Source organism: Cydia fagiglandana, chromosome 8 (assembly GCF_963556715.1).
Source record: "Cydia fagiglandana chromosome 8, ilCydFagi1.1, whole genome shotgun sequence".
Lineage (NCBI taxonomy): Eukaryota > Metazoa > Arthropoda > Insecta > Lepidoptera > Tortricidae > Cydia > Cydia fagiglandana.
In genome coordinates this window covers 4,450,022-4,575,837 of record NC_085939.1, presented here as the reverse complement: position 1 = coordinate 4,575,837, position 125,816 = coordinate 4,450,022, and the positions used below count along the sequence as shown (strand labels likewise).

At 41.7% G+C, this 125,816-nt stretch overlaps 4 protein-coding genes across 4 annotated transcripts; 2 read left to right on the top strand and 2 right to left on the bottom strand.

Moving 5' to 3' along the window:
* Window positions 1–6,479: 6,479 nt before the first annotated feature.
* Window positions 6,480–81,742, bottom strand: LOC134666502 (uncharacterized protein KIAA0930 homolog). Its single transcript, XM_063523682.1, has 9 exons — window positions 81,261–81,742; window positions 75,314–75,474; window positions 71,048–71,230; window positions 59,111–59,209; window positions 29,242–29,382; window positions 12,138–12,383; window positions 10,768–10,921; window positions 7,719–7,868; window positions 6,480–7,271 (listed from the first exon to the last, which is right to left on the bottom strand). The coding sequence occupies exons 1-9, from the start codon at window positions 81,361–81,363 to the stop codon at window positions 7,231–7,233; spliced, it is 1,278 nt and encodes a 425-aa protein (XP_063379752.1). The 5' UTR covers window positions 81,364–81,742; the 3' UTR covers window positions 6,480–7,230.
* LOC134666501 (phosphatidylcholine:ceramide cholinephosphotransferase 2-like) lies at window positions 68,696–71,661 on the top strand. Its single transcript, XM_063523681.1, has 2 exons — window positions 68,696–69,108; window positions 69,688–71,661. Exon 2 carries the CDS (start codon window positions 69,717–69,719, stop codon window positions 71,004–71,006), a length of 1,290 nt encoding a protein of 429 aa, XP_063379751.1. The 5' UTR covers window positions 68,696–69,108; window positions 69,688–69,716; the 3' UTR covers window positions 71,007–71,661.
* Window positions 81,743–82,667: 925 nt separating the features above from the next.
* Window positions 82,668–95,000, top strand: LOC134666505 (mitochondrial disaggregase-like). The gene is made up of 11 exons (XM_063523686.1): window positions 82,668–83,102; window positions 83,489–83,540; window positions 85,374–85,569; window positions 87,264–87,495; window positions 87,946–88,186; window positions 88,650–88,748; window positions 89,387–89,519; window positions 91,144–91,312; window positions 92,106–92,241; window positions 93,514–93,651; window positions 93,926–95,000. The coding sequence occupies exons 1-11, from the start codon at window positions 82,868–82,870 to the stop codon at window positions 94,122–94,124; spliced, it is 1,830 nt and encodes a 609-aa protein (XP_063379756.1). The 5' UTR covers window positions 82,668–82,867; the 3' UTR covers window positions 94,125–95,000.
* A 4,130-nt stretch (window positions 95,001–99,130) lies between these two features.
* On the bottom strand, window positions 99,131–123,946 carry LOC134666503 (transient receptor potential-gamma protein-like). The gene is made up of 20 exons (XM_063523684.1): window positions 123,827–123,946; window positions 122,353–122,395; window positions 121,943–122,064; window positions 116,981–117,174; window positions 116,556–116,730; window positions 113,300–113,644; window positions 112,532–112,717; window positions 111,907–112,141; window positions 110,752–110,895; window positions 109,904–110,043; window positions 109,079–109,325; window positions 108,189–108,312; window positions 107,465–107,660; window positions 106,468–106,659; window positions 106,232–106,273; window positions 105,281–105,464; window positions 104,244–104,586; window positions 102,363–102,507; window positions 101,629–101,790; window positions 99,131–101,178 (listed from the first exon to the last, which is right to left on the bottom strand). The coding sequence occupies exons 3-20, from the start codon at window positions 122,045–122,047 to the stop codon at window positions 101,032–101,034; spliced, it is 3,306 nt and encodes a 1,101-aa protein (XP_063379754.1). The 5' UTR covers window positions 122,048–122,064; window positions 122,353–122,395; window positions 123,827–123,946; the 3' UTR covers window positions 99,131–101,031.
* Between the last annotated feature and the right edge of the window lie 1,870 nt (window positions 123,947–125,816).

Below are 125,816 nucleotides of genomic sequence, written 5' to 3'. Positions count from 1 at the left end.
GTAAGTACCTAACGCAATTAGATTACCTACAATCCTCTTGCTAGATTTATCTAGACAATAGTTAAATAGTGTGTCGGTTGCAATATTCCCAGTGTAGTTAAAAGCTCTGGTTCCTTGGATTTGTCACAATTATCTAAAAATGTATTATTAATGTAGGAATTCCTAAAAAATACTATATTTTATAATAATAGGTAGGTAACTATGGCGTTAAATAAAAGAACGTCCGTGTGCGTAACAAAAATATATAAGTATGTTGTTTAGGTTTACCCGCTATGTAAGCCGGAGGGACTGTCGATGTCACGAGTGATGTCACCATTGCCACCCTACCCCGGATCGCTATTACAATTACATAACAATCATAAACCGGACCATAAATTTTATGACGACTCTGCAGGATGGCTAAAAATAACTGCATTCCCGTTGCCAGGGAGGTTTTGGGATTTTACTGAGCAACTTTTACTCCAGGACCAGCCGCGAAATCACCAAAAAAAATTGGGTGTTTAATACATTTTGGCTAGTCAGTTTTGAAGCAGTTTTTCTGCATTGACGAAATCGAGATGGCCCTCAGACAGCTTAAAAATGAAAGAGCCCAAGCGAGCCCGGCGTTACAACTGTGCTTCTGAAAGCGGGAGGCAAACCTGCACTGAAGAAGCTCCAGAACATCCTTAGCGCCGTTCTCTTCGATGGGAGAACTCCAGAGGTGAGGCCAGTCCTTAGATAAATAAAATAAAATAGCCTTTATTTACAGAACAGAGAATAGAATATAGTTGCACTTTATCTCTCTATTAAGTACCTCCCATCTTTTGTATTCTTTGTCTGCTTGCCCTTCGGCAAAGGCCTTCTCCAACCTTTTCCACTCTCTCCGATCTAATGCCACTCTGCTCCAGGTACGGCCAGCTACCTGCGCTATGTCATCGTCCCATCTCATTAGAGGTTTCTTCGCCTTTCTTTTTCCCTCTCTTGGGTACCATTGGGTGACTCGCTTGCTCCATTTGTCTGTGCCTCGGATGATATGGCCAGCCCACTTCCATTTGAGTCTTTTAATTTTTGTGGTAATATCTTGGGCTTTCGTCCTATTCCTAATTAGGGTGTTTCGTTGCCGGTCAGTCTTACGTACTCCTATCATGCTCCTTTCCATGGCGCGCTGGCAGCATGCTAGCTGGGATGTAGTCGCTTTTGTAAGGGCCCAGGTTTGGCTACCATACATTAGGACGGGAAGAACACATGTGTTGAACACAGAACACAGTCCTTAAATATCTACGTCAATGGGATGCCCAGAAAGCAGCAATGAGTTACAATAAAAGCAGAGTTTGCTTGCGATTATTTAATTCAGTCAAATCATGTAAACGTTACACTATGCACATCAATAGATTCTCGACTAGATACAAATTCCTTTACAGTCGACAACGCCTTAGGTTACAAAAATAATTCTCCACAATATGACCATTCAATACACAATATAACAACGGTTGGAAAACTTTAGAGGTTTATTTTACTATGTTACCATTATAATAGTTATGCTTTTTTGGATCACTTCCACTAATTTTATAAAAAAAAAAAACATGGATAGTGAAATAAAGATGACGCGATGATGTTTAAGGGCCGGTGCAAACTGCAACTTGTATGGGAACTACAAATTGCAGTCGTGTTGCAATCCGTCTGTATCGGCTCTTATATACAGGGGCGTAGCTAGAGGATATGGCGCCCGGGGCAGACACCAAATTTGCACCAGACTACACTCCACTACACTACACTACACATGCGCGTTGCCGACCGTTTTAAAACGTATAAACTTCTTTTTTGGAGATCTCTATTCATAGGTACGCGGTTTTGGACTGATTTGAAGGACCCAAGGTGGCATCCAGGTGCTCCTGTCCAAAGGTGACAGCAGTACTCAATATATGGGATCAGTCTACCCCAGAGTAAAGTATGGCGGTGGCCTCCCTTTATTGAGCACACCGAGTTTTTTTTGATACGAGCGCAGCCTACCCAGCAAGGTGGCTACGAAATTATTGGACGTCACTGATGGAGATGTCAACACCGATCGAGGCTCCCAATTAGGGTTTGCACGACGGATCTGAAATGTATGAGAAGATCCGTGGATCCGGATCCAGATCCGGATAATTTCATACATTTCGGATCCGGATTGCAAACCTTACTCCCAATACTCCCTGACATGGGAAGGGTTGTGCCTTGAAAAATGAGGTTTTCTTAGCGGTAAACGCGCAAATTTGAGTCATGGTAGGATTGAATCGGATTAAATTGTCCTGATCCCACACCGAAACTCTGGATAGAATGCCTCGATACCTGACACAGTTATTTCTACTATTATTTTATGGGGTCACTTCCCCATCGCTATTTCAGTTCAGTCCAGTTCAGTTATCAGTGCAAATACCACGAACAATTATTAGAAGGCAGAAAAGCAAAGCAAAGCTTCACTCCAGAATTTCTTAACAAAAGTTATGTCTCGAAAACTACGAAAAATCGGCTAACATCTGGTACATGGGGTATATTCTGATAACCCACGACGAGGATTCTAAAAAAAAATTATGGGCGTCAAGGTTTGGACCAGCCTGTAGGTATACAGGGTGGCTAAAAAATAACTGCATTTTCGTTGCCAGGCAGGTTTTTGGATTATACTGAGCAACTTTTACTATTAGTCCAACCCCTAAGTCGCGAAAAAAATTTGGCTGTTTCCTACATTTTGGCTGGTCCATTTTCTATGGGAGGGTAAACTTTTTTTTCGCGATTTCGGGGTTAGTCCCGTAGTAAAAGTTGCTCAGTCCCAAAACCCAAAACCTCCCTGGCAACGGGAATTTAGTTATTTTTTAGCCATCCTTGTGTAGTACTGTCGTCCGCATATCGATGAATGTCGTCGATAGACAACATGTCACAGATATGCAGCAACTATTGAAGCAGCCGGCCTAGCCAAGGTTACAATCGCTATCGCTTCGACAACGAAAAGCATTATGTCTCTCTATCACTCTTCCTTATTAGTGTGACAGTGACAGTTGCGTTTCGATCGCTACAGAGCGTAAGCGATTGACATCTTGGCTACGCGGCCAGGTTCCGTCTACTACGGCTCATATGCGCCTGCCGGACAAAGGGCTAGCGATCCATTTGCATAGGTAGTCTCTTGGAGAGTCCATAAGATGGTAACTTCGACAGGAGACCCCTAACGGAAAAGACGCGCTAACACGGGACACAACTCTGAAGCACTCGGCCCGCTCGCCTTATAAAACGAAAGCATAGCAACTCCCGCCTTGATGGAAGTTTCTTGCATAGAGTATTCGCACTGCGGGATGGTGGGCGGTAGGGCGCTACCGTCGTCTGTCAAGGTCGAGTTCGAGGCAAAAAGAGTAAGAGTAAAAGATCGGCTTTCTCTTTTGCGCTGTGGGCCAGAATACCATCCGCATTTCACACTTCACAGTGGTGGTAAATATGACTGACAAAAGTTTCCCTGCTGCCTTTTAGCAAGGCGGAGAGGTACAGGTCTTTTGCTCATTTTGGCGCCCCCCCTTGGACGGCGCCCGGGGCACGTGCCCCCTCCAACCCCCCCCTAGTTACGCCTCTGCTTATATATAAACAGTGCGTCATGCGTCAAACCAATTAATATTCTCCCCACAACTGTTATGTAAAGGTAGGCGTAAAACTTCCATTAAAGATATCACCATTATTATAAATTAATACAAATTAAAGTTAAAAGCGTCGGTATATGATACAAAATATTCTTGTACCTATTTTATATGTGTACTGGCGTTCAAAAGTGTATGGAGATGTTTCAACCGTAATATTAACGCATTACGGTCGACATCTATCCATGCACTTTTGAACATCTCTACCTACATTGTCAGAAGTAGGTATTATGATAACATTAATAACTATTTGGTATTATTTATTAATATACATATATAATTAAACTTCGATATGAATATGGAAAACCAGGTACCCATATATGTGTTTACAAAACTTAAATACATACTTCCACCAGACCAGACTTGTATTTTGTATGAAGAAGGTCCTTGAGCGCCATCTAGCCGCAATATCTTTAACTTGTAGTATCGCCGCTTTACAAACAAACATCTACAAGCACGCGATGTTGCCTCACATGGACACTTGGCGGCGCCACTAGTGTTAGACCAAGATAATTTTGCACATTGCAGTAGGTAACAAAGTGTGCAACGACAACCGTCAAATTCCTCAAAAAAAAAAAACGGGAAGAAACGGACCCCCGTGGGCGGGTAGAGGATAAATACGTCTGGAGATGTTAAAGTTAGACCAAGAAAAGACTGCAGCGAATTTGATAGCCCACGCAGTGCGAGTGTAATTTTAAACGTCATATTTCTATAAAATTATCACGTATAAATAACACTGGGCTATCAAAATCGCTGCAGACTTTTTTTGCTCTAACTCTACGAGTTTTGATTGTGCCTTTGACAGCTGGCAACCATACTTTTTGAATTGAGATGAGATGGCAATGATGGCATACGCTAAATAAAATCTGAAGAAATACAGAATATTTATAAATAACCTATTTTTAAAGGAAAAAAAAGTGTCAAACAGTTGTGTTGAGAATACAGTTTTTTATCCAATAACTAATATAACTAATAAGTAAATAACTAATAAGTCTTATAACACATAAAACATCAACGGAGAATACAATGTGGACTACAATTTTTATACATTTTATAATTTACACAGGTTCCTTTTTCATACATTTTAATCAAAATAATATCGATTCTGGCCTTTAGATTCCGTTACACAAAGCTTTGTACTTGTTGCCTTAGGCCTCGATGTGACTAGAGAATTCCGCCGTTTTTCCAAATTACCATTCGACTAAAAACTAGCCCCGGAATATGGTATATTATAAGCTACGAAACCCTTCTAGTTAGTTTTTTAAACTAAGGAGGCTAAGCACGAAGATTTCGTACATTGACCCACCATTTCCCGTCTCTATCGCACGCGCATACTTATAGTGTTGTCCCGCTTGCGCAGTGTCATTAAACCATCATGGACGGGACACTCACGGGACAGCAATATAATAACGCGCGTGCGATAGAGACAGGAACAGGTGAGTCAATGTACGAAATTATTCGTGCTTAGCGTCCTTACTTTAGTGACAGCTTCGAGACTTTTCTCGTGCTGAAGTGCTGCCTGTCATTTTGACCTTCACCATTGAACAGCTCCCAGACGCATGGATCCAGTAATAGCAAACTAATTGTCTAGTTTCTCTGCTCTCGAAATTGTGAACCATTTTCCGGGGCTAGTTCTCCGTCTATCATTTTTAAATAGCATGTAGTTTGAAAAGTTTCCAAATTGTATACATTTTAACATATATTTCATTGAAAATCTAGATCAGACATGAAACTGGTATTTTGGAGAAGCGGTAGTTATAGAACGAGCATAAATACAAAATAAACTTCGAGATCAATTCAGTTCTTAACGAATAGAGTAAGAGCTAACTAAGTATACTTAAACAGGAACATAATGTAGTCTTATAGCGGCAATACAACAACCGAATGTAGCACTGAACATTATACACAATTATACAGGGTCATTTTTGGACCGTTAGCCATATTGTGCTAGATGATTAGGTAGGCCATACTGAACAACTTTTTCTATGGGGTCAAACAAAAATCACAATTTTTTTCCAAAAATGACCATGTATAAATATGGGATCTCCAAATTACATCATGTATAAGATAACCGTCTTGCAGTAGGAATATCTACACAAACAGTGTTTAAAATACTCTATAACGCAAAAATAAACAGTATTGAGCGAATCTAAACCTTATTGTAATATATGAAGGTTAATATTAAAATGTAACTATGTGGGTCATTCATTCTCTGGCCACCTTTGGAAGAAAAGGGGTGAAAAGCTGGTGGAAAAACAGTGTCTGATGGTTTAGTTACTTCTACTGCTGACAATACCCTCCTAAGGCCCAGGCATACAAATGAAAAACCTAAAATTTGCCACTGAAATTTGAATCTATAGTGCAGATAATAGAGTTGATTTTTAATTGTTTGAAAATTATACGAAGCAAAAATGCAACTCTGTTCCAATTGAATATGGTTTAAATTTCATCGAACTCCCATATTTTTTACGTCTTACTAGATATATAGACAAGCAGTTACTTGTTATATAATATCCGTTTCGTTTACCTATTACCTTAATTTGTTCGCCTAACTATCTGGAATGATATGAACAGCTTTCTACAAAAAATAAAGCAACGCGTAGTCATAAAATAGTAAACACAATACCTAGATCGGTATGTCTGTAAAAATACAAACTTAAGGCAAACCTTGTAGTCTAACAATACTTTTTGTAATTATGGTTGTACCTATATTCGCACAAAGTGCGGTCTTTATAATGAAATGAAAGTATCTAAAAGATTTTTTTTTCCCGGCAATATCACAACAATAGTGGAAAGATAGGTTTCATTACATTTTTATGAAATACAGGGTTACTTTTTTACCAGTACAATAAATCAACATACGTAATTGTTGCCAAAAATAAAAAATACCAGCATTCTTTGTTACTACTATTTGGGAACAAAAAAACAAAAATACCAATGCCCGAACTTATCCGCTAAAGTACTAGAAAATGTGGATGCCTTACGCATCAATTAGCAAACGCACGAACTGGCAACTGTTTGTTTACGTCATCGCGCGCGATTTCATACCGTTGACACCTTGTAATTAGTGCAACCAGAAGTTACTAAATTGGTGAAGGATAAATTAATTGATGCGAAATAAATAAATAAATTTTTTTATTTGTGCAATGTTATCTATTATCGATACCAATGATGTGGTAAAATTTATTGTACCGGTAAAAAAGTAACCCTGTATAAGGTACCTACCTGCACCAAAGAAAGTCCTTCGTTATTTTTTGTTCTTATTTGCGGCCATACATGTCGAGATTCGACCCTTATGTTTAATATGAACTTGCAGTTTAGTCTATATGGTACAGTCAAGTGTAAAAATATGGTTGTATATAACTTACTCAAAAATATGTCCCATAGTTCTTAATTCGCTGGCATAACAACTATGAGATGATTTGTGCACCCATATTTTTACACTTGACTGTACCTGCGGACATGGACGCAAAATTTGAGCCCATTCACTTATAAAAGTACCTATGATACCTATTTAGAAAGTTATCAAGTTCAAGAACCGCTTCTTTGATGCAGGTAACTTAACATCGGTGTCGGTTTCGATCGGGAGTGCAGTTCAAAACGTCAGGATGGGTTCTTCGCGGTGGTCCAGGATATCTGCAAAACGAAACAAACACATTTACAAAATCATTTCCATTATTGTATATAGCAAATAATTCATTAATTACAAAACCCAAGACAAATTCTTGTTTCGAATTTGACAGTGAAATCGCTTTGTGGGTCCGTATTTAACGCGGCAACTCTGATCGTTGTCAAAAGTTAAATTTTAGTTAAATTTTTTTTTAACTATCAAACTGGCACACAATGGGGTATTATTTTTTCATCTACAAATCTTATAGTTAATGAATCTTCGCTTTTTCGAAAGGACTTTAAATTAATGAAACTGAAATCTGTAGAAATATTATAAAATACCTATAGGTCTACCGTTCTTCTTCGCAACTTCTTTGTCAACCGCCGGAGATAAGTGATAAGACCTAATATAGTTATGGGAGTCTCAGGCGACAAGGTCGATATGACACGTGATAAGGGTTCGTATAGACTGACCCTTGGCGATGCACCACCACGGCAGCGTGACGTAGGTGAGGTAGGCGTGCAGCGGCGCGGACGAGGCGCGCTTGCCCTCCTTCCACAGCGCGAACGTCTGCGTGAAGCCGCGCATCGCCCACAGCGGGTTGTACGCGCCGTCATCCAGCTCTGAGGGACATAACAAATGTTACTAATAGATAATAAATGGAAAGATTCACTGTCTCACACCACTGTGATACCGACCCGCCGCTCCACAGACCGTACCTAGTCCCATGACGTCCACATGCGTTATACTTATTTGGAATAAGAAATGTTATTCCTTAAACTAAGTTTTAAAAATGTTTCGTCAAGTATCGAAAGAATCGTTAAGTATTTATTTGCATATATTTCGTAGTACGATTTAAAATCGAATAGGTATATTATAGAATTTCATCACGATTTCACGAGACTGCAAATCGATCGAACGTCAATAAGAAAACTCACCTGCGGAGACGATCCGTACGGAAGCTATTAGCGGTGAACCTACCGTGATTCCGCTTGGGTATGTCGCACCAGTAGTAGATGTCGGTGCCGTCCGGCGTGGTGCGGCGCGGCGGCAGCGGCGCGCGCCGCCACAGCGCGCCCGCCAGCCCGCGCGCGTTCCGCGGCAGCGTCGCGTAGCCGCGCGCGTCCGCGCCGCCCCTCTCCCCCGCCACCAGCCGGTACTCGCCGCAGCTCGGCAGCTCCTCCTCGCCGCGCACCGTCTCCCCCGCGCCGCAGGGCGCCGGCGCGGGGCCCGCCGCCGGCGCCGCCTCCAGCAGCCAGCCGGCGTCGGCCGCCAGCTCGCAGCCGCCGTCGTCGGGCGTGGCGGGGCGGGCGGCGGGAGGGGCGGGCGCGGCGCGGGGCAGCGGGCGGAGCGGCGGCGGCGCGGGCGCGGCGCGGCGGGCGCGGCGGCGCGGGGTGACGGCGCGCAGGCAGGCGGGCGAGCGCGCGTCGGCGGCGGCGGCGGCGGCGGCGGCGCGCGGCAGCAGCGCGCCCATGCGCGCCGGCGCCGCGGAGGAAGCCGAGCGCGCTGCACACAACACCGGGTCACACGCCGGGCCCGGGACCGAGCGAATTTTGCTTTCCGACCTCACTTTTCTGTCTCGAATTTGCTACGATTTTGATACACAAAAAACTAGGTATTTGAAATCTATGAAACTTCTCTGAATTATTAGTTATTTTAGTGATACTTAAAAAATTTGTCATCGACTTCGGACATTAAATAAAAGCGACATTTTTTACTTTGTATCTCACGAAACGACTATTTCCAATTATACGTTGAAATTCACCCGATCCCGGACATCGTTGATTCAGGCAGTTAAACTTTTCAATAGCGCCGATTAAAAATCTAGCGTCTACGCGTTCCGTTACGGTACGAAACGATCCGGAGCAGTCCGGAAAGGCGCGGCTTCCTCCGAGGGCTGGCGGGTCTACGCAAGCGTTGGCTACGCGTGCATTGCGGTTACCGGAATACTCACTGACGACTGAAGTCATAATGCTATCTCTATTACCCTTGCTAAGACCGAACGAATGTAAAAGAGATGGCCTTATGATCTCAGTCGCCAGTTGGTTTTGCGACTACTACAATAGTCTACGCGACTACGCTGTGACTTATTATATAAGTGGAATACGACAAAAGCGTACAACAATAAACGCTGTGCAATATTTTACTATGCGTGCAGTTATTGAGGATTTAGGGCAGGGGTCACCAATTACTTTCTTCAGGGGTTCGGTTCTTAAAATAAAATTACCATTGCGGTTCGTTTCTCCTTGAGTTTATTAAATAAGCAAAAAAATAAAATAGGTCGGCGGTCCACATGCGGTCCACCATTTGGTGGCCCCTGATTTAGGGGCTGCAAAACAGTAGGTAGGCGGTATCAACTTTAACCCTTTTTTAGACGAACATCTATTGACCACATACATATCAATATAATATCAACTTTAGGACTACGATCTAAGGCTCGAATTAGACAGTCATAAAACTTTTTTTGGACTCTTTGGAGAAACATTTTACTTTCTTGCGGGCTTGATATGGGTTATTATCGCATTAGGGCAAGTACACGAACATTATTTCGTGCTTGCCTTTGAAAACTTGTAATTGTTAAAAGAACAATAACGAACTACTAAACAGCACACACACACACACATAACTGTTTTGAAGCTACATGAAGGATCGCAAAGGCAGTCAAAATTATTTATTTCCAACTTCACACTGCCGTATCATTTTGACATTTAGTAAAAAGAAAAATGTAATTATTTCTTTTTTTATATGCCTATCCGATGATAACGCGATCCATCGCTGACTATACAGTCGAGTTCACAAACATCTTTACAAGCCACAACGTTCCAAAAATATATTACGACTAAACTTAGAAGAGTTTTATTACATTACATTTTGATTTATCGGTACGGACATCAGTTACTCAGCGCATGCGTCGAACATAGGAGAGAAGCGATATAAACTTGTACAATGCGTGGAAAAGCTTTTAAAGTTCCTCCAGATCTAGCGAATGCGATCGAACAGTCATACATACATACTTTTTCTTTGTCCATATTTAATACCTTGACCTTAGCCTTGACTGTATAGGTACGATATACAGATGTAGGTGCATAATTGTTTTCCATCGTATTTTCTCGAAAAACGTTTGTATTTCTCATACTACATCAGTCAACCTCAGTGCTTTTTGTAACGAGACTGACTGATATAGCAAGACACGTTCGTACGTTTCCGTGAAAATACGATGGCATAATTACGCACTACATCTGTACATGCGAGCAACTAGTGATAGTGTGCGACTGGCGCATTCGTCAGATCTAGACGTTCATCTTAACCTCTTGAGGCTAAATGGACCTACATTACAATGTACATAATCGTGCAATCTAAAATGAACCTTTCACGAACCAAATAAAGTAGCATTCCTTTTGTTCCATTATTTTAAAAAGCAATTGCTTTTTAAAACAAACAAAATTCGGTCCAATTTACTTATAGAATAAGGTTCAAATTAAAAATATGAAAACTTTATATGCCGAGGTTAAAGTAACGTACCGTCGCGCAGATCCCCGGCCTGCACCTCGGCCAGGCCGGCGACCAGCGAGTCGAGCCCCTCGTTCTCTGAGCGACTCTTGTCCTTGCCGTCCTTGGTGCGCCAGCCGCCGCGAGAGTAGTTGTTCAGGTTGGCGCTGGGGTCGCTTAGACGTCGCTGGAAGTTACATTTATTTATTTATTTATTTTTGGATCGTATGAATCCTATCACTCGCGTTTTTAAGTTGAATATTGATTGACAAGTTTCACTGAATAACGAGAAGCATTGTGTAGATACAACTCCTACTACAAATTAAATATGTGTCATAAAATGTTTTGTTATTAAAACTCCGTAAGAGCGAAACATGTCGAGCGTTTTAATAAATTTAACGTCCCACGAAAGTTTTGCAACTAAAATGTCATTTCATTTCATTTAATGCCAACTATGGTATTACGAGGTGTTTACATATTATAATAATAACATAATAAAGTACAGCATGGACCCTGCTAGGGCGTACTTTACGTTACGGTACGTGGTCATACGTTTGGTTTAAATTTTCATGATCATCATTAATAGCAACCCTTCTGTATTAGTAAGAAAGCTAATTACCTCAAGTTCTGAAAACGCAGCTGTGTAACTTAAAACACTAGCACTACCTACTGCCAAAAAATGCAAATAGAAACTCTTCCTTAACAACAACTTTTTGTCTGAAAACATCACCCGCAGTCCCGCACCTATTACAAGAAAACAATTTGGCCAACCTGCCAGACAATTAGAGAATAGAGATTAACGTTACTGAGGAGCAGATTGCAAACACTGATCGAGATTTACATTAATTTGTTGAAGTGGAGCCAAGTTTCAAAGCCAAATAGTTTTAAAAGTTTCGAGTTTGGCTCCGGTTTAAACTAGTTGCCAGGTTTGTACTTTCGGCCTACATACGTTCAAAAGCAGGACGAGCTGTACCTAATGGCCCGTAAGGGCTTAATGAACACTCCTTTGTACTTTTTCGTGCTTTTTTTGTACTGGTTCATCTCCCCACGATGTTATGGGCGGTTTGCTGCATTTTCATTTCTGCCGGAGAACTCTGTATTTCTCCTCGGAAGCGTCGAATTCTGCGTTCACTAACCAAGCGTGTTCCTGCCTTTACCTTAGCTCAACTGATAACGATACATGCATGAACATCTCCTTCAAGAAATCAATAGAAGTAGGGTTTAACAAAGTACATATCCCAAAGTATATAGCCATTACCTAATAAGAGCTATACCTATACCTCACTCTAACCTAGTGTCGATCATGAACAGCAGAACAACTCACCAGAACAGGAGATCAGTAACTCCAAGCTTTAAAAGCAGAAGCGTCAATTCCCGCGCCTGTCAGCGACTGTTTCACTCACCTGATGTCGATACATGAACATCTCCTCCGGATCCTCCTCCCAATCACTGTCCCAGAGATCGGTAGCCGCCAGCCCGGGCTCGGACGTGGGCGTATCAACGCCGGCGCCCCTCGGCCGAGCCACCGCCATCTCGGCATGCCCCTTGCCGTGAGGCCCCTTCATGCGCACGAACTCGCAGCGCGCCGCCGCGCGCCCCAGCAGCCCGAATGACATACGCTGCGCTACCTTCGTTGATAGCGACGATTGCTGGAATATAGGACAAGTCAATATAAGTAAGGAAAAAGTAAAAGAACTATCAATTATAGGAGCCCATCCAAAGCGTAACACGTAAAAATCTCCAAAAATATGATTAAAAAATTGGAAACATACGGTTGACTGGTTATGTATTGTTAAATCAATTTTAAATAATAAAATTGGCCAGTAGGAATCGAGTTCTTACCAAAAGGAAAAAACGAATTTAATTATAATAGACTTTGTCATTCGTTGGAATTGGAAAAATAAAACAGGAAACTAATCAGGTCGGTTAATAATAGCTTGATTAACGCTAGTGGTTTTCCTTCTCTCGGATAATAATCGTTAAATATACATGGGACTAGCCTACCGCCGAATTATTACTTTAATTTCGATATTATTGATGAATACTCCGCAACCGCCATAAAATAAACGCTAAGCACCAAAAATCTCCATATACCTAAAAAGTGGCTAAGGTAAGCGCCATGTGCTTTACAAGTTGGTTGCAAAAATTGTTCATGTCAGATTATTCTGACATGAACAATTTCTTTCCCTGAACTTATGTTCAGGGAACAGAAAAAAAGTGCCTCGTTCTAAAACCTTTTAGTGCTGCCCATGTATAGGTATGTATAATTAATAAATGTCTCGCATTTCACGCCACTCCGTCCCGCCGGATTAATGACCGAAATAAATAAGCATGCCCCCGGGTGCTCAACAAGTAGTGGCGCCGTGGCGTCGGCTCGTGGGGAGACTGACGAGACTACAGCCTAAATTGTGTACTTTGGAGACATTTCAGTATTTCATGCAAATGTTTATTGAATAACAAGTTACCGCCGACTTTTAAGAGCAACGAGAACTTAGCCGCCGTCATACAATCGCTTTTATTTTAAATTGAATATAATTGTAACACTCTGCAGCAAAGTGCAGGAATGTTTTTTCGGCAAGACATTAGGGGCGGCAGAAAGGCGGCGGCTTCTCTTCCCGTCTTTTCTAGGTCACCTGACTGACACAAGCCTACGTCATCATGCGACAGCGCTATATGATAATATGCGATAGCGCTATATATAGCGGCCATTGTTATTGTGACGTAGGCTTGTGTCACTCTGGGAAGAGAAGACCATGTCTCTTTAGACTATGGGCGGCGGTCTGGTTGCTGAGAAAAGAACGGCTAGTAGTTGCTAGAGGGCCTGGGGCTCAAGGGCAGCCAAGACCGCGCTCTGGTATAAATACACAGCACGAAGCAAGCACGAGATAAATACATATGTATAACAAATAATTATTAGGGCACATTAATTATTTAGATCACATTGAACAGATGACTAATAGCATTATGTAAATACGTCTCGAAAATTTTATCTGTCCACCAGGAGAAGACCAGGAATACCTACTAATATTGTTTATGGGAGTTTTGTTGTTGATTGGACCGAACTTATTGAAGCATGAAGGGCATGAAGCCATGTATGGTTTCACTAGGGCAGCGGACGGCAACCTTTTAGCAGCCAAGGGCCACATAGTAGTTAGCGAAGTTGACGCGGGCCGCACTTTGTTAATATTTATGATTATGACTTTATCGGACATTGTCGTCTGTCAATAATACATACAAAATAGCCAGGGAGACTCTGAGGCCCGCGGGCCGCCTGTTGCCGAACGCTGCACTAATGGCCTGTTGACTGAGTTGGTAATCTCCGTAGTGGGACGCCACCACAGACCACAGGGCGGACACGCCATACAAGTTGCCGAAATCGTTTTAGTGTCTGTATAGTTACGCATCAATGTGTGTATAAGTTCCTTACACTCTAAAAAAAATTTGGTTGGCCCTATCAATATTTTGATAGTCGTAATCAAGCATCTTGATTCCATACGAGCCTAACAAGGACTTCGACATTTCAAATAAGGTAATTCTGATTGATCTTACTATTGCTATGTAACTGAGCCAACTAAGATCTTGTTCAATATATACATGAAAAAGAATTATGGTAACTAATTGACCCTAGTAAGATCAACTAAGCTTGATATTTATTGAATCAACCTACGTTACATAATTATGTCAACAAGTTAATAATAGATGCAAGGTATACAATTGTTAGGATTAATCAATACCTACTTTATTAGTTCAATCACAGATACACTTATTGTTTTAAGTAATCAGCTTTCATTGATTTATATAAGATCGTAATTGTTGTAATTAACTTAACGTCAACTAAGAAGAAACTGCTCTTAGTTGGTCTTCATTTTTTAGAGTGTACCCCGGCTACACACGTTAACTATAAATCGTACCGATTAAACTATGCAGTCCGATTTGCGCAGTTTTATCTACCGTGTGTATGACAAATCGTTACGATAATCGACAACGATTTGTCATACACACGGTAGATAAAACTGCGCGAATCGGACTGCACTTCTTGAACAACGTTGCTATTGTTAACGCCAAGATCTGAATCTTGGCGTTAACAATAGCAACGTTGTTCAAGAAAACGTTGTTAATCGAACTAAGATTCTGTATTAACAGATGTAGCTGTAGCCAGTCAGGCAGCGTAGCTATTTTTCTCTCAGTGTAGGCTGGATCAGGGGTCCCAAACTGTGCGCCGCGACCGTAAAGCAATCCTCCACACTCATCTATCTTAACTGTTACTCCAGTTTCTAATAGTAGCCCAATTGAATTGATTAGCCTGTATAGGCGGTTAGGCCGCAGACTTGCCGCTCGCCGCCCCGCCGTTCGCGTGCGTCCAGGCTAGGCTACAGCCTTAGTACAACCTACAATGCACCCAACCAAACCAAGCTACATTATCGGACGTATATCAAAAGTATTTATAACTCTTGATAAGCATTGATAACTATTTCATATTGATTACGTCACATATTTTGATTAGATAATACAGAACACATAAAAAGTCAATGAACAAAGGTAGTTATGTATCCAGACACTCTCAGTGAGAATAATATTGATAATAATGTCATTTCATTTTATTTCAATCACTAACACTCTAGAGCAACGTCATTAATTTATTTCAATTGAAGTTTTTGGGATATGATGACCGGTCTGGCCTAGTGGGTAGTGACCCTGCCTGCGAAGCCGATGGTCCTGGGTTCGAATCCTGGTAAGGGCATTTATTTGTGTGAAGAATACAGATATTTGTTCCTGAGTCATGGGTGTTTTCTATGTATATAATAAGTAAATATGTATTTATCCATTATTTGTCTGAATAAGTATGATGTTGATATCGTTGCCTAGTACCCTAGTACAAGCTAAGCTTAGTTAGTTTGGGGCTAGGTCGATCTGTGTAAGATGTCCAAAATATTTATTTATATTGATTATATTGGAACAAAAAACGCCTGTTTTGTCCATCATAACGTATTAGATTAGCGTAAATATAAGATCTTTCATCCTGAGAATGTTATAGTAATGGTGAAACCCATGTAGTCGAAGTAAATTGTCTATTTAGTGTCTGGGATAACAACGTAACTTACGTATAAAGATAAACGAGTAGCACTAGCAAGTCGCCCTATTCCCTAAACCCCTATATGTGACGTCCCACGGGTAAAGGTACCTTATGGCGGTTGGCGCTTACGCTATTATTAACGCCGCTCCAATATTATTGCGGCGCTATGGGACGTAAGCGCCAGCCGCCATAATGTACCTTTTGTCGTGGAACGTCACATATAACTGAGCGTCGCGTCGCGTGGGCGACATGACGTCATCCACTCTGTCGTTACTTTCCCCCTTCCTTCGGGCTGGGTGACGGTCACGCGTTAACCTTATTCGCGTTATATTAGTGTACGACTGATGTTTTGATTTAGGCATAAAAATGTTTCAGCCGAAGGTTCCGTTTCGGCCCAAAAAACTACTGAGCCTTTCAGCGACGCAGAAATTTTATTTTTAGTAGTGTATGGCCGAAGTTTCAAAGAAAAATCATGTTTATTCGAGCCGAAATTAGAGCAAAACCGAATATGTATATGTCGTCAGGACGGGGTAGATGCACCTCTTTGTTTACTCGCGAATACCGTCTAAATGTGCTCCAAATTAGACTAGTGGCTTCGTGAGCTATAGACCTCGTAAGTCAATCTCTTTATAGCTGAAAATTAAAAAAACTAAAAACTGAATTTACAACAAAAAAAAATCTTTCATCAAAGTTTAGTAGAATCGGTTAAAGAAATGTGGTCCCTGTATAGATGAATCGGTCGGACAGACATACGAAAGCTCGCGCTTCGTGCTCGCTCGCGTTAAATAAAATATGTAGATATACCTATAACGACATTTTTAATGAAATGCTTACAGAGCCTAAACAACAAGGAGAAAACGTAGTTATACCATGTTACACAGAAAATAAAAAAAAGCGCCATGGCAATGCTCGGTCACCGGATATAACATTAAATTAAATTAACATTAAATTCCTGGGTGGACACAATTTAAAAATGCGGCATTAATAAAAGAGTGCTTGTCTCAAGACGCCTCTATCAAGCTTGCCCGTTGTCTTGAAGAACTGGAGCGAAATCATCGACACATTTTGTTGAGAGGCACAGATAGAGCACGCCCTGGGCTGACCCAGAATATAAGCACTACCACAGAATAAATAATAGTACTAGGTACAGAAGGTTCACTCTCTAACAAAACGCGTCTATAACGGTCCGTTCCAAAGCAGTGCGCGGCAACTACTACTGCTAGGTCCGCTAGACACCAAATCTGGTGTGGCCGCATGTGTTTGTAGCGACGCGACGAAATGGCAGAGTGAGCCACGACAGGCACTACCTAACTCATAAAGCTTATTGTCGCAGCGGCTTCTAATATAAGTGTAACCGCAATCTCAATAACAAATACATGTACTTGGATATAAGTATATCAGACTTGCTGGTGCAACCATACAAACAGCATCTCTTAAAATTACAAAAACTCGTTTCTGTACAATTGAAAAGTTACGCTGCCATTTTAAGACAATTTCAGCAAGTTTTAAAACGCGCATAACTCTTTTAAACGTAACGTGTGCCCATGATGCCCATCATTGGCTGATGAAGATGATATTTTTCTCATACAACAAGCAATGATAAACGATCAACCTATTTTGCTGATGCTGATCAAGGGACTTGTGACAATTAGTCCAACATTGAGAGGCCTCCAATGACTAATTCGCAAAAGATATCAACTCGACAATGAACTCGCCTTCAGCATAACTTGACTTCTGTTTTCTGTTATCTAAATATCGGGATTCCCTCTGTTCGCATGACAACTATTGAAATATTTTCGATTGTATTGATTAGTATTGATTATTATCATAACAAATAATAACAGGCGTGGCTCACTCCGAGGTTTCATCGCTTTGCAACAGGTAGCTACAATTTCATCCGTCCCACACCAATTTCACCGCGCGTGACGTGGTCGCCACCTAGCTGTCATATCTGTCCTAAACGTAACAGACGCGTTTTGTTAGAGAGTGAATCTTCTGTACCTATTATTATTGATTCTGTGAAAATAATAAAAAATATTTATACCGATATGTCGAGTCTAGTCCGTCAGAAATCAGGTTACCCAAGAAGAATCGTAATTCACACACATTTGTGAATCGCAGTCGCCGGCGCAGCGTTTAATTGGGTTGATTGGCTGGCCGATGCTCATACGCCACGAACTATGTTAGTTCATTATGAAGCGTTTACAAGGAGGTCGTGAAAAATTATTTCATTCCAAGGGGTCGCGTCATGAGAATGTATCTTCTTTTCTTCTTCCATCATGAATTCAGAATTCTCTTGACGCACGTCGTATCCTCATGACTGAAGGCCGTGACTATAAACCGCTCTAAACTGAAAATCGTAGTTCAAGACCAAAAAAGTAAGACAATGTTGCCACTGCAATAAATTGTTTGTAAAATAGTAAATTCCTTTTTTATAAATAAACACGCTAAGATATTTTTTTTTAATTATTGGTAATTTTACTCCTACGATATAAAAAGTACTTTTATTTAGGTACTTATTTTTACATAAGTAAATACATACAAGACGCGGTAGTAAAAAGTGGTAACATTGTCTTACTTTTTTTGGTCTTGAGCTACGATTTTCAGTTTATATAGCAGCATATTCCTTCATGGCCGATTTATTACCTTTCTAAAAAAATAATAATTTTATTTCGGACATAGATCCACAGTCGTTATTACTGAATCGCAATTAAAAAGGGATTGAGATAGCTGTCAATCCATATTGATTTAGACGTAAGTGTATGGAAATCTGTCATTTCTAATCCCTTTCTGATCGCGGCATGATAATAGCTACATATGGTTACATTTAACTTATTAAATAGTGCTAATGGAGCTCTGGAGAATGTATAATTGTATATGTATACGGCTTTAAATGAACTAGCTTTTATTATTAGCTGTTGCTATTATTAAACTCCCCCGCCACATGATTTTTTCCTACCTTCGAATATTTTCAGTACCTAATAATTACTTCGAACCATTTATATTGGAGTTTGTATATGCGACATTAATGTAAGCAAACAATTACCTGTTTTAACATGCATAAGCAAACAGTTTATGTTTGTTTGTATGTCAACAACGTCTATCATATGTGGCGGTAATCGAACATGCCCCAAATGTTTACGTAAGATAGTTTCATGTACTTAGTAGGACATTACATGCAGTTTAATACACCAATACTAACGTTATCAACACAAATGATAGACATGTAAAAATTTAGTTTTCACACCAATATATCGTTTTTTATTTTAAATAATACGCAAAAATCGCAACCGTTTACCGCAACAACTCAAGTCTTCTTCTTCAATTTAAGAGGTATCCTCTTTTCGGTGGAGTATTTTCCATTTCTCCCTCTCATAAGCCATAGCTTTGACCTCTTGATACGACACGACACCAGTTTTTTCTTTTATTTGGTCTACATAGCTACGTCTTGGTCTGCCCCTGCCTCTCTTTCCATAACAACTCAAGTACTTACTTTTAAAAATAATGCTGTTTTAGTTACTTTTATAAAATTAAATCATCTACGAGCTAACATAATAGGTCATTTTATGATGCTTTACTTCCAAATCGGTCAACAACCTAATCACCAGGTTGTATTTTGGTCACTAGGGGACAAGGTTAACATGTAATTACAATGTTTTGGTGAAGACCAAATCATATATTCTTATTTCCCAATTTTAATACCTGTGTGTATCCATCAGTCTGGTAGGACATAAGAAAAGAAGCAGTGTTGGCAAAATATCAATTCGAATTGACGATTGACGATTGTGGATTGACCGATCAATTCGAATTGACGATTGACGATTGACGAAACTAATTCTAAATCTACTGATTGAAGATTGACGATTACTAATCGTTAATTCGAATTGACCGGTCAATCCTCAATCCTCAATCGTCAATTCGGATTGACGATTACTTTGTATGTACACCTAATGTCCTTTTTATTTAGGCCATTTTTTGAAACTGACCAAATGCGTTCCGAAGCGGTGTCCGAGTTTACCAAAGGTTCCGAAACATGTTTCTGACGGCATTATGAAGGATGTCCTTTTTGGAACATTTTCGGGACTTTCCTTGAAATTAACCGATAGCGTTCAAAATCGATATCTGAGGTGCCCAAAGGTTTCGAAACTTGTTTCCGAGGGAAATATTGAGAGATGCCCTTTTTTGGGACATTTCTAGAAATTACCCGATTGCGTTTAAAATCGATATCTGAGGTAGCCAGAGGTTTCTAAACATCTTTTCGACTGCAATATTGAAAGGTGTCCTGTTTCGGGACATTTTAGTGACATTTTATGAAAGTGACTGCTTGCATTCAAAATCAATATCTAAGGTGCAAAACATGGTTTCAATGGCAATATTTAGATTCTACCAGGGACAGGAACCGGTTACCTTAACCGGGGTTTTTCATAGAGTTATTTTAGAAGCGGTTGTAAAAACCCCTACCATAACGGTAACCGTCTGATAAGGTAACACTTTGATTCGGTAACCGTATCAGATACGGTTAACCTCTGTTACCGGTAACCGAAATAAAAACCAAGTCTATTCAGTTACCTCATTATAAAGTTTTTGACCAGTTCAAACGATTGTAATCTTTACGCACACTTAAATTCAAGTTGTTATTGAATAACCGAGGTCGGCATGAGCGATCTATGAAGCCTCCAGCATAAACAAGTTTTTTTGCCGTTCCTCTGTTTATCTTTATATCTACCTGTGTGGTGTGTTCTTATTATAAATCTTATTATATTATAAATAAAATAATTAAAATAAATAAAGTAAAAGAAATAAATAATGTAAATAAAATAAATAAAAGTAAATAAATAAAATAAATAAAATAAATAAAATAAATAAAATAAATAAAATAAATAAAATAAATAAAATAAATAAAATAAATAAAATAAATAAAATAAATAAAATAAATAAAATAAATAAAATAAATAAAATAAATAAAATAAATAAAATAAATAAAATAAATAAAATAAATAAAATAAATAAAATAAATAAAATAAATAAAATAAATAAAATAAATAAAATAAATAAAATAAATAAAATAAATAAAATAAATAAAATAAATAAAATAAATAAAATAAATAAAATAAATAAAATAAATAAAATAAATAAAATAAATAAAATAAATAAAATAAATAAAATAAATAAAATAAATAAAATAAATAAAATAAATAAAATAAATAAAATAAATAAAATAAATAAAATAAATAAAATAAATAAAATAAATAAAATAAATAAAATAAATAAAATAAATAAAATAAATAAAATAAATAAAATAAATAAAATAAATCAATACTGACATCAGGAACATGTTTTCGAACCTCTGGGAACCTCAGATATCGAATTTAAGTCCAGTAAGTAAGTCCCAAAAACTTACACCTTTGAAAACTAATCTTAGGGACTATGGTTAATCTAGATTGAGAATTGATTTAATCCGAATTGAGGATTGATGCGTTAATTCAAATTGATTCAATCGGATTGACGCGTCAATCAGAATTGATTCAATTCGAATTGATCAATCCGGATTGATCAATTCGGATTGACGCGTCAATTCGATTGATCAATCCGGATTGATTTAGTTCAGATTGATGCCAACACTGAAAAGAAGTAATAAAAAATAATAATAATAAAGAACATCTAAGTGAGCGTCTCTTTTATTTTTTGCCGTTTTTATATACTGTGACCTTTTTTTTGCCACATTTGTGTTATTTCTACTCAGAATCACGAGCTCTTTCGATCGTAATGGGATAAAAAAATATCCCAGATTTTTTTTCCTATTGTGTTGCCATTTCCCCATATACTTTGTATGGCACTAACAAAAAGGAAGTTTGGAAAATGTATGGAAATTTTAGGACACTTTTTCTATAAGGATAAAAAGAGCTCACGATCCTGCCGGCCTAGCCAAGGTTACAATCGCTATCGCTTCGACAACGAAAAGCATTATGTCTCTCTATCACTCTTCCATATTGGTGTGACAGTGACAGTTGCGTTTCGATCGCTACGAAGCGTAAGGGATTGGCGTCTTGGCTACGCGGCCTGACTAGAAATAACACAAAAGTGGCAAAAAAGGTCACAGTATATAAAAATGGCAAAAAATAAAAGAAACGCTCAAGTACACTTGACTATGTTACGTAAGAAATAAAGGCGCACGGGTCGGAGTGTACAACGACCATTAATGAGATTAGGCGAGAGGTTCATGGAAACACTCGGTTATCGCGGCGACAGAACCCTGACTACTCACGCGATGTTGCCATGCCACGTCCTGTTCATGATTTTATTACACGAACCTTCTACTCTTGTCGGGTTTAATTAATAAATATTACACAAATCGACCTTTAAATAGTAAGCTAAATAAGGCTTGTTTTGTGTACACTATTAGACGTAGACGACGAGGTTTAAAGATGACGAAGAAAATAATAGAGTGAAAAATTATGCTTTTATTTTTTTACTATTTTCAATCGTGTATTCATAAAGAGTTGTTTTGAGTTTGGTAAATTATAGCCCATTGTAAACAGTGCGGACTTGCAAATGTTTTCCTAAGCGCCGTCACAATATTTGCATGGTCATATGACTAATTCACGAACTGGCGAGGTTATCTTACTTTGGCATTACTGTGAAGGTTGGTCGTAATCGTTAGTTTCTGTTTTAATTACTTCCGATAGCTATTCTATAAAGAGGCACAGATTACCAGTTCGCCGGACGATATCAGCCTGTCAGTTAAACGCAAAAGGTGACAGTTTCGAACAACTGACAGGCTGATATCGTCCGTCGAACTGGTAATCAGTGGGCCCCTTTTAAACGAGCGATATTTGTTTAAAGGCGCGTTCTACAAAACTTGAAACTTACTACTAATAGTGGCTTACTAGGGTAAAATTGGATTAGCTTCACGTCATACTACTCATACTCAGTAAAGTTTGTTTTCTCGATGTTTTCGGCACATCTGATCTGATGTTGTGCTCCAAATGCAGCTGGCAAGTTATCGAGTTCAAAACGAGTTAGTGCATGTAGGTATCGATGTTTCTGAGCTTATAGCGGAAACAGCGGGTTATCGTGCTTCCTGCATGGGTATGTACAGTCTGCACAGATAGTTGAAGCCTAACACCTCACCTCCCCCACCCCTTCCGCGTCGAAGTTTATTTGCAGAGAGTCAACTATGTCTGCAACCAGGGTTAGGGTGTACAAATGTACCTTACCCCCCCCCCCCCCACACACACATCTAGCGTCTTTCGAGCGTCGGCGTCTACAACTCTATGGCCGCTGCTCGACGCAACGTCGACGCAACTGCGCCGCGACGTCATTTTCCATAGCGCTAACCAGACGCCGACGCTCGAAAGACGCTAGATGTGGGATTGCGATTAGCACGTCACATCAAGGCGCATCAGTGCTTAATACTTATAAGTATAGTACCTAAAACTTTATATTCTGTATTTTTCATGTAACAACATGATACTGTATTTTTCATGTACAACATTTTCGGACCCGGGTATGTCCTTAAACTACGTCCAAACCAGCGGTGGTAGGTCCCGCAAGGGGCCGCCTGGTTTGCTACCACCCTCCCGCCGGAGTCAGGCGCCAAGCAGCCTTGCTGCGTTTCGTCTATGTGCGGGAGTACCAGTGCCTTTGGGGGATGATTGGCTGTCAGTTGTGTTGCATAATGCCGGTTTTTGGATTCCTGAGTGACGTCGGGCCGAGCGGCTCACGCTGGAGGGTAGCGGGATCCGAGGCACGGTCTTGCCGGTGGCCGACCGCAGGAAGTTGGGGGCCCAATTGTACGACAGCCACGTGCGAGAGGCTGCCCCGCCACCTAGCGAAAAATCCTGGAATAGCTCCACCGTGCCAGTTGGCGACTGGACGGGAGGACCCGGTGGGTTATTTCAGGGGGGCTCGGGCGTCCCCGCAGTCTCCAAGTGAGCTCCTCATTGTCCGGATTAGCTCAAGTGATCCAAATGGTAAACGCAACACCTCGACAGGCATTTTTTCAACCCATCCCACACTCCACAAATATGAAATTGAAAAGAAAAAAGAATAGGGTTAAACGCCGGCTGCACTTCCTCCCATTGAAAGTGCACCTCACCAACATCAGGGGGTTGCACTCAAATATCGATCCGGTCCACCACCATCTTGAAACCGAAAAACCGCACCTATTCTTTTTTGACGGAGACGCAAATCAAAACCCCAGCGGACGCGTCGTACCTCAACTACCCAGGCTACTCACTGGAACATAAGTTCAGAGCACGTGCTGGGGTCTGTGTGTACGTCCGCGATGACATTTGCTGCAAGCGTCTCCGTTGCTTTGAGGCTGCCGGGTTTTCCACTTTGTGGATTATGGTTGACTCGGGCTCAGAGAAAACTCTGTATGCCTGTGTCTACCGATCGCACAGCGGAAACCAGGAGACAACTAGGCTCTTTGACCACCTTACTGAGATGGCAGATAAAGCCCAACAGCGGTACCCTGCGGCTCAACTCGTATTCCTTGGGGACTTTAACGCCCACCACGAGGAGTGGCTGTTCCCGTTCAAGAATACTTGCCACGCTGGGAGGGAAGCGCGCAAATTTGCTGTATCCCTAAACCTTACCCAGCTGGTAAATGTTGCGACGCGGATACCGGATGTTACTGACCATACACCCAATTGGCTTGACCTTCTGCTGACAACTGATCCAGACAGGCACTCGGTTTCGGTCTCAGCTCCGCTAGGATCGTCCGATCACTGTCTAGTGAAATCCGTGTCGATCCACTCTCCTCCTGATCTCTGCCCTAGGGGCACGAGGAGAGTATGGCGATACGAGTCAGCGGACTGGGATGAGATGCGGCATTTCTTTGCGTCTTTCCCCTGGCGGCAGGTCTGTTTTTCTTCGGGTGACCCCTCGTGTTCTGCTGAGGCTGTTGCGGATGTGATTCGGCAGGGAATGGAATATTTCATTCCGTTCTCCGACCTATCGCTCGATCACAAGACCCGAGCATGGTACAATTCGGACTGTGCTCGAGCCGAGGCCCTTAAGCAGTCTGCATACCAGGCTTGGGTATTAGCCCGCGATACCAAAGCTGGCGCACAGAGGGTTCGCGCGAGGAAAAAAGCCTTTAACTCAGCTGCCAAGTCCTGCAAACGGGTGCTTCGAAAGGCTCGATTCGACCACGTCAGTCGAATAGGGGCCAAACTCGCCTCCTACCCTCCTGGTAGCAAGCGGTTCTGGTCCCTGTCGAAAGCGGTCGAATCCAACTTCTGCCGACCCACATTGCCACCTCTGCAGAAACCTGATGGGACACTGGCCCACTCCGCGACAGAGAAAGCAAACTTGTTTGCTTCTCTGTTTGCGAGCAATTCACGTCTAGACGCAGGCTCAAAACTTCCACCTACGCTACCTCAATGCAGTTCCTCTATGCAGAGAATTGCTATTCATCAAAAAGAGGTACGCCGAGCTCTGCAGAATCTTGACGTGAATAAGGCCAGTGGACCAGACGGTATACCTGCACGTGTACTAAAGCAGTGTGCGCCTGAGTTGTCTTCTGTACTGACACGCCTGTACCGCCTCTCTCTCCAAACAAGAACGGTGCCGAAATCCTGGAGGCTTGCAAACGTGCAGCCAGTACCCAAGAAGGGTAGTCGTGCTGATCCCTGCAATTACCGACCAATCGCCATTACCTCCATGCTCTGTAAAGTCATGGAAAGGGTACTTAACGGCAAGCTGCTGGCATACCTCGAAGCAAATGATCTGCTCAGTGACCGTCAATATGGCTTTCGCCGAGGTCGGTCTACTGGGGATCTTTTAGCGTATGTCACGCACTGCTGCGGCGAGGCCATCGAGAGGAACGGTGAAGCGCTTGCTGTTTCACTGGACATCTCGAAGGCCTTTGACAGGGTTTGGCACGCAAGTCTCCTTAGCAAGCTTCCTGCATACGGCATCCCTGCTGACTTTTGTAGCTGGCTATCTGATTTCTTGAGTGAACGGTCGATCAGAGTAGTTATTGATGGCTGCTCTTCAGACCTCATGGCCATTGACGCCGGTGTTCCTCAGGGGTCTGTTCTCTCCGCAACCCTTTTCCTGCTCCACATTAACGACATGCTGCAACCCAGCATTGTAGGTTATGCAGATGACAGTACGGTTGTTGAGAGATATTTGGCTGGTGCAGGGGACAGCAGGGAGGATATACGTTCACAGAGAAAGGCCATGGTTGAGCGGATGAACTTGACCCTTAGTCTCGTTTCCCAGTGGGGTGATGACAATCTGGTCACGTTCAATGCCTCCAAAACGCAGACGTGTCTATTTTCCGCAAAACGGAGTCCATTCGACCTGACTCCTTCTTTCCGGGGTGCATCTGTACCTATTGCCGACAGCCTGGAACTCCTCGGCATGGAGCTGAGTTCAGTCCTCAGCTTCGGCAGCTTCATTGAGTCTAAAGCACAAACTGCGGCCAGAAAGCTGGGCGTCCTAAATAAGGTGAAGCGATACTTCACACCTGGACAGCTTCTAACATTTTACAAAGCTCAAGTCCGGTCGTGTATGGAGTATTGCAGCCACCTGTGGGATGGCTCAGCTAAATACCAACTCGCCGCTTTGGACTCAGTGGAGCGCAGAGCCAGGAGGATGATTGGCGACAAGAAGCTAACGGCTAAGCTTCAGTCTTTGGCCCATCGGCGGAAAGTCGCCAGCCTGTCGGTATTCTACAGGTTGCACTTCGGGGAGTGTGCCCAAGAGCTACACGAGCTTATTCCACCGTCCCCATTCTACCATCGGACTTGTAGACGCACGGCCGGTTTCCATCCTTACTTGGTAGATATTCCACCAATTCGCACGAAGCGCTTTGCTTCTACTTTCCTTATGCGCACTGCCAAGGAATGGAATTCCTTGCCGGCGTCTATATTTCCGTGTTCTTATAACCCGGCAACCTTCAAATCAAGAGTGAACAGGCACCTTCTGGGCGAGCTCGCTCCATCGTAGGCCACGTCTACGCCTCGGCTAGTCTGTGGCCATGAGTAAGCCCATTCATAATAAAAAAAAAAAAAAAAAAAATTCAGGCTTTAAGATATTATGTTTTGAGGAACCATAAGATGACTAGGCTTTATTTTTTGCTGACAGCATTACCCGGTACTTGATTAATACAAATCCAAATGGCTAAGTAATCTGTCACAGACAAGACAAATTAAGTAATTAAATGCCTCAATAAATTGCTGCTTGTCCGAGCTTCAAATAACATTACTGAAACGAGTGACAAGATTAATCTTGTTGGATTGGATACAACGGCTGTTAATGATATCTAATACCTTTAAACGAGCAATTCTTGTTTATTTATATATATTTCGGTGATATTTGCTATTTGGGGGTTTTCGGGGGCGATAAATGAGTCTAGCTATGGTCGGTCGGCTATAAGTATAATCGGGCCTACCTCTGGGAAAACGCACATTTTTTAGTTTGTTATATTATATGTCTTTCGAGCAAAGCTCGGTCTCCCAGATATTTGATAATAATGTAATTATTTGATACCCTATTAGTAATTTTGTATCGACATAAAGGCAAACTAACTTTGACGCCACAGTTAACACTAATACCTACAACTACGCTTACAAACCTATATTTGCTCTGGCTGGTATTCAAATATGTACTAGTATAGGTGGACGTAAAGTGTGTGCTACGCTTCACCCACATATTTATAAGAGATGTATATGTATGTGTTATTTATGTCAGAATAAACCTAAACCTACTCCAGACTAAGTTGCGTCCCACATCACATGGCAATTTAAGTAGGTAGATCGGTCGCCGCATGCCATTATTTTATTCACAAGAACGGTTTACACCCATTACTCTTGTTATGCTAATCTTAAACATATTTAAATATAATTTACTCTAATCATTTAACAAATATGTACAGTCACGCTCCGTGATCGTTATGCCATTTAGGGCTCTTGCTAAACTGGAAATTCTATAGCGTATAGTTCGTGTTTTTTAGCATTAGAAAGAACTTGCAAGAAGGTAAGCGATCTTGACATGTCTTTTAATTGAAAAACGCTTTTTAAAAATCAAAAACTGTTACTTATGAAAGCAGAATAATATAAATGATCGTATTAGTTTCATAATTGTTACATATTTGCCGTAACTTATTTTTAAAATGTGTTTTTCAATTAAAAGACACATCAAGATTGTTTACCTTATTTCTAATGCTAAAAAAACGAACTATAAGTATGGAACAACTTATTTAGCTAGGACCCTAAATGGCGCAAAAATCGCGGAGCGTGATGGTACAACTATTATTTTGTGATTAAGGAATTTTATAGTAAAAATACAAATAGAGCGCTGGTGGCCTAGCGGTGAGAGCGTGCGACTTGCAATCCGGAGGTCGCGGGTTCAAACCCCGGCTGGTACCAATGAGTTTTTCGGAACTTATGTACGAAATATCATTTGATATTTACCAGTCGCTTTTCGGTGAAGGAAAACATCGTGAGGAAACCGGACTAATCCCAATAAGGCCTAGTTTACCCTCTGGGTTGGAAGGTCAGATGGCAGTCGCTTTCGTAAAAACTAGTGCCTACGTCAAATCATGGGATTAGTTGTCAAGCGGACCCCAGGCCCTCATGAGCCGTGGCGAGATGCCGGGATAACGCGAGGAAGAAGATAGTAAAAATATAAATGAAACCGAATGGGAAAATGTGAACAAAATTGTATTATTTCATTAAAACCATAATATATAAATTAGGTAATTAAATAACGTGTAGTACCGTCAGTTCCTCTAGTTTTTTTAATATTTACTCGCTCATAACTCATAAATATTTTGGCATGATCCGTATTATCATTGATATCGACTCGGTATCACAGAGAGGTAGTTACGTAGATACTGTCGCAAGAGACAGCCAAGTCAGAGCAAGCCTGTTATCAGACAGAGCCTATAATCACTTATACACAGGCTCTTACGTAGATACTGATACTTAACAATATAATACGAATGCGGATGTAAAGATTACATACCTACATTAATCCGGTGAGATATTAAAACGTCACAAAATATAAAAATGGAGGAACAGCACCGCCAGCGCGTCCGCACCGCGTCCCCGCGCCACCAGCTCCACGCACCCTCTGTAGCACGTCAAACTAAACAAACAATGGCGACTGTGTGAACACCACAGGCCACGGTACGCCACGATTCCTTTGAAGTGTGCCAAAAAAAACCGACAGTCTGTAGCACTCACCCGGGAATCGTAGACCCTGGACAGTGCGTCGTAGCAGATATATGGAGCCGAGCAACAGCACCGCCAGCGCGTCCGCGCCTCGTCCCCGCGCTATGAGCTCCACACACCGCCTGTAGCACTCACTCGGGAGTCGTAGACCCTGGACAGTGCGTCGTAGCGGATGGAGCCGAGGAACAGCACCGCCAGCTCGTCCCCGCGCTACAAGCTCCACACACCGTCTGTAGCACTCACCCGGGAGTCGTAGACCCTGGACAGTGCGTCGTAGCGGATGGAGCCGAGAAACAGCACCGCCAGCGCGTCCGCGCCGCGTCCCCGCGCCACCAGCTCCACGCACACCATCTCGCCGTCGCGGACCACCATGTCGCTGAATACCTGCGCACAAACATCATAATATTAAGAAAAGCGGTCGCGAAACGCGGTTGGGCCAATATTCAACCACACTGCTGTTGATACAGTCATTTGTAGATGATGATAGTATTTCCGGATATTTTATAGTCCTGTGACTACTTCTGTCAGATAAGGAGAAAGGAAACGCCATCAAAATGGAACAGAATAATCTAAGGACGGGCCTTACGGGCACTAAGAAATAAGAATGGTGCTAGTTCAGCTTCAGCGGTGTCACTTACGAATCGAACAAATCTTGCAGTCTATTTATTTCACATTTACCTTGAAATAATGTTAAGTTTTCGATAGCGTTTATGGCAGTGCCAGACTGCTGGTAGCCACATATTTAGTTCCTATATGTCATAGGGCAGTGATGACTATCGATTATAAAGATATAAATGTACTCTTTTGTACCTGTCTATTATAGCGGGGCTTTCCGTCAATCAGAGGGACAGAATGAAGAATGACTATCAAAAGCGTTATGAAGCGTTCGTCAACCTTTGCAACAAACGTAGGCGGTATTAACCCTTCCGAATTCATTCATTCATACGGGGTGGTTTTTCAACCCTTAGCCAAATTTTACATGGTGAATATATACAAACCAATATTTATTATGGAAGTAACATCGAAATATTTTGATATAAGGTATTTTGTACTTATATGTGGCTTTCCATCACAGAAGGGTCCAGAAATTTTGGGAACAGAAATTCTTATAGAAAGGTCCTTATTGCACATGAAGCATAGGGACCCTTCTGTGATGAAAAGCCACATATATCTTATTGTGTCTGTCAACCTATTTAAACCTTTATGACACATGCTTATGCTTCTGACTTCGTCTGCGTAGAATTATTATAACCGTGATAAAAAGTACCCTATGACTATCTCCGACAATCAAAAGCATATCAAACATCAAAATCGAATCGTACGTGAAAAGTACCAGACAGAGTATCTTTCACATCTACAATCTGTAAGCGATAAGGAAGTCTGTTGTTACAACATAACATAACATAACATGGAGGATTGGCAGTAGTTGATCCTGCAAGTAACTATAACATACATATACATACATATATGTGTAGGTACCTATTGTTTTGCGGCAACTATGCACTATATTGCTCTTGACCTTTTGCCAAAGCAGTGTGCTGACGCAAGTGTTATGCAGTTCAGTATTTCGATTAGGTACCTAGTGGTTTGCATGCCACATATCGACATTTGCCTTATTACCTTACAGGTCAAATCAAACACATTTCAGAAAGTTAGCTTGGACAATACAATTAAAGTTAGCGACTCGGAGTACATGTGTATTCCGTTTTTCTTTTTCGAGTCTCAAGTAAGTACTGAAAAAATATACCTATCCCGCCTTTAAGAGTGCAGCGTAGAAATTAGCCTTTGACTCTCTAAACTTAAACAATGGCTATGCGACGAAGTCACGGGCTGCGACTAGCACCCTTCTTGGGATACCTAATAATGCTTGTAGTTTACTTACACTCATAGGTACATATTTAACATAACTCTAAGCCATTTAGTTTCCGACTAACAGAAGCAAGGGATAATGTAGCAAGGGTCTGCCTGAAAACCAGCGTTGTAGTTAATACACTGCAACATTATGCTGAGGCAAGCTCCTAACTATTTAACACTCATGACATGAATATTTATTTCTCCCGTGCAACTCAATTTCTTAGTTTATAAGTCTAAATTTAAGATTTATCTGTAAAAATATGTTACACTATTTGTTAACTCTGTCATTTCATGTGATGTTGAATAAAATTGGTCTATGTCTATGTCTACTAGTAAATAGTCGATATTAATTATCAAATTTTAGAGACAACCACAAATATAAATCCAATAAGAGTACAATACGAAACGAATCTCTGCGACCTTCAACGACATCTAAAAAAGAAATTTTTATCTTGACTTCACGCTTCGATAAAAAAAGATAACAATGAGCATTGTTTGCCAATTGAATGGCGGCCGACAGTAGGTAACTAAAATTTCCATGAGTTGCTATAGAACCTAATCGTACTATAATTCGCTAATGAAACGACAAACTAAAAAAAAAGAGCCTGCCTAAGGAGAAAACACTTTTTTAACTAACAGCGCATAGTTTCAATTGTATCTATGTAATACAAAATAATAGATTTTTCCATTTATCTCCGTTTGACATTACTGTGACAAATCACGTTTTGAATATAAGCTCCTCAATTATACCCATGTAATACCCGTATAATTGTACAGTCAAGGAATTTAAATTCCGACCCATTTCGTACTTTGTCACAGTGACAATCAATATGAAAGCCGCTAGAGACCTCATACGGTTGTCACTGTGGCAAAGTACGAAATGGGTCGGAATTTAAATTCCTTGACTGTACCCATTAGTACAAATGTCACTTGCTAATATCCCCACGGGATCGCCGAATTACTACACCCTTCGGTCAGAAGTCCGCGCTCGCGATGGTTTACCTTACACTAACAGCAGCGGTCGCAGGACGCTCAGTCGCGCACGTGACTGAAGTGCACTAAATAAGTTTAAGCAGTAAGATTTAGAAGTTAACAGTATTGACGATTACCTAATAGTATTTTATGCAACCGATGTTTAAGAGAGGTCAAAAAAGGCGAGTGGCAATTTGAGGCGAAGCCGAACTTTACTTTGAAATAAAATTGTAAATTTAACAAATATTTTTAAATAAAGAAGTAGCAATAATGGAGGGTACGGGCGGGAAAAGAAGTGGTCATTACATGAAGTATCGTAAAATCGCCAAAAAGATACTGCGTGTATGCACAAATTCTTTTTTGGGGAATAGACTAAAGACTTTTCTTGACAACAATAAGGTAGGGTTTTAAAGGTGTGTGCACGACCCTTTAAATGACAAATAAAAGTACGGGAGCAGAAAAAAGTTATGAATGCATGCCGTATTAATAAGACTAATTAACAGAGTTCGTTAACACTGAGTATAATGCTGCCGCAACTTGTTGAGGAGAACGACCTTAAACCTTCATAATTGAGAATCATATCCGCATGAATTGTCGGTATTATTTATTATACAGCATCAGTGCAGGCGCTACCTTAAAATATGGGGAAAGGGAAATGTACATAACCAGTATAACCACATTCACGGGTTTATTACTACTGGGGGGGACTAGGTCGATCTGTGTAAAATTGTCCTATAATATTTATTTATTTTTCAGCACACTTATCAAAAAGATTATAATTATTTTAGCTAATTTTACAGGGAGAAGGAATTCTATCCGCTCTCATACCCCAAATGGGTCTTTGTTATATCTCAGATTCGATTTGAAAGTGAAACGTAGTCCATAGGATTGGATAGTGGCGTATTCCAGGGATATAACGGATGTGGTTTTATCGGAACCGAAAACGGAAACAGATGTTTTCAATTCAGAACAGCTATGAGAGCTATAAGATTCCTAAGCATCAAATAACGATTATCTAAGTAATTAATTACCTAGTTCATGTCAGAGTCAGAGCGTCAAACAATGACAAATTCGAGTTCTGTCAAGCGAAGTTAAACCTAATGTCGATATGTTAGAGACTGAAATGTAGCTGTAGCTACGTATGAACAACCTTTGCTGCTTGAAATTGCATCTTATGTAGATGTAGGGAAGACTTGAAATTGAGTGGGAGTGGAGACCGCGCCAGCGTGACCGAGTGAAACTGTATCCCACGCCCGAGGACGTCAGGACAGGACACTCCAGTTGACGCATACACTGTCATTCAACATACAATGCAGCGTCATACTTTTATATCTGAGTAATATATGTTTTGAACCACCAACATTGTCCCTAAAATACTAAAACGAAATTTAAAAAAATATTCAATTTCAAACTGAAGAAGAAGTGACCAAGGCATCCAGTGCCTCAGGCTGGAATCGAACCAGCGTCCTCTGCTATCGCGGCAGGTGCCTGTGCCATTCGGCCACCGGGCCACAGAGGCATAGGTCGATTTTTTCCAAGTATATTGCACTTTTTACTGAAGGCTTCTGGCACCCCCTGGCATCCCTAAAAATAATTTGAAATTTAATTAAAATATTTTCTGAAAATAATTTTATTTGTTCTAATACTTCTAATAGTAATATTCAATTTCGTCATAATTTACATACATTCAAATCCTATTGGCCTTCGTTTGAAACGCGAAACCGTATATATTTTACATGTAATCCACAAGTACAAATATTGTCTGAGTCTCCCTTACCAAACACCCGCTGGCCAGTTACACAATATCGGAGCCCTCATTCAATTCAATTAGTCCTCAACTCTCATGGCGGCCACATCGAGCGTTAATTGGTTAATTAATCGAAGCCGGGTCACCGCTTATTGAAGGTCATCCATTTAATAGCTATATTATAAGATGCATGTGTCGAAGGGTGATTGTTATCAAACTGTTTACATTACACCGTTGCCGCTCTCATGATTTCCAACACCTTGTAGCTTTACCTTAAAGGGGTGGTTTCCATTGGGGCCAGAAAATTGGTGCGCAAATGGCGATTGTGCACATTTTATTGGTGTCATGATGTTCACTCGACGTTTTATGAACGGGCCTATCTTTACTTTTGAAATCGTTGGTAATGTAAGTACCTACTTTCGCAACCTACCTAGAACCCAGACCAATGTTCCAGTTTCCAGTATAAGCCGATATCCAAGTACGGGTAGTTTATACTTGTTGCGATTAGAGTTACTAGGACAGTAGATACTCTAGACTAGGATAAGGTGCAGGCAGCCTGCCTAGCCTGGGGGTACGTGCCCAGGAGATGGAGAGATGTGAATGTGGTATTCATACCTAAACCAGGTAAGAACGACTACACAGCTGCCAAATCCTTTAGGCCCATCAGTCTCACATCATTCCTGCTGAAAACTTTGGAAAAACTGTGCGACAGGGACCTGAGGGACCGGGCGCTAAAGAACATACCGATGCACAACAACCAGCACGCGTACAGCTCAGGTAAATCTACGGAGTCGGCTCTTCACATGGTTGTAAGCCGCATTGAGAGAGCCATCCACGGCAAAGAAATGTGCCTCGGCACTTTCATTGACATAGAGGGCGCTTTTGACAAGACTCACTTTTCCAGTATAGGGAACGCCTTGGAAAGCCACGGCGCTGAACCTGGACTAATAAAGTGGATCATGAACATGCTAAATCAAAGGACAATAAGGTATGTAGGTGAACCGCAGGCCGTAGCGGCGGTGCGAGGATGCCCTCAAGGGGGAGTTCTCTCACCTCTGTTGTGGAACCTAGTAGTCAACAACCTCATAACCAAACTGAACGAGGAACACTTCTACACAATAGGCTACGCTGATGATCTGGCAATATTAATATCAGGTAAATTTGCCAGTACAGTATGCGACCTCACCCAGGCAGCTCTTCGGATCGTAGAACGCTGGTGTAGAGATTTTGACCTATCAGTTAACCCCACCAAAACAGAAATGGTAATGTTCACCAATAAAAGGGCACTTGGCAACTTTACCAGACCAACACTCTTCCAGACTGAGCTACAGCTGACCGACGAAGTTAAGTACTTAGGGCTAACGCTCGACAGTAAACTCAACTGGAACAATCACATCAACAAACGCATAGACAAGGCGGGAGTAGTCTTCTGGCAGTGCAGAAGGATGATTGGTAAGAGGTGGGGACTCAACCCGAAAATTACCCTTTGGCTCTATAAGACTATAATCCGCCCCCTACTCTGCTACGGTGCTCTGGTTTGGTGGCCAAGAACAAACCTAGGCAACGTACGAGACAAGCTACAAAGACTCCAGAGGCTCGCATGCGCGGCCACCACTGGCTGCACGAGGTCCACTCCGACTGCAGCCATGGAGGTCATGCTAAACCTTTCACCGCTGCACCTACACATACAACAAGAGGCCAGTCTCTCAGCGGTAAGGTTACGAACCCTCAATATATGGTCTAACACCACAGGAGCTCTTCACACAGCATGCCTGGAAAAAGTGTACAGCGAATTTCCAGTGCTCATGGCGGGCACGGATCGAATTCACAAACAAGCCATCTTTGACAAAAGGTACAAAATACAGTTATTTGAGGACGACAACTACGAAGGACTCAATCCCCGGGAGCTGAGAATCTTCACTGATGGGTCCAAAACAGACAGCGGATCAGGCTCTGGAACCTTTTCAGAAGACCTGAACATGTCAATCACCACTCCGCTAGGAGCCCATAACTCGGTATTCCAGGCTGAGTGCATGGGCATCATTAATGCGGCGGCTGCCATCACTGCAAGGAAGGTAGTAGGATCCTCCATCCGCATACTCTCCGACAGCAGAGCAGTCTTAATGGCCCTAAAAAGCCATATAGTCACATCCAAACTTATACACGAATGCCACGAACGACTAATGGAGGTATGTCAGAACAATAAGATCACCTTACAATGGATCAAAGGACACAGTGGATCCCGAGGTAACGACGCCGCGGACGAGCTCGCCAGACAAGGATCGGGTGCGGGGGCGATAGGCCCGGAACCGATCCTCCCGATACCGTTTAGTAAGGTACGCTCAATGCTGCTGGCACGTACAGGGAAACTACACACAGAACACTGGCTAAACCAAACTGGATGCAGACAGGCCAAGCAGGCCATGCCTAGCATGAACGGTAAGCTCACAAGGGCGCTCCTTCAACTAGGAAAGGTTCGACTGAGTATGGTAACCAGTGTCATAACAGGTCATGGACTTTTTAACAAACATCTTTTTATAACAGGTGTCACAGACAGTCCCCTATGCCGTGGATGCATGGAGGAAGAAGAAACAGCCTCTCACGTGGTGTTGGAATGCAGCGGATTGGCCCCATACAGGGCAAAACATCTCGGATCCCCGAGTGACCTCCCCGAGGTCCTACTCAACATCAAAGGTTTGATAGGATTCCTCGAGGAGCTGGGCTGGCAAGACTAGCCCACCCCCTATCACGCAAAATAGGCGCAAGACGTCGAGTTGCGGAAAATCGCCCGAGCTACAATACAATACAATACAAGGTGCATGCAGTGGTGTAATTTTGAAAACGGCAAAAATACGCCACTTTCGAAATAACCCCAATGCAAAATCTAGGTCAGTCATCCTAGTACAGTCGACGTCGAATATATGTTTACACTTTTGCACCTTACCTATGCCTTTGTAATAACTGTAATAAGGCGAAAAATGTAAACATATCTTGACGTCGACTCTACCTGTGCTATGAAATATTTATTGATGGTATTATAAAATCTAAGACAAATTCGCACTACGAATATGACAGCTAATATAAGCGGCGGCGTAATATGTATGCGGTATCTCTGGTTATCAAAATTTAAGCTTGACCAATATACCCAAAAAATTTACCGCATCAATAGTTACCGCAAAAAATGGCGTTTTACAGCGCCATCTTTACTTCAATTCAACTGTAAATCTCGGAGCCCCATTTTCCTTAAAATGTATTATTTACATATGGTGATACAATAAATCTTTGTGTTAGTGTAGTGCTATTATTTCCATCTTTTTTGTCATCAAATTGTGTTCAACGTTCTTGTTTACCAAAACGTTCTATTAATGCTCAGTTGCATCATTGTATTGCAAACACGGTGCGTCATACATGACTATACTAGTAGACTCAGTAGACTTCTCTAGTATTATGTACTAGGATTATGAGTCATCATATATATCGTCCGGTTATCGGGTCGGAAGCCGCGGGCAGCTAGCCAAGCCCGGAACCGTCCGATGTGCCAACTGTGACGTATTAACAGCAATATAAACAAAATTGGTCATACTTGGCTATTGTTCTTGGAAACTCCGTACCCATTAAGAAGCTTTATTGCCAGATTCGAAGCATTTGAAGCTTTAGGTTATGTAAACCGCCTGTGCAGCTAGCGCGCCATGACATCTTTCTATGAGCGAGATTGACTTGCGATCTCTTGGTAACTGCATTAATTAGAGTGATAAGATTCAACTCTTTTGCGAGATGGTATCATAGACATTTATTTTCTTAAAATATTACATCATAGTAGACTGTAGACACTGTAGCGTAGGCAAAATACAGTGTTATACAATGCCGCGACGATTACTATGTATGTACCATGTATTGAGAAGATATTTATTAATTATTATAAACTATGTAATAATTTTAATAACAAAACTTCCGTGAGACCCAGACATATCATATTTAATATATTAAGAACCCGTGACCCTTTCTTAATATATGTAATACACTACCTATGTGGTAACTAACAGCTGGTGGTTCTCGCGTAGGTATGCCTCTAATCCATATCAATTTCCATACACGTCTATACTCGATACCTATTAATTACAAAAGTTTTGGAGGATCATAACTCATAACATAATAAAAGTAAAGTAATTAAAATTGCAACTCAAACGGAACCTTTAATAGCAGCCTGTCTACCTTCAATACTTGTTTACTAGCGTTTATCATTGAGAATGTCACGCACACTTCGGTCCATTCTCAAAATTCATAACGTAACACGACAGGACAGTCCTACGAGTTACGAGTACATGTCTAGTAATTGTCTACTTTAATTATCATGAGGTTTCTACAAACAAAAATGTCACTTTTGACACTTGTTTGACACTGACATATCCAAATTATATCGTTTCCATATCTATTATTTGACGTAGGTATCAAAGTTCGAATATGGCTGCGTGTCATCGTAAGTTTTATCTCCGTTTCAAAGGAATCTAAGGGTCACCGAGGTCGTTATCTGAGGACTAGGTCAAGGCGCGCATTTCCGACAGCGTCACAGCGGGCTCCATACACCCACGCTCACGCGAGGGTCTAGACGACCCGTCAGGGACGCTAATAGTCTCGTCGTCATGCGTGATTCAACAAGCTAATAACAATCTGGAATACATATTTTGTCAACAAGTAAGATTAGCAAAAAGCTGCAATGAAAACACATCGGTATATGTAGTGCTGTTTCTGGCATTGGCAAGCGAAGATATTATTTTTAGCAATCTCTCCACTACAAGTAAACCAGTATCGTACCATCGCCCACACTGTTAACTGTATATCGGTGGACCTTATGCCTTTTGTAATAACGTCCACCGATGTACTATGTAGTTAGGAGTGTTGCTGTTTGTACTCCTCGCCTCGTGTTGTGGAACAGATTTTTAAGAAAGAAGAAAGAGTTTTGTCAATTTCATCTTTCATCTAATGAAACTCACTTTAAGTACCCTGATGACCGATTTTGGTAAATCGGACGAGTGTGGGAGAATTTAAAATACCTAACAACTTGTAACAAAATGTTATGAAGTGTTAGTGAATGTTGTCGTCTTTTATAATGCTATAAAACACTTTATAACTCCACTGTGGGAGCACTATTACGCATTCCTACTACGAACCTAAAGATAACCTATACTAGAAATGTGCAAGTTATAAACTGTTTGTGAATAAATAGTACATCGATGCCAGCGACGCCGATGTTGTCACGAAAGCAAACGAATGTCCAACAACAAATCACATTTCAGTGTGATTCATTTGGAACGATGAACCGGGCAAATTCAAATTAACAATGGTAGTATAGTCATTACTGTACCCAAGTTTTTATACATTTGCAATTCAAATACATATAGAGAGTACACCTACGTACAGTCCTGTGTATGTTCAGGCATCATCAAATACCTAATTAGTGACGGCCAAAGTAACCAAATATCTCGTAACACACCTTTGTTATTAAATAAGGATATATAAATTAAATAAGGATATGATGACCCGATTTATTAGACCACTTTGGTCGTCACTATAGTCACTATATCATCAGATGCAGACTGTAAATAGCCCCGGGTACATCGAAACGTTTAGTAACCGTGGCAACCACGACGGGTACCCTTAAGAGCCAACGGGAGTGGTCATTCCTCCATACAAACGTAGTCCTCGTTTTCCTCCGTGGTTTTTGAAGCTAGAGCAATGATTTTTTCAACACAGATTAATATTCTCAATATCTGTGTCGGACCGTTTTGCTTTTTTTGATATTTTTGTTTTTTAAGTCGTTTGAGCCCTTCAAAAATGGCCAAAATGGCCTAATTGACTATGCCGCAATGAGAGGCGTGGTATTCAAAACTGATATCAATTAGCCAAAAAAGCAAAACGGTCCGACACAGATAATTTCATAATCATTCAGATTTCCAAATTTGGTTACGATTGGTTAAGATTTGGAGGAGGAAAAAGAGGACTACGAAAGCTCGATTTTTGACATTTTTACGCAGGATTTTTCGCCTAAGCTGCAGTTGTCCCTATCGCACTAATTTTAGGGGCGGGTTCAAGTTTCTAAATACGTACACAGACAGAAAAGTGATGGGCAATAGTCGACATGTAATATCGATAGTCTAGTGATGTGAGAAGTTATCGATAAACCATAACAAAGTCGCGATTTGCCTCTTAGTAGGCGAAGTTAGTGAAGTAAGTAATACCTATTGCACTTTTGCGTCAGGGGAAACCGTTTAACACTATTATTTCTTGGTTCATACAAAGCTCAGTAGACGCACTTTTATTTAATAATAATTTTTGATTTCATATCTGTGGTAATTTAAACGCTTTGAATACATTTTTCTAAACATCATTCCGAATCCAATGAGGTATCACACCTTTGAACTTGTACTATACTGTTGTCCCAAATTGGGGTTTCGTATTTATTCCGACCAAAATCAGGAGCTCCTCAAACATAGGTACCTAAATGTATCCAAATCTGACTCAAAAATAATAATCGGCTGAGAGCATGTCGGGCCATGCTTAGTGTAGAGTCTCGTAGTTACCGTTCTGTCAAAATAGGCCAAACCGGGGCGATAAGTCAGTATCATACGTTTACAAGGGAGTACAGAGCGTTTTACGTGTTTTTAGATTTTTACTAAGAACAGAAGATTTTTTGCAATAACTCAAAACCGACTGGAGTCCGGTCATATTCGCTATATAGTTTTCATTGAAAGTAGTTATTAAGCTTTTGTTGATTTTTTTCATGATTTTGGACCATGGTTCAAAAATTAGAGGGTGGTGGGGATATTTTTTTTTCTTTCGGAGCGATTATTTCCGAAAATATATAAATTTATCAAAAAATGTTTTAAGGAGACCTTTATTCGTTTTGAAACACCTATCCAAGGGTACCTACCCCACACTATTGGGACTAAGCAAATAAAAATAAATATATTATATACCTTTGAGTTCAATTGGCGTAAAGGACATTTTAGCGAAAATGAGTTATATATACAGTTTTAATACCTGGCTTAACAACCTCAAAGCTGTACTCTGATTGCCTAATCATGCATGCCATACGATTAAATAAATAAATATACAGTTTTGTTCAGAATTCCAAGCGCTTTTGTTCTGTATAGTTAAAATTTCGATATCTCGTAAAAAGTTGCCATTACGACCCAATTTTTACACTATGAGCTTGCAAAAACAGCTTAGCTCAAGGGGCGTAAATGACCAGTTATTTTTTCTTTTTTTTTGTAATTAAATTATGTTGTAAAGGACTAACAATACTAACATGTCCTTTGTCGTCATTTAGCCCTTCATTTGTCATGATAATTTTTCATATCGTGTGGTCAAGATGGTCGTAAAGGACATTATTTGACTATTGAAATTATTTTACTTGCCCTTTACGACCCGTCCTAAAAATGATTTTACCTTAAGTATACGAGGCGAACAAATTGTAAAGGACTTTTCTAACTTTTGTGTCGTTTAAACTCCAAATTGCAAACAAATAACATGGACGTAGCAGTATGTAGACTATCAAAAAAGTCGTTTTCTGGGACCTTTATTACTATAATGTAATGTTTGCCGTCAAATTTGAAAGCATTTACGCAAGAGTTCATGCACGTAACGGTCTATAAAGCCAAATTGATAAATAGTTTTATGGGTCCTGTCCAAGTCATAACTTTAAATACACATAGCGTGTTGGTCGGTTTCCAAATGCACCGAGAGATGGCGCTGTCACCTGTGCAAACTAGCTAACGACTGTTTGTCTTAGAATCTTAAGTGTGTAATTTTATATTTTGTATGTGAGACTTGTTTGGGAGATTATTATAGTTGTTTATATAGTACAAACGGCTTTAATTTCTAAAAGACCTAAAGTACAACCTTGTTCATGGTCCTTTACGAGCCGGATTTGGTGTTAGTAGTTCAGTGCGTGTGAGCAGGGCTACTCTTCGCATCGATCCCATAGTAGCAGTGGATTGCTGTTCGGAGGGATCGATTTGGCTGGCAGCAACAGCGACGGTGGCGCCATCTAGCGGGAGCCAAGCTGAAGACACTAGGAAGTGTGTTGCCAGGAGAGGACAGCGGAGAGGGCGCAAGCAGCGCGTTACATCAGATCAAGGTGGAAAGTTGGTTTAAGTGAAAAGTGCAAACCGTGAGTACATTTATATTATTTGGTACGCGAAAGTCAACCTTATTTCAAAGAAGTTCAAAACTTTAAAATCAGTGGAAGTTCATCAAGAAAGTTAGACATTTTCAACCTTATAATCAAGGAGTTCGGGACTTTGTGCAGAATTAGACTAAAAAATTAACTTGTAATATTTAGCTTCATTAGTTTTAGGACTTAGAATAATTAGTGAAAAAACGAAGGTACGGGGAATCCATGCCGGATTTAGGCTAAGTCCCAGAATTTCAAACACTTGTAATTTTTTACGAATTTTACCTCGAAAATTTTCTAAGTGTCAAGTTTACACTTGTGTAAAATTAGTTGAGTTTGTTTATGAACTAGTTGTTGCAACTACAATTTAGAAACGTTGGAGATTTTAAAGATCTGTTAAGTTTGTTGTTTCAACATGGAATCTTTGGTGAATTTTCAAATTGATTTGTCAAATCGTATAACTAAGGCGAGAAGTAATTTTAAAAAGTCCCCTAAGGAGCGTATAACTGAATATTATGTTGAAAGTAAGCTTGAGGTATTGGAACAGCTGTGGAATGATTTTAGGCAGGGTCATAAAGAGCTACTGCAAACAGCTGATTCTACGGTCATAAAGTCTTTCAAATATACAACCGATGATGTGTACGAATTAACAGAAGAGCAGTATATGACATACAAATGTGATTTGAAACGCATGTTAACTGAGTTTCAGGCTAATGTAAGTAAAATAAATATGAGTACAAATGAAAATGTAAATAAAAGGTCTTCTTTGGTCAAATTGCCTAAGATTAGCATTCCCACATTTTCAGGGAAATACACAGAGTGGCCGACTTTTCGTGATTTGTTTGTGTCAATGATACACAAAAACGCGGAGTTAGATAATGTACAAAGGCTGCAATATCTTAAGAGTTATTTGGCCGGGGAAGCTGAGCAATTGATTCGGCACACACCTGTGTCGGACGCAAATTACGCTCAATGTTGGAAACAATTGGAGGAACGCTATAGCAATAAAAAATATATTTCAAATTGCATTTTGAAACGTCTGCTTAGTCAACGGAATATTACTACTGAGTCAGCAGGCTGCTTAAAAGAGTTGATGGATACTTCCTCCGATTGTTTAAATGCATTACAAAATTTGGGTATCGATGTTTCGTCTTGGGACCTAATTGTGATCCATTTACTTTCACTTAAATTGGATGCCGAATCCAGAAAGCAGTGGGAGCTGAATGTTGCAACTAATGTGTCGTCGGATGCGTTGCCGACGTTTAAAGAATTTCAAACGTTTTTAACCAATAGATATCGAGCTTTGGAATTCATTGAACCGAAAAATGTATACAAAGCAACACCGGTCAGTTCAAAGGCTCCCAGTAATAAAGGTCACGCAAAGGTGTTGCATGCGACAACCATAGTAAAATTAAGTTGTGAATTTTGTGGTGAGGATCACAAATTATGCTTTTGTAAGAAATTTGCTAACCAGGATTATGAAAAGAGGCATGAGTTCGTAACCAATAATAGAATTTGTTATAACTGCTTAGGTAGTAATCACGGTGTTAGATTTTGCCAAAAAGCCACCAGTTGCAGAGTATGTCAGAAAAAACACTATTCCTTACTTCATCCAAAGGGTGTTCCAACAGGTAATTCAGGTGGTTCAGATCAATCGGTTGGAAGGGCAACTAACGGGCCGTCAGAGGGAAGTTCCAGCCAGGCTTCCAATGAGACTACACCGGTAGTGACTTGTTTTGCGAAAGGTCAGGTAGAAAACCGAGTTTTGTTACCCACGGCAATCGTGAACGTTAAGTCCAAAACAGGTCAGTATCGGCCATTCAGAGCTTTGTTAGATCAGTGTTCACAGGCCTCGTTTGTAACAGAGGCCACAGTACAATTGTTGGGATTGCAGAAAACATCTGCCAATCCTACAATTTCGGGATTAGGAGATGCTCCGAGGTCAGTGAGGTCAAAAGCAACAGTAACGTTAAAGCTCCAGTCATTAACGGATCCGAACTTTAAGATGGAAGTAAAGTGTTTTGTGTTGACAAAAATTACTTCTTTACTTCCCGAGAGGCAAGTGTCGGTTCCGGATTGGATACAATTAAAGGACTTGTGTTTGGCGGATAAAAACTTTGATACACCCAATAAAATAGATCTTTTACTGAGTGCAGAAGTTTATGGCCAGATTTTAAGGGAAGGTTTATTGAAAGGACCAGCCGGGTCCCCGGTAGCTCAGTGCACCGCCTTCGGCTGGATAGTGTCTGGATCTGTGCGCGCCGCAGGAACAGATAATCAAATATCCGTTTTCCATACACAAGTGGAGGACAATGAAATAATAAAAAGATTTTGGGAATTGGAAAATGAGCCTTTATTGAGTACACAGATTTTAACTAAAGAAGAACAGAGGTGTGAAGACTTGTTCTCAGCCACGACGCGTAGAGATGAAGAGGGTAGATACGTCGTGAAGTTGCCGTTTCGCGATGAAGAGTTGACCTGCAACAACGGGAATTCTCGTGAAATAGCAATAAAAAGGTTAAAGGCACTAGAAAGAAAGTTCACAAAAGATAAGGTACTAAAAGAGAGATATACGGAAGTAATCAATGAATACTTACAGTTAGGTCATATGGTGCCTGTACCAAATCAAGAGATTAGTAAAGAAAGATCAGCTTATCTACCACATCATGCAGTCGTCAGAGAGGATAAGATAACCACAAAGGTCAGGGTGGTCTTCGATGCATCCTGCAAAAATGAAGACGGCGTGTCATTGAATGACAACTTGATGGTTGGACCTACGTTACAGCCAGACCTGCGACATTTGATCATGAGTTGGAGGAAACATCCAGTATGTTTAATAGCTGACATCGTTAAGATGTACCGAATGGTGAGAGTGGCAGAAGAAGATTGCGATTTTCAACGTATAGTGTGGAGAAGTTCGCCGGATAATGATATACGGGACTACAAGCTACTCACTGTCACTTTCGGCACGGCTTCAGCGCCTTATTTAGCAGTCAGAAGTTTAAATCAAGTTGCCACAGATCATAAAGAAGAGTACCCATTGGCCTCAGAGAAAGTCGGAAGGGAGTTTTATATGGATGATCTGATGACGGGATGCCAGACCATAGAGGAGGGTATAAGATTATATCAGGAGATGAACGCACTATTAAAGAAAGGTGGATTCATTCTGCAAAAGTGGTCAAGCAATAAAGATGAATTACTACTGATAATAGATGAATCAGGAAATGAAGAACATAACAAGCAGGACAAAGCGTTAGAATTTAAACAGGACAATATAGTAAAGATATTAGGACTCACCTGGAATAGAAGTCGCGATGAATTTCAATACTCGGTGAAGCTGCCTCCGTTGTCTGCACCTGTAACAAAAAGGAAAATTATATCCGACGTTTCGCGGTTATTCGACCCCCTGGGGTGGATAGCTCCATGCGTAATAAAAGCTAAGATATTCATACAGCGATTGTGGATAGCAGGGACAGGATGGGATGAGGAACCACCATCAAGCATCTTAGAAGATTGGTATACTTACCGCAATGAACTGGCTCAACTTACCAACTTCAGTATTCCGCGGTGGATGTTCACAAGGGCAGATGACGTCGTCACTGAATTGCATGGCTTCTCGGATGCATCCAATGTTGCCTACTCTGCTGTTGTTTATATGCGCGTCATAAACGCAAATTCAGATGTCCATGTCGTCCTAGTTAGCGCTAAGACCAGAGTGTCACCCGTTCGGCAAGTCAGCATTCCACGCTTGGAACTTTGTGGTGCTGCCCTGCTGACTAAACTGTTGGTTGAGGTAGCTGGTGTTTTGAATATTCCCAGGAACGATATAAGAGCTTGGACTGATTCCTCAGTGGTATTAGCATGGCTAAATAAACATCCAAGTAATTGGAAAACGTTCGTGGCGAACCGAATTTCTGAAATCCATTCCAAATTGGAATCCTCGCAGTGGTTTCATGTCTCCACGAAGGACAATCCAGCTGATTGTGCTTCGCGAGGAGTGCAACCATCAGAGCTTGCAGAGTTAGAGCTGTGGAAGTTCGGTCCGAAGTTTCTATGGAACAAAGACATAGCATACAACAAGTTAAAGAACAACGAGACCAATCAAGAACAATCCTTAAGAGTTCATATTGCTACGAGTGAGCTAGAAGTACCGATATTGGACAAATATTCTTCGCTGCAAAGACTGATTAGAGTAATAGCATTTTGCAGAAGGTTTGTCACGAAAAAAGAAATAATCAATAAAGGTCAAGAGCTTAAGCATTTAAATAAATGGGAACTCGATGAAGCGTTAGTGACTTGTATTAAATTAAGTCAAGTTACTGAATTTCAAGCCGAAATAAAAGAAATACATACATACGGACAAATCACCTCCAAATCGTCCAAGCTACTCAGCTTAAATCCTTTCATCGATGAGCAGGGATTACTTAGAGTGAATGGACGAATCACTCATTCACAAGAACCTCAAAGCGTTAAGGAACCCATAATTTTGCCACACAGATCACACCTTTCTGACTTGATAATGGACGACGCTCACAGGAAAACGTTACACGGTGACGCAAAATTGATGCTAAACTTTATCCGATCCGCGTACTGGATTATCGGAGTCAAAAATCTGGTGAAATGTCGTGTTCGCAAATGTGTGGTTTGTGTGCGGCACAAGGCTAAACTGCAGAATCAACTTATGGGCACTCTGCCGGCCGTTAGAGTTACACCCGCCAGAGCGTTTTTAAATAGTGGTGTAGACTATGCGGGGCCCATAATGCTGAGAACCTCTAAAGGCAGGGGTCATAAGGCATTCAAAGGTTATATAAGTTTATTCGTATGTATGGTTACAAAAGCCGTACATATTGAAGCGGTAAGTGATCTTACCTCCAGAGGTTTTTTAGAAGCGTTTAAACGTTTCGTTGCTAGACGCGGTCACTGTGCCAACCTGTATAGTGACAACGGAACTAATTTTATAGGCGCTTCCAAGGAGCTCAAAGAATTGTTCAATGCGGAGAAGTCAACAATGACCAAAGAAGTGGCAGACAGTCTGGCTGTCCGTGGCACTAATTGGCATTTTATCCCTCCCCGCGCACCCAATTTTGGTGGCCTATGGGAGGCAGGCATAAAATCGGTCAAATATCACGTCAAACGCGTAATTGGCGAAGCCACTCTGACATATGAAGAGATGAGCACTGTGCTTAGTCAAATAGAGGCGTGTCTGAACTCGCGCCCCTTGTCCATGGTGAGCAATGATCCAACAGAGGCCGCTCCTTTAACCCCAGGTCACTTCTTAATAGGAGAACCACTTGTGACGATCCCTGAGGCCAATTATGAGAACAGTAATTTGAGTACTTTAAAAAGATGGCAGATCACTCAAGAGATGTTACAGAATTTCTGGAGACGATGGTCGAATGAATATCTAACCCATCTCATGCATCGTTACAAGTGGGCCTTCAAGACCCCTGAACCGGAAATCGGGAACATAGTTTTGGTGAAGGAAGACGATTTACCTCCTAGTAAGTGGCTTTTTGGTAAAATCCTCACCAAATATCCTGGCTCAGATGGATTAACGAGAGTGGTATCTTTGAAATGTAAGAACTCAGTGATAAAACGCCCCACTTCTAAAATTTGTGTGTTACCAGTAAGTGAATAAAGGCAACGCAATAATAATACTGTTTCAAAAATAAACTAATTTACCATAGATGTAATAGCTGCTAGTTGTGTCTAACAGTGAATCTGTTGTTCATTAATATAAGTGTATAGTGGCTAATGTTGCAATGGTGAACAGTCAGAAAGGACATTCGGTCCTTGGTGGGCGGTATGTCCAAGTCATAACTTTAAATACACATAGCGTGTTGGTCGGTTTCCAAATGCACCGAGAGATGGCGCTGTCACCTGTGCAAACTAGCTAACGACTGTTTGTCTTAGAATCTTAAGTGTGTAATTTTATATTTTGTATGTGAGACTTGTTTGGGAGATTATTATAGTTGTTTATATAGTACAAACGGCTTTAATTTCTAAAAGACCTAAAGTACAACCTTGTTCAGGTCCTTTATTACCAAAATATAACGTTTGCCCTTCAAATTAGAAAACTCAGCTCAGTGTTTTTCCGCAACTATTACTGTGTTTCTCGCAGTGGAATCTCTTATAGTCTTGCGACAATAACATATGTACTAGCCTGTGCATAATACACTCTGAACCTTTCCGACTCGCATTTCTTGTTGATTAGGAGAACGAAACAGGTACAAAATATAAAATTCTTTATTTAATAAAAAACTGTACATATAATTTGAGGGATTGTGTCTCCCGGTAAGCAATATACCTATGCCTGTGTTGGGAGGCACCGCTCTTCCGTTATTATTGAAATCTAACTAATACTAAGCTACACTATTTACAAGTCACAAAACATTTACTACCTATACTATTTACAAATAATAATTATATACTAATTACAAGCAATACATTAATTATAACTATTAACTATAAGCAACATAAAGACAACAATAAAATATGTGATCAGAAAAGTACTCAAGCCTGCACGCGTGTGTGTGTATGTGTGTGTGTGTGTGTGTGTGATGGTACTTATCGTAAAAGGCTCTCTGTTTTCTCATATGTTTTAGTTTTGAGCCATTTGGTTACAGTAGACTTACATTCATGGGATTGTTTAGGGGTCATCCATTAATTACGTCACACGAATTTCTAGGTTTTTTGACCTCTCCCCCCTCCTTGTCACACTTGGTCACGTTTGGCAAACCCCTCCCCCCTAGTGTGACGTCACATTTTTTCTACGAAATCGCCAAATCGAATTAAGTATTTTAAGTAAGTACCTAAGTATTATTAATATTTTATCAAAATATTTTTGACGATATAAATATTAGTAATTTTATAACCCAAAACTGCTTAGGAAAGAAAATTAAACGAATAAAAAGGATTATCGTTTTAAAAACTTGTTATTTAAATGTACAGCCAATAAAATAAATTAAATAAATTTTCGGTTACTGATGAAGTTAAAGTGACGTCACAAAGTTTGTGTCTCCCCCCTCCGCCATGTCACAATATGTCACATTTTCTTGACCCCCTCCCACCCCCTAAACGTGTGATGTAATTAATGGATGACCCCTTAGGGTAAATGTTTAGGATTTTATTCATTTTAATATATATGAAAGCGGATTTTGTGTTCAATTGTGAGTTCGCAAAGGTTGTTCTAGTATGACAAGATCTCGCTACATTAATTAACTACCGTTTGATACATTTTTAAGCTTCGTTATAAACTATGCTGAAAACAGTTAACATGTGTAGGTACCGTGGCTGGTAACTAATACACCCCGAATTTGGAATAAAATAGTCTCAGAATGTCACTTACGACCCTACTAAACAAGATACACTATATTATCAAAAAACCCAGCATGGGTGTAAAGGACATCCATAGTGTTTTTGACCAATTCTATAGGACATTAACTTCTTTCGTTTTTAATTTATAGATATGATTGCAATTCAGGTTAAAGAGACTAACATTTTGAGTACTTTTTTAATACACATCAAAAATATAGCTCCATAAACAACAAAAATAAATCAACATTTAAAAAAATCTCTGTCTCCTGAAAAATAGCATTTTGTCCTTTACGCCAATTGAACCCAAAGGTATCGAATATTGTATGGGAGGTCTCAGGTCTGCAATTCTTTTTTAATAGTTTTTATTTTACCGTTCCGTCGCAATGCGTGATTCATGTATCCATGCCAATAAGTTGCCAACTTGCAGCTTTTTAGCACTTACGATCACGAAGCAAAGCCTCGGATCGGACAGACAGGCAGACAGACGAACATGGCGAAACAATAAGGGTTTCTTTGGTGACTACGCAACCCTAAATATCGGACCACTAATAAAACAGTTATTAAGATTTTAATTTGATTGCAGGTTGTAGACGGATATTGAATTCAGTTAGGTACCTAAAGCCAAGAAGTTAAATCACAATAACAGGGAATATGATTCGGTCAAATTGTGTTCTAATGTATGGGGAAGACAAACAAATTATAGCCAGCATTCAATGAATGTAGTATGATACCTTGGGGTATGGTGCTTTCGCACACTAGTGTCCCGACCCCTAAAATAAAAATAAAACTGCCAACCGGGACTTATTTCATGCTAAAAGGGGTGGGGGGATTGCGTCAGGGGGAGGGGGTAGGACGCTAGTGTGCGTAAAGCACCATACCCAAAGGTATCATACTACATTCATAAAATACTGGCTATAGTTAGTTTTTCAAATAACACAATTTGACCGAATCAAATAAGTAAACGCTTAGTGGCGGTAGCGAGCTAACAGGTTACCACCGAAGAATAAGTTTGTACTATAAGAAAAGAACTAGGTGTAGCAAAGCTATACCGGGTCGACCGCTTCGCGAGGCCCGTGAAGGCAAATGACGTGTGCGTCTGTGTGCGCGCACCACACACACAGGGATAGTCCTTCACTACGCAGCGCCGCCCCCGTCAGCGCGACGGCGATATTCACCTCAAAATCTCAAAACTGAGATCGGGCTGACGTCCTGTTTCGTCTTAAATAGAGCGTTGAACGAAGCTGCAGGCGCAGTTCATGCACCCCCTGACCCCGATTAGAGCTTAATTGAATCTGGGATGTCGGTCGCCGTATTCCCTTATAAATACCTACGTTGGAGAGGGGCGCCTGAAGTAATCTAAAATTAACGCGATAGTTTCCGAGTGGGAGTAAAACGTGGCGACCGAGGACGAATAGATGTAGCCGGAGCAAAACTTTGTTTATCTTATCATTCATCATTGGCATTTTATTTTGAAGTGATTTTCATTTGATCAAGTTAGGCGGTCTTCAATTTGGATGCCCATCAGCACGCCGCGCGCCGGGCTGTGCGGACGTGGCTCACTCCGCGATTTCGTCGCTTTGCTAAAGGTAGCTAAAAGTACATCCGTTCCGCCCCAATTTTGGGGAAAGCCATAAGCCGCGCGTGGCGCTGCCACCACCTAATAGCGGCCATATCTGTGCTGATCGTAACAGACGCGTTTTGTTAGAGAGTGAGTCTTCTATACCTAGTACTATTATTTATTCCGTGATATCACTAAATACTCTAATACTTTGCGGTTTTTAAGCCAACCCGTTAGTTAATCCATAGTCTGAGTTGTATCTAATTAAAACTTTAAATAAGTAGGTAAAATAAATATTTATCATACCTAATGTAGTAGGGATAGCAGGATATCAAATTCCGAATTGATTAAGCCCGTGAATATTGCCCAGGTGAGCAGATGACCCAGATTCCTACATAAACTGAGCTGAGCTAGAAAATAGCTGTAATTTATTTTAACTAGGTACTAAAACTGTTTTCACCGCCACTAGACTCCTAACAATTCACCGTCCAATCAAATCAAAACGAACTAAACGGGTAACCCAAATCGTTCACACTTAGGTATAATATCCTCAGGAAAGAGTTTTGGTTTGCCTTTCCTCTTACATAAAATCATAGGTTCTTTCTCGACACATGAATTTCATCCCTCCGCATCACATACCTACCTATATACCTACCGTGCAAGGCGATCGTGTGGAAGATCTAATAAGACGTATTGGTCCCATACATAATACATATTAGGTAATATTAATTTAATTAATATGGATTTCCGCAAAGTAACGCCTGATTCTATTCACTAGTAAATATTATGACTTATAATCTGTAACCAATGGCAGAGACAAATACACAGATATACATGTGAAACCTATAAATACGTATTTTCTGTTTGCATCGTTAACTTGTTTTGTTAACCATTTATCAGTAATTCCTATCTCCGTGAGTTATAAAATAGGTACACAGCATTTGTGTATCATGAGCAGCCATTATGGAAGTCGATAACTAGACTTAATTATAGTGCCATAGGTTTCCTCATTACGTGGAGTCATATAATTAGCATGCGCTCTGTGCTCGCTCACTGATAAACAGATAAAACCATACCTTGAACTGCAGCACTATAATAACGGCAACACTAATTGACCATTGGTGGCCTTATAAGGTATACGAAGGGTTTTTCCCACTTGTTACCACCAAGTTGTCACCAGTGGCATATTTTTTTTAAGTGTCACGTGTCTCCTACTCAGAAGAACTCGGAAAAAAATCCCAGTAGTTACCGTTAGTTACAAGTGGAACAGAAAGGCAACACGTCGAACGTGGTTCGCGGTAGGCCCTCAGACTCGATTTGGTGGTAATTAGTGGGAATTTGTCTCTCGATAGTTACCAACCGAATTTTGTTTTGTCCGGCCGTATGATTTATTGAAATTGAAAGTCTTTATTTCAGGTCTGTCGTTTATCCTACTAAACTGTTCCTGTAACAATATTTACTGCGCATTACCTAACTATCAAGTAACTTATCTAATTATTGCGTTTGAATAATTTAAATATGTACGTTCTGTTTAGAACCCAGGATATTTGATCAAGTATATATAATACAATACTCATGCGTTGCATATTACGTAGTCATATCAAAAAGCCAAATTACCTATAGGCAAGCATATCGGTGTCGGTGGTAACAAAGCAAACATGTGAACTGCAAAACGTAATTCAAGACCAAAAAAAGTAAGACAATGTTGCCACTGCAATAATTTGTTTGTTAAATAGTAAATTCATTTTGATAAATAATCACGCTAAAATTATTTATTTATTAGTAATTTTACTCCTACGATTCAAAAAAGTACTTTTACTTACTTATTTTTACATAAATACAAGGCGCGCTAGTGAAAAAGTGGCAACATTTTCTACATTTTTGGTCTTGAATTACGTTTTGCAGTATATGTAGACATGTAAAAACGTTTACGAGTACAATAAGCGCAGTTCATTTAGCATAAACCGATCGTTAGCCAGTGCAATCAGAGGACAATGGATGGGCGCCTGGCCTGAGCACGCTGTATGCTCACGCTGAAATATCTTTACGAAAACTACAGAATCTATGCAACAATTCACTGCACAAAACCCGGCCAAGAGCAATTCGTCCACAAAAAATTTAAATAATGAGATCTTCGCATTGGATGCGGATTTAACTTCGTCTCCTGTTAAATATTTAAAGAATTAATGTTACATTCATTTTCCGATGTTCATTTACATTTTTACATAACTGTCATTTTTCAATTATGAATTAAAATCACTTAAATTCCTATGATTATCTGACTAATAAAACAATCCTCGTGGAATAATAGCTAATTACGGACATTAAAAAACAATTATTACATGATTAGTATCCGTTCGATGTCATCGCAAGCGCAAGCTAAATCAGACTGTATAATCTATGCTACAAGGTGATTATTTGGTTGTGAGCATTAATTAACAGAGATTGGAGATAATCGCTTGCAAATTTTTATTTAATACAATACTCGTTTTAATATTCAATTGAGATAGTAGGCGTGTACATATGGCCCGTGATGTTTTTGTTTCCATATCCATATTCATGTAATAATCCATATCGTATCTAGCCGTAATATTTGATGCATCTTAACGTGCTTTTTCCGTAGGAGCTAAGCGAACCAGTTTTTTGAATCCATTGGAAATATAAGAAACAATGTTTTAAAATTGTGAAAAAAATATATCTTATACTTAAGGATCTGCCAGATACGTTTTGGATCTCAAAAACATGATTAGATAAACTTTGCTCGATAGAAAAAAAATCCAAAGTTACGCCTTTTTTTAACAATAAATCAAAACCAGAGCTACAATACAAACTTTTTTGACTTGTTTTTTACATAAATGTATAGGTAATAAGATAATCTAGATGTTTTGGATCACTTTGTCTCGGTAACATCATTAAAATAATTTCTATGTTTCAATACCTACTAAATCCGCAAGCGCCATCACTCGCGAACGCACTTACGCCCTCTTCAGTCGCGCGGCAGCGCTTGTAGAGGACGGACCTGCGTCAGTGTGTTCCGCGCGGTCTAGTGATTTTACCATTTACAAACAATGGGAAACAAAGCATATGAAACGTAAGAAAAAGTCACTAAGTGCTATAAAAACACACTTTCTGATAACAGAAGCTCTAATACTTTACGAGGTGTTTGAAAGCGCCTAGCTTTACTACATCAACAGTTAAAATATTTCAGTATTTTCACTAGGTCAGCAACCAATTTCAATGTAGGTAAATAATATTATATTCCTAGATAATATAATTGTGAGTATGTAAGTATGATATATTTACAGTATTTCACCTTTACTGATATACCTACGTCAGATCTGCAAAATGATTATATTCCTTCGTGCTCTTTGACTCCTTTGAAAATCAGAAATTATTTATTTGGATTGACACAGTATGGGGATGTATAGTGTTACGCTTTTAGTATGAGGGTGCCGAAGGCGCCCGGCTTTGGATCGCATGCAACGTGCCAGGCCCGTCAAGCGTGCAAATTCATCATCATAATCATAAATTTATATAAATATAAAATGTCAAATTGAAATAATTGAAAAAATTACCATAATAGGCATATCGCAATACAATTATTTAAGAACTAAATACATATCACTAATTTTAATATTTGACCACGGTCGACATGAATTAAATATAATTGAGAGTTCAAGGTGCCTACAGGCAGTTCATCTTGCGCTTGGTTGTATTAGTCTTGTTCGAGAAACTGAACACGGTGAAAAATAGAGATTAGAGAAAGATAGAAAAAAAATCCAAAGTTACGCCTTTTTTTAACAATAAATCAAAACCAGAGCTACAATACAAACTTAAAGTGATTGTTAAATAATTAGACTGTTTCTGTACTTTGTGTTTTCTTTTGTAGGTTTCTATACCCACGGGTGCCAAACGTTACAAATATGTTATAAATACTAAGCCTATAGAGTTAGACCAAATCAAAATCGTTGCAGACTTATCTTTGTCTAGCGCTGCCAATCAATTAAATTCCATCATCCGCTCCTCCATCTGACCTTTAACTGAGTTTTCCCTAAACCCGATAAAAAAAATTTTAAATTTTTTTTTTGTGAGTACCTCTTATAATGAAGGATATTTTTGCTGAGTATCAACATCCTACTAGTAACAGTTTTTGACTTATGATTTTAATATTATTTTTCTTTAATGTATTGTTTTACGGGATGTATTCAAGCGATTTGCTGAAATTTATTGAATAGTGTTCTTTATTTAGGTATGCCTCGATACTCAAAAACCGAATACCATTTGTCATATAAAAAAAATTACTCTCTACTCAACCGGTGTTTTACAATGTAGTATACAAACACTTCGATTATGATTGCGTTTTCTTATCAGGTTGTCGTATTTAAGAGTAAAATGCTTATCTCTCACCCCGATTGATTAAGGTTCTACCTACCTACCTACCTACCTTACCTACCTACCTACCTACCTACCTTACCTACCTACCTACCTACCCTACCTACCTACCTACCTTACCTACCTACCTACCTTACCTACCTACCTACCTACCTTACCTACCTACCTAACTACCTACCTTACCTACCTACCTACCTACCTACCTACCTACCTACCTATACCTTACCTTACCTACCTACCTTACCTACCTACCTACCTACCTTACCTACCTACCTACCTACCTACCTTACCTACCTACCTACCTACCTACCTTACCTACCTACCTTACCTACCTACCTACCTACCTTACCTACCTACCTACCTACCTACCTACCTTACCTACCTACCTAACTACCTACCTTACCTACCTACCTACCTACCTACCTACCTGCCTTACCTACCTACCTACCTACCTACCTACCTATACCTTACCTTTATATGAACAATACCTTACCTTAATTGACCGTCACCTTAAAAATGTTTATTTCCTTTCGGTACTTTAATTCTACTACGCTGCCATTAAATTAAAACGTTGTTACCGATCACTAAATAATAAGTGCACATGGCTCTGTAAAAATAATAATTTTAAATATAATGATCAGAAACACGTAATGAAAAAAATACATACATATACAATAAAAACTATAAAAACGTGACCCTTGCACGGTATGGTTAAAATACTGCCATCATAAGATCCTTATACTGTGACCCGTTTGCTATCGCCGCCGCGCACAGCGCGCGCTCACGAGCTCGTCGAGCGGATCGGGACGCGCGGGCGGGGCTTCACGGTTTGCCGCGCACCTCACCCCCTCAGATTCGTTGATGAGTCGAATCATATCGCCTTAAAGTTCGAATCGAGCCGTGTAGACTATATGACCTAAATAACTAACAACATTTTAAGCTGGCTCGGTTAGACTTCTCTATCGTTGTAAAAAGCAGACATCTGATTTTCGGGAGCAAAATTAATCAAATAATCAGGTACAGTTGACGTCAAATATATGTTTACATTTCGTTTATCGGTTTGTTTCAATTTGCCTTATTACAAAGGAGTAAGGTGCAAAAGTGTAAACATATCTTTGACGTCGACTGTACGGAGTTCCTTCATCGGTAAACAAAATAATCGATGCTATATATACTATATGTACTAGTGATTACTCCAAATTTTGCTTGTAAAAATATAATTGTATAAAAAAGTGTTCAGACCAGGCCAGTAACTGGCCGCCCTAAACTAAGCTAAGGTGTAAGCAAAGGTGGTCAGATATTGAATACTGGCCAGTTATTGAAACCTTATGCTAAAATGAATTCTGTTTATAGGGGAATAGAATTCATTTTTAGTTTAGGGCGGCCAGTTACAAAAAGTGGCAAATTACCTAGATTAGTAATCTTATAATTAAACAAAGTACCAATCAAAGTAACGTTGTCCTCAAGAATCCGATGTCTGGTGGTTATTAAGGTTAACGATGGTACATTATACCAAACGGCTGACTAATCTTGATGTGTAATAAACTAATAAAGTCGTAAACAATCGTGGCAGTGTGTTTAGTAAACGAAGCATCCACAATGTTTCAGTGACTGTCAGTCAAAAAGAGTCAAGATCAATGAAAATGGGTCACGTATACTCTTTGAATTGCGGTTTCGCGATAAAGATTTAGAGGAATTGTGTTTCAATTAAGATCAGTATCGTGACTTTAATACATAATATAATATTTAAGTAGGCAAACAATGTTTTAATTCGATAGCTTGCTCGCAATACCCGTGTGAAATATGTATAATATTTAAATAGGCAAACAATGTTTTAATTCAATAGCTTGCTCGCAATACCCATCTGAAATACTAGCACGTTCACCGTTAACGACACTATGTCATGCGGTTGAGGTTGCAGTATGTCACCGCAGAGTTTAGTGTCAATACTGTGAGTGCAACCTACTTAAACCTGGGACTTAAAGGCACCTATGTGCACTCAGAAGTGGCTGTATTATTGATGTTCTATCTCTTATTATATGTAGTTTACCGACTATGTCATTGAATGTTGGGAATATGTTGGCATTTTACTTTTAGTTAATCTAGCTGTACTTTATGCATTTCATTTTTCATTGTCTAATCTAATCGAAAGATTAGCTCTGGAAGTCGCCAGCATCATGCTGAGAAAAGGCTATTTTGTGGCACTTTCTCGCTTCTGTTTATTTGTATAGGTACTATTAATTTCTTCCTGTTCGTGTTAGTTAAAGTACATATGTACTTACCTACATATTATATTATATTAACTGCAAGCACAATACCAGAATCACGTCAATGTATGATCGGAGTTAGATGAACTGGTGATATAAATAGAAGATGCCTTTGGCATCGTTTATCGAGTTTTTCATTACGGGGGTAGAGGGAGCGACGACCTGCCATCGATATAAACTGGGTTAAAGGTACGCTATATATAGCCACTATAATACACGGGTCATTCTATTTTCACTTTCTTTGCCGAATCAAATAGATGGACGTTTATTCAACTGACATAAAAAACAGAGTTTAGAAATATTACATTTGAAAAGTATTCTATATCCTATCTACCTACTAACAAATCTGGATGACATCATTCGAATTCAAACTCAAAGACTCAAATACTGCAATTGGTTTCCCTGCTAAATAATATAAATAAAAACATTTCTAACATTTTCATCGTGTCTTGTGCCTCATAAAACCCGGCACCAAGCTAGAAAAAAACATATATCGTTATAAATAAACCGATGTCTACCATCCCAACGTCGTTGTTTTGATCGCAATGTCACCTTCACGAGATCATTGCGATTCTGAGGTAATAAATACATATTACGAATTCCTGAACGGCAAAATATATAACTGATAACTTAGTCAAATATGAACTGTAAACAAAAAGAATTAATCCATATGGTTATTTTATAAACAGAGACAAGGTAAATTGTTAAATGTATAATGAAGCCTCATGAAGGTCAGCTACCGCTCCGTTGGTGTATTGAGGAAGGGCAGGCTACAGGTCAGCTACCGATCCAAAAATGTCGAAATACATTAGTTTATAGTTTTAGTAATCTCTACCTGATTGAATACTTGTCAGCTGATGCCCTGTAGTAATTTAACCTAAATAAACCTTGTTATTTTATTCCGTCAGCCGCCAAAGCATCTTCAGCAACCCCAGAAACTAATATGAGAACTCTAAGTACCCGTGATAGGCGACTTATCAAGGTTTGAATTGCTGTAAACCTAGTTTATTGTTTTTAAAAACATTGATTGTTGATTTACTACAAGTGTCTCGTATTGAGGGCACCCTATAATAAACTGTACCATTACCCTGGTGCCCTTTAATACCGGGAAAGGTGAACTGGCTGATAATACAGGCAAGCACGTTGTACATATTTATTGTTCTCTATTTAGTCAGTAGTACTAGTACTCAAGGGCCACGAAACGCACGCTTCGAGCGTTCACGCTTGACGCTGACGCCAACCGCTATACGAGTAGGTACTCGTAAATTTGTTTTAACCGATATACGACCATCTCTTCAAAGTATTAGATGGGGCATTTTTGGCCAAAGTGACCTAAAATTATAGCTTACCTATAAATAAAAGATTTGAGTATATAAACTGTTGACAAAATCCTGGGTTACCATAATGTAAATTGTAAATAACCAGAGAGAAAAACAACTATAGTTTTGTATGGAGAAGCGTTAGTTGACTATCCTTTTAATTACAAACGGAATGAAACCCGATTGCAATAATATGTATGGCTATTTCACGCCGACTGCATTCCAACTGCAACGTCTGCGTGCAGTTCCCGTACAAGTTGCAGTTGGGTTGCAGTCCGTCTTTATCGGCCCTTAGTGTAGACGGACTCTAAGTACGTACAATAGTGAATAATGGCCTGTGCACACCGGCTTGCGTGTGCGTGTCGTGCACGAGCTCGTGCGCTAAAATGTTGGAGCCGCACACGTCACGCAAGCGGTGTGCCGTCTCTCATAAGGATCTGTATACTACAACGCCGCACGTGCACTTTACGCACACGCAGCCGGTATGCACAGGCCTTAAACAATGAATCTGACCTCATCGAAGTTATCGACCATGAAGCATATGTGGGGGTAGGTGATCTCTTCGCCTTCGCCTTTTGTGTCCATCTTGCGGCGGCTGGGCGACGCGTATACCTGCGCATAAGAGACACACTTAGCCAATGAAGTTAGACTGTTTATTCCACATATACAGGTTGTTTGTTCCACCAATTATTAAAGAATAGTGAAAGTTACTCAGTATGGCTAAGGATTAACAAAACAGCTTGTATATAGACACTGGAAATTGCACCACAAAGATTTAACACTAGGTTTTTTTTCCTATAAAAAGGTCGCTTAATTTAGGATTAAACATAGTAATACAGCATAATATTCTCCGACATTGTAAACAGGTAGAAGTATACAGGCACCAATACCTAAGGACTCCGTACTCCGTGCACACTGAAGGAGGCAGTTAGCAACCTGAAGACACTGCTAGGTTTCATGAAGGAGCGGGGGTGGCTAGAGTAGTGATACCTCGTTTTCACGCAAAATAGGCACAATGGTTGTCGGTTTGCGGAAAATGCCCAGTATAACTAGCTAACTATTAACTATAGCATTATAAAGCGAAAGCCGTAAACTTAATAAGAAACAGGTCAGTCATCCGCGCCACAAAGTTCCTCTGTTCTATAGAGATATATTCGTAGAAAGTGTACAAACCAATAAACTAACACAAAATAAAATAAATCCAATCACGCTTTATCCGGAGCAGAGGCGCAGTATACCTACTTATAGTTGATAATTCTCAAAAATAAGTTTAATTCTCAGGCCACGGACTGGACGCATCCGGCGCGCGGTGCGGTGAGCAGCAAATCGAGACCAATCAAACATTTGTAAGAGCTCATATTGAATGGCTTTGATTTGCCGCTCGCCGCGCCTGGCGCCGCGTGCGTCAATAGTGTGAGGGCACCTGCACCGAGCGACCAAAGGATCCGGGTGCGGGCGTGTCTCCACGTCATAAAGGGCCGAAATAGACCAGACGAGTGCATCCAACCCGCCTCACTCGCGAACGATAGAAATAGTGGCTTGTAACGCCGTCCACACTAGAAATGGGCCGAATATTCGGTAATTATTACATATTCGGCATAATGGGTAAGTTTTCCAATGTCCGTAAATATTTTTTATTATGTTTGTTTGTTGCAACAATGTAAAATCTAAGCTCCTCCAGTACTTCTCAAATACTCTCTTCCATTTTTAACGTTTTCCCGTTGTATTTAAAACACATGATTCATCATATCCATATATTATATGATTATCCATAGGATATTTCGATTGGAGTGTTGAAAATTTGGTTGCGCGTCCCTTGCCTTTTTGATCTGTTTGTTTCTAGGGGATCGCCTAGGAAGCGATTTATCTTCGGCTGCTAATATAATTAAAGTGTTTTCAAATAAAGAAAACTATGAAAACAGATTATATCGCGTATAATGAATTGATAATACATCCCGACATTTCGAACCCTTTACAGCGTTCGTGGTCAACGGATAACGGGTCATTGTCATCCTACGTAGGTATGTGATGTTTTAGTTCAATCGAATAATGGGAAGTGGGTTTAACTGAGCTTGCAAGATTTGACAGGAACATACAATACCTTCACGGAGAGAGCCGACCCCAAATGAAATGGGATGTGGCTAGGCAAAGCGAGAGAGATACAAAACATACATACAATCACTACAAGTAAAATAAAAGCTTGTAAAAACGAAACTGATTACACAACAATAACATTTGAGTTTTGTTAGTCGATCGATAGTTTTAGATAACAATGCAAAATGTTAAAAGCATACCTAGCATGCATGTCGTTATCTTAAGCCGATAGCAACTTTCTTGCCTGAATTGTTATCATTATCAATGCAACAATAAGATATCGTTCACAGGACTTCCTTCGCCGAGACTTATCCATTATCTCTTCTGTTATCAATCCTTATCTAAACGCTGATCCATTCCTATCTTATTTGCCAGAGATCTGTCATAAGGGAGTAAGAAATACTCAATTTTGGAATTTAAGTAAGTACTAGGAAGGCAAAGAAGCGCTGGTAGCCTAGCGGTGAGAGCGTGCGACTTGCAATCAGGAGGTCGCGGGTTCAAACCCCGGCTCGTACCAATGAGTTTTTCGGAACTTATGTACGAAATATCATTTGATATTTACCAGTCGCTTTTCGGTGAAGGAAAACATCGTGAGGAAACCGGACTAATCCCAATAAGGCCTAGTTTACCCTCTGGGTTGGAAGGTCAGATGGCAATCGCTTTCGTAAAAACTAGTGCCTACGTCAAATCATGGGATTAGTTGTCAAGCGGACCCCAGGCTCTCGTGAGCCGTGGCGAAATGCCGGGATAACGCGAGGAAGAAGAAGACTAGGAAGGCAAACAAGAGTACGAGCCGCGTGATGGAAAGCGGAAGCAGTCAGAAGAGTCGAAGGATATATGGTGAGAATATTTATAAATATATGTATCTGTATTTAACTTTGAGGAATTCAAGGTTAAGTTATGTCTTTTTCGTATCTGGGTCTGGGAGTATAGATACTTTCTACTGTCGCCAGATCTCACATATATTTACAATACAACTATTTTCACGAAGCTTTTAAGTTTATGGATTCTCTCAAATACGATATTGTTTGGTTTCAGATTTATACCCCCTTCATATTCACAAAATTCTGCAATCCTCAAGATTTGTCTCGTTTTTACAAACAAAAATATCCAAATGACGGAAAAGGACAAACGATAATCACTGGCTTAAGAGCTAGAAGGGGTTTATTTTTTTCACTACGTGCAATCGAGTGTCCCAACCGTCCCAAGCTTCTTCAACGATACAGAGTACAGACATAGCTGTATAGAAAAGTGGATACTCATTTTAGGGACCTAACTTTTTATTTACTAACGGCAATTCTCATGACCATCTTGAATCTAGTATCCTCGCAATAAGGTAACGAATTGTCGGTTAACACTGTGGGCGGTACAGTGACATTTCTAACGATTACAGTTAATATTTTATTAACTTCCTACCGTCAGCTCGCGTGGACGTTGACAGACAATACAAATAGCCTTCTTAAGATTCTTCTCTTTATTTTGATTGTTTACGTTTTCATGAAAAAATTCACACGGAAACTTAACTATCTACTTATGCAAGGGCAGACTCCAACAAAACAAGGTTAAAGTTGGCTCTATAGAAAAAAAACACGAAAAAATGTCTGATTTTCATTTACCTTTTCAGTTGTATATCGTACCCTGCAATACATAACAGTATAATTTTAGTATAAAATAGCTAGTGATAGGGCCGACGAGAGATCTGATGAGCAAAAATTTAAGCAGAAGTATATTTTCAAAAAAAAGTTAACACCCACACAAAACGCACATCTTTTGTTACCTGATTTCCTAGCTTTACGCCCCCTCTTAACATTAAATAATATAACATATAGACGCAAGAGAAACGGTTCGATACATACAGTAATTTAGTTACATAGTACAAACGACTACCGTGTAATGTCTATCTACACACACTGCACTATGAATCCTTTACGAAGAGCGCAAGGCAAACACGTTACTGCAATTTTACATATAAAATGCAATGCTGAATTGCATCTTACAACTTTTACACCTATACATGAGTATTACGACGTCTCATGTTCACCTCTGCAAATAAAGAGATATTTTTAGGTTACATATTACACGATAACAGGTCATAAACGTGAACGCAACTGAAATGTACGATTACGATCCATAATATTTTTGACTCAGCTCAGCTATTAGAAAAATACTGTAAATCAGTAGGGGTTACACCTGAGTGGTGACCATGAGTTATGTCTGTCCGCTAGCTATTATCAGCTCGCCCCGTGCAATACAACATGGGAAACTGATAACGCGAGCTCAAGGGTTTTATTGCCCTAGTCGTCTTTTGGGTTGAGGGCGAGTACTCGTATAGCATAGCGCGGGTGCATGGAGCGGACGCACGCACGCGGGGACACGGGTGCCATTGCAGGTAAAATTCGTCGCGCGCGCCCGCGTCGGCGTCTTTCCGTTGCTCATACAATTTTTCGTTAACTCGCTCCTTGCAACCGCGCCAACAGGCGGACGACCAATCTATGTTCTATCTTGTAGTTCGAGTGATCCGCTGATCTGTTGACCTCTACAATGAGTTTAAATACAGTAATCGCTGGCGGCGGAACGATTCGTTAAGGATAATTTCGCTTTCGACAATTGAAATCGCACCTAACTGGTCCCAATCTAGTTGGCCTACTTCTGCGTTGTATACGTATCAAAATTGTTTCAACAATGAAGATTTTTAAAAGACTAATTGGAAAATAGAAAAGAACTTATAATTTTAATACTATACAACTATGATCAGAAATTATCATATCACGAATGAATGTCGACCTGATAAGTAGGTAAAGGTAAGTACGGTTGTTATGTTAACAATATATATTGAGATATTTTCGAGCATAAATAACTAATACATATATCACTGGTGAACATTTTTGCTACATCTTGTTGAATCCGACAAAATAACGCCATACACTCACGTCATCACACGAATTTCGGTAAACAGACCTATAAAATCAAACCTGCGTTAACGATTTCAATAACATTTGCCTATCTACTCTTTATTGCTTATCTCAAAACTTTTAAGATCATTAAAACTACACTCATGGACAAATTTAGAGGAACTCAAAACAAGACAAAGTTACGATGGAATCGATCATCCCTAACTTTTCGTTTTCGATCCTGGCCGCGTAGCCAACATGCCAATCGCTTAGGCTCCGTAGCGATCGAAACCCAACTGTCACTGTCGCACTAATAACTAGGGAAGAGTCAAGAGTGATAGAGAGACACAAAGCATTTTGTTGTAGTAGCGATAGCGATTGTCACCTTGGGTAGCCGGCAGTTCTGCTAGTCTGGTATACTGGCTGGTCCGACGACGATGGTATAGTCTCTCTCTCTCAGCCTATGCTGCACTGACAAGCGGCTCTTGCCAAACTATGTCGTCGGGCTACTACTCATTTTCAAGAAATGGGCCATTTATGTCTGCTAACTACGGCTCGTACTGCTGCAATTTCGTCGCTATGCTACAGGTAGCTAAAAGTCCATCCGCTCGACCCCAATTTTGGGGTTTGCCATAAGCCGCGCGTGGCGCTGTCGCCACCTATAGCGGCCATATCTGTGCTGATCGTGACAGACGCGTTTTGTTAGAGAGCGAGTCTTTTGTACCTAGTACTATTATTTATTCTGTGCTAATATTTAAAAAATATTGCACAAAATACAAACAAATGTACAAATGGTGGACTTGATGCCCTAGTGATATTGTCTACCAGTCACCTACCTAATCATAACGAACGCGAAGGGGCGCGATGCGGCGCGGCGCCGAAGAAACAAACCTATGAGTCCTATGACCGCGTATCGGTCCGTGATCGAGATGCGAAACCGAAGCGGTTATTTTTTGGGATAAGAAACGGAAGGGCATACGGGACGTAAGCCCGACTCGGTCTTGGCCGTTTCTTTATGAATAGTGAAGCAGGTAGGCCGGAAGGGTCGGCGGTCCCCAATTCCCCATTACGCAACTCCGGAATCCGTCACCAAATTGGTACGAAATATACCCAGCTAGGGCAATTTTGTATCGCAAACCGAATAAGAATAAAAATTATTGTGAATGACAATTTATATTATTCTTGATATTCGCGAATATTTTTTTATTCCTCGTTCATTTAATTAACCTTTATTGATTGCTATAGTCCGTTTTTTTTAGCATTAGAAAGAACTTCGCAGAAGTAAGCTTGTGGTTCCAAATCCGGCACTTTTAGCGGTAATAATTTGAAGTAAATTATATGTATTGACCATGCTACATTAGATAATTCAATAATTATTAACAATTAAAGAGCCTGATAAAAACTGCACGCTTGCTTCTGTGGAGTTCTTTCTAATGCTAAAAAAAACGAACTATAGCATACCTTTCTTTGAAGTCGGTTTTCCTTTTTTTTATCTGAACAATGGACCATGGTTTGGCACACGAATAACCTACTTAAATTAAACTACTATTAGTTTAGCTATTTACAACTATCTTAAATCCAAAAGTTCCTAATTCATACAGCACAGTCGAATAATACAGGATGAAATTATTATCATCAACCATATTCTGATAAGACTCTGCATCCAAAAATGATAAGGTTAGACGAGACAGTCACAGTCAGATAACTGGTGATGTAAAGCGAATTGAAATAATTCAAGATTGAAATTGAAACCGCATGATGTGCACTTACCAATAGACATACTACATATATACGAAATGAACTATACCTAAGATGCGATTGCCCTGAAATGTAGTGTCAAATACCGAATACCAATCACCAAATATTCGGCCACGCTTCACGCTTTCGGTCTGTGACGGCCTGGCCACGACATTGGTCTAAGGCGATCGGCGGTAAGTCGCAAAAACAATAACCCGGCGACGCATAATGCATGCCACGAGCCTTGTCGCTGAGCGGCAACGCGCGCGGCGTGCACCGGGCGACCGGCGGCGGCGGCGAGCGGGGAGGGGCGCGACTCGAACATTTGTATCGGGCAGCGCGGGCGATGCCACGACTAAAGAGCGGTGCGACCGGCCTAGGCGGCGCGACGGATCGAGCGGGGCGATGCGGAACAAAACATTTTGTTTTTTTTTCGAGCGACATGGAGACGGAAGGGTTTTTTATTGAAATTTTAAATGTACTTTCGCGTATTTAAGTATGTTGTGACGTCTCCGCACTTATTCTTGTGTAAGTACTCGTTTTTTTGGGTGCTTTATATATACAATATATAAAATACTAAACTAGATTTAGATAAATCTGTCGTCCTGTATTTAGCCAATGCAGCCATTGACAAACAATGAAATATATTCTAAGCACTTTTGAAAAAAAAACATGATTTTAAATACGTCTACGTACCAGCCGCTCCTAGTCGCTGCCGCCGCTACTGAAAGTACGTGGCATGCCTGGCGGTCGCTCGCGTTTTCCGCCTCGCCCGCCGCCCCGCCGATCGCCTTAGACCAATGTCGTGGCCAGGCCGTGAACATTTTGAGCGAATTATATATTTTTACATAAAAACTGTGCGCTTAGGCTTACCTACTATGCTTAAAATAAGGTACTGTGCATAATTTGACGAAGCCGTGTTGCAGATGTTTTTTGCTTGATTAGATTGACGATACTTATTGCTTAATCAATGTACAGTCAGCAATACTATTCGGTTAGCACCTTTGCATGCAAACTTTTATGCAATGGAGGTTACTTTTCTCTGCAACTGACTATAGATAATTAGATATAGATACGTACGTAGGATTCAATACATATTTGCCGAATATTTTTTAATTGATTGTTTATGAGTAGGTAGGTATAGGTATTCGGTAAACTCCATTTAATCCCCTACCTGACCATAATTCCGGATATATCCAGGAAAAAACCTACATTCGACCAATGGTGACTAACTATGTATATCAGAAATGTACACCTACTGCGTTTACATATTTATTCATATTATAAGCGGTAGGTAGTTGAATGTTGAATCATGATCCCATGACTCATTCAGTTCAGAGTTTATCTTTAGATTTAGAGTAAGAATTGTTTGTCTAAAGTTCATATTTAACTTTAAGTAAGTAAATAATACATATCATTATTATCATCCAGTCTTGGTCGGCTTCGACCATGCGTTGACTAATATGCATATCAAAGAGAGACCTCTTATCTCCTTCGAACGGATTTAAAATATTTGCCGTTTTATGTAGTCGCAAATTATCGCCTATGCCCTTCACATTGAGTAGGCTTGTGATTTTAGCCGGCGCATGGCGACTGGATATTTATGTTTTGTGCTTCTGGTGCGAGGGTCCATACTGGAAATATTGACATTCTTAATTAAAATAATTAAAATGATGTATCCTACTTATGTAGGATTTAGCCCATATCGAGGATAAATATAGAAATCCAGTCCGGAAATAGTCGCGCGGATAAACAAAGCTAACTAACAGCAATTTAGTGGTAGATAAAGCATAACACAATACAATAAGGACAAATACGATTATTACATTTATTCCAATTAAACAAACATATAAAACAGTTGTTATTTGTGGAAGCGAATACATAATACATAAATGTCAACATAATATGCTGAATGGCTTCACATTGAGGATTATTTTTGTAACAATTTGTACACGACGCATTGATTTTTTTTCTCCTAATAAATTCTTCATGTAGCGGACCGTGTAGAATAATTAATAAATAAGTAATAACCACAACTAATACTTGCTCGTACATAGTTAAAAGAATATGATTTTAAAATGTGTTTTTATCTCTACCTACATGTAAGCAATTTAAACTGTCATTATTTTATTTTATATTTGTAGCAGTTCCATTTTACAAAATTATGCACTCCGAGTGTAAATGCACTAGGTAGGACTGTATATGTAGAAACTTGTACTGAAAGTTTCTGTTGCCTTAGGGGTCATCCATTAATTACGTCACACGAATTTCTAGGTTTTTTGACCCCTCCCCCCTCCTTTTCACACTTGGTCACATTTGGCAAACCCCTCCCCCCCCTAGTGTGACGTCACATTTTTTCTACGAAATCGCCAAATCGAATTAAGTAAGTACCTAAGTATTATTAATATTTTATCAAAATATTTTTGACGATATAAATATTAGTAATTTTATAACCCAAAACTGCTTAGGAAAGAAAATTAAACGAATAAAAACGATTATCGTTTTAAAAACTTGTTATTCAAATGTACAGCGAATAAAATAATTTAAATAAATTTTCGGTTACTGATGAAGTTAAAGTGATGACGTCACAAAGTTTGTGTCTCCCGGGTCCCCCATGTCACAATATGTCACATTTTCTTGACCCCTCCCTCCCCCTAAACGTGTGATGTAATTAATGGATGACCCCTTATATATATAAAAAGTGACGAATTAAGAACCTCCTTCTTTATTTGAACTCGATTAAAAACTCTAATATACACACTATGCAAGAGTTTCTAGACGAGGCGTACCGATAAATGAGGGGGGTGTAACGGAAGCCGTATCACTAATTATAAGTATAGCAATCAATGGCGTCCCGCCGTCGCCAGTGGAGAGGGTCGCGGGTTGCGGTCAGGCGCTGGCTGTCTAATCTAATGCCATTAAAGCAACACATACACATACACCTAGGAAGTACCGAATATTTGAAGATTTTGTAAAGTCAGCATCTGATAGATAATGATAGCCAAAATGGCCAAATATTTCGAACGCCCATTTTGTAACCGTACCAAGAGATAAAGATAAGCGAACACGCCGGCGTCTCACGGACAATCCTACCGGAGTATAATTGTTGTGTAGTTGTTTACGTTTAAAATGTAAATATCGTAGACCGTAGGTGTTAGTGTAGGTGCAGGCGTACTACGAGTCATGAAGTCGGGGCCTGCGGTCTGAAACCGGTTCTCATAAATAATCGAACGAGATCTATAACTACACCACATTCCTTATAAAATTTTCTAATACACATTTAATGCATATCAATTTGGTAATGTAGGTAATATAGTAATGGCCGATATACATTTTGTGTGTAAGTGATACTAAGAATTGATCGTTAGGGTTGAATGGAAAGGTTCGGTTCGGTCAGCTGTTGTGGAGCCGGTGGTAGGGGCCGCGAGCGAGGGAGCCTGCGCCGTCTGTGACGTCACGCACGTAATTATCTCATTGAGCCGAGCGCGGCCGAGCGCGCCCGACGCCGCCCGAAGCCGATCAAAGCCAACCAGTGCTACATGTTTTCTAGTACGCGGCCGACACACACCACGCTCGAACGTTCCGTCGTTATTTATAATCGTCAAACAGTGCAAGCGGTGCCTGATAGATGCCCGTCGCGAGTGCCGTTACGCTAACAGTGAAGTGCATACGATTTCGTTTCGTCCTCATTTGTGTGAGTGATTTAGTGACGGTGAGCATTCCTCCGAGCCCGCAGCCGGCCGTCGGTCGATGAGCGCTCCCGCTGACGCCAAGGAGCACATTGATCGAGTGAGTTTCCGTGCGCTTTCTAACGAATTGTGTGCCCGGCCAAAGAGAAACCTGTTGTCTGTGCGCGCGTTATGTGTCGGGATGCACGACGCGCTAATTATCAACTGACAGCGACAAAGGAGCACTCCCCGCTCCGCCCCCTCGCGCAATCATAGCCTCGGTCTTTGAACCGCTCACATTCACAATTTGTTTACTCGCTGAATATTCTAGAGATATCACGCTACAAACTTATATTTGTTATATTTGTTGTTATGTTGTGTCACGATGTTTAGACCGCATTCGTAGCTCACGGAAAACGGAATGTCAAAATTATTAATTACCTACCTACGAAACCGGTTAATCGGCTTACGAAGGTACCTACATACCTCCTCATCGAATACATCTACATGTACTTTAACGATCATAGAACTGGATTCTCACGTAGATAGATAGTGATACAATGCAGGGTTCCAGTTTAAAGCGTCGAACAATTTCGAAAGGCGCTCGGAATAATGCAACCGACGTAATCTATTCATTGCGCTCGCATCGCAACTGAAATAGCCACTTCCGGTGATTAACGTTGTTGTTTTTCAATTTCAGGCTCGATCCAGCAGCCTAATGGCGAGTGGATGACGATCTCGGCCCGCTCCCCGGACAAGGAGCCGCCGCCGCCCAAGCAGATCAACCTCGCGGAGCCGCTCGTCGAGTCCGTGCGCGTCTACCTCGCCAATGAGCTGCCCGCCAAGCAGCTAGCGCCGCCCGCGGACCCGCCGCCGCCCGGCGATGTCGACGTCGACATAGCGCAACACACCGCCCACGAAGAAATCAAAGGCATCAACTTCGAGCGCTTGAAGCGGAATGACCTGAACAACAACGCCTCTCGAACCGAGGGCGAGCGGCCGAGTGCGAACCCCGAGATGCCCAACCAGGCGGAGCTGATGCAGCGGCAGCCGCTGCTGGCGCGCGCCGCCAAGACGGACGTGCCCGCGCCCGGCACCGACGAGTCCGACCCCGACCAGGAGCACTCCCCGGCCCGCGGCGACTTCATCGTCGAGATCCCGCCAGGCGCGCGCGAGGAGCGCTACCCTAAAGAGATATGGAAAACTATAATTTCCTTTTTCTTCCTTTTCTTATGCGTGTGCATCAACATGATGTCGCTGTCGCTAGTACACGAGAGGGTGCCGGACCGCAACACGACGCCGCCGCTGCCGGATATCTGGCTCGACAACGTGGCGGCTCGGGACTGGGCCCTCGCTGTCTCCGAGTACCTCATCATGCTGTCGACGACGGTCGCCATGATGGTGGTGGTGTTCCACAAGCACCGCTTCATCGTCGCGCGGCGGTGTTTCTTCATCATCGGGCTGCTGTACCTTTACCGCTCGGTGACCATGTTCGTGACGGTGCTGCCGATGTCGAGCACGACGTACTTCTGCAGCCCTAAGAGCAACAGCACGACGCCGCTCCTGGTGGTGAAGCGCATGTTCTACCTCATCTCCGGGTTCGGGCTGTCCATCAACGGCAAGCATACGTTCTGCGGGGACTTTATCTACTCGGGGCACACGATGGTGCTGGTGCTGTCGTACCTGATCGTGGCGGAGTACTCGCCGCGGAAGCTGTGGCCCGTGCACTGGGGCCTATGGGGCGCGGCGATTCTGGGCGTGGTGTTCGTGCTGCTGGCGCACGGCCACTACACCGTGGACGTGATAATCGCGTACTACGTGACGACGCGGCTGTTCTGGACGTTCCACTCGCTGCTGGTGACGCCGCACCGGCACGGGCCGGGCCAGTACATGATCCAGCGCGAGTGGTGGTACTGGCTGTTCACGTATCTGGAGCGCAACGTGCGCGGTCCGGTGCCGCGGCGCTACGACTGGCCGCTGCCGTGGCCGCGCAGCAAGCTGTTCAGCCGGCTCAGCTAGTGACGGGAGGGCGCCCCGCCGCCCGAGCGTGTGTGACTCACCTTCTGCGAGTGCCGGCGCAGCACCTGCAGTTCCTTGGGGCTGGTGCGCGTGCACACGGCCAGCGTCAGCGTGTAGTCGAACTGGTGCACAATCAGGTTGAGGTACACGGTCTCCTCCCAGTCGATCTCCGGGTCGCCGATGGGTAGCTTCTTCGAGTCCTTGCGGAACACCTCCACGTCCGTCTGCAACAGACAGGCCGTGACTGACGGGGTCGAACAAGTGTCCTATGTGATAACCGATAAGTGAGTTTTCCTAAATGTCTAGTGCAAACTGTTCTATAAACTTGTATGCTTTTATTGTTGAATAGAATAAGAGTTTTATTTAACGAGGACTGTTATCGTACGGACGATCAATTATGAACAACCTGAAATCATCTGTTGGTAAATACATATAAAATCTTTTTTATATAAATTATAAGTTTTATAAGTGGTTATGGAGCGCGAAGTGTGGGAAGGACGCGATATTTGATAACCAAATGTACTGTGATTTGGAATGTTTCCGAGGATGCATGAGCGGCCTGCACCGCTAAGTACATACATAGCATAATGAGAAGCCTACTATAAGAAATAATATTTTTATATTGTATAAAATAGAATACATACTGTTGTTTAAAGCTACTTTTTGTATTTCCAAAGAATCTAATAGTACATATTTTGTAACTTCATCCAAATGGTGCTATACTAGAATTATCACCGAGCCATCGCCGCCCCCAGTCACAAACTAGTATGCTACATATAAAACTCATTTTAGTGCAAAATATCATATACAATAGTAATAACGAATTGACAAGCAATGGCGAGGACAAACTAGCTTTTCCTATCAGAATCCACACATTGCTGTAGAGTGAGTAATACGAGTATTTCAAGAAAATATAAAGAAACTATAAACGCAATGAAAAGAAGTACACATAAGCGCAATCTGAGTAATTCAATTATCAAACGCTCGTTGTGTATAATGAAATCCTGCGCCAAATCACGTTATAGCATATATTTGCGCTGTAGGTACCACCGATAGCGGCCGACAAAACAAAACCAGACTCTGGAATTATCGACCACAAATCTTAAAAGCTATTTATTTGCACACAGTCATTTTTTCATCACACTTGCTCGCAAAGTAGATTGTTGAAGAGGCTAGAAAGTGACTAATAAATGGACGAGTTAGTTTGAGCCTTCATACATTGAAGATACAAGTCTACATGTCTATTACATTTTCAGCGGAGTCATTACAAAGTACTATTTTACAACTAATCGTAAATCGCTAATCGTTTTACGAGAGACGACACTTTCATATTCTTACTTTACTTACCTTAAACCAAAATTCAAAACGGCCAACCTTGCAGTCGTGTTCATTTCTGTACCTATGCATTACTTACGCATACAGAAATTACCACTTTAGTATTATTCAAGTGAAGATAGTAGTATCTTCACTCGAATAATGCATTTTAAGAACTAATCTCATAATTAGATCGCCTCCAAAAATTACATACTGCCTGCCTGCCGCCTATTTGTATTCATTTATCAAGATTAATATAATTATATAAATCTAACCATAATTTAACGCTTAAAAGCGCTTTATAAGACGAGTTTCAGGACCTATAAACGTAAACAACCTTTCATAGAATTACCTACAAGTAAAAGCACTACCATAAACTATCTAATAAACTTCGTGCGTTGAGTTGGTCAAGTCGAGTGCCAACCAATCAGTGAGTGGAAAGTAAAAGTGTAGTACAATACAATTTATAATACAACTAAAACATTGTTGGACTGTTAATTCAAGGGGCCTCAAGCCAACATGACACTCGTTTGCGCTGAGACTACGACTAAATTCTTTTTTTCTTTGCATAATACCAATACGTCGAAAAGGGACAATCGATTATTATCGGCTTGTCAACTTTAGTAAACGTTTATGAATAAGGGGGTTAGACTGTACATTTAAGTCTCCACTAAGGGCATAACTAATATTAGAAGTTATTCAAAACATATTTTATCTTGAATATGTACATAATCAGAAAACGTAAATTGACAGTAGCGGACGTGTATTTCATGAGATTAGATAACGTTTACTATCTTTTTATGAGTACATTATTTTTATTTACGCAATTTCATGTTTTCTCAACTATGTATTTTTATATAAATATGGTGGGTAGGTGGTCACATGGCGTATAAAGTCTTTGCCTTCGTCCAGACAATGGGGGGTCAATACATTTTCTTATAATTAACTTTTATTTTTGCGTACAAATGTGAGTAAAGATGTAGTGCATAATTGTTTTCCATCGTATTTTCTCGGAAACGTCCGTATTTGTCATGCCACTTCAGTCAACGTCAGTACTTTTTGTACCGAGACTGACTGAATAAGCAAGACACGTTCGTACGTTTCCGTGAAAATACGGAAAATAATTATGCACTACATCTGTATGTATTTACTTGCAAGTGTGATGAACTGATGAAACATTGTACATAGCTCGTGTCGTGAATTATTTTATTAGACTCTAGTTTGTAATAATTCTCTCACCCTTGACGTTGCACGATGTATACTAATTTCAACGTTAAGAAAAAAATATTGTTGGAAATTTTGGTTTTTAATATTATCTACATACAAGTCGATTTATACTAGCTTTTATTTACTGTCACCTCCCTCGGACGTCTGTTTGTCTGTAATGAAATTAAGATCAAGACAAGTTGCTAAGCGGACCGGATGCATATTCAAAATGATCTGAACACAACTAAATTAAAAGTGGTTACTTTGAAATAGGGAATATTACGCAAAACTCTGCGTAGGGGGCACCACTACCACTATCCATCACAATATATCATCGAAATTTCGTTATCCAACCTCTCTATCAGTCTTGCTTATTCGAGCGATAAAGAGGCAGACAACTAAATTTCGGTTTTGGTGTTTCCCGGTAGACCCTTGTTATCTAACCGCCTTGATGCACCAAAAGAACAATACGGAACCGTTGCCGGGCGTCAGACCGTCAACATCTGCTCCTGAAGATGCCTCGTAGAGAGGTCTGCTCCTGAAGATGCCTCGTAGAGAGGCGAAACACGTGTCGAGTATTGTTCTTTTGGTGGTAGTTTGTTATATTTATTTTTCGGTACCCTCCCGGTGGGAACATTAATTGCATGTAAAAAATACGCAAGTAAGTATAACAGGTTAGCACTGATTGACTAGCACTAGGGTGGTTCAAAAAACATTTTTTTTTATTTTCCGACGGGGCATCCCCTTATTTTGTTACACTTATTATGCTGATAAAATACACCAAGTTTCGTAAATTTATCTCAACTACAAGGGGGTGCTCAACCACTTTGAAAGTTTTGTATGTTGTATGAAAATAATATAATTGGCTCTGTGATTCTATTGTAATTTCTGGATATATATAGCGCTGTTGGTTTTCCATGTACTAAAATAAAATAAAATAAATAAAACCAAAAAACAGAAGTATTTATTATTCAGATTTTTATTTAAGTATCTGTTTTCACATTATTTGCACATGTGATTTATAAGTTTTTAAGTAGAAAAACAGTTTTATTTCTATTTTTTATAATTTTTCGAAAAGTAAGATTTTTAGAATTTCACCTAAAAAATCATAAAAAATAGAAATATAAATGGTTTTTCATCAAATAACTTTTAAATCACACTTTAAAATAATGTGAAAACTACTACTTACATAAAACTGAAAAAAATAATAACTTGTTTCTTTTGGATTTCATACAACTTTGAAAAATTTCAAAGTGTTTGAGCATCCCCTTGTAGTTGAGATAAGATTACAAAACTTGGCATATTTAGTCAACAGAACACGTGTAATAAAATGAGAGGGTGCCGCTTTTTCTAGCTGGAGTTTGAATTTTTCCCATACAAACGTGAACCACCCTAACTAGCACGTTATCTTTTCGCGGATTAGCAAAGTAATATTTTGGTTTTGATTAATATTGGATTTCCGCAAAGTAACGCCTGATTCTATTCACTATTTGTTTACTTTTATTTAAAATGATTTTACACAAATTGCCCTAAGCCCCACGGTAAGCTCAAGAAGGCATGTGTTGTGGGTACTCAGACAACGATATATATATAATATGTAAATACTTACATATGTATACAGAAAACAACCACGACTCGGGACCAAATATCTGTATCATCATACAAATAAATGCCCTTACCAGGATTCGAACCCGGGACGGCTTCATAGGCAGGGTCACTACCCTTTAGGCCAGACTGGTCGTCAAAGATACAGAGTATAGTAGGGTTAGTAGGAGTACCATGCATACCTCATACTTGGGCAGGTACCGCGAGGAGCCCTTGACGTGGCGCTTGCGCACGAAGAACAGAAGGTCGTCGCAGTCGATCGAGCGCTCCTCTTGGAAGAGGAAGTGCCGCACGAAGAGGTCCGTCCAGTACGTCGTGCCTTGGAGAACCACGAAACCCGACTCTGCGACAAAACGGGTTAGGTGTCATCAGTGTTCGAAAGTTAATTGCAATTAACCATTATAAATTGAGCCGTAAACCGTAACGGACGGTTTAGTTCACGGCGGTTCAATTTATAATGGTAATGGCCAATAATGGTTAATTGCATTAACGTTTCAGCCAACACTGGGTGTAATTCCAGTTAGTTTTGGGGTACGGAACCCTAAAAAAGACCTAACGGCTGGACCACGACATTGAGCGACTCGCGACAGCGATAACCATAAATAGGTTGGAGCGCGACAGCGAACGAACCTTTCGTTCCCACCTGTGGTTGTCGCTGCTGCCGTCGCCAGTCGCGTAATGTCGTTGCCGAGCCGTTTTAATTCCTAAAACTGTCTCACTTTAAAAAATCAGTCCGTATGTCATACACTAAACTACCAACAGTTTGTCACTGACATAATCGCTAGCGTAATGCGTAACTTACTGTCTATGCATCTCGCTCGCACTAATATACGAATACGAGCGAAATACATAGAAAGTAAGTTACGCACATGCTAGGAAATATGTAGATAATTTTGAACAACTCAGCCGTTTTGCTACTGCTATAGACCCAACATAGTCTGTTCGAGAAACGGAAAACGGTGAAAAATATAGATTAATACTCCTAAAAATACGTGTGAACTTTAAGATAAATTTATACAAGTAGTACATTTGTTAACATGTTTTAAATACACCATTTTTATTTAAATTTTTCATTCAAAAATTCAATGTCTTTAAAATCATATTTAATGTACATAATCGTTTTAATTTCACGCCGCGCGCGTTTCTCGAAACAGAGGCGCGGAGGGCTGTGTTCAGCGTTGAATAAAAAGTATAAATAATGGAGATACAGTTCTGCAAGTATGGAATGTTTGATTGGAAATATCCTCCTCTTTTATAATATTAATTTTGGTTTCTTAAATATTAATACTTTTTGAGATATTATGGGAATAAAAAATATCTACTTTTTTGCCCCTTTTTTAGGGTTCCGTACCCAAAGGGTAAAACGGGACCCTATTACTAAGACTTCGCTGTCCGTCCGTCCGTCCGTCCGTCTGTCACCAGGCTGTATCTCACGAACCGTGATAGCTAGACAGTTGAAATTTTCACAGATTATGTATTTCTGTTGCCGCTATAACAACAAATACTAAAAACAGAATAAAATAAAGATTTAAGTGGGGCTCCCATACAACAAACGTGATTTTTGACCAAAGTTAAGCAACGTCGGGCGGGGTCAGTACTTGGATGGGTGACCGTTTTTTTTTTGCTTTTTTTTTTTTTTTGCATTGTGGTGCGGAACCCTTCGTGCGCGAGTCCGACTCGCACTTGCCCGGTTTTTTGTTTATAACTTTTGATATTTTTTGTGTGCTAATACACGCTTCGAATACATTTTTATACACATCATTACGAATCTAATGAGGTATCACACGTATTTTTAGGAGTATTATCTATATTTTTCACCGTTATCCGTTTCTCAAACAGACTAAACATACTCGTACAAGTACTTATCGAGACCTTTCTAATGAGCCTAAACTCGATGTGTTTGTGTTTTTCCATCGAGCAGTCTCTTTTGCTACGTTCGGACTGCGTCATCAGAACGGCTGTTCATGGAGCTCCATGTTAGCATATTATTGCATTGTCATCGGTATCAAGGAAGTAGGTACTCTAGAAATTTCAACTGAATCGGATACCAATACCAGGAAGTACTTAGTACATATTTAAGTTACCAGATATATAATAGTGAATCTAAATAAAAGAGTGTAAAAAACTATTTGCTCTTGGCTATATTACAGAATATTTACAAGAAAGTAAAATGGCGCCCTACGCCCCATATTACCAAGGTACGCACTTGGTACGCACCGTTCAGGCATGCCAGTAGGTCACGCGAACCTGCATATCTACCGACGGCAGCGCCATCTCTACGTGACGTAAGGCAAGTCTGGACGCGATTCCAGACTAACACACTTTTACGCTTGTTCATGCGCTGTCGCTAGACAAAAATAAAAATATAGATGGCGCTATTGTTAAAGTTTATAAATTGTCTTTACTCATTAATTTTGCCAACAAAACTAGATTTTACGAGCTTTTAAACTATTCACTACTAAGTTGCTTTGTAATACATAGTACAAACAGCAACACTCCTAACTGTGGACCTTATTACAAAAGGCATAACTACCACTGTACAGTTAACAGTGTGGGCAATGATACATACAAATGTGTTTTATTTTTTATGCCTTTGTTTGGCTAGATGTTAGAATGCTTTCTGCAATAAGTCCATCTATTTTTATTTTTCATGGTGATACTGATATAAAGTCAGCAGCAGAAGTTGCTAAACGGGTAAGGTGTTCAAAATGATCTAGACGCGAGTTTATTGTTAAGAGAATAAGAGCGTGTCAGGGTAATTTTGCACACCTCGCCCGCTTAGCAACTTCTGCTGCTGACTGTACCTATGATAACAACAAAAAATTGCCTTTGTTCCATTGAATAACTAATTTTGTAATTCACAGAAATAAACCAAGCCCATAACATAAAAGCTTATCAGGTAAATACCTATCCCACCAAAAACATAAATGTAAAAAAGGAGAGCCAAGTTCAATACAAAAATTATGCTTGGCTGTGGGGCTCGCCGCAAAAAGAATGGAGATCTAAATGAGTGCCACTGCCAAGTTCTATGCAAAATCCAAATATGTATTTATAGGAACAAAATAACATTATAATTATTATAAACAAGTATTAAACTCTATTTCTTTGCTTTATTGGATACCTATAACAATTGCTGTTATTTAAAAAAATGTGAGATCTTAAAGTAGGTTAGATTTGACTTGGCCAGTTTTCATTATATCAATCATTTTATATATATTGTAATTCTGATAAAACCTGGCCAAGTCAAATCTAAACTACTTTAAGATCTCACATTTTTTTAAATAACAGCAATTGTTATAGGTATCCAATAAAGCAAAGAAATAGAGTTTAATACTTGTTTATAATAATTATAATGTTATTTTGTTCCTATACTTACATATTTGGATTTTGCATAGAACTTGGCAGTGGCACTCATTTAGATCTCCATTCTTTTTGCGGCGAGCCCCACAGCCAAGCATAATTTTTGTATTGAACTTGGCTCTCCTTTTTTACATTTATGTTTTTGGTGGGATATCAATACTTTTTGTAAAGAAAACTAGGCAGGTATTGAGATTTAATGTTTTTTCTTGTGTTTCCGCTGTATGGTTTTTACTTCTGTTCTTTGTATAATTATGTGGTGCCGCGCTCCGCCGACGACACACCGTTGGCCGGTTGTTTAGAGCGTATTACAAGTTTTTTGTATGGGGACACCACTTATTTTTTGACTAAACTTTATTTTAATATAGCAAATATAATAATACATATATTGGGGTAGTTTCAAATATCTGCTTGTAACGGTTCCAACGCTACAATAAAAAAATATTTTTTTTGTATGGGGACCCCCCCTATTTTTTAACTTTTTTTTATTTTTAAATTTTTTCCTACGGTTACACACAATAACCGAGCTGGATTCCAAATTTCATCCTTCTAGGTCATCTGGAAGTAGGTTAGGTTTAGGTACTTATATGTCAGTCCCAATAAAAAGTGTTTTTTTTGTATGGGGACCCCCCCTATTTTTTAACTTTATTTTATTTTTAGATTTTTTCCTACGGTTACACACAATAACCAAGCTGGATTCCAAATTTCATCCTTCTAGGTCATCTGGAAGTAGGTTAGGTTTAGGTACTATAAGTCATAAGTCAGTCTTAAAATTTACGACTTTTTGACCTTCATACCTTTATAACCGTTTGAGCTAGCTTCATGAAATTTGGGCTTCTAGATATCCTTATGGATATAATTAAACACACGTAGTTTTATGTGTTTACGTCAAAGATGTGTTGAGTTATAGAAGGGTCAAAAGTGGCACCAAGTGGTTCGTGTAATATTACACTCGGCGCTGGCTAGCCAATTCCTTTGCTTGAACTTGGCTTGACACGCTGCCGCGTGTCTAGATAAGACAACCACTACAATCATTAAAATCAGTCAGTAACACAAATTGCATATGCAGATCTGCATTAAAGACATAAACTGGTCTACCTTGCAATAAGCTCAGTGGAAAGGCTTGCAATGTACCTACTTTGTATCCACAAATTTTTTTATATTTTTTCTCGACCCCACATTAACACTATCAGCCCAACCTAAAACCTAGTAGAGTGGCCTCCAGGCCATTGACCCCTGAAAGGAAAGTACCCAGTATGCCTCTATTTCAGCCATTTGACTGTTAGTAAAGCAATCTACTTAATTACACTGTTCATTTTAGGCTATATAAAGAATAGGCGGGTCTAAAGTATGGGCTAACTTTGTGAAATCCTATTAGTTGATGCCTAACTATTGGCTACAATTTTATTTATTATATAAATCAATACCCTAGTTCACACTCATACTAATATGTTGCAATTTGAACTATTCTATTAATGCACTGGGGTTGACCAGTTAAAGTATTATACAGATGCAATGCAATCCTATGAAAAGTGTTGTTGTTTCTTTTTTTTTTGGAATTTTATGCCTGGATGCTCTTCAATTTAATCAGTTAATTTTTTTCCACAAAAACATAAGACGAATTTGGTATAATATTTGGTATCTCAATAGAACAGTTCCTTGACCGGTAACTGCAAACTGAAATGAAATCATTTTCCTTCCCGAGTGAATAAAACAAACCAGTTTGAAAAATAAAATGGTTTTCGAGCCCAGTTCAATACAAAAAACCGGGCAAGTGCGACTCGGACTCGCGCCCGAAGGGTTCCGTACCATAATGCAAAAAAAAAACAAAAAAAAAACGGTCACCCATCCAAGTACTGACCACTCCCGACGTTGCTTAACTTTGGTCAAAAATCTCGTTTGTTGTATGGGAGCCCCATTTAAATATTTATTTTATTCTGTTTTTAGTATTTGTTGTTATAGCGGCAACAGAAATACATCATCTGTGAAAATTTCAACTGTCTAGCTATCACGGTTCGTGAGATACAGCCTGGTGACAGACGGACTGACGGACGGACAGCGAAGTCTTAGTAATAGGGTCCCGTTTTACCCTTTGGGTACGGAACCCAAAAACTTTCACTGTGCACTATGGTGTACCCCCAAATTCCCAATGATGATGCAGTAGAAAGGTAGCCAGAGGAACTCCTTGAGTTTAGGCTCATTATATTTTTACACAAAAGATCGAAGTGTAGCCCGGAAACATTCAGATAACACAGGCTCATTAAAAAGGTCTTGAGAAGTATTTGATAAACATCTAAAGAGAAGTAAGTCAGCAATAAAATTGTGTATCTAAAAAACATGCAGCATAACTTGTTATTTCTTTGGATTAGTGTCAACTCTGACATACACTTGCTTTGCACAAAGTGAGATTACCACCCTAGTTTTAGAGCTAATTGTGTGGAGACAATTCCCAGCTTAGTTTACTAAATATAAGTGGTGATCTGGCAACTACGTGGAGATTGCTTCGCCGACAAGAGTGCAGCTAAGTGTATGATCATGAAAAATCATCATCAAAAATGATATTGTAACTACTTATCATATATAAAATATCAAATTAATAGCCAAGAGATTGAGCCCTGGCAAAATTACAGGTCAAAAGTAGGTAGATCATGCTGATAATGTTGGCCTCTCAATTACTGAAGTAAGGGAGAGTAATGTTGGAATAATTTTCTCCAACTTAATACCAACTTCAGTAAGCTAAGCCTTCCGTAAAGACTAGCAGCAGCCACTCACCATCCTTCATGAGCTGGCGCATCTCCTTGGTGCGCTGGAAGTTGATCTCCTCCAACAGCAGATCCAGCATGCTGGCGCTCTGCACCGCGCCGCCCAGCGCCATGTCCGCGCCCGCGCCGCCCACAAATAAACACTACACTACATGTGTCAACACAGCCGCACATATGACAACTTTGCTGACAGAATAATGCTTAAATATCCTGAAACCATGACCGGTTACTGTATACCGATCAAACCATCACTGCGTCCTAGATCCTTCTTTAAAAAATCCCATCGTTCTAAAATTATTTTTCGCGAAATGAAAAATTACTAGGTTTTTTTATCAATTAATATGAGTAACGTCAGACGACGCGTTTTAATTAGCCGCCCCTTAGGACCGGTTGGGGAGCGAGGACTCGCTTGAGGGAAGAAATCGTTTAGCACATGAAATGCATATAAACTAAACTGAAAAATGCGGGGAAATCGATCACAAAACAACCAACACAACATTCATAGACAAGGAAAACTTTGACACATAGAGGTACAACTTTGACATTTGTTTTTATTTTTTTCTAGTGCCAACGGGCTCTACAGACGATGGTGATTTTTATTAGAGTTAAGGCCAAGTTAAGGCCTGTCCAGTCGAAGATAATTTTTCGGCAATCTATTTAAATTGTCCGATCAAATCAGGCCGTGCGGACGCAAACGCCACTTTGGCTCGCCGAATTCAACCGCCGATTATGACCTATATTACCAAATAAATGGGACGAGGACGCAAAACCATCAATTTTGATCGCTAGTATTCGCGTTTGGGGGCATTGTTTTAATTTAGAGCACTCTAATATCACCATAAATCTAAAATTGCGAGGTACAATAACATAGAGAAGACACGGGAGAGTGGCCAAATGACCGAACGAGATACACTTATAGAATTTTCAGTAGGAGTAGCAGAGAAAGCGGTACTATTACTTGTCCTTGTCACAGTCTCACTTTTTGTTTGTTCCCCACCTTTTGTTAGTATGGGCTATGGTGGGCAACAAATAACCCGACCGAATTACGTAGATTGTTTTTGGTATATTGTCAGGAATGTTAAAACGTGTTTTTAATATTGTCGCATTGCGTATGTTTTGTCCCTCACGGAGGCACGCGCACACCACTTCTATAGGATGCTACTTGTGATGCTACTTCTATGAAAATTGGTGAATAAATTGGAGATTGGCGCCAATTAATATTCTGATCAAATCGGTCGATTTGATCATCTCGTCTGGACTGACTTTCATACTGCACCTTTTCACTGTCACTACTGAGGGGCTACCGCGAAAACCGAAATCCGCAAATTGCGGGGATCTTTCTCTTTACACCAATGAAGGCGTAATTAGAGTGACGGAGAAAAATGCCCGCAATTTGCGAACTTCGATTTTTGCGGTTATGGCCCTGCTCTGTCAGTGTCAATGTCATGTCATTTCATTCATACACAATTACACACTGATGTAATAAAATCAAGGAACAAAATGGGAAATAAACGCTAATAATTTGAAAAAACAACTTACAATGCTACCTATAATTTTGCTGCATACCAATAAGTCACTCAAGCATACGAGTTTACAAGAAAGTAATTGCTAAGCTGAATGTTAAAAATGTCTGGGATACAATGTGTGAGAAGTAACTTGCGAACTATCCGGCGCTCGGTCCGGCTTGCTGTGGTGTTAGCCCGGCGGCAGGTGCACGGCTGCGGCGCAGCCGGCTCGGGATCCGGCGGCGACGGCGACGAACATGGTGACGAGCGCTTTACTCACGCGCGCGCCGTCGTCGGAGTGGCTACAATCGGTCTAGCGCTTGTGGCTGCCGACCATCAATATAATGGTACATTTCTTATTTTATTCATACAAAACTATAGAGAAAAAGTCACAAAAAATATCGAGTTGTTACCACCAAGTTGTTACCAGTGGTAACACTGGGAATCTTTTTCCCACCTTTTACCACATCCCAACCAAGAACATTTTGTTAAGAGTTCAATATTAATAAAAACAGTATAAATAGTATACTATTTATATGTAGAGGCTTTAATAAATAACTACCTATTAGTTAAATCCGTACATGGCGGGAAGAAGTTGATAACTCGAGATATTCTACCGAAGAAATTTGAACTTTAAAACAACATGCCAACATTTACATAGGATATATTTTATCGTCTGATGCTAGTTTTCGTTGCTAAAAATGTAACGGACAAATTGTTGTTTAAATTACAGAAAAAAGATTTTTCAAAGCAGCTGGACTTGGCAATTTACAAGAAATTCGCAGGTAAGAAAAGATCACACATGAAATTGATCTACTTCTACTGTAGATTTTAATTGTCATCATTATTTTATTTACGGTAGGTTTAGTTACTGGCAGTATATACTAGCCAGAAATATGGATAAAGGCTTACCCCCTATTCATATATGCGCTACAAACTTGAATTAGCTAATAATCATTTGTCTAAATAAACTGTCATTTTGACTAATGTATTTGTACATCTATATCTAATGTATTTGTAAGAAAGGGCCATAATTTAACTAAATCAGACCATATTTTTTTATGAATAAGGGGGATAAAGTTAACACACATCATACTGCTTAAAAAAAATTGCATTGGCATTATATGACACTGGCACACCAGCACTCTTAATAGTTGTAGTTTTAGTTTAGTTGTTAGGTGCCCTCAAGATCCCAGCTTTATAGCTTGCCATGGCAATATGCTGAGTGGGGCCCCGTGCCCTATCCCACAAAACTTTACAAGTGTACAATTCGACAAAATTGTTAAATTGTAAACAAAAAAATATACCACAATAATTATAAATATGTATTCATTACAAGTCTGCAGTATACAAATATGTCATTTTTGCTAAAGTGTATCACAAAGAATAAAGGTATGTCACGACAGCTACATAATTGTAGAATTGTTGATTTGTAAATATACAAGCGAAAAATTGTAATGTTACAAGTTACAACTACAAATATGTACTTACTTAACAATTTATTTTGCTTCTTTAATGTTGAAGGTAGTTTCACTTTATACGCAATACGCAAGAATTACATCAATTATATTTATATAGTGATCTTGATCTATCTACGAGCATTTACATACCAACTGACATTACAATGGATTTGCAAGCTAAACTGACCATTATATTATGAACCTCATAAATGAAAACAAAAACTTAAATGATTTAGGAATAATGGAGAAAGATTGGAAATACTTAAGGGACACTATGTGGCAAAATTGGAAAAGGCGTACGAAGATAAGCTCAATTTGAGTATATGCATTTTTTTGTCCAGTATACATGAGTATTTCGTAAATTAAATTAAAGCTAAGTAAAATTGGGATTATATATGTAGGTATATATGAAATTCATGACACCTAGGATCACTATCACTGCTACTTGAACTAAATATTTCGTAGTAGGTAGTAGGTAGGGTTGGAATCGCTAAATATGATATAGATACTACTGCAATTACTAATATTCGTATAGTAGCAATTGTAGCAAGAGGGTGCGACACACGTTTAGAGAATTGTTAAATTGTAGGTACAATTCTACATATGTGTATAATTATTACTACAATTTAATGTAGCACAAAACAATTGTCAGCTACAAATTTGTACATTTTCCGGAAAAGATATGTAGCGTATGTAAAATTTTGTGATACAACAAATTGTAGACTTGTGATACAATTTACATATTTGTAAGAATTTTCCACTACAAATTTGTTACATGTGGTACGCACATTTGTATTATTACAAACTTGTAACTTGACACTTGTAAAATTGTAATAGTAAGTTTTGTGGGATAGGCCACCGGTCTTAGCATCTAATTTGTGTTGTTATCTGTTTTAAGTATTGCCAAATGTACAAATTTTGATGTGTAATAAATGTATTTCTTTCTTTCTTTCTTTCTGTCCTAACAAGGGCATCTTCATTTAACTTAAGTTGTGTTTCAGTAACGTCTAACCGTTACATTCCTGACAAAATGTATGGGATTTGACATTGACCATCAGTTTTGTAATGATTGCTAACCGGCCGTTAAAGGTGCACAGTTAAGTGAAAATGCCCATAATTAACCTCAAACGTCATTGAAAACAAGAATGAAATATGTAGGCAAGTAGAAGCAGCGAAGGCGGGTCGCGGTCGTGACGGCGGCGGCGCCGACCGGCGGCACACGCTCGGCTGGACGGCGCTCATGGCCGCCGCCGCCAACGACCAGCCCGCCGCCGTCGCCGAGCTGCTCCGGCTCGGCGCGCGCCCTGACCTGCAGGAGAAATACGCGGGCGCGTCCGCTGCCGCGCAGCAGCAGGTACCTACTCGTCACACTTATACCCGGCGATAAATATTGCACATCGGTCTTTAGAAAGGGAATATTGGAGACAACGAGAGAGAAAGAGACAACAATCTACGAAGCCGAAATTCCGGTGTGCAATATTTATCGCCGGGTACTGTATCTATGCTGTATTTAGGGTCGGTTGCACCAAGCTGTTTGCATTAAAGAGTTCACAAAATTTTATTGTATGGAAAGTTTCATAAGGACTGTATCGTTTATTATAAATACAAATAAAACCTGGTCTAACTGTTGACGTGTGTATTATTTTGTATTACTATGTTCTTAAGGTATACTCTGGGGGTATTTTTAAGCCATATCTGATATAAGAAGGTTTTACATTTATTTTATTTTAGGGACTTTATGATGATTTTAATACCGTCTAGCAATTGTAATTTGGACAAGCCTATCGAGCTTAATTTGAGACTATTTCACCGATTCCTTGGTACGATTTAAAGAAACAAAAGGTTAATATGCTGCCAAAATATGCCATCTAAGTGTCCTTTTCATGATTGCTCAATTGAACATCCACAGAATAAATGTGGTGATTTTTTATCTTTACATGAAAACGACTTTTTATGCAACATTTTGGATGCCCGTCAATTTCTGACGCCAGCGAAATGAGGGAAACAGCTAAAAGAATCTACCGAAATCCAAAGCCTAACGGACATTCATGGCGTTGAACCATGGCTAGAACAGGTCGATAGAAACGCTCCATGATGGTTATATTGTATACCAAAGTCGGGGTTGTCGTAAGTAACATGCCATATTCTCTAAAAGGCCACCAAGCACAGATCCAAAACTTTTTTTCCAACTAAAAGAAATGATTAGACTATGCCCAGATGTTTCGCTTTACGAATCATATGTAATTGCTGTTTACATAGTACGATTTTTTTTGTGTAATATCTCGTCTTGTTCGCAAACCGTAAATTTTCTTGTAGTATTTGTCCAAAATCGTTGTAGTTACTCGGGAGGATTGGGTAAATATTGTCCAAACCATATGCTTTACGTGATCTCCCAGGACGAAATGTTACTTATTATTAAAGCACTAATTAAACTATATGTGTAATTTTTTAATAAAAATATAATACCAGAAAAAACGGCTAAGTAAAGTTGTATTTATAATAAACGATACAGTCCTTAGTAAACCTACGCGGCGCGCTGGGTGACGTTGATCAGTCTATCAAGTGCAAATGGTGCAATTCGTATTTAGGCCCAGTTGCACCAACCACATTTAACAGTCTGATTAACATCAAACAGCAGTGATGTATGAATTTTCCCATGCAAATAAATTTAGCGAACGCTTTAACGGTGACAGACAGTGTGGTGCAACTGACTCTTAGAGTGCTCACTCTATATATGAATAAAAACTAATTTATGGTATGATTTAAGTGTGTTAATGATAAATTTTTCCATACCTTTCATACTAGTACCGAAAGGTAAAGGTTGCCATGTTTGGAGTTGGAGTGAGCACTTACTCATTCCTCGGTGTTCCAGGCATAACGGTGTCCTTTGTAAATGCTAATCTTTTTTATCCGATCTGCTGGAAAGCTGCTGCTAGGCTCGCAAAAAATCATCTGTTTACATTTGTCATTTTATCAACTTAGTAAATACATACTTTTAGTTCCTATTTCCTCGTTACTGCTGTGTGGATTAATGCTAAGCAATTTTAGGGCTTGCATCCATTAGAAGCGATGCAGCGGCGCGAGGACGAGTTCTGCGCGTCCATGAACTCTCGTGCCTCGTTCCTCGGCTGGACGGCGCTGCACTACGCGGCGCTGGCGGACTCGGCGGGCTCGGCCGCCGCGCTGCTGGACGCCGGCGCCGACCCCACCGCGCGCGACCACGCGGGCCGCCGCGCGCTGCACTATGCGAAAGATCCGTCTCCTACGAGGGATCTCATTGGCAAGTATCCAACTATCTATCATTTAAAGATGCCAAATTGTAAATTATTATCGGACATGGATCCAACTATATACTAAAACGACAGTTTGAATTCCTAATTAGGCTACTAATCAATCCATCTTGTAATATCTTATTATTCGATCAGTGGCGTATTTGCAGTCTTTGCCGCCCTAGGCCCCAAGCCCTGTAGTAAGTACTGGCGGCCCTTTCCTCAGGACCCACCATATAGACTGCCGGGCCGGACCTACTGGGCCCAGTCTGGGCCTTAAGGGAAATTCGCCACTGTATGAGTAATAAATACATTTACAGTTATTGTATGTATAACCCTTCAAGCAGCAGGCGGCCTTTCTGAGCTCAATGATAAGGTTGGCTATGGTACCCTAAAAATTAAGTGCTGAAATTGAACATAGCTTGAACATTTCAATATAAACGGATCCTTATAACTTACAGTGGAACACTCGGCTCGTTGGGAAGAGAAGCTAGCGGCCGCCGCGGCCGAAGAGCGCCGCAGGTTCCCTCTAGAGCAACGGCTGAAGCAGTTCATAGTGGGTCAGACGGCAGCCATCGAGACCGTGGCGGCGGCCGTCAGGCGGAAGGAGAACGGATGGGCTGATGAGGAACACCCGCTGGTGTTCTTGTTCTTAGGGAGCTCGGGGATTGGGAAGACTGAGCTGGCTAAGCAACTCGCTAGGTTAGTAGAAAATTTGTAAAGCCTGACCCGTAATATATGATCACACGTCATATTGCGGAATTTCATTGGAACTAATTTTTTCATACTGTGCTGAACTGTCGCCCTATACAATGAGAATAACTCGAGCTCGGGGATTGGGAAGACTGAGCTGGCTAAGCAACTCGCCAGGTTAGTCAAAAAATTGTAAAGCCTGACCAAAAATATATGATCATTTTCAAGAGGGCGCTGTTATAGGGAGTATTACTGCAATGTACTGCCGCCAGAGTGCAGCACTAATTTGTTTAGTAAACCAGAGAGTAACTTATATACACTAGACGCCTTAAACAGTTTTTTGTCAAATTTTCACTAGTGTAGTTTGGCTCACGACTGAGTCACATTGGTGTCACAGATGAGATTTTGACACCAACGAGCTCTCTTCGTCCCGTCTGTAGGAATTAATATATGTGTCAATCGTGTTTTGCAGGTACATGCACCGCGATGACCCGGCGGCGTTCATTCGGCTGGACATGTCCGAGTATCAGGAGAAACATGAGGTGGCTAAACTCATTGGTGCTCCGCCAGGGTAAGGACTCAATGACTTCAAGTGGGCATTTATGGCAGGATGGCTAAAAAATAAGTGCATTCCCGTTGCCAGAGAGGTTTTGGGATTATACTGAGTAACTTTTACTATGGGACCAACCCCCAAATCGCGAAAAAAATTTGGCTGTTTCATACATTTTGGCTGGTCTATTTTCTATGGGAGGGTAAATTTTTTTTCGCGATTTAGTTGCGGTGGGCTTGTCCCATAGTAAAAGTTGCTCAATATAATCCCAAATCCTCCCTGGCAACGGGAATGCACTTATTTTTTAGCCAGCCTGTATAAATATAGCTAGAGGCAGGCGTGGGTCACTCCGCGATGTCGTCGCTTTGCTACAGTTAGCTACAAGTACATCCGTTTCACACCAATTTTGGTGGCTAGCCATAAGCCGCGCGTGGCGCTGTGGCCACCTAGCGGCCATATCTGTCCTGATCGTAACAGACGCGTTTTGTACTATTATTTATTCTGTGCTAGAGGCTAAAACGATTTTTGATCAAACTCAGTACGGTGAAGTTTGAAAAGAAGAGCCAGCCAGAGTGACAAGAAATGGTGTTTTCAATAGTCAGAAACACAATTTTCGGGGCCTCGCGAGCAAACCTTACCGATTTAACCTGTGTTGTCAGGTACGTGGGGCACGAAGAGGGCGGGCAGCTGACGCGGGCGCTGGCGCGGCGCGCGGACGCCGTGGTGCTGTTCGACGAGGTGGACAAGGCGCACCCGGACGTGCTCACTGTGCTGCTGCAGCTCTTTGACGAGGTATCAATACCCTATGTACCCCGTGTTGTCAGGTACGTGGGGCACGAAGAGGGCGGGCAGCTGACGCGGGCGCTGGCGCGGCGCGCGGACGCCGTGGTGCTGTTCGACGAGGTGGACAAGGCGCACCCGGACGTGCTCACTGTGCTGCTGCAGCTCTTTGACGAGGTATCAATACCCTATGTACCCCGTGTTGTCAGGTACGTGGGGCACGAAGAGGGCGGGCAGCTGACGCGGGCGCTGGCGCGGCGCGCGGACGCCGTGGTGCTGTTCGACGAGGTGGACAAGGCGCACCCGGACGTGCTCACTGTGCTGCTGCAGCTCTTTGACGAGGTATCAATACCCTATGTACCCCGTGTTGTCAGGTACGTGGGGCACGAAGAGGGCGGGCAGCTGACGCGGGCGCTGGCGCGGCGCGCGGACGCCGTGGTGCTGTTCGACGAGGTGGACAAGGCGCACCCGGACGTGCTCACTGTGCTGCTGCAGCTCTTTGACGAGGTATCAATACCCTATGTACCCCGTGTTGTCAGGTACGTGGGGCACGAAGAGGGCGGGCAGCTGACGCGGGCGCTGGCGCGGCGCGCGGACGCCGTGGTGCTGTTCGACGAGGTGGACAAGGCGCACCCGGACGTGCTCACTGTGCTGCTGCAGCTCTTTGACGAGGTATCAATACCCTATGTACCCCGTGTTGTCAGGTACGTGGGGCACGAAGAGGGCGGGCAGCTGACGCGGGCGCTGGCGCGGCGCGCGGACGCCGTGGTGCTGTTCGACGAGGTGGACAAGGCGCACCCGGACGTGCTCACTGTGCTGCTGCAGCTCTTTGACGAGGTATCAATACCCTATGTACCCCGTGTTGTCAGGTACGTGGGGCACGAAGAGGGCGGGCAGCTGACGCGGGCGCTGGCGCGGCGCGCGGACGCCGTGGTGCTGTTCGACGAGGTGGACAAGGCGCACCCGGACGTGCTCACTGTGCTGCTGCAGCTCTTTGACGAGGTATCAATACCCTATGTACCCCGTGTTGTCAGGTACGTGGGGCACGAAGAGGGCGGGCAGCTGACGCGGGCGCTGGCGCGGCGCGCGGACGCCGTGGTGCTGTTCGACGAGGTGGACAAGGCGCACCCGGACGTGCTCACTGTGCTGCTGCAGCTCTTTGATGAGGTATCAATACCCTATTTAACCCGTGTCGTTAGATACGCGGGGGGCATGAATAGGGCGGGCAGCTGACGCGGGCGCTGGCGCGGCGCGCGGACGAGAAAATAAAATCAATAAAAGAAACTACTCTGTCCAAAGCCTTCTAGTTTCTGTACAGTCGACGAACGCAGAGTTCTGTAAGGTCTTTCTGCACTTCGTCTCTTTCTGGTCTCCGGCCATTTGGTACTCCAGAGTACGTCCCCCAGACTGCACGATCTTCTTTGACGAGGTATAAATAAATTAAATTAAATATCATTTACTTTCAGGCAACTAAGGCCCATATATACATACCTTACAGACTAACATACATCGACGCTTATCATTATATCACCTTTACCAGGTCATCACTCCATCTTGTGGGGAGGGTCTACCCACGCTGCACCTTCCTGTACGTGGTCGCTACATGGTAGTAATGTACCTGTATGTAATATCGCAGGGTCGGCTGACGGACGGCAAGGGCAAGCTGATCGAGTGCAAGAACGCCGTGTTCGTGATGACGTCCAACCTGGCCGCGGACGAGATCGCGCAGTACGGCCTGCAGCTGCGGCGGGAGGCCGAGGCCAAGGCGCAGCTGCGCGCAAAGGGGACCGTCACCAAGCACGGAGGTACCACCGACATTCTTCCTTCGTCCCTCATTGCTGAGAATCGCGACCATGTATGTAATATCGCAGGGTCGGCTGACGGACGGCAAGGGAAAGCTGATAGAGTGCAAGAACGCCGTGTTCGTGATGACGTCCAACCTGGCCGCGGACGAGATCGCGCAGTACGGGCTGCAGCTGCGGCGGGAGGCCGAGGCCAAGGCGCAGCTGCGCGCCAAGGGGACCGTCACCTAGCACGGAGGTACCACCGACATTACATGACACATTATGTATTGGGGGATCCGCATCCCATATCTTCAACCGAATAACCTAGACGGAACATAGATCCTTGGTTATGTCAGAGGTGCGAAACTCCTCCCTTCAGGCAAACTCGGCTCCGTTCGGCTCAGCATTGCTCTGAGCAATTATTAGGATTGACACAATATGACGTCCCTTAAGTCCCTTTACGTGCACGACCACAGATAAGATAATGGCTTGAATTTTGACAACCCTAAATAGCCGAAAGGGATAGTGCCATATATTAGAATGGGACAGCATGATTCGACCCTGAACCGCTGTCAAACTTCAGTTTTGTAGGAACTTTCCTTTCTGTACGATAGTACGATTATTTATTCTGTGGTTATGTCTAAGAATTGGCATGTCATTTTTGCAACATTAATTAAAATAACACTATCATCATTAACCCTATGAACGCCACGACTATCGTGTGCGGCGCGTCACCGTGAACATTTATCTTTGAGGGCCGGACATGTCGGAATTTGATCTGTACCGTGTATTTTTTGTGATGTCCCATTGACAGAGGAGCCAGCGACGCCCGAGGAGGCAGCAGGAGAGGCTCTGGAGGTGTCCCGCACGTTCAAGGACAGCGTGGTGCGGCCGATACTGAAGCGGCACTTCGGGCGGGATGAGTTCCTCGGACGGATCAATGAGATTGTGTAAGTTATGCCAGGCGTGGCTCACTCCGCGATTTATGTGTGATGTCGCATTGAACATTGACAGAGGAGCCAGCGACGCCCGAGGAGGCAGCGGGAGGGGAGGCGCTGGAGGTGTCCCGCACGTTCAAGGACAGCGTGGTGCGACTGATACTCAAGCGGCACTTCGAGCGGGACGAGTTCCTCGGACGGATCAATGAGATTGTGTAAGTTATGCCAGGCGTGTCTCACTCCGCGATTTATGTGTGATGTCCCATTGACAGAGGAGCCAGCGACGCCCGAGGAGGCAGCGGGAGAGGCGCTGGAGGTGTCCCGCACGTTCAAGGACAGCGTGGTGCGGCCCATACTCAAGCGGCACTTCGGACGGGACGAGTTCCTCGGACGGATCAATGAGATTGTGTAAGTTATGCCAGGCGTGTCTCACTCCGCGATTTATGTGTGATGTCCCATTGACGCCCGAGGAGGCAGCGGGAGGGGAGGCGCTGGAGGTGTCCCGCACGTTCAAGGACAGCGTGGTGCGGCCCATACTCAAGCGGCACTTCGGACGGGACGAGTTCCTCGGACGGATCAATGAGATTGTGTAAGTTATGCCAGGCGTGGCTCACTCCGCGATTTATGTGTGATGTCCCATTGACAGAGGAGCCAGCGACGCCCGAGGAGGCAGCAGGAGAGGCTCTGGAGGTGTCCCCCACGTTCAAGGACAGCGTGGTGCGACCCATACTCAAGCGGCACTTCGGACGGGACGAGTTCCTCGGACGGATCAATGAGATTGTGTAAGTTATGCTCTTAGAGCATTTAGTAACTGGAGATGTCATCGCTGTCATTTTCTTTACAAAACAGTCTGCCGATTTTTGCGGGGTAGGGGACGGGGGAAGTGTATTGCTATTTCTACATGATTTGTACGTAATTTACTTAAAAATATACCTTATCACTATACAATTATATATATTACTATTTTCTAGTTTCCATCGACAACTTCAGCTTGTCCTCCGACATAGGTCTCTTCCAAGTCCTTCTAGGTACCGCGGTCTCTTGCTTTCCTGGGCCACTCCACTCCGCCTATTCTTTTAAAGTCATCTGACCATCGAAGAGTAGGCCTTCCTCTCTTCCTTTTGTGTCCCCTTGGGTACTACGCTATATGGTCTTTAGTCCACTTATCCCCTTCTCTGATGATGTGGCTAGTCCATCGCCACTTCTGTTGCTTGACATTTTTTACTACTCTCCCACACTTTGATCTGGCTCTAATTATCTTCTAAGTAACAATGTCATCTTCAGGTACTTCCTCCCGTTCTCGCGGCAGGAGCTGCTGACGCTGGTGCAGCGCGAGCTGGTGCGCTGGGCGGAGCAGGCGCGCGCGCGGCACGCGGTGGAGCTGCGCTGGGAGGGCGGCGTGCTGGGCGCGCTCGCCGACGGGTGGGTATTATGTACACCATGTGTGCCTGCATACAACACGCTAGTGCAGCGCGAGCTGGTGCGCTGGGCGGAGCGGAGCTTAATGCTATGTGTAAGACCGTACAGTCAGCAGCAAAAGTTGCTAAGCGGGCGAGGTGTTCAAAGTTACCTTGACACGCTCATATTCTCTTACAATAAAGTCTCGTCAATATCATTTTGAACACCTCGCCCGCTTAGCAACTTTTGCTGATGACTACACCTCGGAGTAAATAAATAAAAATGTATGTATGGACAGGTACGACGTGCACTACGGCGCGCGGTCCATCAAGCACGAGGTGGAGCGGCGGCTGGTGAACCAGCTGGCGCTGGCGGCCGAGCGCGGCGCGCTGGCCCGCGGCTGCTGCGTGCTGGTCACGGCCGCCGCCGGCCGCCTCGCGCTCGCCGTGCGCGCGCCCAGACAGACCGACTACACGCCGCTCGACCTGGCCGTCTGACTTTAATACTCACTTGAACGGGACTTTGTAAGTGTATTTTCAAATAAAAAAATCCGTATCACCTCTATCGTAGTTCAAGAAAAAATATAGTTGAAATTTGAAATGGTGTAGAAAATATGGTTGTAAATCTTGCTTTGAAAACGAAAGAATCAAAAATCATGCAATTCGGTTCCGATTTTAAATGGTTTCAATTACGTTGAGGTTAAGGCTTCTAGTTCTCTTAAGGCCCATCATATGTGGCAAAATTGCAGTTGTATTTGAAATAATAGTGTAAGAATTAAAATCGGACGAAACGTGATGTATTATGCAACAATGTTCCGATTCAAAATGATTTAAATTACATTTACAGTAAGTACAAATGGTGCTACTTTACCACCCTAGTGCGGTAATTGGCACACTACGTGCACACGTCAAAAATTTAAATGGCCATATCTACTGTAAAACCTTGCGAAAACACCCTTATGTACATATTTGTATCTCTTATACAATTCAGTATTCCTAAAGTAGTTAGCAGCAATGTAGTAATCAAGTATAAAATATTGCTACCGCAATATTTAGGAACAAAGCAGAATAAGTTTAACCTATCTTTAACGCACTTTTCTGTTTTCCGTAAGACAGACAGAAAAATATTATATAAAACGGGTCACTTACGTTTAAAAGTCGAATAGTCATGCAATATCTTGAAAACGGGAGTGAGCCATTTTAAAAATGTCCTTCACTTTTTGCCCTAACATCGCAAGTCAACGGTCAAAGCGTGGCTGTGAATGAATTTTGTTTTAAGGGACCTGTTATAAGCCGCTGACATAGTTAATTATATTTTAAATTGTTTTATAGCTGTTGTTAAATTATATTAGAAATAAACGAAACTTGTTATGACATTGCTTTTTAAATAATACCAGCCCTTATTATCTATCTACCATTTCGGTAACAGAGAGTACAGATCACAGACAAAACATCCTCCAGACTGAGGACTGCCACGCATATGGTAGTTTTACTCCATGTTCGAGTCGAAAGTGTCTTTGTGTGACGTCCGTGTCTTTGAACGGGCCAATCACGGCACGGGACTTCGCTCATCTCGTCCCGCGCACCCCCGCATTTTTGGCATCATCGGTTGCATGAAATAATTGCTCTAAACTCGGTCTAGAGGATTCCTAGTCTATGGTACAGTCATCAGCAATAGTATCTTACACAACTAGGGCCGCAAAAATATGTGACACGTTCTTATTTGGAGCGCAATAAGAGCGCGTCATATATTTTTGCGGCCCTAGTTGTGTAAGATACTATTGCTGATGACTGTACAGATGCAGTGAATAATTATTTTCCATCGCATTTTCCAGGAAACGTACGAACGTGTCTTACTATTTGAATCGGTCTCAGTACAAAAAGTACTGAGGTTGACTGAAGTAGCATGACAAATACGAACGTTTCCGAGAAAATACGATGGAAAACAATTATGCACTACATCTGTACAGTCCTACAAGAAATACTGACATTTAATTTCTAGTATAAAATTGAGCTAAAAGCGAATCATAGTAACACCAGTTGTCTTCACAAGAATCTAATTTTTGTGATTTTTTTGTGTGCATGGTTTTTATTTTTAAATACTTCTGCGTTTAAGAGGGCTTCGTCCGTCGAATGGCGCCCTCTCATTGGGGAAATTGTGTAGAATAAGAGCTTCGGTGTGCCGCAAGGCAACCTAGGACCAAGACTCTATACTACTGGCAAGAGTGGCAAGGAATAACAAATGAAACTACAATATACGTAGTGCTTATTTTATTAGACTTCGCACCGTTATATACAAATATAATGTATAAATAAATAACAACTCTTTATAAAATATCATCGATTATGTATCGGCGCGTTGCGCGGCGAACAACTAAACACGTGAAGGCCTCTGGTTCACTAGATAGACGTTCCCAGCAGTCGTGACCGACGTTCCCAGCAGTCGTGACCGACGTTTCCAGCAGTCGTGACCGACGTCATGCTCAGCAGAGGCGGTGACCGCTGGCCCCGGGCCGCAGACAAGCCGACAATCGTTTATACATATCGAAAAACTCCAGTAAAGTGTCATTCTATGGAACTTGCTAAGGCCTACTTGCACCATTCCACTAACCCGGGATTATGCGGTTAAACCGTTAACCTGACGAAAATTAATGTCATCGTTTTAACGAACTAGAATAATAACTATGGAAGTCTGACTAGATCTAGAGCTCAAAAATGACCCCTCAGGAATTGTGCCGCGAGCGACTCGATTGTACTGCGCGCATGTTGACAAAGTCAAATATTGTTGTGCTGCGCAAGAGATTTGACATATAGAATTTTATTTTAGCCAAACAAAACTTCCGAGTACGGTTAATAATACATTTATGGAGAAGGGTCTATATGACCGCAAGCCACGAAGAAATTCCCATTACCGTTAGCATCGCGGTCGATAACTCTTAACCCGCGGAGCACCCCAGAATTTCCGTAGTATGGAACTCCTATACTAGTTACCAGCACACTTGTGACAGTAGGGCGCTCCACGGGTTAAAGTGGTTAAGGGCGATGTGTATTGAACCCTCGTGGACGTCAGCTGCCGTTTGTGGGTGGCCATATGCCACTTTGGTGATGAAATTGCTGCTTTTATATAAGTGCTAGATTCTCCGTCTGGCTTCTGGGTTACGGCCTTCGGGGCATCAGCTGACGGTCTTTCCACCGCGATACAGCCAGCTGACGATATTATTTGTTCACAATGGAATATAAACTATCATCTTACAAAGTTTCAATCGGGATGCTATGACTAATTTTTTTACGTGTTAGTTGGCTGCCGTTTCTCCACCCACCAACGGAGTGGTAGCTGACGTCCTCAAGGGTTAGTTATTACATCGCGTTTAACCTCTTTACAAGTTACAGCCTGGGATGCAAGGACCGACGAAATTTGTACCTATGTATGTGTCACATTTTAAGTGTCAGTCATATTCATATAGTCTGTTTGTCGAAGTCAAAAATGTACTGAGAGCTTCGTCTATAAATAATCCTGTCCTGTCTTTAAATTTACATACATGGTTAGTTTCGATTGTCTTAGATTAGAGTATTCGATTCGATTTTCTATAAACGATGTCACTTGTCTAGTCCCCCTGAGCGACTAGGTGACGACTGTGTTGCGAAAACACTTCCACCTATCTAACATTAAGTATATGCACCTAAACATTTCAATGACATAAGCCAAACTGTGAGTTTCAGGAAATGTGTTCTACAGGGAAAGGTACCTTACGGCGGCCGGTGATAACGCTTTTATGAACGACGCTCCAATACTATTGCGGTGCTACGCGGCGTAAGTACCAACCGTTGTAAGGTACCTTCACCAGTGGAACGTCACATACTTATAAGGATAAGACACAATACAAACAAATTAAACATTTAATATGTAGTCTATCTCTAACTCTGGCCTCACGATATAATTAATGGGACAAGCTTCGAGGTTTATCGCAACACAGACATTTATGTTTGACATATTAGCCTTCGTCCCTCACACTTATTAGTAGGGATGAATATACTTAATGGGAAAGCGATAGTGTCACCTTTGGTGTTTCGTCGCCCAGAGCATCGGCCCGTGTACTGACTGCCATCCTGACGTATCTAAACACTTAAACATACAATATTTCAAAATCGCCTACTCGTTAAAATTGCCCCTTACACGGGTGTCTACTAAAATTGGGTGCTTCGGTACACAGCAAGCGAGTGCCAGTGTGACATACTTCTCTGTGTGACCTATCGCAACTTCGGAAAAGGTTTCATCAAATCCAATTTGTAATTTTATTTTTTCCAAGCTCTTAAGACATCCTGTAGAATTCAATATGTTAGGTTAGATTTGTGACAATTCTAAAAATTTTACCTACTATAATTGAATAATGACGCGTTCGGTTTGAAACGAGTTCGAAAATGAAAATTTGATTAATTCCCGATTCGCCGGACTCTCGTTTCGCCGGATTCCTGTTTCGTCTAATTCTCGTTCAGTCGGATTGTGACGTACTTACTTAGTAAATCCGGCGAAACAGGAATCCGGCAAGACAAGAATAACATGACGAATCGGGAACTAGCCGAAAATTTGGGAAATGAGACATCGGACCAAAAATATTTCAAAGTTGCGATAGGTAACCACTTCTCCGTGTTTTATGCCTAGAGTTGGTAAGAACATGAGCCTTATTTACAAGTCTAGGTACATTTCAAGAATTTAACGTTATTTTTAAGCCGTTTAAGCCTTCAGACGACACTTGTAGTCTCTTTGAAGATTGACTCAAATGACTCGTTGACGTTCTATAGTATGGTAGTGGAGTTTTAAATGCAAGGACTAGAAAGACTCAAGTCTTACCAACACTAATCTCTACACCTGTGCACTTTCACATTTCAGTTCTTGCTTTGTCATATTTCTAATCGTTTTAGTCATAATTTTACCGCATGTGTTTTGCCAAATTGCTAATTCACATCGTGGCTTGTTACTGGGATTCGCTCAAACATTGAGTGATGCATTTCTGTCCTTCAGAAAGTGACATCACCACCATACTACGCAAGCCGACGAAATAAATCGCTGTTAGAGACGTAGGATGACCATGAAAGTGCACTGGTGCGGTCTTAGCTATTCAGTGTCGACGTAGTTCTGCGGGTTACCCCTACAAAGCGCTTAAAATACGAATACACTGTCAAAGACTGGAAGTCTCTGAGTCATTTTACATTTTAAAACTGGTCACTTTTAAGGGGAACTGTAATGAATTAGGCCAATGACTACATTCATGATTTCAGCAATGATTTTTGTGACCAAGACCCCCTTTTAAGAGGCTTTACCATTCGGTGCTGCGTGACCCCACCATGTCGACACTACTACAGCAGAACATTCAACTAATCACATCAAGACTTACATCAATACTTTATATTTATAGTCATCCAACATTGGTGTTCGACCCATTTACTTAGCCTAGCCTAGCCTAGCTTTGCTTAGCCGTCGTGTCTAGCCTGCGTGTTAACAATTACGTAAAAATGGGAAAAACATTCAATTAAAAATCCCTGCTTATTCTTGTTCGATTAACCTTATATTAGTGAGTGTGCGCCGACAGAACAGCATAAATGATTACTGGAAAACTTTCTGGAACACATTGTATTTGATAACTTACTATCGACTTATTTTAAACTGCAACCCGTTGGGTGTATAAATAAATAGTTGCCTATATTTATTTCATTAACTATGTTATAATTTCATTTGTACCTACTTATCCTAATTGGTGTTTGATATTAGGTAACGTTGTCATGGTTAAAGTTAAGGAAGGTTCCTACTTAAGGCTACGAGTATGTTTTAAAATTTAAACGCTTATAAGAGTTGTGCGTGCCGCGAGGCGACCTCCACACTTAAAACGACGAGTCCTGCCATATGGACGGTCATCTCAATTCACGAGACCAAGCAAACTAGTAAATTTTGACCCGAGATCTGGACGAGAATGGAAGTACGACCAGAATCACTAAATTTTATCTGGCTCCATTTAACAGTTTGCTTTAAAATTCCCGTTGTGCATAGCTCGATTCACTTTCGCTATCTACTAACTATTTACATTAAATTTAATTATGACTACTCCTTCCAGCCTCTCAATCGGGATCTAAATAGCGACCTAGCGATTGTTCATTGTCTCAATCGGAGGTACTCTTAAGAGTCTATTCCCTCTCATAAGGGCTATTGAAGATGTGATTCCCGACGATGAGGCTGTGCGATATGATATAACTACTTCGTTCTGATTAGGCCTCTTATATTGCTGCATTCGTTCTGGATAGTGGAGAAAAACTATCAAAAATTACTTAGGTATTGGTCATTATCACTATCTATTTCAGTACTATTATCGTTGTGATTTCATTATGTGTCTGTTTTCCATCGATCTCTATTGGATTCTAGTTTTTTTACGAAGATTATTGTACGTATACAAACAGTTTACCGGTAGCCTTATAGTTAATATGTATACGTGTAGAAAGTACGGAATTATAATAACTAATTTTCTTTTCACTGTCTGCTGTTTGCATTTCAATTTACATCCCGCACATGTATTAAGTATATTGTAGCAAGCTAACTTTCTCAGTAGAAAAAAATGCTTTTTGAACGGTCGATCTCATAAAATTTTTTTTAAATTCGCGCTTTTTCTATTGATAAAATTGGCTTGCCAGAGTATAGTTCATAAACATCGTCTATAAACATCTTAGCTGATTCAGTGCGAGGTAAGTTTAGTTCTTAGTCTCGTCACTACGTGATGCACTTTCAATGTAAACATAAATAACGTAAAAATTCAATTATTTCTTAAAAGCAACTAATGTTATAAAATGACCTGATCCTTTTTCCTTCTAACCTTTTGGTGAATTTTCTTAATAATGCCTTTTGATAATGTAATGGTATTATGTAGATTACTTTAAGCGTATCTTAATAAATATAGCGGCGATCAGCGAGTAGCAGTGAATGACTTTCTTTGTGACGGTTTCGCATGAAATAAAGGGTGCTCAGTACCTACTTATTAGCAGCTTAAATAGCCAGCTGTCATCGGCAATTAATATCAAACAGGATCTATATTTACACGCAGGTCTGCACGAAGAATACTCGATTGCTACTCGCTTATCGCAGACAGCCGCCTTAGTTTCCTGATCTAAACCAGTACCTACTGTGACGTCATCAAGACGAAACTATTTTGCCTAGGATAACACGCGATGTATCGCGCGACTTCTCAAATTCGCCCCACTAAGGATGACATGAACGCCGTCACAAGTTCACAGTGAGCCCGCAGACGGATGGTTTAGGTCAGGGGTCTCCAATTTGACCCGAGGGCCAGGCTTCTGGCTTCTTAGCCAGATGCTATATATGTTTTTTGGCCCGGGCCGGATCAGACTCCTGGACCGTGTGTCGTTAGAGCCAGCCGGCGGAGTGGTGCGGCGCGTGTCCGTGCAGCGGCGTGACGCCGGCCAGCTTGGCGAGCGCGGCGCAGCGGCCGCACGGCGCGCCGCCGCGTGGCGTGGGCCCCGTTGGCTCGGCGCAGCCGCACTGCTGCTCCTGCTGCGGAACACAAGCCGTTGGATTGATTCACGAGCTAGCGCGGCAAATACTGGTAGAGGAACAATTTCCTTCGGAATCAATGAATGCTTAGGAGCTTGAGAACTACATGAGGATTTTAGGTATTATACTTGCCACAGCACCAAGGGGCTCGCCCATCAATAATAGTTAGGCACCATACCTTTAATGCGTAATACTAGGTACCTACTTGCACTACTTTTGCATAAGGGCGTGCAAGTGCAGAAGAGAGAAGCACGATTCCGCGGTGATTCACGATCTGACTCGCCAATTACAGTTTAGTGGCAAGTATTACGTACCTATAGGTACTAAACTCATTTTCAAAGATGCATTGTTGGTGGTCTCATTCATATAATCGAAAAAGTATCTCCGCGGTCCCCAAGTAGGTACCCAGTTTGACGGACGCATATAATTATTGATAAAGGCAGAAGGTACCTTGGTGGCATCGTCGTCGAGGCTGGCGAGCAGCGGCTCCCTGGAGCCGCCGCGGTCGGGCGCCGGCGCGGGCGGCGGGGGCGCGCGCTCGGGCGGCGGCGGCGGCGGCGCGCGCGCCGGCACCGAGCTCGCGCGCTGCAGCGCCTCCGCCGCCGGACGATCCTGACGACACACCATTATTTTAACCTTTTGAACGCCACAGACGGCAATTGACGTCAACGCAAAATCGTGACAACGACGGCATTTGATATCGATCGGAAAAACACCCCACTTTTAGGTCGATTGGCATTATTTATTCACAAAACTAAATTTTACCCCCGTGGCACGGCAAATGGATGCGCCGTTTGGCGTTCAAAAGGTTAAGTTTGTAAAAGTTCGTAATCTTCATAAGCATTAGGTACTTCTGTACACTGTGTAATATTAATACAACATCCGTTAGTGGTACACCATACAAATACAAAGTATAGGTAGGTAGGTAGTTCGCGTCTGACTAATACGAGTATGACAGTGGAAACGACCGCCGACACAATTTTTTTTTTATTGGTGTACAACTCTTGCGGGCTTACAGGTGGCCCCAAAACGCTCACAAGATAGTACAACATAAAATTACCATATAAAATACCGTATTATTAGGTATTTGTAAACTAAAACCAACCCAAAAATAAGAGACTTATTGTAGTTACACTAATAAAATACAGACGCGACTCAATTAGAAGTACGTTACATATCCTCACCCGTTCCTCCGCTTGCCGCCGTGAGTCTGAGAACTTCTTCCGCTTCCGCTTGAGCGCGGCTAGAGCGGTGAGCGGGTGCAGCGGGCCGCCCGCGCGCCGCTCGCTGCGCTGCGAGTCGCTCCCAGACTCCGATCGCTCGCTGCCACTGCAACCACACACAACTTACCAACCCACGCTGGAAAGACCAGTGAGACGAGTTAGCATGCATCAGTGCAATATTGTTAGTATAGTTCTGGCGTTTTTGACCGATTTAGGGTATACTTGGTTACTAAACTATGACCAAGTCTGAAAAATATTTTACTGTGCAAAAAAATGCGACCGAATCAAAAAAAATCTGCTTCAATAAGTGTAGGTAGTACCTAGTAGCGGCTCAATGACATGAACAATTTCGATATCATATTTTACAACTGGCCTTCAATTATTTTATATCTATAAAATCTACCTACACCTTGTAGTAATAGGCTGTAATCATTGGTTCCTAGAAGGGACCACATTTTGAGACTAAGAACCGATCATAAACACCAGTATGAAGATAGGCATTTAACTCTTTTGGTTACCCAAAAACGACTAAGTATATACCTATCTAGTATCGAGTACAGTCGCCATCAGATATATCGGACAAATATCTGAACACGCCTCTATTGTCAGGGCGTTAGAGTGCGTGTTCAGATATTGTGAACACCTTGGCCGCTCCGATATATCTGATGGCGACTGTACATTAGCTGTAGGTACGGGTAGTCGGGCACGAAAGAGTTAAACGAGAATTTGTTAAATGCAATAAAGTTAGTAAGAAGAAATACAAAATAAGACACTAAGTGAAAGATGCTAGACAATGAAACCTAGAAATAATAATGTGCTTCTGCTAAATTACTAATAAAATTATATTATTCAACCTCACTTGAATTTTTAGTCGCTATTGGCGACATGTTTCGGGCCCGTCGGGGGTCCTTCCTCAGGCTCGAGTCAATTTAAAATATGTCTCACGAAAGTTTAATATCGATTATTATTCAACCTATTTATTTATTATTGAAACGGTAGGTAGGTAGGTACTCTAGAAGGCTCTAAACAAATTAAGAAAGTTTAAACATTAGGTAAATATTCAAAGTATAGTTCGTTTTTTTAGCATTAGTAAGCATTCTTGACATGTCTCTTTGAAAAACGCTGTTTTAAAAATCAGTAACTATTATTATGAAAGCAGAAGAATATACCTATAAATGATCGTATTATATTCATAATTGTTACATATTTGCCGTAACTTATTTATAAAATGTGTTTTTCAATCAAAAGACACATCAAGATTGTTTACCTATCTTATTTTTAATGCTTAAAAAAACGAACTATAAGTTAAAGGAAGCCGTGAAATTATATTCTAAATTACATCTATAATCTACGTTAAGAATAAAGGCATGCATCCAATACCTAATATAAAACAAACAATCAAAAGAGATAAAGTGTAAGGTTAGGAGTGTACTATCCGTAGGTACTTATTCCGCTTATCAAGCACCACTATTAGTGGTACTTGATTAAATAGTACCTACCTACGCTTAATAGAGAATATTCTCGGCGGTGGTACCTACATCATTAAGCATCGTGCTAATGAGACCTAAATATGCGGCATGCGTGCCTTGTGCAGCAGCTGCTGTTTTTCATGAAGTGTTAACCATACGCTTCATTCATAATATTCCACCTATAGGCACAATTTTGAGGTTTCATACGTGGGAATCAAGAGAAACACTTGCAGAACTTTTTAACTGCGGTCTATGTAAATTGAAAATCGAGTTTGCCATTTGAAGTTACCAATTCATTCAAATTTCATATCCACGATGAGTACCTATACGAAATTCTTTAAACTTTATTAGTAAAAACATAAGGTGAACGAACCTGGGCGAGTGTCGGTTGTGGTCGCAGACGGAGTCCTCGGAGCGGGAGCGGCCGATGAGGCGCGAGACGCGCGCGGCGCGGGCCGCGTCGATGATGGTGCCCCAGCGGCGCTTGTGCGGCGGCTTGCGGCGCCCGGGCGCCGGCGCCGCGTCGCTCAGGCTGGACTGGCTGGCGCGCAGGCGCCCGCCCAGCAGCTGCGACAGCTGCGAGTGCGGCCCGTGCTCGTGGTGCAGCGACGCCAGGAACTCGTCCACCGGCGCCAGCGACCCGCCCGGCGCCGTGATGTTGAACCCCTTCATCAGCCGCCGCTCCTTCTGCCGGTTCTTCTTGCCGCCGCCGCCACCTGCCGAGTGCCAACCAATACGGACGTTTACACTCCATAGTGATAAGGATCCTCCACACCGGTGACAAAATACTCTGACTCACCGTATACTGAGCTGCATCTAAATCGCAACAATTTATTACATATAGCGTGTTTCGACGCGATGGCATCGATTGGCGGTTAAAAACGTGACTCAGAAGGCATGTCTCAGCGTTCAAGGTGCGTCAGCGTATTTTGAGCAGCGGTGTGCCTTGAGAGACGTGATGACAGTACGAACACTTCACAACCGTCCGCACGAAGGACAGGTCAGAAATAATTTAACAGCAGTTTAAGTGCAATAAGGCAATCATCTAATGACACAACCCGCTGAACCGATTCAGATGAAATTTCGTATTGTGGATAGATAGTTCGAGTCCCAGGAAAGGACATACCTACCTAAGTTTTTATTGCAGAAGTCATAGACTATAATTTGAAAATAAGTACTAATTTTACGCAGAAGGAGTTGCGGACAAAAGCTAGTTGCTCGACGAGGTCGATGTCAGAGACGTGCAATTTTGAAGCGTGCATTCCTCGTTGCTCGTGCACAATTCAGGTTAGTTGTTTATCGGGCGCACCCGCTTTGGCGGTGGACGTGTTCATGCCAGAGTTTGTATTGACAATTGACTTGAAGCGTGCGTTCCTCGTTGCTCGTGCACAATTCACGTTAGTTGTTTACCGGGCGCACCCGCATTGGCGGTGGACGTGTTCATGCCGGAGTTGCGCAGGATCTCGACCAGCTCGCAGCGGAACGCGGACACGTCCTGCTTGATCTCGTTCACGTCGTCCTCGGTGACGCCGCCGCACTCGGCGCGACGCTGCTGCACGGTCACGTAGCGACGCACCAGGTTACGCATTATCGCCTGCAAGTAGGTATAAACATCTTTGACCCCCTCCTCGTCATAATTTTCATTACGTAATCTCAAGTAACTATCTTATACTACAACTATGGTCTAATTTTTAACGTTGATAATGGACGAGCCTATTTGAATTAGACTTGTTACATTTGGGTCAAAAACTTTATTGTGTTACGTCTTTCCTATAGACATACACAAGAGTTAAGGGCTATAAAGGTTAATTTTCTTATTTAACCCTTATCCACGTGAAAAGGTCCTCCTTTTATATAGAGAACTATGATAAAATCATTACTTACATGCCCACAAGCTGTTAACTAGTGTGTTCGCGCGAACTGTACATTTTTCTCTCCTGTGGGCAATAGTTAACAGCTTGTGGGCATGTAAGTAATGATTTTATCATAGTTCTCTATATAAAAGGAGGACCTTTTCACGTGGATAAGGGTTAAATAAGAAAATTAACCTTTATAGCCCTTAACTCTTGTGTATGTCTACAGGAAAGACGTAACACAATAATGTTTTTGACCCATTTATTTTCGAGCTTTGATATAATTACTAATACCTAAAGCGTTTTCTATAGATATCACGTACCTACTCTCAACATAATTTGTGGACTAAAGACCTGCGTTCGCGGTAGCTTGCATCATAAACTGGCCCTAGCAGTAATTTTTACAAAAACGGCTGTCATCTGACTTTCCATTCAACCAAGAGGAGACACTATGCCTAATTGGCATTCAGGTAACAAAATTTTGCACCGTTACCCCGTTTAAACTCACCTGGTATCGGAAATCGCGTTCGTTGGCTTGCTTTGCTTTTCTCTAAAAATAATAAACATCATTATTTTAATTATCTTACATCATAAATAAACTTTTGACCGGCTTGGCACCGACCTCAAAATTCAAATATGTATATCAGTTGTTATAGCGTAATATTATTTTATTTTGAAGGTTTTATTAAAACCAGTATGTCAGATACACAGCGCACGGTGTCTACCGTAAACCTATGCCCTCACCCTGATGGTCCGCATGTGCTCGCGCTTGGCGCGCGCGTGGCCGCACATGCGGCGCTGCAGCCAGCGCCACGCGTACAGCAGCGACTTGGGCGACGGCACCACGTTGAAGGGCGGTGGCACCGTGCCACCCTCCTCGAAGTAGCTGATCCACAGCTTGCTGCGCGCGAACTTCCACTCCACGTCGGCGCGCTCCTGCAAGCATGACACATACTTAAACACAGAGCTTATTTACATTCGCTACTCGTCGTTCGGCTCGCGGCTCGTCTCGTGTTCGCCTCGAGCTCGTAAGCTCGTCGAGCTAATTGATTATAAACACAGACGGCACGGTCTAAGGTTTGTAGCAAAATGTCAGCCGAACGCGAATGTAATCAGCAAGCGCGCGTTCCTTCGAGCCCATCGCGAGCCCCTTTAACTCGTGCCCAAAAAACCGTTTCTCCACGCGAGCCAGGGGAGCGCGAGACGAGCCGCGAGAAGAGCCATAAGCCCACCGCTTACACTCGCGTCTCGTCATCTCGTGACTCGCACGCGAATGTAAACCGCGGGTTAGGAAGCCTATCCAGGGGGCCTATCAGCTACCAATTTAAGTACATACCTACATTTTAAGGTATACGAAAAAATTAAATTGGAAAAGAGCTCCTGTTTTTGGCTGCGCGTTTGTGTAACTCTTAAATAAAGTATTCAATTTGTTTCTGTTTTTTTAACGTTGACATGTAATTTTTACAGTGTAAGTGCCAGTTCCACCAACCACAGTAAATAGACTGATCAACGTCATGCAGCAGACGTCTATGAAACTTCCCATATAAGAAACTTTTGACCGGCTTGGCACCGACCTCATTTAGCGTACGTTTGAACGGTGACAGACGGTTTGGTGCAACCGACCCTAATTGTAACATAGCATATAATATTAAACATTACTTATAAGCGCCTTGGTTTATTAGACTGTAAGCTTATTTGTGAATAGAATTGAATAATAAATAAATCAAAAGAAAACACTCACGGATATGAGCTGGTATGAGTGATTCATCATAGCAATGAGCAAGTTTAACAGCACGATGACGTTGATGACGGCGTACGTGCCGAACATCAGCATGCCCCAGAAGCGCGTGAAGATCTTGATGCCGTCCAGCTCGAACGAGTCCAGGTCTACGAGCCCGAACGCCGCCCAGAACAGAGTCTGCATCGTTTCGAATAAACTGGAACATACAGGGCGATTTGTTGTACAGAAACAGACCATAAATATATCTTCTTCTTCCTCGCGTTATCCCTACATTTTGCCACGGCTCATGGGAGCCTGAGGCCCGCTTGACGACTAATCCCATAATTTGACGTAGGCACTAGTTTTTACGAAAGCGACTGCCATCTGACCTTCCAACCCCTAGGGGAAACTAGGCCTTATTGGGATTAGTCCGGTTTCCTCACGATGTTTTCCTTCACCGAAAATCGATACATAATGGTACATAAGTTCCGAAAAATTCATAAACAGACCAGAAATATCAAATGACCGACCCAACGCTTCGAGCGCGATAGCGATTGGCGTGCTGTCGTTATGCCGGACGCATGCCCTCAGACCGCGGACTGGTAGCAAAGCGGCGAGCGGCAAACAGCCGTCTATACATTTGGTCCAGTCCGCGGCCTCAGGATGTTAAGTCGGCCAAAGTCCAAAGTTTAAAGCGTGCTTGGCATAGGCGCCTTGGGTGCTGTTACAAAGGCATTTAACTTACTTGGCAAACCGCCGCCACACGATGCAGGCATCAGGATCAGGGATGGTGCCATTGGCGCTGCTCGGAGTGGTCACACATCGCTTCTTCTCCATGTCCGCGTAGTACCACAACAGCTGGTTCAGACCTGAAAACCGTAGTGTCTTTTATACATTTTTACATATATACGAAGACGAAAGTCTTTAATCAGTGTGTGTTACCAGTGATGACTTGCGGCTCCGAAACGTGGTCTTTCACTATGGGCCTCATCTCAAAATTCAAAGTCGCTCAACGAGCTATGGAGAGGGCTATGCTCGGAGTTTCTCTGCGTGATCGAATCAGAAATGAGGAGATCCGTAAACGAACTAAAGTCACCGACATAGCCCACCGGATTAGCAAGCTGAAGTGGCAATGCGCAGGCCACATTGCGCGCAGAGAAGATGGCCGATGGGGTCGAAAAGAGCTCGAGTGGAGACCACGGACTAGCAAGCGCAGCGTAGGACGTCCACCCACAAGATGGACGGACGACCTTGTTAAGGCCGCCGGAAGACGCTGGATGCGGGTCGCTTCCAACCGGTACGAATGGAGGTCCAAGGGGGAGGCCTATGTTTAGCTGTGGACGTCTTGTGGCTGAGATGATGATGAGATGATGACATATATACTCTTTGATGTAGTGGTGTTTTTTGTTCAAGCAGGCGTGGCTCACTCCGCGATTTCGTCGCTTTGCAACAGGTATAGATATACAAGTATATCCGTCCCACACCAATTTTTGTGGCTAGCCATAAGCCACGCGTGGCGCTATCGCCACCTAACGGTCATATCTGTCCTAATCGTAACAGACACGTTTTGTTAGAGAGTGAATCTTCTGTACCTAGGAAGGAATTTAGCCATTTCCAGATTTATATGATACATACCGCACGAGAAAGCAAAGATGACCAGTATATCAAGCACGAAGAACTTAAGGATATCCAGCACCATCCGGCTCAGCGAGACCTGCAGCGGGCCCAGGTGCGGGTTGACGCTGAAGATGTACACCAGCTTGAGGCTGCTGAAGATGTTGGCGGCGGAGAACAGACCCTCGGATAGCAGCATGGGGTCCCACGCGTCCCACTTCTCGCGGGGCTGATTCCACTGCAGACCTTGCGCCATCTCTCGTCGCACCTACGGTACAGAGCATTTTCATTTAACAGTGTCGAGAACCCGGATAATCGAGTTCATTTTGTATTGGAATTGGGGCACTGAAAGTGTTAAACTTGTACTATGTCAAGTCCGACTAAAGGTTTTATGTCTGTCGCACGTCTAACCACGACGATGGCTAATAGGCAGTTTCAGTAGGTCATCATCATCATCATTAACTTGAGTATTTATTCTCTTCCAGCTTTCCCTATCCTGCGTCCTGCGCCAGCTCTTTGACTTTTTGGTACGACATTTAGTTACAGTAGGTACCCGGCGATAAATCTTACTGCAAATTGGTCGTAAGTAGGTACATGTGCCTGGACTTTTATATTTTATTAAATTAGAAAGAATTACATTTTTGTTACGGCTTTACAAACCGGCTATTTAAAAATTGTAATTTGAATAGGCGAAAAATGAATAGGAAAGTCGACGCCAAAGATATGTGTCCATTTTTTTATTTTACCGTTACTCCTTTGTAAGAAGTATATTTAACGTATATTAAGTACATTTGAAGTACCGCAGGTACCTACTTCTTAATATTTTGTAACCCTTCTGAATGGTACCTGAAAGTGTGAGACGATCCTAAGCGCGACGGTGGCGACGTACAACGAGTTGGTGACGAAGTCGATCACGTTCCACATGTCGTGCACATACTCGCGCAGCCCCATGTCCCACAGCTGCTTCACCTCGCTCCAGATCAAGCCTGCAACAAGGTCAGCATCATTTAACAAGTCAACCTTTGCTGGCTTGTGATTTTTAAAATACACATGACTTTTTACGTTTTACCAGGCGTGTCTCACTCCGCGATTTCGTCGCTTTGCTACTGGTAGCTCCATACATCCGTGGTGGTGGTTCACTGTTAACATCCGTTTGGCCCCAATTTTTGGGTTTGCCTAGCGGCCATATCTGTGCTGATCGTAACAGACGCGTTTTGTTAGCGAGTGAGTCTTCTGTACTTAGTACTATTATTTATTCTGTGGTTTTACATAATTAGGATTTTTACCTACTTAACTAATATAGATAAATATTAAAATATAGGTACCGACGGCTGTGAGGAGGCCGTGGGAGTGAAGAAGCACGACGAAGTGTGACTGGAAAACTTCAGACTTAAAAGGCACAGGCGTCATCGCGCTGGTAGCCTGGTCTCAAATCCAGAAGCTCAACAAACTCACACATGTGACTTAGGCTTGTATAGCCACAGGAGGAAATGCATTGGCCGTCTCAACCGCTCTTGACACAGCGTTGCAACAATCATCCGTCAGGGATGCAGTGGCTATTGATTATTGGAATATTTTGAAATTAAATCAAAATCATGGTTATATTGTTTTGTAGGGCGAAGAAGCCCCGCGGTGAGACATTATGCTACACGCTACATAGTTGCTGTGCTTAAGTGGACCCCGGGGACACTCACCGCTGACCCAGGCGAGGATGAGCCATTCCACGAGCGAGGGCGGCGCCCCCCGGCGGGACACTGGCGGCTGGCCTTGATTGCTTCGTTCCCACCCTATCCCCATCGTTGCTGTCTCGATGCGCTGAGACGCCAGGATTAGTAAAACTGGAACAAAAACGTCCGAATATCATGCAATTCATACCAACTTAATTTATCGTCAAACTAGTTGTTCTTATGAAAGTAGGTACTTAGTAGGTACACGTAACGATATTTTAGGAGCTGATAAGTAGATAGTTGTACATACAGATTCTTCATCATAAGACTAAGGTATACTCGTATCCGTAAGTACGCGGCAAGTAATAACGAAGGTGTGTCATACATAACTGTAAATGTTCCCGCGTGCAGCGGGATCATGGCGCCGATGCGCGCCATCTCCAGCGCCTGCAGCAGCATGTCCTAGCAGACTACTCACACAGGAACATGAAGTAGCTGGCGGAGTGGCACAGGAACTTAACGAAGGGCTTGCGCAGCGTGCGGCCGGGCGCCGAGTGCGGCGCGGCCACGTACGCCAGCGCGTGCAGCGGGAACATGGCGCCGATGCGCGCCATCTCCAGCGCCTGCAGCAGCATGTCCTAGCAGACTACTCACACAGGAACATGTAGTAGCTGGCGGAGTGGCACAGGAACTTGATGAAGGGCTTGCGCAGCGTGCGGCCGGGCGCAGAGTGCGGCGCGGCCACGCACGCCAGCGCGTGCAGCGGGAACATGGCGCCGATGCGCGCCATCTCCAGCGCCTGCAGCAGCATGTTCTAGCAGACTACTCACACAGGAACATGAAGTAGCTGGCGGAGTGGCACAGGAACTTGATGAAGGGCTTGCGCAGCGTGCGGCCGGGCGCCGAGTGCGGCGCGGCCACGTACGCCAGCGCGTGCAGCGGGAACATGGCGCCGATGCGCGCCATCTCCAGCGCCTGCAGCAGCATGTCCTAGCAGACTACTCACACAGGAACATGAAGTAGCTGGCGGAGTGGCACAGGAACTTGATGAAGGGCTTGCGCAGCGTGCGGCCGGGCGCCGAGTGCGGCGCGGCCACGTACGCCAGCGCGTGCAGCGGGAACATGGCGCCGATGCGCGCCATCTCCAGCGCCTGCAGCAGCATGTCCTAGCAGACTACTCACACAGGAACATGAAGTAGCTGGCGGAGTGGCACAGGAACTTGATGAAGGGCTTGCGCAGCGTGCGGCCGGGCGCCGAGTGCGGCGCGGCCACGTACGCCAGCGCGTGCAGCGGGAACATGGCGCCGATGCGCGCCATCTCCAGCGCCTGCAGCAGCATGTTCTTGCGCCGGAACCCGGGCACGCTCTCGTACCAGATCGAGGCCAGAAGCTGTTGCACGTTCGGGTGCGCTACGAACTGAAAAGTTAATAGGTCAGCGATAAAATTCGATAGTGTCATATCGATCCGTCGACTCAGAAGCTCAACCGCGTAAACCAAAAACCAATATTTGTTGTGTGTGAAAGTGTTATTAATTACGATTCCCGAGATTTTATGAGCCATAGGCATCACTTTCATACTTTCCATACTTTTGCATTGTAATGTATATTAAAATGTATAGTAAATCTTCATAAGTATAGCGTTCTCCTCGTGGTCTAGCTATGTTAGTGCGGTACCTTCGTCTCGTTGGAACTAGCTTACAACAATGATGTGCGTTATTGGATCATAGAGTTTCTTATACGTACCTACTTGTCGAACGAGTGAGCGAAGCGAAGTTCTTACATTCAACGAGCTATGTTAGTGCGGTACCTTCTTCTGGCGCAGCTTGATGGCCAGCTTGAGGCGCGAGAGGCGCATGCGCTCCGGCGCGCCGGGCTCGGCGAGCGGCGGCGTGGCGGCGCCCGTCTCGTGGTTCAGCAGCACTTGCAGCTCGTGCGAGGTGCGCGTGTGATCCAGCAGCGCGGTCGCGAACTCCTGACACTGCGCGCGCAGCTCCTGCAACAATATATCCCCACGTTACACATGGGCAAAATGAAACAGAACACCTAAGAAATCCTGATATAGCTCACTCAATGCTCAGGAAAAAAGGTGATTAGGTAAGTAGCGTTTGACCGCCAAATTACTAAATGACCACGAAAATGCTTCCAAGGGATTATTCCAAAGAAGAGATTATCATATACCACCATCCCCGAAGTATACCTATGATGGTTCTGGATAATCTTATCCCCAAGACCAAATTTGATCAATTGAGTATGGAGTATACGCGTTGAAAAGCTATTGCGAGTTGCAACGAGTCAACTTATCTCTCAGTATCGGATCCTTGGACATGAGTGAGAGCTATGAGAACGATAATGGCGAAGTTAGTCTACTCGTCTTCCAGTGGCTTGCCTACCTAATATTCAGTCTTGAACTCATGCTCGAGTGCTATCATAACCGGCGTAGCCCACGACAGTTTAAACGCCGTGAGTATGGGGTCCTTGGAGGACAGCGCTATGAGGCTCGGCGAGGCGAGCGCGCGGTACGCGTTGATGCGGGAACGGGAATGGCGGACTGAATCTAAGTCTTCCAGTGACCTACCTGATATTCTGTCTTGAACTCATGCTCGAGCGCTGATAACCGGCGTAGCTCCCACGACAGTTCAAACGCCGTGAGTATGGGGTCTTTGGAGGACAGCGCTATGAGGCTCGGTGACGCGAGTGCGCGGTACGCGTTGATGCGAGAACGGGAATGACGTAGTGAGTCCTCGCGCCGTGACCGCACGCACTCGTCACAGCCGCACCGTACGTCGTGCGGCACTGGCAGCGCGGCGCCGCGGTCCAGCAGCAACTTGATAATCTCGTAGCTGTCACGGTGCGCGGCCAGGATAAGCGGCGTGATGTCTGGTGTGAACGTCGCTGTCTCCGGTGGCAGCGCTTCCCAGCTCTGAAATACAAATTGGTGCATTACAGTGGCTCACTTCCACGATCCATCCATTTGATTTTAACTAAATCATTGGTTTATTGAGAAAACTGGCCCACCGATCCGAAATTAACATCTAGACAAATTATCATACTGATAATCAATCCCTGCTGCTGATATACCTCCTTATTCGATTTTAGCTGACTAGCTAGAGTAGGTACGTCACGTCTCTAGATATTTTTGGGGGTTTGCCAACAGGTGTAGATAATATAGATACCCACTAAATACCTACCTTCTTATAGATAGTCATGAACATACAACAAATTGCGCGAATATTCATCCAGTTACTAGCAAAGACATGCATATTATATAGTAGTCGCTTACATAAAATCTTATCATTAAAGTAGATAAGTAATCCAGTAACTTTGTCGAATTTTGTAACCTGGGTCTTTTGCGTCAAATCCGGTAGTTCTGATTTTTTGCAGGCTTGTTTATGATATTTAATTATCATTTATTTAAGGACCAACTGAGATCATTTTTGTTAGACTTACGACTATGACTTATAAACTATTGTTAGTATTATGCTCTATATGCTATACAATGTCATTTTGTTACACATGTTATAGAGATAAATAAATTAATTGAAATGAGAAAGAAATGAAATTAAATCAAAATATGATATAATAATAACGATTTTATTAAATGAAAATAAATAATAATATTAGATATTGGCCCAATGAATAATCCAAGTTTGTGACCTCGAGCGCCGAACGCAACGCTGTCAAAAATCGAATAAACCGCATTTTTTTTTTAGATTCGGGCGATTATAACCCTAAAGTACTAGTTTTTGGTAGTAACATCCTGGGGCGTTTTTAAAGTAGACTAAATTTGCTACAACATCATAAACAAGCCTGCAAAAAATCAGAACTACCGGATTTGACGCAAACGCAAAATGTATAATTTTACTGTATTAAAGTTTTTCTTTATAAATTAAATGTAGGTATACGAATAGGTACTAAATTAAACTCAAAGAGGATTAAAGTACCTAGTCTGAAACAGATTCTCTGGGGACAGATTTGTTTTACGAACCCTACGATAACGGTTAATGAAATGACCGCTAAATGTACTTACAACATGTCCCTGCCTCCGGACAAACTTTTAACGTAGCTATAATATGTTTTGCCTACATTATACAAAATGTTTGAAATTAAGGTTCATTAGGAATTAGGATCATTATTTTCCGAAAAATTTACTGTTAGCAATTCTTTGCTTTTGATTAGTCTTTTTGTAATGTAAAAGAGCATATTATGCAAACGTACTATTGAACAAGTTAATTTCAAAACTATGATCTTTATGAATAAATACATACTACATACATAACTATGTATACTATTTATTGAATATTTTTCCCCACTATAATAATGTTTTCCTGAGAAAGAATTTTACCTGTAATTTCAGCCTTTGTCCAGAGTAGGTACAGGTACTTAATTACTTTGTATACGCTCATAAAAGTCATAAAACAAGCGGGAAATATAAATATACGTCCATCCTAAACCAGAGCACTCTACGGTTTTTACAGGGTTGCGGCTTATCCCGAAAATAAAGACCCGTTTCGCTAAGTGCTTTATATCGGTGCTACTTTAATCCCCCATTCAACATTAGAAATAACGGACTGTTTGGCTAATTATGATTTAGTTGAAACAATTGAAAGAGATTGTTCTATAACATGTCAAAAGGGACAGTGAAATCAGACACTTGAAAAGACACTGAATTACTTACTCTTAGCTAATTTATTAATGTAATTTATGACATGAAATTTATGCATGTTTTGGAAAATTGGAACACATTTTTACATACTTAGGTACATTTTGTATGGATAGCTAATTTAGAAATGTGATAACATGAAATGCTTGTTTTGGAACGCATTTTTACATACATTTTTATATGTAGATAGCTAATTTAGTAATGTGATAACATGAAATGTATGTTTTCGAACGCATTTTTACAGACATTTTGCATGGATCGTCACAAAACTGACACCATGATTTTATATGAAAAACTTGGGATATATATATATATATATATATTTTTAATGTTACTCTGATTCGGAGTTGGTATTTTTTCAATAACACTTTGTCCAGAAAGCCCCCTCATGGAAAGAAGAAAGAAAGAATGAAAATGCATTTATTTACGTCAAACAAAACCAGTTAAATTAAAAACAAGACATAGATCAGATGGACGTTAAAAAGGACCCCCACATGGCTATCAGTAGTGCGGACACAACTCACGTGCAGTTCCCCCGGCTTGGTGCAGCGCTCCTCGTGGTCCAGCAGCGCCTCCATCGCCTCCACGAACTCCTCGGAGATGGCGTGCAGCAGCGCGACGCGCGTCTCCACGCCGAACTCCAGCAGCAGCTCCACCATCTCCAGATCCTCGTCGATGGCCATCAGAAGCACGGCGGACCTGGATATTGAACAAAACTCACGTGCAGTTCCCCTGGCTTGGTGCAGCGCTCCTCGTGGTCCAGCAGCGCCTCCACGGCCTCCACGAACTCCTCGGAGATGGCGTGCAGCAGCGCGTCGCGCGTCTCCACGCCGAACTCCAGCAGCAGCTCCACCATCTCCAGGTCCTCGTCGATGGCCATCAGCAGCGCGGACCTGGGTATTACACACAAATCACGTGCAGTTCCCCCGGCTTGGCGCAGCGCTCCTCGTGGTCTAGGAGCGCCTCCACGGCCTCCACCATCTCCAGGTTCCTGTTGTCGATGGCCATCAGCAGCGCAGACCTGGATATTGAACACAACTCACGTGCAGTTCCCCCGGCTTAGTTCAGCGCTCCTCGTGGTCCAGCAGCGCCTCCACGGCCTCCGCCATCTCCAGGTTCCTGTTGTCGATGGCCATCAGCAGCGCGGACCTGGATATTACACACAACTCACGTGCAGTTCCCCCGGCTTGGTGCAGCGCTCCTCATGGTCCAGCAGCGCCTCCACGGCCTCCACGAACTCCTCGGAGATGGCGTGCAGCAGCGCGTCGCGCGTCTCCACGCCGAACTCCAGCAGCAGCTCCACCATCTCCAGGTTCTCGTTGTCGATGGCCATCAGAAGTGCGGACCTGGATATTAAACACTTATAAAACAAGTTCCCCGCCGCGTCTGTCTGTTTGTGTGATTGCTCGCGATAAACCCAAGAACTACTGACTTTAATGCGGTTTTCACCAATCAAGTGATTCTTGAGAAAGGTTTAGATGTATAATTTGTAAACCCGTGCGAAGCCGGGACGGGTCGCTAGTATTTTTATTAATCCTCCGCGCAACAATTTTCGTCGACCAACTGACGTCATACGAGAGATACCTATCTACTGACCTTCCCAGGGGGTCGACGCAGTCCACGTTAATGTGCTGTGTCTCCCTGGCGCGCAGCAGCACGCGCCGGGTGCCCGCCACGTCTCCGCGCTCCACCCCGAGGAGGTACTTCTTCTCGTCCAGCGACAGCACCGCCATCTCTTGGTGCGGACGCACCACATTCTCCTCCTCTGTCATCCCGTGGATACTGTGCCGCTGCACACAAGCAAGAAATCAATGACGAGTGTACATCCAACAGTGTGCTCGCTGTGGAAGTATAGAGCGTCAGTAAAATCAGAGGGCCTACCGCGAACCACGTTCGACGTGTTGCCTCCCTATCACACTTACGTACGAATTTACAAGTGCGACAGGGAGGCAGCACGTCGAACGTGGTTCGCGGTAGGCCCTCAGAATCGGATATAATACGATTTCAATATATTTTAAAATTAAAGCTTCCGCGAAACTCAGTAACATTAAATAGTTCAGCCAATGCGTGTGACCCCAGTTAAAGCTCCCCGTTATGGAATGAAACATGTCATTTCGACTTTAAAACCTATTATAAAGTGATCCGGTTTGATATAGGTAGCTACATAAGTAGTATCTATTTATTTCATCTGTATCAACCTGCAAAAACATCCGACACGAAGCTCGTAAAACTAACATAAAAGTACCGCCTGTTGTTACCTCTATCCAATTGTCTTTGTTTATGTTACTGTATAGGTATATTTATTGTAAACTAAATATGTGAGGTCTGCCATAAAGAGTATTGTATTGTAAATATAAGTATGTACGACCGTAGTTATAGAACTTTAATAGCGTGTTATGAATAGGTAGGTTTAATGTACCTATAATTAATTATTATAAGTAGTACCTAAGGTAGGGATTTGAAATGAGGATGTGCTCGCTTTTAGCAGATTCTAATATAAATATTAGAATCTGCTAAAAGCTCTGCTGAACGTCAATGAATATTTGCCTAATTAAAATTAGGCAAATATTCATTGACGTTCCCTGGCGTCCTCCTGGCATATTCTGGTTAAGCTCCGAAAGCCACAATCCATTAACCTCGAGAGGCTCGGTTAACCCTCTACATTTTCCGAGACGGATTAAAACAAGGTAATTGATACGCCGTGTTTTAAACTCTCGGGGCCTTACATTATGCAAAAGCCGCGAGGACCGGTGTAATATCTGCCTCGGCGCGAATTACCATCTCAAGGGGGAATATTATACCCGTGTTATCTCTGAATAGAGCTGTGTCCGCTACGCGGCTTTCTATAAGATATATGTATTTCCCCTGTCAGTTTAGGGTAATGGCGATCAATATAAGTCCGATCCATCTATCAAAACAACGATTATGAGCTTCCAAAGGAGCTGACTCAGCTCCGCTGACCTTCTAGACGTGTCGATGTTGTTAGTATGAAAAATGATGCAAAATAGGTCACTTGTTGCGATATGCAAGCACGGGCGGCGTGACAAGATGTCAGCGCGCCGGGAAGGGCGCCGGCCGCCCACTGCCTTGTCACTCGTTATGCAAATGGAGAAGCTCCTCACCACCATACCCTTCCCCCTATTAAATAAAGTCAATAGATATCCGTCTGTTTGTATTTGCATTCGTAACTCGTGTAAACAGCGGTAAAGATGGAACTTTTGCAACGTGATTGAGCCGATTATTCGCGAGTCGCAACCCACTTTGGTGAATACATTTATTAAGAATTGGTTTTAGATTTCGATAGCGCGGGTAGCCACTTTCTATAATAGGTCTACGAAAGTGTTTCAGTTCCAATACTCAGACAGCGACCCAATTACGTATCTTTGTTGTGGCTTACAGCTGCGCCTTTAATATTTACTCATCATTATACGCGAGAATTATTAACCAGGTCGGCCGTAAATACTAAAATACGAGCTTTGGGCGTCGTTAATTTCAATTTCTGAACCGTGAGCCGATATACTTAGTCAATATTATCTAATACTGTCATTACTAGATGGGTAGTAAAAGGTAGTCAAATACTAGTGATTTTACTTTGACTTAATAGAACGCCATCAACACTCCGCTCATTTTTCGCGACGCTAAAGTGTCGTCATAATTGCTTGATAAGATTATCTGTTACGGACAATAAAGGGCACACCGGGAACAGTGGAGTCTTATCTCATAACCAAACCAAAGAGAAAGATCCAGGAAAATGTCGAGAACGAACCTTCTATTTCTGAGATTTTTACATAGCATATTTCTTCACTAATTTTAGGAGCCGCCCCGTAAGCGCAAAAGGTCTTTACCTGAAATTCTCAAATCACCTAAAGAGGCTCAACTAGTATTACCCAGGAGCGTATTTACCCTAGGGCCATCCGGTTTATTTCATCCGCATTTTGTTTTTCTTCCTTGACTTCTGGGGCGGCGAAACGTATTGTCCCGCGGGGCGCAAAATTTTAAAGTACGCCCCTGGTATTACCTCTTAAGCAGTAAGTTAGGTACCCTTCCAACAACAAGTAGTCGTTAAAGGTTTGTACATTTTTAAAGGCAACTTATACCTATTCCTAGTTAGATAATAAAAGCTTGCAAAAACATTAGCCGCTAAGCCGCAGCCGGGCCGCGCCACTAGTGTTATGATGTTCGATTAGGTACGTTAATGATAAACAACCTCATGTGTGTACGCACACATGTGCCCGTCTTCCTTCAGAGACTAAGATTTGCCGTCATACGAAGGTTAGGGGACTAATACTATAGCATAGCGTATGAATTCTTAAACAGATTTCATTAAAACAACAAACGGGATGAACCCGATTTTAGTCGAAGTTACAAGGTTGTATCAACAACAAGGGACGACCGCACGGATCGCGCTCGCCACAGAAATAAAATAAATTTGAAACACATCTATCAATAACGGCTACGGCCACGACATTGCGCGACTGGCGACGGTGGCGGCGGCAACCATAGGTTGGGGCGAAACACAGCGAACGGACTTTTCGTTCCCACCTATGGTTGCCGCCGCCGTTGTCGATAGTCGCGCATTGTCGTGGCCGGGATGTAAGGGATTTTTTTTTTACATACACGCGACTTGAAAACATTCGTTCCTGACTCTTGACTCTCAAGGTTACACCACCAGACCATTTCTGTGACGGTAGTTTTTGTTCATCTGATTTTCGCGTGGTGGCCCAACCTAGCATTCGGATCCATACATTAAAGCTGGTCTGATTGCTCTCTTATATATGTTTCCTTTGATTTTGTTAAGAGTGACTCACGTTAGACCGGACCGTGCCCGGGCCGATGCGACCGACATGCCATTTTCTATGACGGCTAATCGGTCATTACGTGGTGCTTTCCATAGAAAACGAAGCTCCGGAAGCTCCGGCCCGGCTCCCGCCCGGTCTAGCGTAAGTCATCCTTTAAGTAGGTATCATGATTATGAAGTGGCTTGATCACGCATAATAAAAGTACTTACTTATTGAATATTGATGAAGAAAAACACGAGCACAATCAGCCACAAATACCATAAGGGGTCATCCATTAATTACGTCACACGTTTAGGGGGTGGGAGGGGGTCAAGAAAATGTGACATGGGGGAGGGGGGAGTCACAAACATTGTGACGTCATTTTAACTTCATCGCTATTCATCAGTAACCGAAAATTAATTTATATTTTTTTATTCGCTCTAAATTTAAATAATGAGGTTTTGGAAATAGGTAATTTTCGTTCCTAAATGGTTTTGTGTTATAAAATTACTGCTATTTCTTTTACCAAAAATAGTACCGAATTTAGTATGGCCGATTTCGTTGAAAACAAACAAAGGTGCCTAAAATGTGACGTCACACCAGGTGGGGAGGGATTTGCAAAATATGACCAAGTGTAACAAGGAGGGGGGAGGGGTCTAAAAACCTAGAAATTCGTGTGACGTAATTAATGGATGATCCCTAATAAGGGCAAATTAAGTATACGCAACTACGCAGATATCCCCTAAATTACCCTAAATTACCCAGGATAATAATTTATCCTTCCATGAATATGTATAGATACCTATCCTTACAGAATTCAGGGTAAACAAATTATTAATAATCATGACGTAACATATAAATACAAACTTTGTAGATATTGAATAATTTTACCGTTTAGACTCACTTGTTTTTAGTCACTCGCGCGACATGTTTCGGAGAGCCTAGGTCTCCTTTCTCAAACACTGACCACTGCACAAAAAAGCACTGTCAGTGCTTGAGAAAGGAGACCTAGGCTCTCCGAAACATGTCGCTCGTGTGGCTAAAAACAAGTGAATCTAAACCGTAAAGTCATTCAATGTTAGTAGGTAGGTAGGCAGGTAACTATGTCTCACAACAGTTTAAATTCAATTATGTAGATAAGACACAAACAATGTTCTATATAGTGATTTAATGGGAAGCTTTTCTTGAAGATAACCACTTCTTCAGGATCTATTCAAGGCCGTGTCAAAAAAACATGAATGCTTACTAGAAAACAAAATTAAGTACCACATACAGGATGTTGCATTCAGTACGGATCAAACGAAAACCAATAATAGAGGATTGCCCTACGTTTACTCTACTGAAAGCGACACCGTGTAGGCGTGTATACAGGATAAACAATGTGACCTATTCATCTATACTCGATACGCTTAGCACAGGAACACTAACCCGTCCTTTTCTGACTGTATTAATTAATTAGAGAGGGACGGGCAGTCTCGCGGGCGAGATGCTGTCGCGGCGCACCTGTGCTAAGCCCACTAATTCTTGAATTATGTATTACCAGGTATTACCCACCTATTGTTCATGGCTGTGTATTACAACGTATTAGTGAAGTGTGAACAGTACCGTCTTTAATAAGGACACACGGGGCCCGCGAGCCATAATAAATAGAAGGTCATAGTAGAAAAATGTTAGTTCAATTTTGCTTCCTTTACTTTCCAAAAGGGCCCCAAATTATTATGTGTCCAAGGGCCCCAGGGCCCCAGGGCGTAGTTTAAGAGGGTCCTGAGTGTGAACATACCTTGACCTTATTGTCGAGCGGCCGCGGCTCCGGCGCCAGTAGGTTCCCCATCTCGACGCGGCAGGTGGACGGCCGCCGGTCCGCCCCGCCGCTGCCGCCCGACATCTCCGACCCGCCGCTTTCTGCACACACAACACACCTCTACACACCAGGTTTAAGATGTGCCACGGGCGGTTGACGCCCGCGTCCCGCTAAGATATATTTAGAGCGTATTGTAAACAATCAACATACCACTCGCGTAACGCTATAATATTGAACATGTCAATAATTGTATGTAAAGGAAACTGGATTAATCACTTCTGGCGGACGGCACGTGAAATGTAAACTAGGAATCCATTACTGGAATGGGAAGCACTTGAGAAGCGCGGTCATCTAGCGGGCGAAGCGGGCAATGTTGCGCGCGCGCTTACCTGCGCCGTCGCCGCGCGCGCCATCTCGTTCCCGTTCCGAGAACTGCAACAAACAGGCGAGTTAGGCGGGCGGGTTGCTGGGCGGGCTGCACGGAACAGGTTCAATATAAACTGAAATAGATGTCACATTAGTTACACCTCCAGTGTTCGTCACTCTCTCAAGTCATATTTAGACTTAATTGACAAAAGAGGTGACATCGGTGAGGGCAGTAGCATGTCGAGCACTAGAAAGTTTAGGTACTTTACTACCTACAGAAAGAAAAAAAACCCCGCCCTATTTGGTGAAAAATCAACAACAAAGTCCGAATGATGGACTACTAGCTCTGCTACGAACGTGTCGGAAGCCGGTGTTGCTCGAAGGATACGAAGATTGACTTATAAAAGTTTATTTTTTTCTGGATGTCATGGGTTTATTTTACATGTACCTATATATAGCTTTGATTGGAAATAATAGACAAGATACTAAATTACAATTATAATACACAATTGTATTCCTTTCTTATGGTTCTAAGTACATTTTAATAAGAATTTCCCTAAGTCAGTAAAAAAGCCGGTTTTTATGATATTTTTTTACTTCCAATATTAATTACTTTAATTAAGCATAAATGTTACAGTTAATTTTGAAACAATCTCAAGTAACGTAGAAGAATTACTAAAAAAGTCCAAAGCGGAAGCATGGTGGTCAGCACCCTGCGCTACAAGAACGGGCTACAACGGCATCTGACCGACAACCGACCGATCCGACCGACCGATCCGACCGATCCGACCTGACCGATCCGACCTGACCGATCCGACCTGACCGATCCGACCGATCTGATCTGACTGGCAACGGGATATTGCGCCATCGACCCATCGAGTGTTGGAAATGTTGGGGGGAGCTTACTGGAAGAAGGTGATCTGGGCGTTCTACCATCCACAACAGTGTCAAAATGTTTGAGAATAACCGCCTCACAAGCTTAGTCACAAAACGCCAATTACGGAAAGAGAGACCTAAGCCCTCCTACGTGTACGACATGCTCAACTCAGCTGGCCAACCATATTGTCAGGCGTGCAAGACGTACCTATTTAAGACCAACTTCGGCCTGGCCAGCCACATAAGGGTTCACGCTAGACAACGTCCATAACGTTTATTTAGGGCCAGTTGCACCAACCAACATTTGACAGACTGATCAACGTCAGCCGGCGCGCCCCACCGCTTTACTATGAAACTTTCCATACATAAAAATTTAACACGGGTACGGGTTATGGCTTTCATATTTTAATGTTTATGTTTACATAATTTAATTAAGGAAACTGTAAGTCTACAATATTACTAAAATGCAATTGTATCCAATGTAGCAATACGAGACTGTTTGTTTCAAAATAAATAAAATAATAATAACAGTTTGGTGCAACCGACCCTTAGTGTTGCCATCATCGAAAACGATGAGGAGGACTAATAATGTAATAATAGACCCCACGAGCTCGCCCTCACCTGCACCCGGCGCACCCGGCGCGCGGCGATCTGCCGCGAGTGCCGCCGCAGCGCCTCCAGCGTGCCGCCGGCCCCCGGCCCGGGCTCAGCCGCTCCACAACCTCGAGGGACCCATGCTCTGGCTCCACTTTAACCGTTTCTACAACAGACAAACAGCAGGTTCTTGTATAACTATAAATATCTGGGATCATAATTATATTAACTCAAAATACTGCGTTTTCTCAGAGATAAGACCTATAGCTAAATCGATTTTACGCCCCCGAAAACCCCATATAGCATCGAAATCGTTAGAGCCCTTTCGTTTAAGATCCGCCGATGTACCTACAGTTAGGAGTGTTGCTGTTCGGTTTATAGAAACTTTATTTGTCTAAGAAATTACAGGAATTTCACTTATAAGACTATATAAAAATAGTTAACTTAAAAATTCTGTGCCTCCAGTGTAAAAGGGTTAAACTCAAAAAATGTAATTTTTCAGTATGGCCGAAAAACGTTTCAAACCGTGTTTTCTCTGCATTGTTTCTAAAAAAATTAGGTTTTTGTTTTTAGTTTAGATAGTTTAAGTCATGAATTATAACTTGTCATTTAAATTAACCTGACTTATGTGAAAGTAACGGAAATATTGGCTTTCAAAAACAACTTATATCCCTTTTCACAAAAATAATGAATGTGTGAAAAGGTTAAACTGCACTTTCTCTAGTGTTGCTAAAATCTTTTTGAACTTTTGTGTTGTGTAAAGAAACCATTTTGGGAGCTAAATATTGCATTTTTTTTAGATTGATGGTACAAAAAACAAACCAAAGAGAATAATATTAATGTAATTAAAGAGTGACTTAATATATTTAATTACTCTGTTGAAATTGTGAATGGTTACTGAACAGAGTAATGTTGTACTGTTGTACTGTAGTAGTGTTGTACTGACAACAGGGCAGTTGTACTTGTTTGTCTTACTTCCCCATCTTTGTTTTTTTATTTTTTGTTTTTGTTGCACAATTATTTCATAATCAGCCTTTTAGATGTCTTTTCTTCTAAAGGACTTTCTTTTTGATATTTGACTTCCACCGTTTTGCACAACATTGACCAACAAAAAAAAATTATATGGAAAGGAATCTAAGTAAACATTAACCATAATCATTAACTCAATTTAGCGAAACTAGATGGTGAAAAACGGTCAAAGTAAATTATTTATACCCCTTTACACCATGACGTCTTAAAAAATGTTTGTGAATAATAAAAAAACTTAAGTTTTACCGTCATTCACGAACTAGACTCGGTAGTTGAAATAGATCTAAGTGAATTTTGATTTCTTTACACCGAATGTTTCTTGAAATGTAGTTTATTAATTAAGATTAAACTTTACTTTAACTATCGTTCGTAACACGATTCTTAAGTACCAATTTTTTAAACGAGATTATATAAAAATAAATCGTTTTGAACATAATGGTTAAGATTTTTGGCAAACTTAAACCCTTTTGCACAATCGATATCTCAGCAATTAGAAGTCGTAGGGCCGTGGGTGTCAGCACAAAAGATGTAGTTTCATGTAATAAACCTTGTACTGGCAAAATTTGTAATTTTGACAAACTCGAGTTTAACCCTTTTACACTGGAGGCACAGAATTATAAGATTTATAAGTTACGCAATAAGCAAGCACTTATGACAATGTTCAATAATAAGTAAGTAAGTAAATATTCTTAAATACACAGTTGCATTTGGATTTAAACTAATGATTCAAACACACAGAATAAAATTAAGATTGGACCCTAATGGTCTTAACATAAGGTTTAGATTTAATTGGTTAGTAATAGGTACATGCGAGGGTATCTTTTTTGTTCGACGCATGGCTGCCAGCCTTGTTTACGGGGCCAGTTAAAACTGTTTGTACCACAAATCGCATAAATGCACTATTTATTTTTTATTTGATATGAAATATTATGAAACAACACTTAAGGATGTCTCACGTTAGACTGGGCCGTGTCCGGGCCGGAGCTTC

Excerpts from the sequence above, each read along its gene's own strand:
- LOC134666502 (XM_063523682.1), bottom strand. The coding sequence starts at position 81,363 with ATGGCGCTGGGCGGCGCGGTGCAGAGCGCCAGCATGCTGGATCTGCTG. Across the intron at positions 29,383-59,110 it reads TGGTCGATAACTTCGATGAG|GTATTCAGCGACATGGTGGT; the intron begins GTCAGATTCATT and ends GTTTGTGCGCAG. Across the intron at positions 10,922-12,137 it reads TGTTCATGTATCGACATCAG|CGACGTCTAAGCGACCCCAG; the intron begins GTGAGTGAAACA and ends TGTAACTTCCAG.
- LOC134666505 (XM_063523686.1), top strand. The coding sequence starts at position 82,868 with ATGTTAAAAATGTCTGGGATACAATGTGTGAGAAGTAACTTGCGAACT. Across the intron at positions 91,313-92,105 it reads GACCGTCACCAAGCACGGAG|AGGAGCCAGCGACGCCCGAG; the intron begins GTACCACCGACA and ends TCCCATTGACAG. Across the intron at positions 93,652-93,925 it reads CTGGGCGCGCTCGCCGACGG|GTACGACGTGCACTACGGCG; the intron begins GTGGGTATTATG and ends ATGTATGGACAG.
- LOC134666501 (XM_063523681.1), top strand. The coding sequence starts at position 69,717 with ATGACGATCTCGGCCCGCTCCCCGGACAAGGAGCCGCCGCCGCCCAAG.
- LOC134666503 (XM_063523684.1), bottom strand. The coding sequence starts at position 122,047 with ATGTCGGGCGGCAGCGGCGGGGCGGACCGGCGGCCGTCCACCTGCCGC. Across the intron at positions 112,142-112,531 it reads TCAAGCTGCGCCAGAAGAAG|TTCGTAGCGCACCCGAACGT; the intron begins GTACCGCACTAA and ends TTAACTTTTCAG. Across the intron at positions 101,179-101,628 it reads TCGACGACGATGCCACCAAG|CAGGAGCAGCAGTGCGGCTG; the intron begins GTACCTTCTGCC and ends TGTGTTCCGCAG.